The following is a 144,179-nucleotide window of genomic DNA, read 5'->3' as shown; positions in this document are numbered from 1 at the left end:
TGTCCTACGGACACTATACCTGTCCGTACTGTCCGCAAGCAAAATGGAACTGTTCTTAGAACATGCGCCGTGTCCGGGATGTCCGTAATTAACCAAAATGGAGGTATCCTAAGGACACTATACCCGTCCATACTGTCCGCAAGCAAGATGGAACTGCTCTCAGAACACACTCTGTGTCCTGAATGTCGGCAATTAACCAAAATGGAGGTGTCCTAAGGACACAATACCTGTCTGTACTGTCCGCAAGCAAAATGGAACTGTTCTTAGACCGGGGGTGTTCTAAGGACACTATACCTGTCTGTACTGTCTGTAGAACAACTACGCACATGCGCACCGCACCCATAAGTCCTACGAACATTGCGCCTGTCCGTAACTGTCCGTCTCACTTGTGTCGCACTTTTAATTAGTTTGAGGACCAGAACACTATCCATAGGACACCAGCGCATGCGCACGACCGTTCCTGTGCATTTGGTGTTCTGCGGACACCTGTTCCCTTTGCGGACGTGTTTGCGATGTCATCATGTGATCGCACCCATGCTGAGCGTGTGTCCTGATTTGCGGACACTTTCCGGGTCCACGAACATTTTAAAAGTACTTTTTTAGACAATCCAAAGTATTTTACAGGAAAAATTCACGATTGCTCATGTCCCAGACACTGACCCTGGCTTTCTACATACTTTTTGGAACTTTTTGAGCCTTTTTGGGGTGTTCAATCTGTCCACGGACAGCGTGGCTGTCTGCGGAGCGCGCACCAGCACCCCTATAAAAGGCCACACCCCAGAGCTGATCTTCATTGTGCTTCTGGCTATTGCATATTGACTTTTGCTGCCTTTGCTGCTCTTGGTGAGATTATCTCATCAACTCTGAAGGCATCCATGGCTGCTGCTGCTCCAGCTGGTGCTACATCTGCCTCAGCACGACCACCAGCTCCTCGGGGTTTGCAGAGGGGGACAGGCGTGAGGATGTAGAGGAGGAGGATGAAGAGGATGAAGAGGATGAGGTAGTGGAAGTCCCTACTACCAGCACTCGCCGTGAGTCTTGGGTGTTGTGGTTGTTTACCATTCATGGTGACGTACCAAAAGAACATGCGAACAAGGTCACCTGCAACCAGTGAAAATGGTACTGAGTTGTGGGAGGCCTGGTTCATACAGCTTTGGTACGACATCCATGAAGCAACACCTAAGGTCGTTTCACAGTGGGGACATTTGCAAGGTTGTACCTTGTGATCAAAGTAGTAGTTTGGGTTCCTCAACCACATCCTCCGTTTCCGCACCTCTCACCACAAGAGACACTCCTGTGGGAGAGCGCATCCCTCCAGCTGTCTCACAGGCCATTCATGATGCTGTTGACCCTTGCCTTTCGAGGGTCACAATATTGTGTATGTACTGCAACGCAGTACCCGCCTTTCACAGTTTAAAAATAAAAGTGGCAAATAAATGGTGCAGGGCCCTGTGCATTTTTTAGAAGTCCGCGGACAGTTTGCGGACATCTAAAATGTTAGGGTGCCGCCCTATCAAAACCATTGCACTTTTCTCTGGGAGGAAGTGGTGGCTCTGAAAATAGCCTTTTGGTGTTTTTTTTGCGTTTGAAAAACTTGAAATGGTCAACACCTACTGCAAAATGGATGGCTGTAATTCCAAAAAAGGTCACAATGCATTTTGTACATATCTCAGAAAAATCTGATTGCCAGCTTAAGTAAGATGGACTCCATCTCTGCGAAAAATGTATGTGCTACGAAACATAATATTTTCACTGTGAAAAGAGGACATGCCAACATCTCTTAGAAAGGCACAAACAGCCTTATTGACATTGCGCCTCGCTTTCTCCATTTGTGGACCAAATGAAGAAGAACGCAGCCACATTTGTCTCTGCGCAATATGAGAAAAAATTACTTGGGAATTTGGAAACATGTCCTTAACCTTCCCAAATCCTTCTTTCATTGCAAATTGCAATGAAATTGCAGACACATGTCCTAAACTGTTCCCTCCACAATGAATTATAATTATGTCTGGATGATGCTCTGTCTCCAAACTAGCACAGAGAGTTACCAAGTCCAGCCACTTCATTCCATGCACTCCATGCCAGTGCACTTCCATATGAGGGTATCCAAGATCTGCAGCTACTCCACAGCTTTCTGCATGCACCTCCAATCAATGTATCCATGAGTTTCCCAAAATCCAGATAATCTGTTTTCTGAAACACACAGCCATAGCTATCCGGTCTTCTCTCAGGAAAAAGACTTCCTGACAAGCTCTCTTCTTGCAAAATACACCCAGTAAACTTTACTGACCAATCCCTTGCTCTACTCATTCTCATTTGCATGCCTCTCCACCCCAAAATCCCTGTATGTAATACGCACTGTCCGCGGACTACCGCCATGTCCACGGACATATCGAAAATCTGAGCATAGTGAATGTAAATTTAAATAGTGTGCCCCATTTCCCCTTTGAGGTTGGCTCTGAAAAGAGGCATTTTTTTCTTTTTTCTTTCTTACTTTACTCCTAAAATATTCACATAACCTTCTCCAAAGCAGCCCTTACATTCCAAAACAGAATGGCATTTCCCATAAAAGATAAGTAAATGCCATCTTCTTTAACTATTGTCCCATATTGCCCTAGGTACTAATCCCAAAAAAAATACTTTGGCATTTTGAAGGATGTTCATTACTGCTTGAACCAAGTATTCCAAATCTGCCAACAAAGTAGGGGCACTGACATAGCCCAAATGGAAAGCACCATAGTGCAAAACTACCACATGGGGACTGTTCATATTGCCCCTATCTTCACAAACTTGTACAATTCCCTGTACATTGCAATCAGGCATAGTGCTCCACACCACCTTCACTCCTTTAACATCAAAATTGTTTGCCACATGCCTGCATTGGGCAAACTGCTGTAAACCATGCACAAACATATCTCCAAGCACCAACAACCTGACTTTCTCCACCTCTACCATCTTCACTACACACAGTCTCTTTCAACACAAATTCACAACCTCAAAATCTGATTGGCTGATCCCTACAGTCCCCTTTACATGCTGGATTTGCTGGAAAACCCCGGATGTAGCACGTCCAGTCCGCGGACAGCCGTGGTGTCCACGGACCGCGTAACTCTTAGACAGCCCTTCTACCCTTTCCACTTCACTCTCTGTGCCATTCCCTCATTGGATACAGCTAAGCAGTCACACAACCATCCACCAATCACATCCATAACCTCTATATCGAACTCCATCATCAGAGTTCAGCACTTCAAATGTACTGTTGATCACTCTGAGTACAAGTCTCATATCATTGGAAAGCTCCTACTACAAAAACTACTGTACAAGTCTCCAAGATTCATACTTACAGCTGCATGCATTTCCACATGCATGAATACAAATACAGGTATGCATATTTTCTGCACAGTACATGTATAAGTCTTATGAAGGCATATAAACAGAGTAACTGCCACTTAACCTGTATAACCTACAAAATGAACTTACTTTTAATCAACTGTCACTTCCAAACCTGTCTGCTATCTACATTTTGTTTTACTAACACAGCTATCTAAACAATTATAATATTAGAAGATGGGATAAATAATAGTATAATTGTAGAAAAAACACTTAGTAGTGTATTATAAAATTACACACAGCCAGGATAAGGTCATGCATCTTCATACACTCACACAGATAGACACTATCATCGAAAAGCTCCTACCTGAAATAACACCACTGCCTGTAAATCACATCCTTCTGCTTTATTACCCACACCTTCACAAATGCATACATTCCATGCTTTTCTATACAGTTTCTGCAATTTACCTTATAAAAATTGCAAAATAAGTATATCATTATTTCTTCTTTCTCCTAACATTCAATAACACAGCCTTAAGAAACCAAGTGAGTTTCATACACTTAGTATTCTACTCATTTGTAAAGCATGTTGAACTAACATGTTGTAAGTAAAATATAAAGGCTGCACATAGTCAAAGGAAACTGCATGCACACACTATGGTCAGAGATCAAACAAGAATTCTACTATAAAAACATCAAAATCAATGTCTAAATTAACATCAGTGCTATAAACAAACAAAATTACTAAATTCATTGTTTTACAATTGCAGTGAAGACCACTCCTCTGAAAATCAGCAGCATCTGAAGTACAAACCTGTTCATTCCACACAAAAAGAGTACGTACAATACTAACATAATATTCTTACTGTTACTCAAACACACTGTGGGGTTGATTCATGGAATTTGTGCGCCGAAAAACGGAGATTTGTGCACCATTCTGCCCACAAATCCCGATTTATTAAACAGATATTAGCAGGCAGAATGGCACACAAATCCATGTTTTTCGGCGCACAAATGACATAACTGAGCCCCTAGAAAGATAGTATTACAGAATAAAAGAACTGTTTTAATTCTATAACATTAGATTTGGTATTAGTGCTTCTCCTCACCACCAGCTTACTTTCTACTGTCATCTGAACCCCAGTATAGTAACACAAAAATACAAGAATAGTCTTCCCAACTAGTTGTAGCTGCCCAATGCACAATCAGACACCACCAGATACATCCTTACCATCATACTCAGACACTCATGCACACAGCACACATACATTGCAGAACAGCCCAACCCATACCTTCTTTTTTTTTCAACACACCCCAAAGAATGCCTACCAAAAAGCAAGTCTGTAGAAAGCAACAGAGAAGTAGAGCAAATGAAAATAAAAGTGTCCAAAATAAGCATCCATCTCTAGCAGAATTTGTACAAAAAGTCCAAACAAAAGATCTAATAGAGTCATTAAGCGAAACAAAACAAGCTTTCAATACAAAAACTTTCCCTCCTCTTTCAAAATGTAAAACAAAACAGAAAGTGATTAACAAGAATTCAGCTACCACTTCTGCTAACAGTGCTCCTATAAATCTTGATGTAGCGGCAATTAACCATACCAAAAAAAAGTATTTTAGAAAAAATTATTCACCATAAAGTCCTTCAGAATCTTATTAAAACAGGAGAGAAATCATGCACAACCCTTAAAAAGTCCAGTAGAAAATTCATCTTAGAATCTTTGATAGACAGTGCTATCCTTCTCAAAAGGAAGTTATTTATTTTAGTGTTAAACAGAATGAAACCACTAACAATACTAACTACTAAATTACAAAAATAATTTCTTAAATATTTGTGGAGGTGAATGTAGTCACACCGCGAGCACAGAACCATATTTCAATGAAGAAGCATACAAACAAAAGCAAACAAACACAATTGCCATACATAGCAGTGGACGAGGGTATGAAAAACTTAATAATACCATAATGCAACAAGAAATACTGCTTACAAAAATATCCCCAGAAAACTCAGTATCACCTTTCCATTCAACTGTACCAGAACGTCCAGTATACAAATGGCCATTCACGTCAATGTTTACCATTTCCAAAAAATCTTTCAAATCTTTACGCCAGTTCCTCAATCAGTATGTGAAAGGCAAAGACAAAATCAAAATGAAACTACTACAAAATATGGATACCTGTCCAGTGCACAAATACACAGGACTACAAGGACATTCATTAGCCTGCATTTCAGGGCCTATTTGCAAAAGCACCTTCCATCATATCAAAATGATATCAACACATCATTCAACTATAAGAAATCTAGTCTATGAACTGTGTTAAGGTTTCAAGATATTTCCATCATCGCTTCATTGCTATGCTACACTTTATTTGTAATAAAACTGTTCCACCCCTTTTGGAGAAAAGAATACCAAGCCAGAGGAGCACCACATATCCACCTGATTTTATGGATTAAAGATGCTCCTAAATTTGGTCTTGGTCCTGCTAAATCTAGAAAAAGAGTTTTCAAATCATACGACAACATAGAAACAATAGCCAAATATGTTCCCAACAGCCAAGACATTTTAAAAAACAATTTACTTGACACATACTACCCAAACAGGAGTACCACTTTGGAAACCATGTGTCTATACCACATAGCCCAAAACTTCACATACAAAAATAATATAAAACCCGATGAAAATAAAGGTAGACACAGAGTGACAAATTGTGAAGGCAGCTTAGTGAAACTTACCAAATGAAGCTTAATTAATCATATCAAATTGTCATTAAAAACTCCTCAACATAAAGAACTATATTACTTGTCCCTGCTACAACTTTTTAAACCATGGAGAAAAGAAGAAGAGACACTAGATATCTATGACTCCTATGAAGACACTTTCAAAGCAAATGAAAGCTCTATAACCGATGTAAACTTTACACAGTACAAAACAATGTTGAACAATGAACAGCAACACGAAGAAGAACTCCAGGCCCAACTAGATAAGGATACTCCCGACAGTAGTCAACCTTCTGTAACAGGAAGCCAAGAACCACTGGGACAGCCACTAATAGCAATTGAGGCAGAATTAGCTATGACAGAAGTAGAAAACACCATATGTCACTATGAAGAAGATACAGAAGACTTAACTGTACTACAATCAAAACTGAACAAAGAGCAGTGTAAGAAAAGAAATTGCACATGGTGTACAACATGAAAATAAAGAATGTACCTGCCAAAATTACAAACCCATACTATTATATATCAGTGGTGAAGCTGGTTCAGGCAATACATTCTTAATCAAAATCATCAGCAAGTTCCTTCAACAATTGACAAACAACAAACTGTCAGCTGTTGTAACTGCCCCCACAGGTTTAGCTGCCTACAACATAGGCGGTATCACTTTACACCTATTACAACTCCTTCCAGTAGAACACCAAAACAAATTAGAATATTACAAACTTTCTACAGAAGCTGCAATGGAACTACGCAGAGTGTTAAAACAAATGAAAATGCTACTAATAGATGAAGTGAGCATGGTCTCCAACCTAATGTTGGCTTTGATTCACTTCAGATTACAAGAAGTACTCAAAACAAACTACGAAGAGCTCTTTGGAGGAAAACACATTATTGTTTTCAGAGATCTTCTTCAATTGACACCAGTGAAAGGTGAACCTAATTTTAAAACCTTAGGACACAAACTGTGCCGTAAAACTGTTGGCAGCATAGGAAATGTTAACCTTTGGCAACATTTCCAATACAGAGAATTAACAGAAAACATGTGCCAGTTTGCAGACCTCACCTACGCCAACATTTTAAAAATATTAGAGTTGGTGTACTATCTCAAGAAGCACAAGCAATATTAAAAACCTGGCACATCCATGCACTTTATGGCCATAACTCATGTGCTACTGATGTCATGGAACAATTAGCACACAAAAATATCAATTGTATTTCCTTGATGCCAACTCTTGCAAGCTGTTCCAAATTCAATGAAACAATGTTGAAAAAAGAAATGCAACCAATAATTGAAATTTGCTCCACAGACAAACTGGACGTACATGGTATGACACTACCCATGTGTCAACAAGCCACAACACGACTAAATACCTTAGAAAACTCTATCTCCAACACTGCTGGTTTGGAGAAAATATTAAAATTATCTTTAAACTGTAGAGTAATGCTTAAACGTAACCTTGACGGGGAGCAAGGACTAGTTAATGGAGCACTTGGTACAGTTGTTGGATTTCAAACATACCCATGTGACAACACATTCAGTTTGTCAATATTCTCTTTGACAAATTCTCAGAAGTAAAAAGGATAGGACGCTGAACAGCTTGATTCCTTCTTTTCAAAGACATGTATGTAGGCAGAGAACAATTTTCTCTAACTCTAGCATACGCAGTCACCATTCACAAATCACAAGGTCTTACACTAGATAAAGCATTGATAGATATTGGGAACACAGTCTTTGAAGAAGGCATGAGCTACGTAGCACTATCACTCTTACGCACACTTGACAGTCTATTTCCAATCAACTTTGATGCAAGTAAAGTAAATGCTGATATTCCTTGCATTTTAGAATACAATAGACTACATTCACTATACACCCCCATCTAAAAACCTATCCTGTTCCACAAAAAGGAAAATGTTGTAAAAGAAAACTACTTCAAACAGAAATGCAACAGGATCTCACTGCAACTCCTCCAAAGAGAATAAAAGAAGCTAATACTTCATGAATTACTACAAACAAAGAAGAATGTACCACTTAAAGTAACTCACATACTTCTTCAAAGAAGCAACACACACTCCAAAGAAATGACTTGGACACAGAACTATCTGGTCCATTCAAATTTTCAAATATAATTGGTGTAAATTGCTACGCAAATGTAGCAATAAGTATTCTATTTCAATTGCTACCAATTGTTGACAACATTTACTTACACAATACAAACCAATTGTTTTTTCAAATGTTAGTCCTTCATTGAAATGCAAGCAGCAATCCTGACAACACATATATTGTTCATGGAATAAGACAATAATTGGACTTCTATGCTGGAATAGTGAAATTCGCTATAAACTCACAAGAAGATCCACAAACATGTCTAATGTACTTACTACAAGTACTGGAGAACAAAAACATACATGTGGAAACATACATGCACTCTGTGCAACAATATGACACAGGAACAAATCCCTAATTAACGTTTTGTGTATGTATCCATACCTAACTGTGAACCCGTTCCATTTCAGCAACTTGTACAAAATGCAAACCATGGCAGGTTATGTACTACCTTCAATTCAGATATTCGCTCCACTTTACAAATACGAACACATAGTAAATACGTAATACTAATGCTTTTACGTTACAATGCAGATGGTACCAAAAACAACTGCAAGCTGACTGGATTCACACATGGTCAAGTATCACTTGGTAAGAAAAACTTCACAACAATAGGTATAATCTACCATGCAGGAGCCACAACCAATGCAGGTCACTACTCTGCATATATAAAAAAGAATTGTGGATGGCTTGAATGTAATGATAGTACCATTACTCTAAAACAAATATTACCATAAAATCTTATAAACTCTTATTTAATATTCTTAAAACCAAAATCTAATAACTAATCTGTGCATAAACATTAATAAAACTTCAGTTACAAAACTATAAACAGTTAGAATACGCCAACAGGTATTCTGCAACAACCAAACAGATAAATCAATTCCACTAAATTATAAGAAGAAATAAACAGTTAGACTACGCCAACAGGTATCTAACTGCCCCAAGATTTTGCGACAACCAAACAAATAAATCAATACCACTAATAACTAATCTGTGCATAAACATTAATAAAACTTCAATTAGAAAACTATAAACAGTTATAATATGCCAACAGGCATCTAACTGCCTCAAAATTCTGCAACAACCAAAACAGATAAATCAATACCACTAAATTATAAAAAGAAATAAACAGTTAGAATACACCAACATGTATCTAACTGCTCCAAGAATCTGCAACAACCCAACAGATAGATTAGCAACTTGATAGTATAAATAAAAAAACTATAACCAGTTACAATTCGACAACAGGTATAGAACAATCTGCAACAAGCCAACAGATAGAAGATTAGCCAGAAACAGCAAGTAAACACTGAAAAAAAAGCAAGAAATGTACTGTACCATAACAAAGAAAGGTGTTTTTAATCCAACATGGATTTTGTTTTTTCACAGACCCAACGATTTAAGCAACAAAGACAGAAACTGAGCAAATTGCACAGTACACTGGTTTGTAAACTACTAAATATGAGGATTGAAATAAAGCAGAAATGTCTTTTATTTAATGTAGTCTTTATAAACTACCTACACTAACATGATATTTTCTTTTATCACAGAAATTGAAAAAGAATATCTGCTCCAGTTACCCACGTCATGAAAAAAATATATCCAATCACAAAAAATCAAACAATAAGTATATTATAATAAATAAAACTCATAAATACTGCACCATAACACAACCATTGAATCAAACATCTAACCATACACCACAATACAAAATGTTTACTTCCATGGATATGTTATACTGCAGTGCTTGTTACCAAACTCTACAATCTTAATGACATGACGTAGCCAAAACTTCACAAACAAACTATACAAATCAAACAGTACACAAACTGTAGATTTACAAATATTTGATAGATGTTTGATTCTATGGTGTGATCTATGGATCACACCATAGAATCAAACATTTTAACTGGCTATATGAGCTACTGCATTGCTTTTTTTATGTCCGCAGACACCCGCGTTGACCGCGTACATGACAAACACATCAGGGGTGCCTGCAACCTAAACAAATACAGCATTTGACCCATCTATTACTCCTCCACCCTCCCCAAGCACTCTTACACACCAACACACTTGCCAAAGTTGTATGTCTTCCCCGTTCGTCACTGCGCTGTCTGCGGATGTCCGCGGATCCAAGATGGCGGACGCTTCAAAACAATACGACGTACCTCACGCTTCATTCCAGCCAATCAGCGAACACATTGCATGTCCATGGACATGACACAAGCCGATTAGCCAATCCGTGTCCTGTCCATGGCAAAACAGGGAAGTGTGTCCGCGGAGCGGACATAGATATCACTAATTTTTACCTACTTTTCTGAATTTTTAAATAAAAATACAGGACAGATTTTCACCAAATGTACAAAAGCACGCTATTGGGACCAAGCCGCCGCTCGTGATGAAAATTTGGTGAAAATCCATTCAGCGGTTTGGGCTGTAGGCGTGAGCAAAGTTTTTTCCCCATTCAGTCTATGGGAAAAAAAATCTATTTGGGACCCCCCCTTATGACATTGGCCCCCCCTGGACCAAACCTCACCAAACTTTGCAAAAATTCAGAGTGGGCCATATACTTCTTTTGCAAAGTTTGGTGAGGATTTCTCTAGGGAGAGAAGTTATAAGCCACCCATTCCTATTGCATTAGCAACTTAACCATAACACTTTTATGGCTGTTCCATAACCACAGCCATAAAAAAACATCAATGAACACCTTAGCAGAGGCAATCTAAATGAGCCGTGTTTGGAGGATGCTCACACGCAGGTATTCTCAGCAATGAATGGAGGATTTATTTGTGGCAACGGCACAGTCCATCACAGCAGAGTGCACAGAGTCGCGGCTGCAACGGGCACAGTTGTGTTTTAGTAGCGGATACCCATATTATTTTCACTCATTGTAAAACAAATATATTTAGAGGTGTAATGATGAAAAGAGGTTAGGCTAGAGTTGAGCAGATTCTATAAAGACAATGGGCCTCATTAGGACCCTGGTGTCCACATAATGAACGGTGCTGGTAAGGGACTGGCACCGCTCATTACGGGCCGCCCTATTACAAGGACTGCTGCGGGTCCGCTAAGGAACGCCTGGTCAGACCAGGCATCCTTAGCGAGACCCGCTAGCAGTCCAGGATGCTAACAACAGGCCCGTCATTAACAGGCCCGTTGTTAGCATCCTCCCCATTCCCATTGAGCCCTATGGGGGCTGAAATGGGAGTCAGGATGTACTGGGTTCGGGTCCCGCGAAAGGGATTTACCAGGCCCTCCAAGGTCGGAATGGCCCGGTAAGTCCCCTTTTGTGAGACCCGGACCTGGTACCCGGTAGGGCGGTATACTCCATACTCTTAATGAGGCCCAATGTGTGTGGGCGGTTCAAGGGTGAGATTGTCATTTTATTGTAACTATGCATTTTGTTCCTACAGGTTTTTATACTTCTGGGGTGTGTAGAGGATGTACCATCCATGTGGTAATTATGAATGTGTTTGTTGGTGGTTTTGTTTGCCATGGGTGTGGTATGGTCAGGACCTTGTGTTACGGGTGTTGGTATGTTGTATGAGGTGGTTAAGTTGTTTCTTTAACTACGAATTTGCTTCTTGTACGGATGTCTCTACTTCTGGGTTGTATGGTGGATGTTTCTTCTTATGGTAATTATACGGGTGCACGTTAGTGGTTTTGGGTGCTGTGGGCTTTGTAGTGGTTAGGGTCCCGGGTGGGCCCTGTGTCCCGGGTGTTTGTTACCCTCTGGTTTTGGGTGCCATGGACATGGCAGTGGCAATGGTGCCAGGCGGACCCTATGTCCTGGGCGTTTGGTATGCTGGGGTTTTGGGTGCCGTGGGCACCGCAGTGGTTAGGGTGCCGGACGGTCCCTATGTCCTGGGCGTTTGTTACGCTCGGATGTTTGTTTTCCTGTGTCCTGGGCGTTTGTTACGTGGGGATGTGGTTAGCCCCTGGTAGTGTTACGTTGTGGTCCTACCATGGTTTTCTGGCAAGTTTCAGTTCATTTTCATTTGCATTTGGATTGTGCAGAGGTTGTTGTTATGGTTAGGCTTACCGGGTGGACCTTGGGTTCTGAGCATGGTTCATTCTGGATATTTGTTCCGGGTTATGGGTGAGTTTGGTTTAGTGCTGTGTGGTGTGGTTCCCTCTTTATGGTTAATTTCCTCCCATGTGAGTGGGGACAGTTCTGTGCCCATTGTGCCGGCTATGGTGTTGACTGGTACTTTTGGCGGTTTAGGAAGTTTTGTTCTCTTGGCTCATTGGGTGGCAGTTGTTTTGGTTTCTCTTGTTTAAGGAATCTGGTGTGGTAGAGTTTTCCCTGGGTTTCTGTTTTGGTGTTTCTGTGAAGTTCTTTTGCTTTCTCATCTTGTTTGGATGTTGTGATGGGTTTGGGCATGGTTAGTGGAGGGTGGTGTGTATTGATGTGCTTGCTGGAGTCAATTTTGGGTTTGGCTCTAGTTGTGGGTGCCTTTGCGTGCTGGCGACATGTGTAGGTGTTGGGGGAAGCGTTATGTTGTGGGTCTTCTGGTTGTGTGTGATTTGCAGGCGGTGGACAGAGGATGTGTGCTGTAGTGATAAAGGCGCATGTTTGCATGATGGTTGTTTTGATAGGTATAAGGGTGGAGAAAGTGTCATAATTTGCTCAGTGGGTTGAGGCGGTGGCCATGTTTGGTGTTTTTTTTACGATGTGATGTGATGTTGTTCCTGGTTGCTGGGTGCAGGGTAATTGTTCTAAGAATGCTGGTGTTGAAGGTTCTGCAGGTGACGGTTACAGCTGTAGAAGGCAGCTGGGATGTCTGGTGTATCGACTCACAGACTTGGTACATGTAACGAATAAACATCATAATATAACCTCTTTGTGTACTTCACTTATGTTACATTACACTGTCATTTAGAGCTTTGAGGATTAGTTTTCTGCTCTAGTTTTTAAGCGTTGAACGTGGAGTTTTAGATTTTTATGAGATTGTTAAGAACCCTACTATGGCATGGTTTTTGTAAAATTGATTTTCTGGAATGTTTTATTGTGACTACGGTAACATTGGTTGATATAGTGTTAGGTTAATTTTAAATTCTACTTTCATTTCTACAACTTTTTTTACTTTTATTTTGTGAAAGGGGGCTTACTTGTTTTAGTGTTGACTGGTTTGCTTTTGCTGAGTGCGGTTACTAGATGTTCTGTTTGAATGTTTCTATAAATAGTTTTAGAGGTGGATGACTATATTGCTTCGTATTTTCATCTTCTCTACATTTTCATTGTTTTCTACAGAGTTGGTTTTAGCAGTAATTTGGCCTCATTACGATCCAGGCGGTAAGGGGTTAACGGCGCCGTAAAAGATGTCGGCGTTGTTAACCCCTTACCACCTAATTACGAGGTCCCTTTGCAGGTCCCTACCCTAACAACTGGTTACACCAGGCATTAAGGATTGGACCCGCAAAGGGACCTTGGAGGTAATTACGGTACAACAATTTGCAGTACCGTAACTACCGCCTTCCCCATTTCCATTGAGCCCTATGGGGGCAAAAATGGGAATGGGGAAGGGCCAATGGTGAATGGGGAATTACCGCCCCGCCAACCTTGGAATGGGGCGGTAATTTCCGCCATTCACCATGGCAGAATCGGTAAAATACCAGCGGCAACCATGGCTCGAATAGCGCCATGGTTACCGCACGGGTCGTAATGAGGCCCATTCTGTTGTGTCTGTTGGGAAAAATGAAAGTGTTTTTTTCAAAGGTTACACATTATAGCGGTGAAAAGAGTGCTCTGTGATTGTGTAGTGGGATGGTAGCTGTGGTCGAGAAGGTTGTAAGAATAGGAGGATGTAAAGGTATGAGGGTTGTGTTGGTGTAACTGAGAAGGACTGAGGAATTGTGTGTTAGTAATTTTTAATGCAATGAGTGTGAATGTTTTTGAGTGAAAATTAGGGGTTTGAGGTGGATAGGGATATGGAAGAATAAAGAAATTAAATTGTGGTATAGAAGTTGATAGGAGATGGTTGTGTTGTTAGGCAGTAAGGAATTGGTGTTGTATTGAATAAAGCACAATGTTGAGATAGGATTACAATGAGTGTGAATAGGGCACTAGAATGAGTAATAGTGAAATACAATAGCGTTGCGTCGAAAATACTACTTTAGGCTAATATATAGTGAAAGTACATTGTTTACATATATGCTGGTAGTATGGCAGCCAATATATGCTGGTAGTATGGCAGCTACAACCATTAGGTGAATGCAGATAGGGTCACAGCCCCTGTTTCTATATCAGGGCTACACATATATCTTTAGAATCAGAATCACCTCAGAATGTGTAGGTAGGAACAACCCCAACAAAAAAATTAATCACAGAGACAGCAAGAGCAACGATAACTATGGAATTACTGCTGGGAAGTATTCGAGGTACTTTTCCAGAGTCTCCTTGCATGATCTTGTGTGTTCTCCCACTTGGTTTGATCTCCAAGAAAGAAATGGAGACATTGTAGTTGATTCACAATATGCCTTATCCCAAGGGACAGACTGAAAATGAAGGCATTAATCAAATGCAATGCTCAGTTCTATACATATAATTCGATATGGCAGTCAAAAAATTGCAGGAGCACAAGGAGGGGGCCCCGATTGTCAACATTGACAATGAGTCTACGTTCTGTTTGTTTGCAGTACATACTGATGATTTCAGGCTTTTGGGATTTCAAATTGAAAATGCGTATTACTCTGATAAATGTATGCCCATGTGCTGTTTCATCTCATGATCCTATTTTGAAACCTTCAATAGAATCCTCTATTGGGCTTGAAGAGACCTTTGTGGTTCTGACTATATCCTCCTTTATTTCAATAATAATATTAGAGACTGGATGATCTGCTTCCCCCTGTTTCTTCCCCTGGTTACTTATAGATTCCTTTCCACCTAATTGCCCCCACTCTTACTCCCCCTTTGCTATCACCCTGCTCCATTTTAACTCTGTTTCCCTCAATGTGTAGATCACTGTGTGACTTGTAAAGTACACTGTTGCTTACTGATTCTAGATCTGCATTCTATAAATACTCGAATAATAATACTAATATAATAAAGATGAGTTTTTATTCTTGGGATAGTGAGTGTGGAAGGTTGCTTCAAGGGTTTACCCAATTCACCCCATCTTTAGGAGATCCACTAGCAAAAGAGACCATGGAGGGTTCTACTACATCACTGGTGTTTCTGGGTATTGAATTGTTCAGTGTGAGTAGGCTTCAGCCAGGGAAGTTTCACAAGTTCAGATAATCCCTGAAAGTCGGTTTGAGGGCCACAAAGGTCTGATTACTTTAGATTCAGGACCAGGGCAGGGTGGTCAGCTGAATTGTGCCTTGTTGGTGATACCAATGGAACATGTATTTTTCAAGAATATAGCCAGAGTCATGGATGGTATAAAAGTAAAGCACCATCATATGAGTTTGTCCAAAGACGTTAGTGCATATTTGGCAGTATGGTTACATTTCCTGTCAGATTTTAATGGGAACTTTCTGTGGATTTACTGGCAGTATTGGTTTTTGTGCACTTCTAGGTAAACACTGGGGCATGAAGTATTGGCCGGTGCACTGGCACACATCTGGGATTACTCACAATGTCACCTTCTTAGAGCTTTCTCCCATTGTGGTTGCTTTAAAAGTATTGGTTCAGCTCATCCAGGTTTGTAGCTTAATAATCTGGTCAGATAAAATGCCAATGGACTTTGCCATGAGTAGACAGAGTGTCCAAGAGCCTGTTTTCTTACGATTGCTAAGGACTTGATTTTGTCTTTATTAAAGAAGAATGCAGTTTTTAGAGCATGCCATGATCCCGGAGTTAAGAATAACGTGGCGGATTCCTTATCTTGTTATTCGATGAAGGAGTTTAGGACCCACTTACTGGATGCAGACCTGGAGTTGATGCCTTTCCCATAGAGCCTATGAAGATTGATGCCCAGTTCTCCCAGAGCTGATCATGTCTGCCATATGCTTCAAGACAAAGAAGGCTTATGCAATAAGTAAGTAACTTATTAGCAATAACGTGTTAAATGCATATACATTATCCTATATCATTGCAAGACGTGACATGGTGTAGAGAGGTTCAAAGATATCTGGGAGGTCTCCAACTTATGTAAAATGTTGTTTGGCTGCAGTTTGATTGTTTGCCAATCTGAGCAGTGTTCCAGAGTGGGTGGTGAGATTTTCAGTGAGGAAAGCAGTACACGTGTGGGAACGTATGTCCCACAACATTTGTATACAGGCACTCACTTGATCCCAACAAGGTTGGGGCCCTTCTTATGGTATTACCTGACACATGTCTTTCACTTTTTTGGTGCTTTTCTCATTGGTGGGCATCATTTTCAGGGTGATCAGGTTGAAAGTCAACTCTTGTGTCTGAAGATAAACAAGACCCTCTCAAGACAACAAAACCGTACATAGGTGTAAGGCTGGGGGTTTCTCAATCCAATGTCCTAGTTCATTTTGATTGGTGGGCTCCCACCAAATATCAGTTTGTAAATGTTTTTGGTACGGCATCAATGCTGCATGTTTTTTTTTTCTCACTATTTTCATATTGGGGTTACCATCATATAATTTATTTATTTATTTATTTATTTATTTATTTATTTATTTATATAGCGCAGACCAGGCCCAAAGGCAACCGGGCGCATATCTTGGCAGAAAGTTACAGTTATAACATATCATCACATTGGTACCAACAGATTGTGAACAAAATATACAGAATATACAATTGACGTTACAAGACAGAGCAATAAGCGGAACAGTAGTGCCGGAACAAAGCAGAGCTAGGTCCCAGATGGCCCGTCAGAGTCAGAGGGCGGTTGTTAGTGAGATGTAACTAGCCAAAGCTTGGCTTTGTGTTTGAATAGGTTAAATGACGGTAAGGTTCTCATGGTGAGTGGTACAGTGTTCCAAAGCTTGGCTGCCAGGACTGGGAAGCTGGCTCCCCCAGCTGTATGAAGCTTGAATCTAGGGATTGCAAGACCGTGGGACTGTGCAGATCTGAGTACTCGCGTTGGTATATGTTGAGTGAATCGAGAGGCTAGATATGAGGGGGCCTGGTGGTTAACACATTTGTATGTAAGAGTGAGTGCTTTCAGTGAGATCCTTTGGGCGACTGAGAGCCAGTTGAGGTTCTTCCTGGTTTCTGAGATGTAGGCAGATCGAGGGATATTAAGAGCCGCTCTAATGGCATTATTTTGGGTAGTCTGAAGTTTGTTAAGATTGCCCTGGTTAGTGCCTTGGTACAATGCATTACAATAGTCCAGTTTGGACATAACCAGGGTCCTGGCCAGGGTAATGCAATTCTGGGCGGTAAGGAATGGGCGACAGGCTGAGATCAATTTGCAGGTGTAGGCAGACGCTGCAGCCACTGCATTGGTTTGTCGGGTGAGAGTCAAGGAGGCGTCCAAGTAGATACCCAGAGTTTTGGTATCTTTAGATACTTTAATTAGATTACCGTCAATGTTAAAGGAGCCAAACAGGGGACTTAGTTTGTTAAGTCTCTGTTGCGTGCCTAAGATGAGAAGCTCAGTCTTGTCATCGTTGAGGCACAGCTCGTGCTGGGCCATCCATGCTTGAATGACAAGGTAAATGTCATTGAGGGCTTTGGAGTCAGCAATGTAGTCACCAGTAATGGGTATGAGTATCTGGGTGTCATTGGCGTAGTTCGTGTAGGTGACACCCAGTTAGTCAAGCACATCAAATAATGGTTTGGTGAAGACATTATAGAGAGTAGGGGAGACACAGGACCCTTGCGGGACTCCACACGGGACTGGTGTAGGGTCGGCCGATGCGGTAGGTGAGAAAACTCTCATGTGCCTGTTGTCGAGGAATGACCTGATCCAGTTGGATGCGTTGTCAGAGAAGTGGGCAGCGGACTTCAGGTGCCGACATAGTATTTGGTGGTTGACCAAGTCGAAAGCAGCGGATAAGTCCAGTAGTAGTAGAAGGGACAGTTTACCGTTGTCTTTAAGGTCCTCAATTTGAGTTTTGAGGTCAAGAAGAGCTGTTTCAGTCCCGTGCTTGGGTCTGAACCCAGACTGTCTTGAGCCGAGGAGGTTATTAGTTTCTAAGTAGTTCTGAATCTGCAGGTATGCTGCTCTGTCAAGTATTTTAAGTAGGAACGGTACAGTGGTAATAGGTCTGTAGTTAGTTGGTGTTTCAGGGTCCAGATTCATTTTTTTTAGGAGAGGGATAACCCATGCGTCCTTTAAATTGTTGGGTACCGTTCCAGTTAGGAATGAAGAGTTGATGAAGGTGGTTATGAAAGGAGCAAGGTCCTGTGCCGCTTCCTTAATGATAGGTGCTGGGCAGGAGTCACCTTGGCAGTTAGAGGGTTTTAGGTTGCGAATGATGTTTTCGACCTCGAGGATGGTGAGAGGGGTGAAGCTGAAAGGGGTGTGAGTAAAGGAGGCGTTGGCGTAGTGGCAGGTTTAGTAGGGGGGTTGGTGAGTAGGGTAGTTTGTTTGGCGTTAATTTTTGATTGCAGGGTGGTGATTTTGTTGAGGAGAGCGTTTTGGATGTTATTGCACCATTGGCTGTCTTTAGTGCAGGTATCAGGGACGTGGGAGGGGCTTCCAATTCTTTAAGGATTTTAAACAACTCCTTAGTGTTGGATTCTGCTTGTATGATACGTTGGTTGTAAGTCTCCTTTTTAGCTTGTAAGATCGCTTCCTTGTAGTTGTGGGTGGCGATGATGAGGCATTCTTTGTTAGGGTCGCATGGGTGGCTCTTCCAGAGTGATTCAGCCTTGCGTTTTTCTTTGCGTAAGGCTCGTAGCTGCGGGGTGAACCAGGAGTTCAAATGGGCTTGTTGTTTAGCTTTCCGTAATTTAAGCGGAGCTATATTATCAATGGCTTTGAGCAGTGTTTGATTGAAGATGTCTACTAAGACTGTAGGGTCGTTGTGTTGGGAGACACATTTGTTCAGGATAGGAAGGATGAGTGGGAGAAGTTTATCCCTGGTGATGTCTTTTTTGTTCCTTGTGGGAGTGGCTGGAGCTATCGTGGGGGTGGTGAGAGGGTTGGTCGCTGGTAGGTGGAAGATGATGATGTGGTGGTCGGACCAAGCACAAGCGTGGTTGGAGCTTATGGTAGTGTTGCAATTGAGATCAGAAATCCAATCGAGCGTTCTACCTTTAATATGGGTAGGTTTGTCGATGCGCTGTTGGAGTCCTAAGTTAGCTAATGTGATAGCGACTTCAGAGGCCAAATGATCCTTAGTGTCATGTAGGCCAAGGTTGAAGTCACCTAGAAGCAATACCTGAGAGTTGGGTTTCGTATTGACAGTCAGAATGGCTGTGATCTCATCTATGAAGGAGCTAAGTGGTCCTGGAGGTCTATAGATAAGGTGGAGGGTAGCAGTGTTAGTTGGAGATAAGGTGAGTTTCACGGAGAGGGATTCTGCACAACTGAGCCCTGTGTTGGGGATGATTCTAAGTGTGATGTTATTTCTATGTATGAATGCGACTCCACCTCCTTTGGATGTTGATTGTCGGTCAGCTCTAAGGATAGAGTAACCGTTGGGGATAGCGAGGGAAAGGAGTGGGCCAGAGGCTGCGTGTAACCATGTTTAGTTTGGGTATCAAGTTTGGCTGACAAAAAAGCGGCTGGCACATGGAAGTCTGATTACTTTGAGAGGTATGTTCTCCCTGCATTACTTTAGCTTACACTTAGCTTACACTTACCCATTTGTTATTAAGGCTGTGACACGTTGTGTACATGCCTTTACTCTTGCTTCTCTTTTCAGGATTATTTACTGTGAACAGGAAGTATCAGATGTGTGGTTATGGGATCATTCTGTATGTTCTGAGCAACCCAACAATTCAAACAACTGATCATCCATCTTGGAAATCGTCTTTTCTGGATTGAAGACAGGGGCACGAGGTTGTGTTATTTGCAGCAAGGCCTTTCTTGATAAATATTCCATGAATGAGGTTGTGTTACACTTCGTTTAGTGGAAATATCATGGTGCACATGGGGGCCCAGAGGTGGTGTGTGGCTTTGCTGAGCTAATTTGTGTGGCGAGCTCCTGTTTACCAGTCACTACTTTGCCTTGGTCTTAGATGATGCCATGAACTGCTTTGGGAGTAGGCATCCCTGCACAAGCACTGACTGCAGAGATAAGATTGAATACTGAGCTATCAAAACTGATCTTTGGCCCTTATTTACAGAACATCAGGCATGGGTTCTTGGTATTGTTTGCAAAAAAAGTGTTATTCTGGTTGTGTGGATTTATCTGAGGTTGGCACTTATGGTTTTCCTGAAATAATCCTTGGCGAGGTATGCTGCTTGAGAATTGGAACTGCAATGGGGAATGTGTCCCATTGGTAGATGCCCCACACGGTAGCATACGATCAGGTGATCTCATCATTGATGTTACCTGAGGGAAGCAGACTAAAGTCTGGACAACTTCCTGAATTAATCTCCCATGATTGTGATTGTGATTGTGATTGTGTTACTTACTCTAAGTCTGCTTTTCAGGAAGCCGTGGCTGAAGTCCACCACTAGATGTCAGGTGAAGGTGGCCATGGATGGTCATGGTTGTGCCTCATGTGAACATTTAATTATGAGCTAAATTGTATGTTTGCTCAGGTGGTAGTTTCTTGCGTGGTTATGGGTGTGGTCACATCCCTTGAGCTAATGAATGTATTATGCCTTGTCTGAAGGAAGGAGTCCAATTACACTGTACATATTTTGTTATTTATATTGTGTTTTGGTTAAAGTGGCCAAGCCATATGGGGCAAGTGCTGGTTTCTTACATCAACGTTGGGCATTCACCATAGCATCTTTTCCACAGTTTATCCATGGGTCTCTGATCACAGTTCTAATAACATTCATAAAAAGACAACAGATAACGAGTTTCTCAGTAACTGGATCCCATAATTAACCCAGGACCCACTATATGCGTATCTAAAATGACATTATAGGAACAGCTCGATTCTAAATAAATTATCGAAAAGGAATGGGTGTGATGGCTATAGCACTACTCAATTCATGAAGTCCTACACACCCTCTTAACTGCTACTTAATATCTTTCAAACCTTGAACAACCTCGATTATAGATAATTAATTTTGAAGGAGGTGGGGCAGTGGGTGATGAGGATTAATCCCAACGGCAAAGGTTTAAAACGAAACAGTGAAAGATAAACTCATGCAATGAACCCATTATTATCCAATATAAACCTGCATTCCTTTTATTTTCTGAAATGACCTTTCATAAAAGTAAATATCAAAAGCTATTATTCAGAAAAAAAGGAAAGCGACTATGGATTAGTTAAAGTGCTTTCATTTAAGGCACATTCACAAGCGAATTCCCGCCAGCCTGAAATGTAACAATAATTTCCTGGTGTCTGAGCCATTTCCTCAGGAGGTATGCTTTCAAAGAGGAATGATGTCTGGTGGTCATTTTACTTTGTTATTTTCATTAGTTTGGACCTTTGCAGCATGGTGTTCATTGTGTGGAATAATTTACTGGCAAAACCCCATTGTAAACCTTTTCACTACTGTTAAGAAAAATAAAAGAAATACAATTACGTTCAATACACATGTTCTTATAGTTATTATTAGTTGGAACAATGTTTTATACTTTACAAATTCGAGGTTCTGTAATCGACTTTTCTTTTTGTGTTTACGCCAAAATAATGTCAGCATTGTCGTACTAAAATGCAATATACATTAGGCAAATGTGCCTCCCAAACTGTGAAATTAAATAACAACATGAATGAGAGTAGTCTTAATTGCTTTGCTGTAATCATTCACTGTTATGATGTCTTCAAAAAAATAAGGTTTTGAGGTTTTGAAACGTGTTATTATGTGTGTGTTTCTTCATTCAAGATTATTAATGACTTCTGACTAACATATGCGAATAAGTGCTTGAGTTTCTCTGTAATGAAAGTGTGTATCCAGACAGCAGATAGCAGATGGCACTGCTCTGATAATTGTCATGGAAGGCGTGTATCTTATCCTTGGGGGTTTTGTATTATCGCCAGTGAAAATGTCAGATGCTATAGGTATGCTGGCCTGATCTGGGCAAGTGTGTATGAATGTCAACTGCTCTGTAATACGCAAAGACATAGTTTGATACTTGATGGGCCAATTTACTTGCACTGCATCCAGAACTCTAGCTAACAATCTCTGGTAGTGCCAACAAGGACTCCATGAACTCCCCCCAAAATGGACCTGCATACAGCATTTGTTAGTGAACATTCATCCCGACTATGCAACCAGGCCATGTTTGGCAGCAAGAAAGTGCAGATGAACTTGCATAGGGGGTTCACATGTTGATTCGCTGTCCAATTAGGAGTGAACGATCTTGCCACACGTTTAATAACAGGTTTATTCCACAGGTTTGTCCTGCCAATCTGGGTCCTCTTGGGTGGTTTTTCGAGTTCATCCAATTAAATCCCTAAATACTGAAGGATATATGTCCCCCATATAATGGACAAATGACTTTGTTCTAATTTTCAGGTTTTACAAGCATGTGACGAAAGCTGTTGTACAGGGTAGGCTGTAGGTTATAGTACAACTCAGGTTATTTTGGTTGGATATTCGATGTTAGGAGACAATTTTGTAGGGTTTGTAAGAGTTATGTCCGTTTTTTTCTGTCTTTTGGGCATTTTCTTGCTATTATGTCAGTGAAGCCAATGTTGTTACCCCTTAGTGTGAGGAATCTCACGCTATCTGGCAAGGTTGTAGAACACTGACCTTTTGATTTATATTAATTAATAACATGATTCTGGTAACTCCATCTCTGAAAGAGCAATCTGCTAATTATATTCCCCTTTCGCAAGTACTATTCCAAAAGCATAGTGCACACTTGTGCCCTGCTGCATCAGTAGTCTGATCTGCGGCAAATGCTCCTCAGAGGCACAGAGTAGGTTCAGATATCACATGTGCCAATCTGACAGCTGCATTGACAGAAAAGTTTTTGAAGCGCAGGGGCTCCTGCATTTAAGATATTCACTCTGTTACAAAAATTACATAACTATGAATATGCTATCCTAGTGGCACATCAAACTGCCATACCCAAGCTAGAATATGGTGGACAATGTCTCTTATAGTTATGCAAACCATATCAATTTGATATCACACATATGTCAGCACTATGAGCCCCGTTGTATTCTCTCCAGTCAGACTGTCCTTGCTGCTGCTAGCAAGACTGTAGCATCAGAGCTATCTTTCCCTACTTTTTTGTGAGGCTAGGTAACATCTTCCCCAGAAAGACAGCCACCCCACTGGGAATTGTCCTGGGAACAGGATTCAAAGTGCACACCCATTCACAACAGACTCACGACACGGTTCTTCGTACCAAATCATGTTTGTTTCTATTGAAAAGTGATGGGGTGGGGTTAGTGTAGACAGAGATAGCTCCACACAGCTGGAGGAAGGTTCATTCAGCTTGTTTCTCTCAGCCACTATCTTACCTTCTTGTCTCTCCCACTTCCTATTGCACAGAGAAGTTTGGGTTTGACATCAGAGGCAGAGTCCACCTGTTCCTACGGCAGGGATTGGACACTTACGGCAGGCTCTTTTTTGTCAAATCACCTGTAGACATTTGCCTTTAAAAGAAGGGGTCTCCCACCGCTATTTTTGAATCATCACTGGACTTCAAACCTGTACAACGAGTTCATCTGACCCTGTTTGGAGAACAATACTTTCCAAAGGTCATTGAGGTGAGGGCAGGTGTTGCAAGGTTGAGGCAATCTCTGTACCCTAACCATCCTCAGGGACCATTAGGGGTGACCTGCTGCTTGAACAAGACCAGCATCTCTGACAGCCTTCCTACTGCTAAGAACCTCACACTGTTGAAAGAACCCTGAAGGTGTGTGCCAGCCCCCCAGTGTTTGGGAGACATAGAAAATGATCCATATGGTCCTTGAATTCCTAGAATGGGACTCAAAGCTCTTGATAGCCAAGACAGCCAGGATTCCTGCAACCTTTCCGCCAAACTGCTGCTAGCTGTAATTTGAGTGTGTTGGACTCAGTCCAAACCACATGGCCCCCCAGATTTGCCTTTGGCAGTCTCCAACATTTGAACTGCATTTTCACCTATTTGAACCAGTTTGCTGCTACACTGTGCCAGTTGAAGCACGTTGTTGCTTTGTCGCAAAGAAGTGCTGCTGCACTTGCATTGCTCAAAACCCCCCATTCAAACTCTCAGCCTCTTCATTGCTGGTCATCTCTCTGAACCGTATACTTCAAGCCCTCGCATTGAAATGACTCACCAATGTACCCTGTGAAAAAGCTGAGGGTGTTTAACTGCTCAGACCCTGGGGATCCGTTATTCAGGTGTCCAGGGAAGGGCCATCGCTATTGGATCCTGACCCTGGGGATGGACTAGTAAGAGTGGACCACCTGGTTAGAGAGTCATTGTGAAGTGGGGAGGAAACACCTGAAGCTAAGACATGGAATCCCCTATTTCCTGACAACTGTTTAACACATATTCCCTCTCCTTTTATGGGATACTACAACTTCGACACGTCCCCTCCCCATCTGTGTCAACCCAAGTACTGAGAGGAGGAAGAGGAAGAGATTATGATGATTACCACCATTGATAGAATATGGGCTTGTCCCAGTAATAGGGCCAGGCAGGGTCAGGCACTCTGTGATAATCACACACAACTGAAACACATTGACGGCCACCCAGAGTATGAGAGGTGGCGCATGGAGACACACAGTGAACAAGTTGGAGCCCAAGAAGGGCAACGAGTTGAAACCCGAGAAAGAACACACAATGGTGGTTGAGCAGACAGGTGAACTGAGTCATCTGGGTTCCCCCGGGATCCGTCAAGGGAGAGCGAAGCACTGACATGCTAAGGGCCTAAGAAGTGGAATGACTGCAGCAAGTGTGATGCTGGAGCCACTTCTCCAAGGAGCCAAAAAGTATCTCTCGAGGAAACGGACTCCAAAGGGGAGTTCTGGTGCAGGTCCTTGTTCCCCCAGGCATGTGAGAAAGCCCTGGAGTGTTGGAGGAACAGTGGAGGAGACCCAGATCGCAACATGTATCCAGCGATAAAAGGAAACACAGCCGGTGAGTTCAAAGCAGAAGGACACCCGGTTTGTGAAAGGCACGAGGCGCAAATAAAATACACTGTTGCGAGCGAGGACACACATAAGTAAGAGACGCGATGAAGGTGAAAACTTAAAGTTTCTATTATTAAAACAGTTTGAGAAGAAATAAAATGATGGCAAGAGAGACTTTTTGAGAATTATGAATTATGGAAGCAGCTTTACTAAAGGGAAGGGAAGCTGTAAAAAGGCTTGAAGCACGAGCGGAAGTGTAAGAAGAATTGTGTTATTTGTTAACTCATCGTAGGGGCCTGGAACCCCGATAAGAACTGAGAAGAGGGTCGGGGACCCGCAACAAGAAGTAAGAGAAGGGTCTGGGACACACAAATATATGTGGACTGTGTACAGTGGCATGGGAAACAACCAAACAACCAAGTGTAATATTGTAGATAAAGAGCATACATTTTGTATAGTGCCGTGGGCACAACCATTGAATATAAAGACCATGAACTGTGTTCAGTGCCGGGGTCACAACCAAATGAAAAGATTAACTAAAGCAAGACGCATAAACTGAAGGGATGTCCTTAGTAGCAGAGTCATCCCGCTCAGGGCCAACAAAGATACTGTGCATTTGCGAAAAGTCTCTGTTAGTGAACTGTGGAGTAAAGAGGTACATGGGACACAATTGTGAGAAAGCCTGACTGAGTGATCCCGCACAGGGCTGGTGAATACGGTGCATTTGCGAAAGTCTCTGACACAAACACTATTGGTGAATTTTTGAACTGTTGGGGAAAGGAACCCCAGTGTGAAACACATATTGAACTAGTAGGGAAGAGAACCCCATTGCAAAACATTTTGAGGAAACTGTGCTTTTGAGAGAAATTGATGCCAAACCAGGCAAGGGAAGCCTAAGTGAACTGTATGCTGTTTGTTAAACTGTGTGAACTGCAATCCAGGCGAGGGAAGTGTGGAATAATTGTACCTCAATGAACTGTGTGAACTAGCCACCAAATCTCTTGAAGAACTCTTATTGCTCAAGCTTGGGAAAGGGAGTGTTATTTAACTCGATTGACATCCTGCCTTATTTTTGATAGACTTTTGACTTGTTTCCCACCACTTAGTTATTAATAAAGTGTGAGGGCAAGAATAGGTTTCAGACATAGACATTACTTTATTTTGACTAGACTAATTCTGGCTGATTACTTTTATGTTATGGTCGAAACTACTCCCATATAGTTTTAGGGCCAGTTAGAAAGTCTCCAACCACCATTCAAAACTTAATAAAGGTGTTGAAACTTGCATCTCTGTGTCTGTGTCTATTTTCTGAAACCATGAGTACCTCACGATCCCAACTCAAGCTTCACTGCCGGCAAACCTCAACTGCAGAACCTGCAGTGACCTCTATGATCTGCATTGCCTCAGTAATGCTTCAAACCTCAGCCTTCTACAGTTTGACCATGTCTCAATATATGCTTGCCACTTGCCGACTTTGACTGTAGTATTCCAAACTCACACAAACTCCAAAATAGCCCTGAAAAGCCTGGTCTGCCGTTGGTGAACTGACAAGACACTGCTAAAGATATTGCTGCCTGATAATTGCACCTCTGGTCCATTTTGGGCTGTAAACCCTGGCTTGGTCACATGAATCCCTTTATTCAACTGAAGAACATATTCACAGAGTCTTCAGAGGAACAGAAGGGCATGTTCCTAATGGGGAAAAGAGTGTGGCCTCATCAAGCACCCATGAGGAAGAGTTTTGGATAGCTAGTGTCTGGATGGGGGTGACAGAGGAGGAAATTGTCTCCACACAGAAGGATGTGAGAGCTGCTGAGGGGGCTCTGTCAGAAGAAGGGTGGAGGGAAAGAAACGACTACACAAATTATGCCATCCTCAGAGGCAGGAAGAAGTTGAAGTAGAGGTGCAGAAGGTGGAGGAAGAGAAGCCTCTTCTTGCTGCTGCCATTTGGGGGACTATCCATGTGCATTGAGTGGTGACCTCAAACTCACTGCACAGCTCACAGAGTCATCTGTGTGGGACTACTGTGAAAATGCATCAATTTAAGTGCCATTTTGAGTTATCGTAAGTGCACACACTGAACCGTGGTCTCCAGACTCCATTTTGGTTTCTTTTTTCACAAATTGGGTTTTCATGTCGCATGCAGAAAATAAACAAAGCCGAGTGGCTGGAGAATGATCTCTGTAAAGGAATGCTTAGCTAATGGAATTTACTTACCAGCTTCAAGCCTTGACACCAACAGAGATAAAGGGTTGTTTATGAGCCTTCCTGTCTTCTGGTTTCCAAAGATAATTGCACGACTCATGTTTAGAAAACATGCTGTACCATAATGTACCATGCACATTTGAGAGAGGAAATGTTAATAGAACAGCTGAGCCAAAATGCAAAGTGCCCTTTTGGTGTAAGGCAAACAGTGATAACGAAGCACAAGGAATGTCTCCTTGCCTCCTTTTGATGGCAACCTGGTGAGCTTCCTTGCTCTGAGAACAGTAAATTGTACAGAGATGTGGCAGAGCGAGGTACCATGTGTCGCCATGGCAAATGCCCAAGTTAGGTGGGTCATAAACTATGTATTGTTTTAGCAGCCATAGCTGATTTGAAGTGTATTTAAGGCTGCTTGTATCCCATGTACTTTGCTTAATTTCTCTATGACTGTGTGCAGACATAGCTGACCTTGGGCCCACTTGAAGCGAGAATAAACACTTGTTAGATATTTGTTTTTGTGACTGGCGTTCTTCATTTATTTGCAGTAACTCATATTTGAGACTTACTAGTGGGACTACTTTGCCCTCCCAGAGAAGACCACCATATGAGAGCAGTCTGAGGTCCTATGCATGGTAGAGGGCTGTGGGAGGAGGGTCAAGCCAAGGCAGAAGGGAAGGGGCAGGGGTTATGCCTTATGGATAAAGACAATGAGGAACCATGTGCTGCTGCTGGCACAAAAATTCACACATCATCAGTCTCCACTCTTTTGTGTTTCTTTTGTGTTATTATCAGTGCCATTGTAAAGTGGGGTTAGAACAGGGTTGCATGATAGCCTTTTGCTCACTTTTTTCTGGTTCGGAGGATTTATTGTTTGTAGTGTTGTAACACTGTGTACAGAATGTTGGGGGAATGATAGGTCGGGTTGCCAGTTTCTTAAAGTAAATGTTTGTCAATATTGTCACTGTCAGTGCCAGGGAAACATTGGCATGGTGCCTGACTGCAAAGGATGGCCCATACGAATGTTTCCTTGCATTGATGATGTACTCATTTTAGTGTTGCAACTAGGTACTATTATCTGAATGTAATCCTTCTGTGTAAAGTGGACATGGGTTTGGTTTAAGCAAATAGTCCAGGCCAAATTATTCCTGACAAAGATCACATAGTACTTATAGTTTTGTCAACCTTTCTGAGCAATGTTGGGTCTGTATTGAATTTGTGGATAATTTTGTAAAAAAAGATTTTGTGCTTTATGTTCATCAGTGCAAAGAAAGTGGTAATGTTTGTCTCTGCAGGCTACACAATGTGAATTATTTTTACTGCCATTGATTATGTACTCATCACAGTTTGTAAAGTTGTAGCATTTGCTGAGCATTTCATTTCACTGCTAACTGGATGTGTTTTTTTTTTCCAGCAGCATATCGATCTTGTGCAAACTGACCTGGTACTAATGATATACTGATTGTCACATTGCACATGTGTGGTTGGAATTTGGAGTATACGGAAGGTTAGTTGCTAGTTTCATAAAGAGGTGTGTGGGTCTTGTCATCATCAGTACCATGGAAAAGTGGGCATGGGGCAAATAGCCAGACTCAGTGTCCACTTTTCCCTGGCACTGTTGATGTGCTGATGGCAGTGTTGTAGGAAATTAGTGTTCGGTGAGTGTTCAGTCTCAGTGTATATCCGTTTGATTGCCCTGGGTGTGCAATATTTTCTGTTACTGTTGATATGCTGTAATAATGTTGTTGAAGAGTGTGTGTGTGTGTGCATGTGTAATATTGGGCATGTGCTATGTTGGTTGGAAGTTTTGTAAGAGGTGTGTGGGTCTTGTAACGATCTGTGCCTGTAAAAATGAGCAGGTGACTTCTTTGTATTTAGTGCCAGGTTGGTGTTACTATTGGAGTGTCTGTAAAGAAAAGAAAATATAATTTGACATGCTTTATGAATTGGAGACCATGGAAACATGATCTCTGTTTGGCCCTCATAGATATTATGTTTATGTAAATGGAGGATAGCAAAGGCGCAACACACTTGTCTTGGAAGCAAGACCACATAAAACAACAGGTTTGAATCCCAGATCCGAGCATAGAACCCAAACTCAGGTACAGTATTTGGCGCATTATAAAAAGAAATACCATATTTTATACAACATTAATGTATAGCACATTGTTGTCTTTACATATTTCTAATCGTAAGGGCATGGAATACGTACAAGAAGGATTAAAACATGGTTTAATTCAAGATTGAAAAGATAGTCTTATTTGTATGCTTACTATATATTTTAAAACTGTTAGATATGAATTTTTTAAGGTAGTTAATGTGTTAAATTAGTGGCATATTCTAACTGCAATATATTAAAAACATAAAGACTCTACAGTTTATTTTGTTGAGTTCAATCAGTGTGTTTATTTAATACTTTATTAAATTTCGAAGTAGTTAGTAGCAGTACTGTTTTTAATTCAGTTTTTCAACTGAAGATAGTTTCTTTGTACTATTAAAAGTTTTACTTCAATCATCCATGTATTGTCTACAAATATTTAGGTTACTTCAAGAAAAATGTCTTCATTGTAATATTATTGTTATAATGATACAATTATGGAACTTGTTTTCTAGAATTAAGCTTGTAGTGTTGTCAGCTTTGTTATGCAATTAGGCACTTATGGACATATTTTAACTGTTTCATTGAGCAGAATGAACACTGCATTTATATTCCTAATGGTTGACTTTTGTTTAAATAATATTAAGTAGGCATTTTTTTTACATTGCAGGTAATCATTATTGAGAGATGCAACTGTCATTACAGTCGTACCAACCAATTGTGTTGTTTATGTTATGCTGAATAACGTCCCATGTATTACTGTCACCAGCATGGCATATGGTGCCAACTGTGGTGAATGCTTTGCACAAAGTGACACTTGTCCATAGGTGAAGCTGAGTTTTTTACGGTTGTTTTTTTCTCCAATCAGTTTCTTCTCTGATCAGTCATATATTAGAAACATTAGTATGAAAAAGTGTCCATGTCGGTCTATTTTTTTAACAAGCAAAGAATGTCTGAATTGCATGATGGTTATCACAGCTTGGTATATATAACATGGCCACGTTAGTGGCCATGTAGTTATGGTTAAGTTGCTGTTTCCATAGGAAGAGCACTTTTTGGGTGGCTTATAACTTCGCTCTCCCTAGACGGATCCTCACCAAACTTTGCAAAAAAAGTATTTGGGTCACTCTGAATTTTTTGCAAAGTTTGGTGAGGATTCGTCCGGGGGGGGCAAAAGTATAGGGGGGGTCCCAAAACATTTTTTTTCCCATAGACTGAATGGGAAAAAAAGTTTGCTCGCGCCTACAGCCCAAACCGCTGGACGGATTTCCACCAAATTTGGACCAGGAGCAGCGGCTTGGTCCCGAAAGAGTGCTTTTGCAAATTTGGTGAAAATCCGTCCAGTAGTTTTTTTTAAAATGACCAAAAAGTAGGTAAAAAAAAAATAGTGATATCTGTGTTCGGTTCGCGGACACACTTCCCTGTTCGCTCCGCGGACAGTGTCCTGATTGGCCAATCGTCTTGCGTGATGTTCGCGGACATGCAACGTGTTCGCTGATTGGACGGCGTGGAGCGTGAAGCGCGTCAGATTTTTCGGTAGCGCCCGCCATCTTGGATTCGCAGACGTCCGCGGACAGCGGGGTCAAACTTGGTTCAAAATGTGTATTTAGTACAGTGTGTTGGTGTGTAGGAGTGTTTGGGGAGAGTGGGAGTGTATGAGATAGGATGAAAGTTGTGTTTTTTATGTGTTAGACATTCTTTTTGTGTTCGATTTGTTTGCGGACATCACAGGTGTTCTGAAATGTTCTAAATTAACTGACTGGGGGGTGTTCTAAGGACTCAATATGTGTCTGTTTTGTTCGCAAGCAAAGTGAAACTGTTCTAAGAACACTCGCGGTGTCCGGGGAGTGTTTGTAGGGGGTGTCCTGAGGACGCTGTCCGTATTGTTCTCTGTCAAGTTGAATGTGTTCTAAGAACACCCACGGTGTCCTGAAATGTTCGCAAATAAACAAAATGATGGTGTTCTGAAGACGTTTTTGAGAACACTCCCGGTGTCCTGAAATGTTCGTAGGGGGTGTCCTGAGGACGCTGTCCGTATTGTTCTCTATCAAGTTGAATGTGTTCTAAGAACACCCGCGGTGTCCTGAAATGTTCGCAAATAAACAAAATTGGGGTGTTCTGAAGACGCTTCTAAGAACACTTGCGGTGTCCGGGGAGTGTTCGTAGGGGATGTCCTGAGAATGCTGTCCGTATTGTTCTCTGTCAAGTTGAATGTGTCCTAAGAACACTTGCGGTGTCCTGAAATGTTCGCAAATAAACAAAATGGGGGTGTTCTGAAGACGCTTCTAAGAACACTTGCAGTGTCCGGGGAGTGTTCGTAGGGGGTGTCCTGAGGACGCTGTCCGTATTGTTCTCTGTCAAGTTGAATGTGTCCTAAGAACACTCGCGGTGTCCTTAAATGTTCGCAAATAAACAAGATGGTGGTGTTATGAAGACGCTTCTAAGAACACTCCCGGTGTCCTGGAATGTTTGTAGGGGGTGTCCTGAGGACGCTGTCCGTATTGTTCTCTGTCAAGTTGAATGTGTTCTAAGAACACCCGCGGTGTCCTGAAATGTTCGCAAATAAACAAAATGGGGGTGTTCTGAAGACGCTTCTAAGAACACTCGCTGTGTCCTGAAATGTTCGCAAATAAACAAGATGGTGGTGTTCTGAAGACGCTTCTAAGAACACTTGCGGTGTCCGGGGAGTGTTCGTAGGGGGTGTCCTGAGGACGCTGTCCGTATTGTTCTCTGTCAAGTTGAATGTGTCCTAAGAACACTTGCGGTGTCCTGAAATGTTCGCAAATAAACAAGATGGTGGTGTTCTGAAGAAGCTTCTAAGAACACTCCCGGTGTCCTGGAATGTTCGTAGGGGGTGTCCTGACGACGCTGTCCGTATTGTTCTCTGTCAAGTTGAATGTGTCCTAAGAACACTAGCGGTGTCCTGAAATGTTCGCAAATAAACAAGATGGTGGTGTTCTGAAGACGCTTCTAAGAACACTCGCGGTGTCCGGGGAGTGTTCGTAGGGGGTGTCCTGAGGACGCTGTCCGTATTGTTCTCTGTCAAGTTGAATGTGTTCTAAGAACACCCGCAGTGTCCTGAAATGTTCACAAATAAACAAAATGGGGGTGTTCTGAAGACGTTTTTGAGAACACTCCCGGTGTCCTGGAATGTTCGTAGGGGGTGTCCTTAGGACGCTGTCCGTACTGTTCGTTGTTAAGTTGAAAGTGTTCTAAGAACTATCGCGTTGTTTTGAAATGTTCATAGGGGGTGTCCTGAAAACGGTGTCCGTATTGTTCGCTGGCAAGTTCAAAGTGTTCTAAGAACACTCACATTGTTCGCGGACATTAAAAGTTTCGCATAGATCATAGTTGAAATGTTTGACTCTATGGATGTTATATGCTGCGGTGGTTGTTGCCAGGGCATAGAGTCTTGGGTGCATGGCCATTTGGCCATGCACCCAAGACTGTATGCCCTGGCAACAAGCACCACAGCATATCACATTCATATTTGCTTATAACTTTGGGTGAAAAACAAATGTATAAGGAACAAAGGTATTAGATACTATGGATGTGATATGCTGCTATGGTTGTCCTTATTATTGGATACTTACTGTTTGGTCTAGTAATGGGAGTCCATGTTTTTCTTCTTCATTTCTGTGATAAAAGAAAATAGCATGTTAGTATTAGTATTTTGTAATGACTTATTACATTGTATAAGCAATATACTTTTATATTTTTTCGACCCTCATATTTAGTAGAGTACAAATCAGAGTACTGTGCAATTTGCTCAGTTTCTGTATTTGTTGCTAAAATCATTGGGTCTGTGGGAGAAACAAAAATCCGTGTTGGATTTAAAAAAAAAACCTTTTTCTGTTATGCTACAGTTTATTTGTTTGTTTGTTTTCAGTGTTCACTTGTTGTTTCTGGCTAATGCTTTATACTTTGCTTTGTTGTATTTTTTTGGAGCAGTAACAGTTTCTTCATTTGTTTTGATATTATAAAATTTTGGAGCAGTTAGATACCAATTGGCGTATTCTAACTGTCTATTTTTTTAATATATTTTAGTGGTTTTGATTTATCTATTTGGATATTGTTACATTTTGGGACAGTTAGATACCAATTGGCGAATTCTAACTGTGTATTTTTTGGCCTAATTTAGTGGTATTCATTTATCTGATTAGTTGTTGTAGAATCTTTGAGCTGTTAGATTGCTTTTGGAGTATTCTAACAGTTTATATTATTTTAACACAAATTTATAATTTTGGGACAGTTAGATACCAATTGGCGTTTTCTAACTGTGTATTTTTTGGTCTAATTTAGTGGTATTCATGTATCTGATTAGTTGTTGTAGAATCTTTGAGCAGTTAGATAGCTTTTGGAGTATTCTAACAGTTTATATTTTTTTAACACAAATTTACTTAAAGGTTTAAATACAGTTTATTTATCAAATTTTGGTTTTAAGAACATCAAATAAGTGTTTGTAAGATTTGCTGGTAATCTCTGCTTTAGAGTAATGGTACTATCATTACATTCAAACCATCCACATTTCTTTTTTATATATGCCGTGTAGTGCCCTGAATTGGTTGTGGCTCCTGCGTGGTAGATTATACCTATTGTTGTGAAGGTTTTCTTACCAAGTGATATTTGACTATGTGTGAATCCAGTCAGCTTGCAGTTGTTTTTGGTACCATCTGCATTGTAACATAGAAGCATTAGTATTACGTATTTACTATGTCTTCGTATTACTAACGTGGAGCGGTTATCTGAATTGCAGGTAGAGCATAATCTACCATGGTTTGCATTTTGTACAAGTTGCTGAAATGGAATGGATTAACAATTTGGTATTGATGTATAATTTATGACAGAGAAGGTGAGGCAGAAACAGAAACAAAAACAGGAGAATTTGGGGTTTCAACATGATTGGTATTAGGTGAAGAAGGGATGGAAGTCTCATCAAAACGCTTTGGATTATGGAGAGGGTTTGGGGATAATTGACTGGGATATGGTGAGGAGGGACAAGTACATGTGGGGCAATGGTACGAGGTTTTTGGTTTGAAATGATTTTCTACAAAAGTTTTTAAATTATTAAAATTAGCCAACAATACATCCATTTTGTCTTCTATATTGTGAAGACTGTTATCCATAACAGGGTTTTCTGAATTTTTTTCTATTTTGGTATGCTCTGTACAAAAAAAAATGTATATATGTTAAATGTATACAAAATAATAATAATTAAATGGTTTATATTATAAAGTGTTTACCATTAGTTTCACTATCTTGTGACATTTCTTCATGTGGGAAATGCTCCTCTAGCCATTCTGTGAGAAAAAAAAAGATAATATATTTTTTAATCTAATACAGAAAGTGTATAAATATATGAGTAAAATGAAGTAGACTTACTATTTCCGGTAAGTTAAGTCCTATGTATTCAGTGGGTCTGGTCTTGTTCTCAGTTCTGTTGTGTCTGTGAGGTAATTATGTTGGAAGCCAATTTATCTTCTTGTGGTATATTCCATTTCAGAACATATTGTATTTAAATGAATGGTTAGTGTGTTACATATATGGGTTACATTTCTTATATATTACTATATATAATGTGTTTGTGTGCTGCTTTTTGAATGAATATTATGATATAACAATCAAACATACCCCAACACCCCCCCACCACAGTTTTTAGGTACTGGTACTGTTCTCCGAACATGTCCGCGAACATTAAATAAGTTCGCGGACATCAAGTTCATAAGAAGAGATCTAGTCAGTCCCATATGACATGTATATAAAGTCAAAGTCATTATTGTTAAGTTGTGCTACTAAAAAACTATGAAATTCAGTGAAAAAACTTTGTTAAAGGGACGTTATGGTTAAGTTGCGCTACTAAAAACCTATGAAATTCAGTAAAAAAACTTTGTTAAAGGGTCGTTATGGTTAAGTTGCACTACTAAAAACCTATGAAATTCAGTGAAAAAACTTCGTTAAAGGGACGTCCTGGGTGTTAGTCTTAGCAGTGCACGGTGGTGGTGCGAGTTATGGTTGCTTAGCTTACCATAACTGGCGAATTTCAAGGGTTTTTCAGTTTTACTTGGAACCATAACGTCCCTTTAACAAAGTTTTTTCACTGAATATATATATACATATACATTACGTGGCCTGCGGTAGCGGCCATGTAGTTATGGTCAAGTTGCTAAACTCATAGGAAGAACACTTTTTGGGCAGCTTATAACTTCGCTCCCCCTGGACGGATCCTCACCAAACTTTGCAAAAAGAAGTATGTGGCCACTCTGAATTATTTTACAAAGTATGGTCCAGGGGGAGCAAAGTTATACAGGGGGTCCCAATATTTGAAACTTTGCTCATGCCTACAGCTCAAACCGCTGGATGTATGTACACCAAATTTGTGGCAGGAGCGGCAGCTTGGTCCCGAAAGCGTGATTTGGTAAATTTGGTGGAAATCTGTAAAGTAGTTCTTTTTAAAATGTAGGTATCAAAGAATGTGTGATATCTGTGTCCACTCCGCATACACACTTCCTGGTGCACTCTGGCTAATCGTCTTGTGTCAATTTCTGTGATTGGTTGGGATGAGACTTAAGGTGCATCACATTGTTTCGATGCGCCCGCCATATTGGATCCACAGACAGTGCGACGTCGAACTGAGCAAAAATGCACATTTGGGGAGTGTGTTGGTGTGTAGGAGTGCTTGGGGAGGTGGGAGAATAAGAGATGGGTCAAATGCTGTATTTGTTTCGGTGGCCGGATCTCTTGATCTGTGTGTGGTGTCCACAGTCACTGCTGCTGTCCGCTGACATACTAAATACTGGGCACACTACTAGCTTTTTTGCTGTAGTGTGATGTTGGTTCTGGGTTGTTAGAAGAGCCTTGTTAGAAGAGCCTTCATTGTAATTAATATCGTGTATAAGCAGTCCAAATACCACAGTCAAAATGTTTGGTAGCATGGGCCGTGTTATGCTGTGGCCACAACCACCGCAGCATAACATAACCCATAGAATCAAACACCTATCAAATATCCACAACCCAAAAGTTTGTGTACTGTTTCATTTGTAGAGTCTGTATGTAAAGTTTTGGCTAGGCTATGCAGTTAAGATTGTAAAGTTTGGTAACAAGCACTGTAGCATAAGATACCCATGGAAGTAAACATTTTGGATTGTGGTCTATGGTTAGATGTTTGCTTAAATGGGTGTGTTATGCAGCAGTCTTTGTGAGTCCATTTATTTTATACTTACTGTTTGACTTTTTGTGATTGTATGCAGTTTTTTCATGACATGGGTAATTGGAGCAGACATTCTTTTTCAATCTCTGTGATAAAAGAAAAGATCATATGTTAGTGTAGGTAGTTCATAATGAGTTATTGCATTGCATAATAGATACTTCAGTATTTCTTCGACCCTCATATTTAGTCCTTTAGAAGTACTATAGTTCAAACCAGTCTACTGTGCAAGTTGCTCAGTTTCTGTGTTTGTTTATTAAATCATTGGGTCTGTGGGAAATAAATCCATGCTGGATACAAATTCCATCTGGTACAATATATTTCTTTCATTGTTTTCAATGTTTATTTCTTGTTTCTTGCTAATCTTCTATCTGTTGGCTTGTTGCAGTTGTTTGGCACAGTTAGATACCTGTTGGCGTATTCTAACTGTTTATTTCTTGTTACATTTCAGTGGTATTCGTTTATCTATTTGCTTGTTGCAGAATTTTGGGGCAGTTAGATACCTGATGGCGTATTCTAACTGTTTATAGTTTTGAAATTGAAGTTTTGTTAATGTTTAGGCACAGAGTACCTATACAATTTTGGTTTTAAGATTAAATAAGCATTAACAAGATTTTCTGGTAATCTTTGTTTTAGAGTAATGTTAGTATCATTACAACCAAACCATCCACATTTCTTTTTCATATATGCAGTGTAGTGACCTGCATTGGTTATTGATCCTGCGTGGTAGATTATACCTATTATTGTGAAGGTTTTCTTACCAAGTGATATTTGACCATGTGTGAATCCGGTCAGCTTGCAGTTATTTTTGGTACCATCTGCATTGTAACATAAAAGCATTACTATTACGTATTTACTATGAGTCTGTATTTGAAAGGTGGAACGATTATCGGAATTGCAGGTAGTACATAATCAGCCATGGTTTGCATTTTGTACAAGTTGCTGAAATGGAATGGATTCACAGTTAGGTATGGATACATACATGAACCGTTCATTATTGACGTGTTCCTGTGCCACATGGCTACAGAGAGTGCATGTATGTTTCCACATGTATGAAATCTGGAAGATTTCATTTATAGGTATGCTTTTGTTTTCCAGTACTTGTAGTAAGTACATTAGAAATTCTTGTGGATCTTCTTGTGAGTTTATAGTGAATTTGACCATTCCAGCACAGTAGTCCAATCCCTGCCTTATTCCAGAAACACTGTAAGTGTTGTTAGGATTGTTGGCTGCATTTCTGTGAAGGACTAACATTTGCAAACACAATTGGTCTGTACTGTGTAATTAAATGTTGTCAATAATTGGTGGCAATTGGAATAGAATATTTATTGCTACATTTGTATAGCAATTTACACCAGTTGTACATGAAAATTTGAATGGACCTGACAGTTCTGTGTCAAAGTCATTTGTTTGTAGTATGTGTTGCTTCTTTGAAGAAGTAGTTGAGTTACCTTGAGCAGTAGATTCTTCTTTGGTTGTGGTACTTGATGAAGTATTAGCTTTTTTTAACTTTCTTTGGAGGAATTACAATGAGATCCTGTATCAGTTTCAGTCTGAAGGAGTTTTCTTTTACAACATTTTTCTTTTTGCAGAACAGTATAGGTTTTTAGATGGGGGTGAAGAGTAAATACAGTCTATTGTATTCTAGAATTCAATAAATATCAGCATGTACTTTACTTGCATCAAAGTTGATTAGAAATAGTCTGTCAAATGTATGTAAGCGTGATAGTGCTACATAGCTCATGCTTTCTTTAAAGGATGTGCTACTAATATCTATCAATGCTTTATCTGGGGTAAGACCTTGTGATTTGTGAATGGTGACTGTGTATGCCAAAGTTAATGAAAAATGTTCTCTGTGTACATACATGTCTTTGAAAAGAAGGAAGTGGGCTGTTGAGCGTCCTATCTTTTTAACTTCTGGTAGTTTGTCAAAGAGAATATTGACAAACTGAATGTTGTTGTCACGTGGGTATGTTTGAAAGCCAAAACTGTACCAAGTGCTCCATTAACTAGTCCTTGCTCCACGTCAAGGTTACGTTTAAGCATTACTCTACAGTTTAAAGATAATTTTAATATTTTCTCCAAACCAGCTGTGTTTGAGATAGAGTTTTCTAATGTATTTAGTCTTGTTGTGACTTGTTGGCACATGGGTAGTGTTATACCTTGTACGTCCAGTTTGTCTGTGGAGCAAATTTCAATTATAGGTTGCATTTCGTTTTTCAACATTGGTTCATTGAATTTTGAACAGCTTGTGAGAGTTGGCATCAAAGAAATACAATTGACATTTTTGTGTGCTAATTGTTCCATGACATCAGTAGCATATGAGCTATGACCATAGAGTGCATGGATGTGCCTGGTTTTTTAATATTGATTGTGCTTCTTTAGATAGTACACCAACTCTAATAGTTTTTAAAATGTTGGTGTATGTGAGGTCTGCAGACTGGCACACATTTTCAGTTAATTCTCTGTATTGGAAATGTTGCCAAAAGTTGACATTTCCTATGCTGCCAAGAGTTCTACGGCACAGTTTGTGCCCTAAGTTTTTAAAAATAGGTTCAGCTTTCACTGGTGTTAATTGAAGAAGATCTCCAAAAAAAATAATGTGTTTCCCTCCAAAGTAGTCAGTTTTGAGGAACTCTTGTAATCTGAAGTGAATCAAAGCCAACTTAGGTTGGAGACCATGCTCACCTCATCTATTAGTAGCATTTTCATTTGTTTGAAAACTCTGTGTAGTTCCATTGCAGCTGCTGTAAAAAGTTTGTAATAGTCTAATTTGTTTTGGTGTTCTACTGGAAGGAGTAGTAATCGGTGTAAAGTGACACTGCCTATGTTGTAGGCAGCTAAACCTGTGGGGGCAGTTACAACAGCTGACAGTTTGTTGTTTGTCAATTGTTGAAGGAACTTGCTGATAATTTTGATAAAGAATGTTTTGCCTGAACCAGCTTGATCACTCATATATAGCAGTATAGGTTTATAGTCTTGGCAGGTAGTTTTTATTTTCAATTTGCACACCATGTTCAATTTGTTTTGTTATTTCTTGGAGAATGCTATGGTACTCATTGTTCAGTTGTGATTTCAGTACAGCGAAGTCTTCTGTAGATTGTTCATACTGACATATGGTGTTTTCTACTTCTGTCATGGCTAATTCTGCCTCATTTGCTATTAGTGGCTTTCCAACTGGTTCTTGGCTTCCTGTTACAGAAGGTTGACTACTGTCGAGAGTGTCCATATCTAGTTGGGCCTGGAGTTCTTCTTTGTGTTGCTGTTCATTTAACAACATTGTTTTGTACTGTGTAAAGCTTACATCTGTTATAGTACTTTCATTTGCTTTGGAAGCATCTTCATAGGAGTCATAGGTATCTAGTAACTCTTCTTCTTTTCTCCATGGTTTAAAAAGTTGTAGCAGAGACATGTAATATAGTTCTTTATGGTGAGGAGTTTTTAATGACAATTTGATATGATGTATTAAGCTTTGTTTGGTAAGTTTCACTAAACTGCCTTCACAATTTGCTGCTCTGTATCTACCTTTCTTTTCATCATGTTTTATATTATTTTTGTATGTGAAGTTTTGGTTTATGTGGTATAGACACATGGTTGCCGAAGTGGTACTCCTGTTTGGGTAGTATGTGTCAAGTAAATTGTTTTTCAAGATGTCTTGGCTGTTGGGATCATTTTTGGCTATTGTTTCTATGGCCTCATATAATTTGAGAACTCTTTTTCTATATTTAGCAGGACCAGGCCATAGTATGTTAAACGGTCTGCAGCTTCAGAGCAGCCACATTCTCTATGAGAGAGCATTTATATGCCTAAACTGTACAATGTCTGTAACCGTGTTTTGTCAGTTGATATGTCATCGCAGAGTTCTTGAAGCTCTGTTTTTTCTGCTTTGGTTAAGTAGGCTATGACATATTGTGCAACTGCAGTGGAATTGTCTGCAATGTAGTGCACATCTATGTTTGCATTTCATGGGATGGCAATGATCATATCGTAATCATTGATATATTTTGATTCTACTCTTCTTCTTATATAATATGTGTTCTTAGGTGATACACTGTTGACACTATGTCTAACTGAAAACATGAACTTGTTTATTTTACCTGTTGTTGTAACTGGTCTAGGGAAACCAACACAGCATTTGGTGTAGTATTTTCCTTTGTTTTTATATTTTCAATGGCAATTTTTCCCACATTTGTGTCTTTGAAATTGTAAAATTTGTGCATGAAGGTCACTATGTGTTGTTTGTGAAGGAATTTCACAAGTGACATATTTTTGGATAAACTTCAAAACAGTGGCATCACTGTACTGACCAAATTTAGGAGCATTTTTAATCCATAAAAGCATGTGAGTGTGTGGTGCTCCTCTGGCTTGGTATTCTTTTCGCCAAAAGAAGTGTTGTACTTCTTCGAGGGGAGGAACAGTTTTATTACAAATAAAATGTAGAGTAGCAATGAAGCGATGATGGAAATATCTTGATCTAGAGAACAGAGATCTTCTTATGTTTTTATATCTATGTTTGTTTTGTTTTTGTTTGCTATGCGTAGGAAATTGTGTAAATCTTCCCATGCATATTCTGCACAACCTAATGTAACAAAACAAGTGGGTGGGCTAAGGTTTCTTATCATACAGTGTACATCTACTTGATGTCAGAACCAGTACTCTTTTGCACCACGCATGTTTGCTAAAAGATTTGATATATTTGACTGTAAAACCTCATATTTTTCCTGAATTATTTGTAGTAATTGCGTAGTTAACATATTTTGAAAATGGATACCTGATTTTAATGTGTGTGCAACTCCGTAGCATAGAGCTGCTAGTTCACTTTTTTAAAGAGAAGGTGGAATATGTATTCTATGTTTTGTCTGAATCTGGGGTCATCAGAATACATTCATAAAGAGCGATATTCTGATGCTGTTATTTGTGTGGGTCTATCATCGTACCTTCCTCCTTTTCCAGTAGGAAAGAGTAGAGGAAGGGTACGTGGGTCTATACTTTTTTCCCATATGCTGATTGGAGATCCTTTGGCTTGTTGCATTTCACACGTTTCCAGTGCATTATCTATGGTGTCTTTAGAGTGTAATGATGAATTGTATAATGGTCTAAAATATTGGATTCTGTAGCAGGATCTATAAGTTGAAATTGACGAGTTTCTGCAGACTCTTGAATTATTTCAGTGGTTTCGCTCAGGTTTTCTTCAATATTAATTTCTTTGTAGTATTCATTGTTGTCTTTTAGATATTGCAGGGCTTGTCTAACTTTATGTAGGTCCACGAGTTGTTGCCAAATATTTTTGTCTTTCGTAGGTACGCCATTTACTAAGACAATTAATGATTAATCTATTGGACGTTGCATTCCCAGAGTGTGGATTTAGAAATTGGGGTTCCTGGAAAGGACCCTATTCTGCCCAGGTGGGCTTCTTATGGAAAAAGGATACAAATGAAATGGGTCAGTGATACACTCAAGCACTCTCTTTTTGTCCAGTCACCGTAAAAATTAAATAAACAATTTTAACGTTGTCCCCAGAGATGGTAAATGCTTGGTTTTCATGGGTTAGCATAAAATTGCATGATCCATGGTACAATAAAGGACATCACAAAATACTGAATGTTGGTCATACAGAAAAAAACACAAGACCAAAAACACTAGATCAATACATTTGCTTGTGCATTGAAAGATGCATGAATCATCTTCTGTTGATATATGGCAAACGGTGTCAAAACAATAGAAGTGAACATTTATAACAAGGAAAAACTAAACACAGGTTTCTTTTGAACAGTGTCAATACATTGGTGACACTGTTGTGGGTACAACGTTAAAAGTGTTTATTTAATTTGTACGGTGACTGGACAAAAGGAGAGTGCTTGAGTGCATCACTGACCCATTTCCTTTGTATCCTTGTTCCACTCCCAGAGTGTGTACATTTTCTTTGAGATCTAATGGCAAATAAACTACTTTGCCACAAATGCCTTTCACTAATTCAGAGAGAGGTCATTTTGCTGTTTTTGGTTGAAGGCGTATTATTGCTTGAAATGGGTGCACTGTTTGAATTGAGATGCTCTCATATAAATTTAGTTGTTGCAAGGGTTTTGGTAGTGGGAATAATTCCAAGTTATTTGTGATAGCACATGAAGGTGTTTGGTTGTTGTCACGTTTTGCAGTGCAGTAATTGCAAAGTAGTAAGGGGTCAGTAATTTCGTATTTGTTTTCTGCTATAAGATAGAGAACTAATTGGAACCATTGGCAATCTTCATTGTCTTCTATTTTGTATGTTACATCTACAGTTTTTGTGCTACTTTTATAAAAAGTCCTGCGGCAACACGCACACACATGGTTTGGTACTTTAGCAGATGCACTTTTAAACTTTATTATTTCTTTTTTGTATGTGTGTAATAGAAGGTTGCTATTTGTATAGTAGTTGCTAGTTTGTTGTAAAGCTATTGCATTTTGTAAGTGGCTTTCACTTTCAAAATATTTTCTCTGGATATGCTCTATTTCTAGTAGTTGTTTGGCTGTACCATGTAGAAGATTGTTATTTAAATTGGCTAGTGCTAAAGCAGGACTTTTAGCATAGTAGTGTTTATGGACCAGATTTCTTATAGTTGAATGATGTGTTGATATCATTTTGATATGATGGAAGGTGCTTTTGCAAATAGGTCCTGAAATGCAGGCTAATGAATGTCCTTGTAGTCCTGTGTATTTGCGCACACGACAGGGATCCATATTTTGTAGTAGTTTCATTATGAATTCGTTTTTGCTTTTTACATTCTGATTGAGCAACTGGCGTAAAGATTTGAAAGATTTTTTGGCAATGTTACACATTGATGTGCACAGCATTTTGTAGACTGGATGTTTTGGTTCAGTGGAAAGTAGAGGCGATAGAGAGTTTTCTGGGGAAATATTTGTGAGCAGAGTTTCTTGTTCCATAATGGTATTATTAAGTTTTTCATACCCTTGTCTACTGCTATGTATGGCAATTGGGATTGTTTGCTTTTATTTGTATGCTTCTTCATTAAAATACGGTTCTGTGCTTGTGGTGTGTCTCCATTCACCTCCACAGATGTTTCAGAAACTATTTTTGATGATATTCTGTTTATTGAGAAGTCTTTTTCTTGCTTTTGAGAAGAATTACACTGTCTATGAGAGCTTCAAGGACTAATTTTCTACGGTAGGTTTTAAGGGTTGTGCATGATTTCTCTCCTGTTTTTATAAGGTTCTGAAGGACTCTGTGGGGGAACTTTTTTTGTAACATAATTTTTTGGGTATGGTTACTTGCCACTACATCAAGATTTATAGGTGCCGTTTTAGCAGTAGTGGTAGCTGAAGTCTTGTTAATCACTTTCTGTTTCGTTTTACATTTTGAAAGAGGAGGCAAAGTTTCTGTACTGGAAGATTGTTTTGTTTCGCTTAAAGACTGTATTAGCTGTTTTGTTTGAACTTTTTGTACAAATTCTGCTAGAGATGGATGCTTATTTTGGACGCTTTTATTTTGATTTGCTCTACTTCTGTGTTGCTTTCTACAGAGTTGCTTTTTGTTAGGCATTCTTTGTGGTCTGTTGGAGAAAAAAAGAAAGTGTGGTTTGGGCTGTTGTGCAGTGTATTTGTGCTTTGTGCAAGTGTGTCTTAGTATGATGGTAAGGATGTATGTGGAGGTTTGTGATTGTGCAATGGGCAGCTACATCAAGTTGGGAAGGCTATTCTTGTATGTGTGTGTTACTATACTGGGGTTCAGATGACAATACAAAGTTTGCAGCTAGTGAGGTGAAGCACTAACACTAAATCTAATGATACAGGGTGAATACACTTGTTTGTTCTGCAATACTAGAATTCAAGTGTGTTTGAGTAACAGTTAGAACATTATGGTAGAATTGCACTTACCTTTTCGTATGGAAAGAGTAGGTTTCTTCTAAATCCTTGTTTGTACTTCAGACACTGCTGCTTTTCAGGAGAGTGCTCTTCACTGTCATTGTAAAAGAAAGAAGTTAGTAAATATGTGTGTTTATAGCACTGTTGTTAATGTAACTGATAACTGAGCATAGTATGTACATGTACTTCCCTTTGCATATGTACAACCTGTATATTTTACTTAGAATCTATTAGTATAATAGTAAGTGTACAGAGCACACTTGGCTTCTTAAGGCTGTGTTATTGGATGTTAGGAGAGAGAAGAAATAGTCATAGGCTTGTTTTGCTATTTTTACAGTGTAAATGGCAGGAACTGTACAGAAAAGCATGCAATGTATGAATTTGTGAAGGTGTGGGAAATAAAGCAGAAGGATTTGATGTAGAGGCAGTGGTGTTGTTTCAGCTGGGAGCCTTTGTAATGATATTGTCTATCTGTGTGTATGACTAAAGATGCATGTACTCATACTGGCTTTGTATCATTTTATAATACACTACAGAGCCTTTTCCCAGAATTATACTGTTATTTCTCTCATATTTTAATATGAAATGACTCTTTTTTAGATAGCTGTGTGTAGATTAAAATCTGGAGAGCAGACAGGTTTGCAAGTGACACTTGATCATAGGAGATGGGAGGAATGACAGTAAGTTTATTTTACAGGTTATTCAGAGTAAGTGGCAGTTACTCTGTTTATATGCATTTATAGAAGAGCTGTACATGTACTGTGCAGAAAATATTCATACCTGTAGTTTTTGTTCATGCGTGTGGATGTGCATGAATCTGCAAGTAGAAATCTTGGGAAGTTTTATAGTAGTTGTTGCTGTAGGTCCTTTGCAGTCATAGCTCAATTGTACTGCAAGTGATCAATAGTACATCTAAAGTGCTGATCTGTCATGATGGAGTTATATCTAGAGTTCTTGCATGTGGATGGTTGAGTGACTGCTTAACAGTTGCCAATGAGGGAATGGTGCAGAGAGTGAAGTGGAAAGGGTAGAAGGGCTGCCCCATTGTTACGCACTCCGCAGACACCGTGGCTGTCTGCGGACAAGGAGTGCCACATACAGGACTTCTCAACATATCTGGCATGGAAACAGGACTGTCGGGATTAGCCAATCAGGTGTTGAGGTTGTGGTTTGTATTGAATGAGGCTGTGTGTAGTGAAGATGGCTGAGGTGGAGAAAGTCAGGGTGTTGGTGCTCGGAGATGTGTTTGTTGATAGTTTGGAGCAGTGCGCTAAATGTAGGAATGTGGCAAAGAATTTTGATGTAAAAGGAGTGAATGTGGTGTGGAGTACTGTGTGTGGTTCTAATTTGCAGGCAATGTTGGAAGTTTGTCAGGAAATGGCTAGGTTCAATAGTCCAGATGTGGTTGTCCTGCACTGTGGTGCTGTGCATTTGGGCTATGTCAGTGGCCCTACTTTTTTGCAAGATCTGCAAAACTTGGTTCAGGCAGTCATGAAAGTCCTTCCAAATGCCAAGGTTATTTTTTCTGCTTTGATACCTAGGGCAGTATGCTGCACTAGTTCTGTTTTTTGTCCTCAGCAAAATGTTGCTAAATAATGAAGGCATGTTTGCTTTTATGATTAGAGCTGGGATGTCTTTTACAATAATGACAACATTGAATCTGGTTATATTGTTTACTTTAAAGCAGATGGCATTTCTTTATCTTTCATGGGAAATGCCATGCTGTTTTGGAATGTAAGGATTGCTTCGGAGAAGCTAATGTGTAGATATTTGGAGAAAAATAAGAAAAAAAATAAAACAAATACAAAATAAAAGGTTTTCTGAAGCATCTTCGAAAAAAAAGGCTCTTTCCAGAGCCAACCTCAAAGGGGAAATGGGGTACACTATTGAAATTTTAATTCCTCACTCTCAGATGTTTCGTTTTGTCTGTGGACACCGCCATTGTCCACGGACTGCACATATTACATACAGGAATTCTGAGGTTGAGAGGTATGCAAATGAGACTTAGCAGAGCAAGGGATTGGTCAATAAAGTTTACTGGGTGTGATGTGTAAGGAGAGAGTTTGTCACAAAGTCTTTTTCCTGAGAGGAGAGCACATAGCTCTGGCTGTGTGTTTCAGAAAGCAGACTGTTTGGATTTTGGGAGATTCATGGATAAATTGGTTGGAGGTGCATGCAGATTGCTGTGGAGTGGCTGCACATCTTGGATTTCCTCATGTGGAAGTGCACTGGCATGGAGTGTGTGGAATGAAGTGGCTGGATTTGGTAACTCTCTGTGCTACTTTTGTGACACAGGGGGTCCTTACAAGTTAGGCATTAAGGGGTTAACAGCGCCGGTAAAGGTGCCAGCGCCGTCAACCCCTTAACGCCTCATTACGAGTCTGCACGCAGGAACCCGCTAAGGGTGCCTGGTTTTACCAGGCACCCTTAGTGGGTCCCGCGAGCAGACTGGGATGCTAACAACGGGCCAATTATTAAGGGGCCCGTTGTTAGCACTCTCCCCATTGAGCCCTATGGGGGCTCGAATGGGAATGGGGAGGTACTGGGTCTGGGTTCCTTAAATGAGGATTTACCGGGTCCTCCAAAGATAGAATGGCCCAGTATTTCCTAATTTAAGGAATCCAGACCAAGTAATGGCGGCATGGATACCCCCTAACTTGTAATGACTTCCACAGTGTCATCCAGGCATTAGTATTAATCATTGTGGAAGTTTAGGACATGCGCCTGGAATCTCTTTGCAATTTGCAATGAAAGAAGGACTTGGGAGAGTCATGGACATGTTTCCAAACTCCTGAGTAATCTTTTCTCGTATAGCGCAGAGACAAACGTGGCTGCGTTCTTCTTCATTTTGTCCACAAATGGAGAAAGTGAGGCGCAATGTCAACAAGGCTGTTTGTGCCTTTTTGAGAGATGTTGGCATGTCCTCTTTCACAAGGAAAATATTTTGTTCGGTAGCACACACATTTTTCGTAGAGATGGAGTACATCTTACTTATTGTGCCTTTTTGAGAGATTTTGGCATGTCCTCTTTCACAAGGAAAATATTTTGTTCGGTAGCACACACATTTTTCGCAGAGATGGCGTACATCTTACTTATGCTGGCAATCAGATTTTTCTGCAAAATGTACAAAAAGCATTAGAACCCTTTTTGGAATCATAACAATCCATTTTGCAAGGTGTGGCTCATTTGAAGTTTTCAAAACACAAAAAAAAAAATCACCAAAAGGCTCTTTTCAGAGCCGAGCCACCACTTTCTCCTGGAGATAAGTGCAATGGTTCTGATAGGACAGCACCGCAAACATTTTTAAAGTCTGCGGACAGTCGGTAGACTTCTAAAAATGCACAGGGCCATGCAGCATTTCATTGGCACTTCTATTTTTTAACTGTGAAATGTGGCTCTCAAAAGAGCCGTTTTTTAAACATGACACACAAGGAAAGGAGGGGAAAATAGGGTCAGGAAGGGAGCCCAACCACGGGGATAAGAAAGGGCAGGTGGAGAGAGGAATATTTAGGGTGGGCCTTATTCAGGTAGTGGGCAGTCCTTCTCACGCTCCTTGAAAGCAGTCTCGAAAGCACTTCGAAGGGTCTCCCCCCTGCAGAGTACTCTTTTACAGTACATGCTCAATACTGTTACCCTCGAAAGGTAAGGGTCAACAGCATCATGTATGGCCTGTGAGTCAGCTGAAGGAATGTGCTGTCCCACAGAAGTGTGTCTTGTGGTGGCAGGAGTGGAAATGGAGGATGCTGTAGAGGAACTCAACCTACTACGTTTATCGCAATGTACAACCTTACGAACAGCCCCACCGTGGAACGACCTTAGGTGTTGCATCATTAATGTATTACCATAGCTATACAAACCAGGCTTGCCATGACTCAGAATCATGTGGCACTGATTGCAGCACACCTTGTTAGCACATGCTTTTGATACTCCATCAACAATGCTAAATAACCTCCACACCCAAGATTCACGATGAGTGCTAGTATTATGACCTTCCATTACCTCATCCTCTTCATCCTCTTCATCACTCTCCTCTTCATCCTCATGCCTGTTCCCCTCTGCAGGCCCATGGGAGGTGGTGGTGGAGGGGGTGAGGGTGGTGCTGAGACAGCAGCAGCACCAGCAGCAGCCATGGATGCCATCAGGACAGCTTTTAGCAATCAGCAAAAGCAAATAGCAAAAGCAGCAAAAGCAGGTCAATCTGCAGTAGTAGAAAGACAGAATGAGGATAAGCTCTCGGTGTGGCCTTTTATAGGGGTGCTAGGGCGTGCTCCGCGGACACCCATGCCATCCGCGGACACTTCGAACACCAGGAAAGGGCTCAAAAAGTTCCAAAAAGTATGTAGATCGCCAGGGACATTGTTTAGGACACCTGCAATGGTGAACTTTTATTGGAAAATACCTTGTATTGCTCAAAAAAGCACTTTCTAAATGTTCGGGGACACAGACAGTGTCCGCAAATAAGGACCCACGCTCAGCGTTGGTGCGGTCACATGATGACATCGCGGACATGTTCCCTAATGCGACGGCAGTTCGTAAAACACCAAATGTGCGGGGTTGGTTGTGCGCATGCACGTGGATGTTCTAAGGACAGTATTCCAGTCCCCGAACTAATTAAAAGTGCGACACATGTGTTGCAGACAGTTACAGACAGCTGCGCTGTTCGTAGGGCCCAAGAGTGTATTACGAATGTGCGCAGGTGTTTTACGGACAATGTTCAAGTCCCTAAATAGAATAAATGTGCATCAGAACTTGAGGACAGGCAGACAGAATATGTGTTCTAGGGACATATTCATTCTGGTTGCGGACATTACGAAGAGGGGGGATGTTCTTAGGACATCCTAATTTGAAAAATTATGGACATGCAGACATATTTAGTGTCCTGCTTACACCCCCATTTTAACTACGAACAATACAAACAGGTATAGTGTCCTTAGGACACCCCCATTTTGATTAATTGCGGACAAGCGGACATGGTGTGTGTCCTAAGGACACCTCCATTTTGATTGCGAACAGTACGAACAGGTATAGTGTCCTTAGGACACCCCCATTTTGGTTAATTATGGACATCCCAGACATGCCTTTTAAAAATAAAATAAGACTCAGGAATATACTAACAACACACTTAAAATGTTATTATTGTATAACAGTATTAAAATTACAAAAGAGAGGGGGCAGCAGAAACTGAAACAAATACAGGGGATTTAGAGGTTTGGACATGATGGATGGGAGGGGAGGAAGGGATGAAGTCTCATCATAACATGTTTCTTGCTGGGGAGGGTTTGGGGATAGTTGACTGGGACATGGCGATGGGGAACAGGTACATGTGGGACAGTGACATTTAACGTTTTCTTTTATGTGGTCCTTTACAAAGTGTCTTCAAATAATGACATTTTTCATTAACATATCCATTTTTGTTCCATTCGCTGCAGAGGATTTTCTAATGTCTCTCTTGGTATATTATTTTTAGTGTCTGTATGGTCTGTTAAAAAAATATGTTAAGTACACATAAAGTAATGGTTATGAATTGGCTTATATAGAGAAATGTTGTGTCTACCATTAGTATCACTGTCTCCACTCATTTCATCCTGTGGGAAATTGTCTTCCAGCCATTCCAAAGTATTGGACATTTTTGTGTAAAAAAAATAAATATTAGTATTAGTGTACCTAATACACAAAGTTTATAAATAAATAAAATAAATGTAGTGTGCTTACTAGTTTCTTGGTAGGTTTTGCTGTTATTGCTGTGTAGGTCTGCTGTTGCTTTTTGCTATGCAGTGTCTGTGAGGTAATTATGTTGGAGACATATTTATTTTGTTTTGATATATTCCATTGTGGTGCATATGCTATTTAAATGGACGGTTGATGTCTTACATATACAGTTTCCACTTCTTATTTATTATTGAATGTAATTTATTTATATGCTGCTCTTTGAACTTGTTCAGTGTTTCTATTGCATGATACAACAATGAGTTGAATCATGCAGTTTTTGGACAGTATTGAGTTTTTGGACAGTATTGATATTGGCCGAGTCCGTTCTCAGACATGCGCATAGTCCACGGACATCTAAAATCACTAGCGTGGGGTAGGGGGTTCAATATCTTCTATGTTATATGTATATAAACTTAGGCAATCCTAGTAAACATGTATTAAATTGATATTATCTATATGTATATTCAGTGAAAAGAATGTGTTAAGGGGGTGTTATGGTTAGGTTGTGCTACTAAAAACCTCTGAAAGTCAGTAAAAGAACTTTGTTAAAGGGATGTTATGGTTAAGTTGCGCTACTAAAAACCTATGAAATTCAGGTTCCAAGTAAAACCAAAAAACCCATCAAATTCGCCAGTTATGGTAAGCTAAGCAACCATAACTCGCGCCACCACAGTGCACTGCTAAGACTAACACCCAGGACATCAAAGATGACATTACAAATGTCATTGATGGGGTTTTTCGGTTTTACTTGGAACCATAATGTCCCTTTAACAAAGTTTTTCTACTGATATATATATATATATATATATATATATATATATATATGCATACACACAGGCACATCATTAGTTTGGAAGCTTGCCATGTGACAAATGATTGCAGAGACCGCATGTATGTTTCTGAGTGTATGCAATCTCCAGAATTGTATTAACACAAATGTGTTCTTTCTCCAAACCTTCTAGATAACACATGGGGAATTCTTGGGGGATGGGTGGTGTGTGTGTGTGTGTGTGTGAGTTTGTGTTACTATCCTTGTGGGGACTTGGGTGTGTAAACATGCACACGCTGTGGGGAATTGATTTCACTGTGGGGACCTAAACCCAAGACCCCACATGGTAATGCCTTCCAAATGACTTAAAACAACTTAAAAGATATCTGTGCCAATTTTTAGAACTTTTTAAAAAATGGCTTTGTGGGGACCTGTGTTTATTTTGGTGTTGATTTTTTACTCAGCTCTGCCCCCGCAACACACGGACAGGAATTTAAACACACTTGATAAATCAGATGCCCTACATCATGGGTGCACAACTGATTTTGACAGAGGGCCGAAATAACCCTACATGATGGCTATAGTGGGCCGAAAAGTAAATGTGGGTGGGGTGGTAGGCGTGGTGTGGCGTGGCGTGGCAGGAGGCTTTTTCAACCCCTAATTTTTATTAAACACTATGCCCCATAGCCCCCACCCCTCAAGTAAAAACACTATGCCCCATGGCTCCCACCCCTCATGCAAACACTATGCCCCAAGGACCCCACCCCTCAAGCAAACACTATGCCCCATGGTCCCCACTCCCAACCAAACACTATGCCCCATGGCCCCCACCCCTCATGCAAACACTATGCCCCAAGACACCCCCCCTCAAGCAAACACTATGCCCCATGACACCCCCTCATACAAACACTATGCCCCAATGCCCTCACCCCTCAAGCAAACACTATGCCCCATGCCCCCACTCCCCAACCAAACACTATGCCCCATGGCCCCCACCCCTCATGCAAACACTATGCCCCAAGACACCTACCCCTCATGCACACACTATGTCCCATGGCCCCCACTCCCCAACCAAATACTATGCCCCATGACACCCACCCCTCATGCAAACACTATGCCCCAAGACACCCACCCCTCATGCAAACACTATGCCCCATGACACCCACCCCTCATGCAAACACTATGCCCCAAGACACCCCCCTCAAGCAAACACTATGCCCCAGGACACCCCCCTCATGCAAACACTATGCCCCAAGGCCCCCACCCCTCAAGCAAACACTATGCCCCATGGTCCCCACTCCCCAACCAAACACTATGCCCCATGGCCCCCACCCCTCATGCAAACACTATGCCCCCAAGACACCCACCCCTCATGCAAACACTATATCCCATGGCCCCCACTCCCCAACCAAACACTATGCCCCATGACACCCACGCCTCAAGCAAACACTATGCCCCATAGCCCCCACTCCCCGACCAAACACTATGCCCCATGACACCCACCCCTCATGCAAACACTATGCTCCAAGACACCCACCCCTCATGCAAACACTATGCCCCATGACACCCACCCCTCATGCAAACACTATGCCCCAAGACACCCACTCCTCAAGCAAACACTATGCCCCATGCCACCAAGCATGTACCATACATACATACTCATACAGACCCCAACCCCCCCACCCCTGCATACAAACTAACACGCATACACCCTGCACCCATACACACCCGAACCCCCCACCCCAACTCAGCACACAAACCCACAAGCATACACTATGCACCCATACAGACCAGAACCCCCCCACCCGCAACTCAGCACACAAACCGACAAGCATACACCATGCACCCATACAGACCCAAACCCCCACCCCCAACTCAGCACACAAACCCACAAGCATACACCATGAACCCATACAGACCCCACCCCCAACTCACCATACATACTCACAAGTATACACCATGCACCCATACAGACCGGAACCCCCCCACCCCCAACTCAGCACAAAAACTCACAAGCATACACCATGCACCCATACATACACCACCCCAACTCACCATACAAACTCACAAGTATACACCATGCACCCATACAGACCCAAACCCCCCACCCCCAACTCAGCACACAAACCCCCAAGCATACACCATGCACCCATACAGACCCGAACCCCCCCACCTCCAACTCACCATACAAACTCACATGCATACACCATGCATCCATATAGACCTGAACCCCCCACCCCCCAACTCACCAAACAAACTCACAAGCATGCACACATACAGACCCGGACCCCCCACCCCCACATCTCAACATACACTTCACTTGCACACAAACACATTCAGGGAGACCCGACACACATCCCACCCCCGCATCTCAACACACACTGCACTTGCACACCAACACATTCAAGCAGACCCGACACATACCCCACCCCCGCATATCAACATACACTGAACTTGCACACAAACACATTCAGGCAGACCCGACCCCCACACCCCTTCTGCATCTCAACACACACTGCACTTGCACACAAACACATTCAAGCAGACCCAACACACACCCCACCCCCGCATCTCAACATACACTGAACATGCACACAAACACATTCAGGCAGACCCGACTCCCACACCCCCTCCGCATCTCAACACACATTGCACTTGCACACAAACACATTCAAGCAGACCCAACACACACCCCACCCCCGCATCTCAACATACACTGAACTTGCACACAAACACATTCAGGCAGACCCGACCCCCACACCCTCTCCGCATCTCAACACACACTGCACTTGCACACAAATACATTCAAGCAGACCGGACACACATCCCACCCCCGCATCTCAACATACACTGAACTTGCACACAAACACATTCAGGCAGACCCAACCCCCCCCTCCGCATCTCAACATACAATCCACTTGCACACAAACACATTCAGGCAGACCCGACACACACCCCACCCCCGCATCTCAACATACACTGAACTTGCACACAAACACATTCAGGCAGACCCGACCCCCCCTCCGCATCTCAACATACAATCCACTTGCACACAAACACATTCAGGCAGACCTGACCCCCCCCTCCGCATCTCAACATACAATCCACTTGCACACAAACACATTCAGGCAGACCCAACCCCCCCTCCGCATCTCAACATACAATCCACTTGCACACAAACACATTCAGGCAGACCCGACCCCCCCTCCGCATCTCAACATACAATCCACTTGCACACAAACACATTCAGGCAGACCCGACCCCCCCCTCCGCATCTCAACATACAATCCACTTGCACACAAACACATTCAGGCAGGCCCGACCCCCCCCTCCGCATCTCAACATACAATCCACTTGCACACAAACACATTCAGGCAGACCCGACACACACCCCACCCGCGCATCTCAACATACACTGAACTTGCACACAAACACATTCGGCAGACCCGACCCCCCCTCCGCATCTCAACATACAATCCACTTGCACACAAACACATTCAGGCAGACCCGACCCCCCCCTCCGCATCTCAACATACAATCCACTTGCACACAAACACATTCAGGCAGACCCGACACACACCCCACCCGCGCATCTCAACATACACTGAACTTGCACACAAACACATTCGGCAGACCCGACCCCCCCCCTCCGCATCTCAACATACAATCCACTTGCACACAAACACATTCAGGCAGACCCGACCCCCCCCCTCTGCATCTCAACATACAATCCACTTGCACACAAACACATTCAGGCAAACCCGACCCCCCCTCCGCATCTCAACATACAATTCACTTGCACACAAACACATTCAGGCAGGCCCGACACACACCCCACCCCCGCATCTCAACATACATTGAACTTGCACACAAACACATTCAGGCAGACCCAACACACACACCCCCTCTGCATCTCAACATAAACTGCAGACATACAAATACAAACACACCCATATACACCCGACACCCCCCCCTCACCTCCGCATCTCAACATACATACAAAATCAAAAAACACAGTCAGGACAGACCCAAGACAGACACACACACACACACACACACATACAGCCCCCCCCCAATGTACTTACCCAGAAGTTCTGGAACGCTGGCGAGGCTGCTGACACTACGGCTAGCGTGGCAAGCAAGGCTGAAATGCCTTCCGGCATCAAGCCTTTCTGGTCACGCCAGCCGTAGTGCTGGCACTCCATTGGTGCAGCACACACGCACTATGTGGCTCGTAGGAGCTGCGTGGTTCATGTGCACTGAACCAATGAGGGCCAGTGTTTTGTCCGGCCCGAAAGACAAGAAAGACTTTCCTAATGGAGGGCGGCCGATGCTGCTTGCGGGCCGCCCTCCATTAGGAAAGACTTTGTGCCTTGCGGGCCGGACAAAACGGCATGGCGGGCCGTAACTGGCCCGCGGGCCATATGTTGTGCACCCCTGCCCTACATGCTTAAGCAGCAGACAGCAGATTCATGGGAACCATTTATACACAAATTCAATCGTGTTTTAAATGGCCTGAACTCTGCGTTTAAATGTAAAATAATGAAATTAAGCTGTTTTTTGTGTATTTTGTATGTTTACAGAATTGGATATAATTGATACGCAACATAAGTCTTCCCTCCTTGCACAGCACACTTCCAGATTCATTTTAAACATTGGCTACTTTTTTAACAAACCAATCACAATGTGACTTACTTTACTTCCTTATTTTTCTGTGATTTTGTTGAAGTCCCCATAGGGGTGGTGTGTGATGATGTTATGTTATCGGTACTTATATAGCACACCGTCCCCAGGCGCTCTGGAGGATCTGTAAATGGGAAGGTGGGATGGGTTAGTAAGATGAAGAGGGCGTAGGATAGTGAGAGGAGTGGTGTACTGTTGGCAGCTTCAATTCGGTAGACACCTGATGCTGAGCTTTGGTGCGAGTATTGGATAGGTGTCAGTCCGCGTGTGCTGTTGGTGCGGCTTATGTGTTGTTGCAGTGTGCGTGCAGCTGGATGTGCGAGCGATGGTTGTGTGAGTTTTTTAAGTATGCAGAGTTAGTTTATATTGGTTAGTGGGTTATGTGACATTTAACATGCAAGCATTCACAGTTCTGTCTAAGTGTAGCACTTGCTGACCTACACAATTCAGTCCGAGTGTGGCACTCACCAACCCTCACAATACCATCTAGATACCACACAGGCCAATGTTCATAATTCTATCCAAGTGCGGGACATGCCAACATTCTCAATTCCTTTTAAGTGTAGTGCTTGGCAATCTTCATAATTCCATTTAGGTGTGGCACTTGCTAACATTCACAATCCTGTCTAGATACAGCGCAGGCTAATGTTCTCAACTCTAAGTGTGGCACATGCTAACATTCACTGTGTTGCTACCCAATCCAAGGTATTACCCAGAATATCTCTGGGAACCTTAATTAGTTGCTCAAAGGCCATACTGTCAAATGTCTTTTCCAGATTACTTTGCATTGCGTTATTTAGGGTGAATTGATATTGAATTCCACACTGTGAAGACAACACATTATGTGCACTGATGTCATCATGTCCACACTGTTAAGACAACACATTATGTGCACTGATGTCATCTTGTCTATAGTCTGATATGTGAATTAATTGAATGTTGGCATCACATTTTGTCTGATTATACAAACATATTCACAGGGTTAATGTTTAATTGATACTAATTTGGTTTCATTACAAGTTCATCTCTAAAGGTCAAAGTGGCAGTACTGGAATTGCTGCCACGTTGATCAATCAGTTGATATAAGGGTTATTGAAAATGGACGCTAATTCCTCTGGTGCAATTAACCCTGAAGAAATTAGCACTGGAGGAATAAGCAATGAAAACCAGTGACAATTCCCCCAGGGCTAAATCCTCCAGTGGAATTAGAGCTGGAAATAAAAATGCTAATTCCATCCTATCTTCAGGTTAAAATACTGAATGAAACACTGCCAAAAATAGTGGCCGATTTAACCAAAAATACTCAAAAGGCGAAGGAAAATACATTCAGCTGATGCAAACGAAGCCACAGATGCACCCAATTGGCCATACAAAGGTATGTGAATATGAATGTAATGATGCTGAAGTCCCCATAGAGCTGATATGATGGTACTGAGTCCACCAAAAGGATGGTGTATGGTCATGTTCAGGTCCCCACTGGGATGTTTGATCACATAGAGATCCTCACAGGGATGGTGTCTCATGGCATATTAGGCCCCATAAGAATAGTTTGTAATTATGCTCAAGGTCTCAGTAGAGATGGAATGCAATGATATTGAATCCTCCAACTGGATGGTGTGTGCTGATGTTGAGGTCCCCACAGGGTTGATATGTGATGATATTTAAGTCCTCACATGGATGGTGTGTGCTGATGGTGAGGTCCCCACAGGGTTGATATGTGATGATATTTAAGTCCTCACATGGATGGTGTGTGCTGATGGTGAGGTCCCCACGGGGTTGATATGTGATGATATTTAAGTCCTCAGATGAATTGTGTGTGCTGATGGTGAAGTCCCCACGGGGTTGATATGTGATGATATTTAAGTCCTCACATGGATGGTGTGTGCTGATGGTGAGGTCCCCACGGGGTTGATATTTGATGAGATTTAAGTCCTCACATGCATGGTGTGTGCTGATGGTGAGGTCCACACAGGGTTGATGTGTGATGATATTTAAGTCCTCACATGGATGGTGTGTGCTGATGGTGAGGTCCCCACAGGGTTGATATGTGATGATATTTAAGGCCTCACATGCATGGTGTGTGCTGATTGTGAGGTCCCCACAGGGTTGATGTGTGATGATATTTAAGTCCTCACATGGATGGTGTGTGCTGATGGTGAGGTCCCCACAGGGATGATGTGTGATGATATTGAAGTCCTCACATGGATGGTGTGTGCTGATGTTGAGGTCCCCACATGGATGATATGTGATGATATTGAAGTCCACACATGGATAGTATGTGATGATGTTGAAGTCTCCTTAATGAAGATGCATTATGATATTAAACATTTTGTATGTGGGCTCTTTGATATTAAATGCCTTACAGATATATAATGCTTCAAGGAAGTAGAAGAGAGGGTTGGTGAAGATGTTGAAATAATTTAAGAAAGTATTTATAGGCCTGAGTGTGTTTTATGTTAACTTGAACTCATGTAATGGCAATGTTACATCAACCTCTGCTTAGTACATAGCCAAATCAGAAATTGAATGACATCTCACCTGACAATGGAGGTCATTACGAGTTGGGTGGTATTCTGTCTGTAAATCCACTGGTCTTACCAGTATAACCACTTGGTCTGGCAGATTTACCGCTGGATCACATGTGGTGGCGGCGTAATATATTCCCATTTTTTCAGAGTCCATTGGACTCTATGGGGCATTTTGGCAGAATTACTGCAGCAGTACTTCCACCCCAGTTATTTCGCTGAAAATGGGTAGAAAGTCAGCAGATTCACCTCCAGCTCATTGCTGTAGGTGAATCTTTTACATTTCTGCCAAACTCATAGTTGGGTGGTGTGGTAATGTGGCGTGAATGCCATTACTGCTGCATTTTTACTGCACTGCCCAACTCGTAATGAGTCCAAATATCTTAAGTTTCTCTTCTGTGCAATTGTGAGGTCTTCAACCACATTTCACCTACTTCTTGTGCCCATTTATTTTGCATGAAATTCATGACTGTCTTTCTTTACCGGCATGTTGAAGCTGTCCCTCAACTCTCCATTATGAGATTTGCTGTTGCTTCAGAGACCACAGCCAAAAATTCAAAAGATAACTTGGCCAAGCTACAGGATGCATTCCGTGCTTTCAGAGCAAGGATGCCCGTAGTTGATATATTGGGCCTCATTACAAATCGCCCGGTATGGAAACAACGGTGGCGGTAAACCCACCGCCACCGTTGTTTCCATGCCGGGCGATCACAACTCCTGCAGGCGGGAGGTGATGTTCCCGCCAGGTCTGACCTGGCGGGTTTAATACCACCCGCCTGCAGGCGGACGAGGAAACACCGGCAGCATTACGAGATGCTGCCGGTGTTTCCATGATCCCCATTCCCATTGAGTTCTATAGGACTCAATGGGAATGGGGATTAACAGCATTCCGCCTCCGTGATTCCCAGGAACCCGGGTTGTAATGCCCCGTTAATTCCGGGAATCACGGACGCGGAATGGTAATACGAGTCCGGCGGTAACCAGACGGTTTTACCACCTCGGTTACCGCCGGTACTTGTAATGAGGCCCATTGTACCCCTAAGCATCCAGCCCCTTGCTCGCTGTCAAGAGACAAAAGGGAGAAAATGTGGTTTGGAAGCTAGCCATCATGACCTTCACCACCAAACTTTATGGGGATGCATCGGTGGAGAGTGGCATGACCACCCCCTTACATTTCTTGGAGGCACTGCTGAGCTCACATCTGGAGTGCCTATACCTATCCCATCCTACCCTACCTTGACCTAGGCATACCTACCCTTTCTCTTCTCAGGGTAAGTGTACATATTCCTAGTGTACGTTTCCATTTTTCTATTGTGTAAATAGGTTTTTTGTGCACATTTGTGGATAGGGATTTGTTTATATTCTTGAATTAATTGTGATTTGCCAACACAGCAGATAGCCAGGCACCAGCTTCATGAATTGGGTTCCGGTAGCCAGCTGGACTGAGCGTGAGGGGATTAAGACTGACCATTAATTAATTATAGGTGATGTCCCATGGAGCACACCCCTACAACAGGTGCTCAAAATGACCATGTCCGTCGAGTCCCTCACAGGCTAGGTCAAGTACTTGGGTAAAGACCTTGGCCTAGCAGAGACCAGCATCCTGTGTCTGCCATGGCCCTAAGAAAGTCGACCCTAGGACATTGACCCTTACCATCCACATGTGTGACTCAATAGTGTCCTATCCTCTTTGGGCATTCAACATCTGGCCAGTGTTATAGGCTAGCATACCATCCACACCACCTTTGCCTAGCTCAAGCCCTGCCCTGCCTTGACCAACACTGCACACATTCACCCTGCAGTGACCACTGTAGGTGCCATCATAGCTGCACCCACAAGCAACCCTAGTTTACCTGGGTGTAGCATGCACCAGTTCTACACCAGAGGATAGAGGCACCATACTGAACGCTTCCTCCATGGCGAATGCTGTCAAGCATATGTTGAATGGAGGGTATCATGACACCAGCAGAACATGGACCCTATATCTGCCTGAGACCCTTCTCAGGTGAGAAACCGACCCCGAGATATGAAGAGGAATATTGGTTAAAGGGTGGACCAGACCAACCAGATAATCCATGACTGGAGAGCTCCTGACAGGGAGACAAGGTGCTGCGCTCTTGAGAGTCTCTGATGTCTTGCCAAACATCCAAACCCCACATCAAAGGACATTATTCATGCTGGATGGAGTCTTTGGAGCCACTGAGTCAGAGCAGAAATTTAAGTATTATGCCAACCACCTCCAACACAGTGAAAGTCTCTCAGAATATATGGCCAGAACTGAACCGATTCTGCAGCTGCCTTAGAAGCAGAAGGAGGTTGAGCCAAACAACCTGAAACTGGTCAGGCAGCAACACGAAATGTGTGTAGCAAGATCAGTGCTGCTGATGCTTCTGCAGCTACGACTCTGAGAACGGATCCCAAAACCACCTTCCTTTGATGAACTGGCCCGGAAGGATAGATGAAGGACACAGTGCATAGTCTACCTAGTCAACTGGTGTCCCCTTACAAAGCCCCAGGATATGACCGGAGACATCAAGTGGTGAAATTGAATCAGACCAGCTTGGTGATGCAGCTGCAGAGGGCGCCAGCCAGGACACTGCCTTTAGGGTCACCCATACTACCAGAGCTTGGAAGAGACTCTACACTCTCCTCCCAGGGGAGGAAATGCCAGCTCTTTGAGCTCAAGAACCACAGCTGCCCAAAGTGTACCAATGGTGAACAGCACCACTGCAGTTCGGGCAGTTCTGCCAAAGGTATGGACAGCAGAGCAGCACTTTCTGTATGTGTACAAACCCACCAGATTACACCGAGTTGCAGAGAAGTTTCAGGCCTTGAACATTCCAACATGCGCAATGGTGGGAAATGCCAGTGAGGACCAGACGGAGGAGCAACACCGACAGTGTAAAGACAGAGAACTGCAAGTCTGTGCCACCAGACAGGTCCAAAGCTGCAGTGGCACCACTTGTGGGAAAGTCATCTGAGAACCATCATCCACCCAAACTGGCTAGCCCACCTGTGAGGTAAATCACCTGTAATCTAACTACCATCAAGATAAGCACTGGAACATTTTGTACTTAAAGTGCTCCCATGACCACCAGCCACTGTGACAGTTACCATTGATGGATAGCAGACACAAACGCTGCTGCAAAGCGGCTCACAGATGAACATTGTTATGAATGGTTCTATAGAAAACCCCTAACTGATATCCCATTGGATCCCTTGACTGGACTGATCCTCCTCTGCAAGAGACATCACCCCTACAAATATCTGGCATACATCTGATGCAAGCTGCAATTCCATGCAATGTAGCTGGAGTCAGCACCTCCATCGTCGCCATGGCTTTGTTGTGCAGCAACCGGAGTGAGGAACCCACTCACTGGTGGTGATTAGAACCAATTCCTCGATGTTCAATGCATTGGCTGCACTATGTTGGGAGATGGCTGAACCACGATATGTCAGCACAGTATCCATGCACCCTATGTGCCAGTAGGCATGCTTGCAGATAGAAATTCGGTCCAGAGATTTACCTGATGGACCCGTTGTAGATGTCCACAACAACTGGTTGGACCAGATCACAGTCCTGGCACATGCCACAGTGAGGGTTCCTGCCAGAGTGCGACTAGAAGGGAGCAACACCAAAGATGTCTGGTGATGGAGTCACCAGAATTAGGGGAGATCCCAAGGGGTTTATTAGTACAAGAGACCATGGTGACAATGGATAGTATGTGCCTCAAGACCATCAAGGTATTGGTCACTAATGTGGTCAATAGGACCATATGTTTACCAGAATGCATCATCATCATCATGCAGTCACACCTGACCCCTCCTGTAGCCCTAGCAGGTGTTGCTACCAGCCAATCAGAGAAGGTGCTGTTACGCTCACCTTGTCTCCACAGGGGCGTTGCACGGAGCTGAACGGTGAATGTCTGCGCGCGTCTCTTCCTGTCCCACTGCTTCACTCACACTTGAGCGCTACCCTAAAGTGATGAACGGGGAAGTTAACTTGCTGCTTAGGGGGGGCAAGACTCCCACCTCCCTCAAACCTCCAACTACTTCCCTCTGTGCTTATGTCTCACCTTAGGTATCTTAACATTGGGCTCTCCGTCCTGCATCTGAATGCAGGGGTGCTTTAATGTTCTTAGGCACCTTCACTGGATCTAGTTCCTTCACTGATCCTACGGCCTGTAGTGGAATCAGATCAGCTGTGACTCCGTAAGTAAGTCTTGGTACCAATTGGTTCTTGGTAACTGGTTTTGCTTAAGTGTTTCTTCTTGTTGCCAAAGTTTCACTATGTCCTTATTTTTTTGCAGAAGCGGTCTTGGAGATGCCAGATTAAGCAACGGACTCCTGAATGTGGCGTCGAGCAGTATTTATACAGGTGAGGGCTAGCGCGTGAGCGCGGTGTCAAAATGTACTTTAAAATAAGTATTTTTCTATTGCGCAGCTAACCTGGTGTCTCTTTTTCGTTCCTCTGCAGGTGCGGTGATGCTCCGGAGTAACGGCCGCGTGGACCACTTTGATGGAATCCTGAGATGACTGATGCCTCCGGGTAAGTTTCGTTCTCTCTTCTAGTCTCCTTTCTGCAGGTGCGGTGGTCCTCAGGGGCGGCGGGTGAAAGAGCCTCTCGGATGGAATTGGAAAGACTGCTTCTCTCAGGTAAGAACGTAACTAAAGTTCTTCTTCTTGTTTTTCTCTTGTTCGGCAGGTGCTGATGGTCCGTGGTTCCTGATGAAGTTAACAGGGTGTGGCTGAAGTCCAGGTAAGCAGGGGCAGAGCTGGCACGGTGAGCGTTACGCTGCAGGAGTGCAGAATAACACGAAGCGTGTTCTGCTCTTTGGGTGTGGTTTGTATAGCACAGGTAAAGTAGATCGAGGTAAAGTAGTTCCAGGCCCAGCCACACCCTAGAAACTAGACTGCATAGCTCAGTTCTTCAGGACTGGGCTATGTAGGCCTCCATGTTCACTGGACCCTTAACCTTATTCCATGTGGTCAAATAGCATGAGCCTGGTGCCAAAGGTGCCAGGGCTGGCTCCAGGAGAGCCTCTGATACCATTGTGTGGCCTTAAAAGCCCCATTGGAAGCCTGCAACTTGGAAAGGCTGGCTTGGCCCTGAAGACTGGGGACATGCATCATGACAAGTACTGGATTTGAAGACCTTGGACTTTAGCTACTGATGTCAGAAAAGGACCCGGACCACCTGAGAGAACAGGTCGCCATGTGCGCCAAGGCTTTTTCCACCAGCCCCTGGGACATTGGCAAGGCCCAAACAATGCAATACTGGATTTGTGTGAGTGACGAGATGCCCTTCAGGGAGTGATTATGATGCCTAGACCCAGGAGATGTAGAGGATTTACACCACTACCTGGTACACCACTACCTGGAGGCTCTTCTGGAGGCAGGGATCATCCAAGAGTCCAAGAGCCACTACACTTCTCCTATCATTGATTACCATCAACTCTGTGGACCATTTATACCATCCACATGAGCCCTTTGATGATAGGTGGACCAACCAATACCAGAAGGCATTCGAGGAGCTCAAGCAGACCCTCACCACTTGAGCTCCTTGAATCCTCCCTCCAGTCCTGGCCTACACTGATCCTCAGTTGCCTTCCATCTTGCATATTGATGCAAGTCTGCAGGGATTGGGAGTTGTCCTTTGCCAGGAGAATAATGATGAGAAGAGATTGGTGAGGTCTGCATGCATAGCAGAGGAACTACCCAGTCAAGTTGGCATTTCTGGTATTGAGGTGGGCTTTCACAGACAAGTTCCAAGATTACCTCTATGGTGCGACTTTCAGAAACCAGAGAGAGAGAGACAACAACCCCCTGATGTATGTGTTGAAGTCAGTTAAGCTGGATGCTTCCAGACATCGATGACTATCATGACCCAGAACAGGCTGCAATGCTGAAGGAGTGGAAGAAACTTGTGCAGATGGGAGGAATCCTAAATAAGGTAAGTAAAGTTGGAATTTGGCTATTGCATTGCCTGGTTTTACCACAGAGGATCTATTGAGCAGTAGTGTATGCATTTCTTGACCAGCATGGACTTCTTGGCAGTGACTGATCTTTTGTTTGGTCCACTCGAGGGTTTTCTGGCCTACACTAGCAGCAGATGTGCAGTATTATTGTCAGAACAGTTCCAGGTATGTCACCAAGAAGACTGCAGCTCATCATGCTGCTTATTTTCATCACCTGCAGGGTTTGCATGGACCTCAACTACATCGACTTTATCATGTTGGAGATGGACAGGCAAGGTGTGCAGAACTTCCTGCTGGTGACAGACCACTTTACTCTGAACACGCAGGTGTTCCTTCCTAATGATCAGTGTGCCACCACCGTTGCCAGGGTGCTGTGGGAGAAATCCTTTGTGCACTATGGTTGGACAGTAAGGATTCATTCCAACCACGGACCGGATTTTGAGTCGACACTTTGTAAAGCAGATACTGGAGCTGGTTGCCATCAAGAAGACCAGTATGCGTCCAAACCACCCTTAGGGGAATGCCAAAATAGAGAGGTTCAATCAAACCCTCTCGCCGATGCTGGTCACCCTAATGCAAGTTGATAAGAACAGGCGGTGTCAGCATGTGGCTAATTTGACCCATCGTTATAATTGTTCCAAGAATGAAGCCACCAGGTTTTCACCATACTACTTGACATTGGGAAGAGAGTCCCAACTGCTTGTAAACTTGTATTTTGGAGTATCCGCAGATGGAACATGTGACAAGCACTATGCTAGCTATGTGAAGCAGATGAAACATCAACTAGAGCAAGGTCATCAGCTTGTCCAAGTTGCTGTGGAGAAGGCAACAGAGGGAAACAAACGCTGCTAAGACACCAAGGTTAAGTTTCACGCTCTTCCGCCTGGCAATTGTGTGTTGATCCATAGCCTGGGAAAGAGTGGACAGAACAAGCTGGGAGACAAGTGGGAGGCTCCACCATTCATCATTGAGCAACAATTAGGAGAGTTACCTGTCTACAAGGAGTACAGCCAAGGAACATCAAGACATTACAACGGAACCAACCGCTCCCAGTACAGGTTGAGTTTGAGCTGACACTAGCAGTGAGAGAAGAGGATGGGAACCTAGGAATTATAGGGTACTGTGGCAGGTGGCCTCTAGCTAGAAATCATGGCTCAATTGGTATTATTATTATTATTATTATTATTATTATTATTATTATTATTATTATTATTATTATTATTATTATTACTACTATTATTACTATTATTATTATTCGTGTATTTGGAAGGGGAAGGCGAGAAAGGGATCGCCAAGCAATCAGGGGAGGAAACAGTGAGGAGCAGATCACCCAGTCTCAGGTTGGATGCAGAGTGGTAAGTGTGTGGAGCTAGGTGCTAGCTGGATAGATTTATAAATCAGGCCAAGGCTATCCTCAAGGTTTGTGATATTTAAATGGGGGGAAGCATGCAACAAGTAGAGTGAAAGACATCTGTGTATGATGCAGCACAGAGATTCATTAAAATAAGGAAAATGTTTGTGGCGGGAGCAGAGCTCCTTGGGGACAGTTGGTCTCAACCTTCACTGAGGAGGGTGGAACAGTGCTCCACCCGCACCTTTGCTGGTTCTTTTTCACCTCTGCGGACCCAAGCAGAAAGAGTGATGCTCCCCTGACAGGTAGGGGAGTGCTAGAACCCACCATCGCCTCCTGACAGTCCTGTCACTGCCATGGTCTGGCTCCACAGTGCTCCCTGAGCGGTAAGCGCCCCCAGTCATTGACCCCTCTCTCGCCCTCATCTGTCAGGCTCAGCACTCTCTGGTATAGAGAGGGGAGCGCTGTGTAATGATTTAAGGCCTGGCCCTTGCCAAGACAGGCCTCTGAGACTCCCAGGGCGGCATCTGCCAGGCGCAGCTTGGGTGGAGCATTAGTTTGGACCCTGCTCCCAGGCTGCCATCAATGCTGGACCGCCCCTGGCATAAACTGCCCATCCCCAAAAACCTTGGGGACTCACCACACATGCTGCTGCCATACCTGCCATAGAACCATCACAACACAGACTTTTATATTTTGGAAGAACTGTTTATATTTTAAAATAACTCTTTTCTCTGCTGTTTTTAGTCATTCAGCTGCTTAGGAAGGTTAATAATGTAAATGGTATTGTGTGATTACCCCTTTTTATATAAAAATATAAAAATCTACTGGTGTACTGGAAGAAGGGAAAAATCTTAAGATCAACTAAACAAACCGTACACCAGCATTTTGCTGTCTGCCTTTACGTTTTGTGTGCTAAAAGGCATACCCAGAGTAACCTTTGCATTTTGATCCCACGTCCACTTCCCAATGAGGTGCACCAAGGCAGGGTCAGACTGGGGCATGAAATTAGTACAGGCACCAATGAAAAAGTGACCAACAATCACACATTACTATTGATTACTATCCAGAACAGACTGTTTGAGTACTATCCAAGGCGTAGTAAAATTGGTTAAAACTAGTGTGGAAACAAATGAAACCAGCCTACTCTGTCCAAAAGTGGTCCATGCTGTAAAAAAAGTACCGGCCCATTATAGAATCCTTGGCTGGCGCTTTCGGGCAAAGCCCTATAGGCCAGTCTGAGCCTGCATGCTCTAACCTTTGAGTCACTGGATCTTGCTCCAGAGAGCATATTGTTGTGCATTATGACATGGCAGTCAAAGGTGTAATGGATGAAGATGCACCTGGGAACTAGCAATGTCGGTTGGGATAAACAAAGGTGCTGGTCTGAGCCATTTGAAATGGAAATGAAGATAAAAAACAATATTTGTATAACAGTAAAAAAACATTGCACACAGAAATATTACCTATTCCCACCCAATGCACAGCCGAACCTACCAATTTGACTATTTTCAGGCCAATGAGCGGACTTGAACCTGCAGTTTGTAAACACATGGTCTAACCTCTGAGTCACTGGGGATCCCTTCAAAAACCATAGCTTTCTGCAATGTGACATGGCAGTCCAAATTTGAATGGATGAAGTTGCATCTGGGAACTAGCAATGCTGTTTGGGAGAAACAAATGTTCTATCAGATAGGAAAAGGAGGAGTATTATAGAACATTCAGTAGTGGCAGGGAGAAGTAAAGTTGGGTAGATAGTTGGATGAAGGTGAGGGATAGATATGATGCACAGGAAGTCATGAGTAGGAAAAGGTAGAGGAGCTATGTGTACAATTGGATTGAGTACATTGTGGGACTCAACTGTATTCTATGGGGCTCAGCAACAAGAGAAGAGACAGCTGGAGAGAAGATGTCCAATGCACAAGGTGGTGTATCTCTGGAATGTACTCACTGCATGGGGAGCATGAGCATTATTAAGCCATGTCCATGAAAACACAGATAGCAAATCCCATGTGCTTACATCCTTAGGTCCCGAACAACATTTGGGAGGGGTTGTATGCTAGAAATTCGAATTTACAAGTAAAACGGAAATGAATTGCCGAATATACTGAAAAAAGTTTTTGCCAATTCAAAACATTACTAGCTGAGAGTAATAAAAGTACCATTTCGAGACAGCCTTCAACACAGTATGTATTTAAAAATGAAATTGTATATTACTTACCCCATGACAAAGGAAGGACCCTAGATTGGGTAGCCAACCGTAACTGTGATACTATAATTACATCTATTAGACCCTAATCTTGGACAGATCATTATCTATTGCCAATAACTCTCTCAGCTAATACTCTGAAAACTAAACCCAACCTGATAGCGCCTCCATGTCCTACAAGGAACAAATGGAACATTACAGCGGATGCTATCCTGCCACAAATGATCCCTACTCTGAATTCCCTAGAGGACACCACTGATCCCAACAAGTTAGTAGAGATCTATTGTTCCACTATGACCAAGGCATTGGACATTACCGCCCCTCTCAAAATGTGCAAAGGCAAACCAAGAGTTCACCTGAACCCCTGGTTCACTCCACAGTTAAAATCTTTACAGCCTGAAAAAAGAAAATTGGAAACTCTATGGAAACACCTACCTTCCTCAGAGAATAAAACCAATCTGATTCATTTATCTGCTAAATACAAGGAAGAGATACTTCGTACTAAACGTGAGTCGTACAACAAGCTCCAGCACTAAAGAGCTCTTTGTTATCCGTAGAGAGATGGAGACGCCCATTACCCTTTCGGATCCTAAAGGATAAACTCTGGTGCACAAACATTCAGAATGCTCTCACCAATAACATAGGCACACTGCAAAGTAAAATTGCTGACAAATGCCTAAACTTACAAAACTCAGATACTCCACACCACACCCAAAAGCCATCTATTAAACCATCTCAATGCTTTTAATTCTCCAAAGTCTCCGTCCTGGAGGTACAAAAAATGATTGCATCCCTTAAACCCTCAAGGTGCCAAGGAGATAGTTGCCCGGCTCAAATAATTAAAGATGCCACTAGAGACCTGGCGCCATTCATATCCAAAATAATTAATGCTTCATTTACTTCTCGTATTGTACCCATCAATTTAAAGGAGTCGTGGGTTCTACCCCTCCTTAAAAACCAATCACTGGACCCTACAATTCTGACAAATTATAGGCCAATCACTATGGTCATGTTCTTACTGAAGATACTGGATAGGGTAGCATAGCTGTAGATCCACGAAGACTTAGAGACTAACCATCTCCCACGGATTTGGCAATCTGGGTTTAGACCTCAATATGGTAATGAAACAGCATTGATTGATTTAAAAACCCAGATTGACGAACTCAAAGACAATGGGAAAATCACATTGCTACTTCTGTTGGATTTATTGGATGTGTTTGATCTGGTGGACCATAGAGTACTATGCAATCCCCTCACTTCAGCAGCTCACGTTTCTCAGAACGCTATTACATGGATCCAATCCTTTCTAAATAACAGGACAATGAGAGTCTTTTCACGATCAGCAGCAGCTGACCCCATTCCCATTACATGTGGAGTCCCCCAAGGCTTCTGCATATCACCGACTATGTACAACATTTTCACGAGGCCCCTATTCGATGACCTGGACCAACTGCGTGTCAGCTACGCTAACTATGCAGAGGACACCCAGATCCTCCTCCCATTAACGGGTACTTATGACACTGATGCACACTAGTGAACACAATGTATCTAATCTTTCAGGCATGGATGGCCACCCATAGCCTCTGCATGAATGACAATAAAACTGAGCTTCTGATCATAGGATCCCCAGCTAACCTGAATAAACTCAACACAGATTATGCCTCCTTCATTATCAATGGGAACTATATCCTAGTGGCTAAAGAGCTAAAAACATTGGGTTCTTCTCTAGATTCCATACTCAATTTACATAAACAAGTTAACGCCACAGCTTCGGCTACTGCCTATACTGGTAAATTGATAAGGGCTTGCAAACCTCTGCTCTCTAAGAAGTGTTACCTTACCCATGCCAGAGCCCTCTTCCTGTCCAAGTTGGATTATTGTAATGGACTCTACTTAGGTGCAAGTAAGTACGTTATCAATAAATTACAAATCCTGCAAAATAATGCACTTAGGACTGCTTTGAGTATATCAAGGAGAGAACATAGCTCCGAAACAAGAAGACAGCATAAATGGCTGTCGATCAAGGATAAGATCCAACTCAAAACCATGTCTCATGTACAAATCCCTGAACCATGTAGCCCCTCCATTCTTAATTGAAAAATTCAACGTCAGATGGGTCACCAGGTCATGAAATACCTCCTGTCTGGTAGTCCCAGGTACAAACTAAAAAAGCAGGAGAGAACAGTTTCCCAGTTATGGCAGTCCAGCTATGAAACTCACTCCCACCCTCCCTGAAGATGACCCAGTCTTTCTCTGACTTCAGATGAAAATCTATCTTATGGCTAACTAAGATGTACCTACGCCAAGAATAGGTTTTCAGCACCGCCAAGGGCACATACTGTACATTATTTATCTCTGCACTGACATTGTTCCCATGACTGGACATCACCTGTAACCAATTGTCCTACTCATTGTTTTATTGTATTTTTCTGTATTCTGTGATCATGCCTATCTGTAACACTTGTAACGGTTCCAATGTGCCTTGAAACCTCCAGGTTCGGTGCGCTATAGAAATAAAACAAACAAACAAACAAACTTCTTCAGAGTTCCTGCAAAGCCTAACAATTAAAGCATTCAGGTGAATTCTTCATTTATCAATGATATGTCTGTAGGGTGACCAGATGTCCCAGTTTTGCCAGGACTGTCCAAAAGTTCAGCAATCTGTCCCCCTGACCTCAGAGTTTTTGATTTGAAAACCCCACCCTGGAAGAAATGAGTTTCAACCTCCTTTTTACAAACAGACCTCTTCATTTATTTGCTATACATTAAATAAAGATAATTGGTGAATTAATTGTAATGCCTGAAGCCAACCGCCCTTGTGTGGACTTGAACCACCATCCTATCAGTTAGCACCCCATAGTACTAACCAATTGTACCAGAGACACTGCTTGGATAAACTGCTTTCCAGACAGGACTACAATATCAATCTGAGCAAAAGCACCTTTGTATTTAGTGTCCTTAAAGTCACAGGTATATCACAGTATAAGCCCAGAGTAAATGCCTAGAATCACAACACCACTCCCACCGACCACTCTGTTTTCCCCACTACTAAAGTGTAATCACAGCTGTCAGTCACTGTCGTGGGTTAGTCCTGCTTTTATGTCGTTGGCCTATCCAGTTTCTGCTTAAGAAACACTGTGCTACATGCATACGACTGATCACCACTGCCAAGGCCAATTATGACCAAAGACCATTGCCAAGGCCAACAATGATAGCAGAGCCCTCTTCAAAGCTATCAAGAACTCCATCAACATTCTGCCTGACCTACCTGTACAATAATCCATAGTAAAACCCAGTGCAATCAAGTATTTCTCCTTCATCAAGGTCAGTATGACCTGCCAACACATAGACCCTAACCCCACAACTGACAGCACACTACACATCCCATCTCCAAAAACCAAAACTACCTGGACACCTTTCAAGACACTCACTATTGTAGATACTCAAGGCATCCTCCCCTAGTCCCTTGAAACTAGAAAAATCCTCCCACTTCTCAAGAAACCAACATTGGATCCTGACGACATCAGAAACTACCGCCCCATCACCCATCTTCCCTTCATAGGTAAGATCCTTGAGAAAGCAGTAGCCACTCAAATCCTCCAACACGTCGAGGTTAACAATCTCCTTCAGTCCTACAAATCTGGCTTCAGAGCAAGATGCAGCACAGAAACAGCTAAGCTATCATCAAGGTGATAAATGATTCCTGTAAAACATTTAATGATGACCATCCTTGCTTCCTTGCTCTCCTTGATATCTGAGCAGCATTCAAAACAGTAATCAGCAAACACTCACCAAAAATCTACATCTCCACATGAGGATATGTGAGTTTATCCTCAGCTGCTTCAAACACTACCTTGCTAATCGCCGCCAGTTCATACAAATGGATTCCTCTAGATCACCAACCCTACCAACCACCTGGGGAGTCCTGCACGAATTTGTCCTTTCCCCCGTGATCTTCGATCTTTAGATGGAACCACTTGGAACTCTCCTCGCTTCACACAACATCCACACCCACCAATACGCAGATGGCATGCAGATCTTCCTCAAGAGTTCTTCCTTCAAAGGAATCCACAGGCTTAAGGCCATCCTCACATTGATCCATTCACGGATGTCTAGTGCTTACCAGAAGCTGAACCCCTTCAAGACTGAATTCCTACTGCTGACTAACAACTCCTAACACCCTGACAACCATAACTTGCTCTATGCTATGCATCTCATGAATTCAAACCCCAGCTGGCCACCTGCGCCAAATCTCTTAGGTATGACACTGGCAGACACCTCTCCTTCAAACCCCACATACCAAGGAGGACACAAACAGCTTAGTAACAACTCGCTCTCCTGTGAAAAATCAAGCCTTTCATCCCAGAAAACAACTTCAGATCTACTGTCCAGGCCTTGGACCTCTCACACCTAGATGATGGCAATGCCCTTTTGGAAGGCCTCCCAGTGACTACCATGGCATCCCTGAGAGGTGTCCTGCATGCTGCAGCTTGTCTTATCTCAAATGACTCTGCACATTTGACCACATCACCCCAACACTCATCCTGCTGCCTCATCTACTAGGCTGCTACCCTGAAATCCCCAATCTTCCTCACTGAGAAACTCTGTATCTCCTAAGGCCTACAATACACAAGAAGCAATGATACATGCAGACTTGAACTCCGGAGGTGCAAGAAGGCGAGAACCAGAAGATAGGTCTTCTGTGTCTACACCTCAAGACTCTGGAATCTCCTCCCATCATCATTAGAGTTGCCCCATCACTTCTAAAGTTCAGGAAGAAGATCCTTCTCTTCAGGGAATTTATCCCCCTAACACCAAGGTCCACACATTAACCACTTCACACCCTATCAGAGACTAGGTGAACTGTCCCCCAATGTTTCCTCCCCAGTTGTTGTAGATCCCTTGCTGCTAAATAGCATATACTGTCCCTCCCCTATTATCTGCCCTTTCCCTCATTGTTCTGCTTCCCTCACCATTTTTCCCCCTACAGCCACGCCCGCATCTTGGCAGCCTCTTAGAACTCGGTCGTACTTTTCAAAATCTGCAAGGTGCTGGCCAAACCTGCTTCAGTCTCTACCTCTCCTGTTCCCTCCAAGGCCCTTTGCACATCCTTAGCATCTCATTTCACCACTAAAACTCAGGACATTCTGTCCACTCTTTCTTCCTCTACCTCCTCTTTCTCTCCCTTTACCTTTCCAGGCCCCTCTCTGGCTGGTTCTCCTCCTTCCACTGGTTCACTCCCCACAGTGTTTCTAGACAAGTCTGAGCTATGAAAGTCTTGTCAAAGCAGGTGCTCCCCTGCTCCTTCAGAACCGTCAAGGACCACATTGACAGCCTTGCCCCAGCCCTGGCCGATGCCTGCAATCACTCCTTTGCCACTGGAACCTTCCCCTCACCCCTTAAGCACTCCCTTGCAAACCCCCTTCTTAAGAAGCTTTCTTCCTATCCTTCCTCTCCAGCAAACTATCGGCCACTATCTCATCCTGGGCAAACTCCTGGAAAAGCTGGCCTTCTCACAGCTTAATCTACATACTGAATCTGTTGGCTGTCTCCATGACCACCAGTCTGGCTTCAGAGCAGCCAGGAGCATGGAAACTGCTCTCCTGAACACCCATGAAGACTTGCTCTCCAACCTTTACTCTAACCTACATTCTGTCCTCATTCTCTTTGATCTATTCTCTGCTTTTGAAACGGTTAACTAAGCCATCCTGCTCAATTGTCTCTGAGATAACCTGGGTATCTTTGGTCAGGCCCTTGCCTGGTTGACCTTCTTTCTCACTGATCGACCCTCCAAGATCCAACTTGGGTCTTTCCTCTCATCTATCTCTCTCTACTTTTGGTGTTCCCCAGGGCTTTAACCTCTCTCCCTGGCTATTTAGCCACTACCTGGCACCTCGGGCCTCAGGCCAACTGCATCTCTACTTTCTGCCCTAACTTTCAGTGTTATGCAGATGACACCCAGTTCTCCTTCAGGCTCCCCTCAGCCTCCACTGCTCCTTCTCTGATACCAGACTGTTTGTCCACTAATCAGGAATGGTGTGCCTCCAACGATCTCTGCCTTAATGCCAGTAAGACTGAGATCCTCCTCATTGGGACTCTTGCTCCAGCCTTCCCGCACTATGGCCGCCCATGCTGAGCCCTCAACCTGCTCCTTCCAGGGAGGCTAAGAACCTTGGGGTCATCTTCGACTCCACCCTCTCCTTCCCTCCTCACATCTCTGACGTCTCTACGAAGTCACACTATCAGCTGTACCTCCTCATGGGTATTCTTCCTTTTCTCTCTTTCCCCCAGAAGCTCACTGTCTCCAGAACCCTGGTCTTCCCTAGGCTGTACTACTGCAACAGCCTCCATCTTAATCTGCCTGCCTCTGCTCTTCGCCCTCTACAAATTATCCAGAACAGGACAGCAAATCGTGTCCTTGGACTCAAGCCCAGGGATTGTATCTCTCCAGCCCTGAAATCTCTTCACTGGCTCCCTGTGGCTGCAAGGATCAAGTTCAAGATCCTCTGCATCGTCCACAAGGCTTTCTGGGGCGGAGGACCACACTATATCCAATGTTGTCTTCCTAAGCATCTTCCTTTTCAAGCCCTCCGTTCATCCACCTCCAACTCTCTTAGGGTCAGACGCTTCTCCAGGCAGAGAGTGGGGGGTAGATCGCTGTCCTCACCTGGGAGCTCCCTTTGGAACAGCCTCCCTGCATCTCTCAATCTTGAGCAGGACCACCTAAGATCCCGAAAGCAAATCAAGACCTTCCTTTTTGATTTTCTCTTTCTCTCTCCCTCTCCGGTGCTGATGTCCATGTCTGCTGCACATACTGGTTACCTGGCCACCCACTGAACTTAAAGGACCAGGCTCCTGCATGACTGGTTGCCCTTGCACTGCCTTTGGGCCTCACAACCACTTAAGCAACTGTCTGCAACCGTACAGTCCCCTGACTCTCTACACTTATGAGCCGCCTGCCGCCTACACTTACTATCTACTTGCACTCTCCCCTCCCCTACGGCACTTCTCTCCTCCACCCCACGCACTTGCGCGATCTGAATGACACAAGGCCTAGTAAGATTGTTGTTTTGTCGTCCTTCTGTCCTCCCTTACTTGTCTTGTTGTGCTAGAAACACTTGTGTACAGGTGCGTTATAAATGACTTATATCAAACCATATCGTATATCATATCATATGATAGTAAAGTGCTCCATCACATCCTGAAGAAAGGTCAGTGCAGTTGATAGAGCATAATGCATTTTCAGATCATTTTGAGGGACTTTATTTTTATTGAGAAAGCCTACATTATTATTCCTTTCGAAATATTGCCCATGTCACTCACCAATGCTACATTGTACGCATGCAGTAACGGGAGGGATATGCATGATTCAATAGGTATTCCCACATTTTGGAGTGCCATTACATTCCACTGTGGAAATGTGGTATTAACACATGGTAACAGTATATGCCATAATGCACAGTGCAAAAAAACTAGGAATTTGGTGGATGTTATATGTGTAAATGTTTGTCTTCACATAAGTGTTTTCATGTCCATTTGCAGCCCTCCTTATTACTCTACCCTCCACTCACAATTCTACACAATCACACACTGGGACTTATTACGAATTTGGTGGTAATTTGATTCAGCCAAATTACCACCAAACTCGTTTACCATTACCACCATTTGGTCTCATGGGTTTACTCCTTGAATGCAATTGGTGGCAATGTCCCATTTTTGGAGTGCTTAGGGCTCCATGTGGAATTTTGGTATATATATATCAATGGCAGAAGTACTGCATGTTAAATATGCCATTTTGCAAAGGTTAAGGGACTGTTTTACCTACAGCTTGTTGCTGTAGGGAAATTGTCCACTTTGCCTCCAAAGTTATAATTTGGCGGTGCGAGAAAAATTGTGGTAATTTTGTTACTGCCAAACATAATGGCTGTAACAGAATAACCACAATTTGTTCCCTGCACTGCTGAACCTGTAATGAGACCCAATACATAGGGCCTCATTACATGGTAGGCGGTAACCATGGCGCTATTAGCGCCATGGTTGCCGCCAGTATTTTACCGTGTCCGCCTTGGTGGATGGCGGAATTACTGCCCTACTCCAAGGTGAGCGGGGGCGGTAATTCCCTATTCACCAAGGCACTTCCCCATTCCCATTTTTACCCCAATAGGCCTCAATGGGAATGGGGAAGGCGCTAATTACGGTACCGCAAATTGCGGTACCATAATTAGCACCAAGGTCCCTTTGCGGGCCTGTTCCTTAACAGCTGGTAAAACCAGCCGTTAAGGTCGGGTCCCGCAACGGTACCTCGTAGTAAGGCGGTAAGGGTTTACCGGTACTGGTGCCCATACTGGTACCGGTAAACCATTACCTCCTACCATGCAATGAGGCCCATAGGGTTTATCCCAATGCCCCACATCCAAAGCTATGCACTAAATTGGTGTGCCATTAAATAAGTGCAGTGAAATCCAAATTTCCGTATATACCATTTGCAATGCATTGGTGCGCAAAATGTATCAAATTGTCTAACCATAGTGTTATGAAGGCACTCGTGGAGGCAGGTAAGTCTTTGTGATAAGGATTTATTCAGTAAACAGGTAAAAGACCCCCAGCACATTAGAAACATCCAATGTAGGCAAGGGACAACTCCAACTGACAACTATAGAACGCTGGGGACAGAGCATACAGCTAGTGCCCTGTGACATCATTTAGAACCTGGCAGCAGTGACAACTCCACGCTTCCATGGCTTCTAGTATTGCATGCATGTCTCCCCTTCGATATTAATAACCACATAATATAATAACTTCACAACACATCTCCCTCTTTTTCATAAAAGTACTTCACCCAAAACCTCCGCTTTACACATGACATCTTTTTACCGTAGCGATGCAGTCTTTATTCCAAACCTGACCGCCAGCAACACGCACTGCATCCTTCAACACCCCAACAACGCGAACCGGGTCAGAATACAACAAGTCACCCTTCTTTCTCACCACTCCCTTCTTAATCCTCACCCAGTCACCACACTCCACACGCAATTCCTTCCCTCCTCTCCTTTTATTCTCACGCATAACCCATTCACTCTTCTTCTTCTTGAGAGACTTCCTCACCTCATCAATGACTACATCAGATTCCCTGCTCCTGCCTAACCATGGCGGACACGCCATGGAGTAAGGTTTTCAACCTCTCGTAAGTTCGAACGGGCATAGACCGGTGGTAGTGTGGGGCGCCATGCGCAATGCCCACATCCTATTTTGAATAGTCGCCAATTTATCAAATCCACACTCTTCCCCCATGTGAATGCTCTCCATCACACATCTATTCAACCTCTCAACTACTCCATTTGTTTCTGGATGATAAAGAGCTGCCCTCTTATGGCTCACACCACATTTTTCCAAATACTTGGGAAAACATCCACCGGTAAATTGCGTGCCATTGTCTGTGAGGATACTTCCTGGGAGACCCTCACTTGCAAAGATCTCTTGCAAAACCTTAACCATACTTTCCCCCTATATTTCTCTCACCACTTTGAAATCTACCCACCTAGAGAACACATCGACAACCAGAACCACAAATCTTCCCCGACCATATCCCAAATCGACAGGTCCTAATATGTCCATAGCTATATCACTCCAAATTTTAGCCGGAACACCAACATCGATTAAAGGTTGTCTCTTGGCCTCTACGCCCTTACCACTTTTTATGCAAAATGGGCACTCACTCAAATGAGCTTCAACTTCCTTATCAAAACCTGGCCACCAGTACTCCGTCCTCAGTGCCCCTTTCATCTTTGCAATGCCAATATGTCCACTGTGCGCCAGATCGATAATTTTTCTACAAATCCCCACTGGTGCTACTGCCCTCTCCAACCTGTACAATATCTCATACGCAACTGACAATTCATCCTTCACCTCCCAGAAAGGTCTTTCTTCCTCCAACAAGGACGATTTATTTGGCCAAACGGCAGAAACTACATAGGATATCACCCTGCTCAAAATCACATCCTTCCTTAACTCATCCAACCACTCCTGCTTGGATACAATGCCTTCTGTACTCACAAACACCATCTCCATGTTATCATCTTCAATCCTATCTTGGGAATTAACCTTGACTCTAGACAAATTGTCCGCCAACGTGTTCTCTCTTCCAGGAATCACCTCCATCGCGAATTTGTGGGCTTGCAACCTGGTGACCCACCCAGCCACCCTTCGAGAAATTTTGTCCAGACCTTTCGTCTCAAAGATTACTTTCAAGGGTTTGTGATCAGTCTGGATCACAAATTCCACTCCCCAGACAAAATTTTGAAATCTCTCTACGGCCCAATAACACGCGAGAGCTTCCTTTTCAAGAACTGAATACCGTACTTCCGCACCCTTTAGGCCACGTGAAGCATGGGCTATTATAACTTCCGACCCATCATCCTGTTTCTGTGCCAAAATGGCTCCTAGGCCACCCTCACTAGCATCTACCGTAATAATAGACAATTTTCTTGTATCAAAACATCCCAAAGGCTTTGCCATGTCTATTTCCTCTTTGATTCTGGTAAATTCTGCATCACACTCGCAACTCCATATGAAATCAGCACCTTTTTTTAATATTTTCCTCATCTCACAAACTTTAGTTGCATAGTCTTTCACAAATTTTTGATAAAACTCTGTCATACCTAAAAATGAACGAAGTTCACTTTTTGTTGTAGGTTTCTCAATTTCCTTTATCGAGTTAATGATGCTTTCTTGGGTTTCACCCCCTCAGCTGACACTTCGTGGCCCAAATAGTCCACGTTAGATACCACAAACTGACATTTTTCTTCCCTTAAAGTAATGCCTCTCTCCTCGAAAATTTTCAGCACATCATTATGACTCCTGTCATGTTCTTCTAACGTCTCACCACAAATCAGCACATCGTCTTGGAAGCAAAATACTCCCTTTACCGACCCAATGAACCGATCCATAATCTTTTGGAATACCGATGAGGCTGACGCCAACACAAACGGCATTCTTCTAAATTGAAATACACCCTGGTGCGTTATAAAAGCCGTAACCTTTCTACATTCTTCCGTCAGCTCAACCTGGTGGTATGCGGACGCCATATCAAGTTTTGAAAATATCTTGCCCTGGCCCACCATGGTCAACATCTCACCCATGTTTGGCAAGGGGTGCCTGTCGACCATCACACACTTGTTGAGCTCACGCATGTCAATGCACAATCTCAGATCACCAGAACTTGTTTTAACCACTACCACCAGTGACACCCATTCGACACCTCCCCCTCTCTCAATCACACCCATCTGTAGTAGTTTTTTGAGTTCATTCTTCACGCCCTCTCTCAAAGAGAAAGGTACCGGCCTACGTTTAGCAACAATAGGCACACTACCTCTTTTTAGAATAATTTGGTGTTGAAATCCCTTCACCTTTCCCAAACTTTCCTCAAAAACTCCCCTATGGTCTGTTACATACTTGTCTACTTTATCGCAAGGCACAGACACCTGAAGCACCTGCTCGGGGTGATTGCGATCTAATCGAATGGCCAAGCTCTTCTGTTCTCTCCACCCCAGCAATAATTGCCCTTTCTTGGTGACATAAACCTTTCCTCTACACCTCCTTCCTTTGAACTCGAATTCACACCATACAAATCCCAGTAACACAATCTTGTCCTGATTATACCCTCCAGGATTGATGTCCGGTTCACTTAATAGCGCTACGACCCCGCACATCTCCTTCTCATATACACTTCTGGACACTAACGTAATCTTCGAGCCAGAATCAGCCATCATAGAGACTTCATGACTGTTCACACTCACAACCGCATACGGTCGCTCACAATCGTCTCCATTCTCACCATCCAACACTACATTCACGGTATTAACAATGACATTCTGCATTGGAATTATCACTTCCTCCTCTGACGATCTTCCATCTTCTTCCTCATTGACGTACAAAACTTTCTTTTGGCGGGATTGTCCAAATTGGTAGTTCTTACAGCAGTTGGCATAGTGACCCTTCCTCTTACACTTTGCACACGTCACTTTACGGCCAGGGCACACAACAGATGAAGCAAAATGCGTACTGCTCCCCCATCGAAAACATAGTCTGTCCTCTTTTCTTTCAGACCTCTGCCCTGGCTCTTGGTTTTTCTTCTCTTCCCCGACAACTCTGCTCGACTGCTTGGTTTCCCCCCTTCTTTTGCCTTTGTTATCTGCTGCATTTAGCACTTCACTCTTTACTTCCTTGAGGTCGCTTGCTTCATTCTTCGACAACTTAGCGACACATGCCAATGAGTGTTCCACCCGTTTAGCAAGATCTAGGACCTCATCAAGATTGGGGTCGTCCTTCAGCCACAATTCTTCGCGTATCTTATTGGACCTACAATGAGTCATAAACTGGTCACGGATGTGTTCATCAAAGGATCCTTGAAACTTGCATATCAAAGCTAAATGCCGCAAAGCTGTCACATACTCTTCAACAGATTCAAAATCCTTTACGCCATTGAGCCCACCGTATTTTTGCTGGACCTGGCACTGGCATGAATATCGGGGGCACTGCTATTCCAGGTAAACCTGCCATGCTCCTGGTTCTGGAATCTTCTGTAGACTTGCTTCTTATGGCAGCTTACTTGACTTTTGTCCCCTTTGCGCCTAGCACAATTTAAAATACTCATATATCTTCCAAAGTCCTGCTTAATGAGGCTTTGCAATGTCTCTTCTCCCCTTTTTAATGTGTACCCCTATGCTCTGACAAAGTCTCACAGAATTTACCACTGTGCACTCATCCTTGCAATATAGTAAGGAGACCGTCAGCTCTACAATTTCACTGCGCATTCATTACCAAATGGATAATGGCCTTCTTCTTGCTGCGCTTCTATTACCGCGGGTACGGTAATTCTTTTTCACTGCACATTAGTTAGCAAATGGATGATGGCCTTCTTCTTGCTGCGCTTCTATTACCGTGGGTACGGTAAATCCTTTTTCACTGCGCGTTCATCAACAAATGGATGATGGCCTTCTTCTTGCTGCGCTTCTACTTCCGTGGGTACGGTAATCCTCCCTCTTTCTTCGCGTGCTGCTCCCTCCCTCTTCTGGGACACAGCGTTGGCCTGCGCCGCAGAGTACGATAAATCAGCAGGCGTCCAGAACAATAAAGCAGCCTTGGCTTATCCTCACAGCGTCGCCCCGAAGCGTGTGTGATATGGCTGGCCGTCTCGGGGAAAGTAATGCGCCGAGCGTTATCGAAAGCTGTGGGATGGGGAGCAGCGCAGCGACACTTACTTGTCTGACAGGTTGCTGCTGATTGGCGTGGCCACTACAACGCCGGAACGGCGGAGCGGCCACAATCTCACAGGCACAAAGGGGAGGAAACACTTCGATTGCGGGCCGCCGCTACTACGCCAGGGGAAAGCGGAGCGGCGCTGGCCCTTGGAAAGCTCTGCTGGGGGTCTTCAGGTCTGCAATCCACATCCCATCCTCGTCACCAATGTTATGAAGGCACTCGTGGAGGCAGGTAAGTCTTTGTGATAAGGATTTATCCAGCACATTAGAAACATCCAATGTAGGCAAGGGACAACTCCAACTGACAACTATAGAACGCTGGGGACAGAGCATACAGCTAGTGCCCTGTGACATCATTTAGAACCTGGCAGCAGTGACAAATCCACGGTTCCATGGCTTCTAGTATTGCATGCATGTCTCCCCTTCCATATTAATAACCACATAATGTAATAACTTCACAACACATAGTAAAAGCGTTAGTACACTGCAATCAAAATGCGAATATCTGCCTTTTCCATTTGCAAAACAACCCGTTTCTGTAGGAAAAATGACAACAATACAATCACAAAGATTAAAAGTGACACCATTACTTAGGTGTTGCTTAACTTTAAAAATAAAAAAACGCATTATCCAATTTTAGACTATCAAAATACTGTGCAGCTTTTTAACAACGTTTATTTTTTAAATTAAACACCAACACGTTTGTTGTTGCTCATTTTAGAACAAGCTGAATGCGAGGTTTCACTTGCAACTGCATGTTTTGTTTTCCCCTTGGCTGTTGTGACGCCAGTGTTATCTAGGGAGAGGTCACTTCCAGGCAGGGAAGGGCTATTGCAATGCAGATGCTCCTGGGCTCAGGGGAATTTAGCACCTTTGCATTCCTTAGTGCTGTGGAGGAGGGGGGATGGTTACTGCAGCCACTGCCTTAGAACAAACATTTGCAAACTTGCCTGTTCTGAAAGGTTTCAGTGAAGAAGGCACTTTTGGCACGCACCCGTGTTTTTGATTTTATCTAATATGGGGCATCCGAGGATAGCAGGACTCTCATAGTATGGGTATTTTTAAACAGTATTAGCAGCCCTAGCCCTTTTCTATATGATTTCATAGAGGTATGCCATTTCTATCTGCATGGCCAACGTTCTGTAATGATGTACTGCACATGAACGAAAGGCATATAATACATGAATTGCAGACATAACTCCAATTTTAAAAATAACTGTACAGATGGTTACCAAAATGCAATATAATCATAAATGCTACAATGCTTAAAATGACACATTTTTTTTTGATTGTGACAAAATGACATTTTATTTTTCACACAATTGAATATTTGCATGAAACGATAAGATTTAATACTGGCTGATAGAACGATCAAATTAACAAAGTTGCTGACATTCTACAGTGTTCATTGGCTCTCTGCTTGTTTATTATACATAGTTATCATGAATCACTTGTGTATAGGCACGTTATAAATGCCATATCATATCCTATCATCTTTCAAACCGTTATTTCAAACATTTTCCATTTGGGATACATCAATATGTGTGAACTTGCTGCAATACGTTGTTCACAATTAATCTTTGCAAACCTTACTGAAAGCTAAAATATATTTTGACCAGATCTTTCAGGTTTCTCAGCTCCATGTGTGTGTAAACCATCCAGTTCTGTCTTTTTTTTAAACTTATAGCAGTTGTATGACACTGAACTGAGAAACTTGAAAGCTCTCATTGGTGTGCATTTTAACCCACCATCGCCCAATACAGCACTGTCAACAATTCAACCTTTCAATAAGTAAAATGCTAGACAATAAATGATATAAATATCTAATTGTCAGCTGCGCAGAGAATATTGATTCTGCTATTCACCTGCTATTCTAAAGTTATTGATAAGGAAACTGGGGTACCGTGAAATAAACAAAACATAAATGGCAGAGTTTGCACAGTATTTCCAAGTCGGAAATTGTGTATTTAACTTATGAGTTATGGATCCATGGCCATCTCGTAGAGACTGGAGAGGAAGGAGGTGAGGAGGTGCAACCTCTGAGACACCTTTGACTCTCCCTCCCCATTGCCCTGTTGACACTTTGAAACAGAATTAATTTGCTGTATTTTCCTTCCAAAGAAGCAGGTGAGTGCAGCTTTCCTTGTTGCTCCATTTTGCCCATTGTATTGTGTAAAAGTAATTCTAGGCCCTGTGTGCCTGCACCCCCTTCGATCCCCAGCATCTCTTCCTGGTTTCCCTCTCCCTCTCCCTCCCGCCTCCCGACCCGCCCACCGCCTCTGATTGGCAGAAAACACCAGTTGCTTCAGGTCTAGCGATCCATATCCCCCCTACCACCTCCCAGTGTCCCTCACCTGCTGCCCCACTGAGGTGTGCCCTGGTCAATTCACGCTCCCTTATAGCACACAGCTTAGATGTGCAAGACCTTATAATTAGGGTCAACATTGACTTACTGATACTAATTGAGACCTGGCTGAATGAAACCTCTGGCCCCGCCCTGGCCCTCGCCATCGCGAGTGGCTACACCTTTTTTCAGGCAGGACGACTCCTCTCATAGGGGCAGTGGGATAGCTGTCATTGCTAAGGAGACTCTATCAGAAGGATTGAAGGGGAACTATCATTCAGACTACCTTCAGCTCAAAATGAGGCTCTCCCCGAACTGTACCATCTCGCTCCATGTCGTTTACCACCCACCTAGCCCTATCACCGATTTTTGTGAAGCACTAATCCACGCGCTCTCCGACAACCTAATAAACTCTTCTAAAGTCATACTCCTGGGTGATCCCAATCTAGGGCTTAATGACCCTAACGATGCCCACACCACTGCCCTGAATAAAGCCTTATCTACCCTAGGGTTTACCCAAGCCAGCTCTAAGCCTAACCACATTAAAGGTTGCATGCTCGATTGGTTGTCTCACCATAACTGCTCCCTCTTGGTCACCGATATTAATCCCATTCCATGGTCTGACCACCATTCATTAAATTTGATTTCATTGCCTCCAAAGGGCCCCCTAAGCCAATGATCCCTCTCCCTGCAGCTCACTGGAGGAGCTCCCATCAGCTCACCATGGAGAATATCACCCCCTACCTCACAGTTCCTACCCTCTTGCCCCCTTTCTCCAAGGACCCTGAGATTCTTGCTAGTAAATTCAAAATGGTCATCCCCCAAGCTGTTGATAACGTTGCCCCACTCACACCAAAGAAAGCTAAGAAAACAAAGCATCCTAATGCCTGGTTCGCCCAGGAGCTTCTGGAGCTACGCTCCAAAAAAAGGGCAGCGCTCGCCACCTGGAAAAATAACCCCAATGACGCTTCGAAAGTAGACTTCAAAGTTATCTCCAAAGACTATAAAACTTCCATCATCAAGGCTAAAGCTGCAACCTTCAACACTAGGATAGCTAATGCAAAATCTGGGACAAAAGAAATCTTTGTCATCATTAGAAACTCCCACCACCACGCCACCTACTCTCATGAAGGATGAACTCTGGTGTAACAAAATTCAATCTGCCATGCTTGATAAGTTGGACACCCTGCACACCAAAATCTTAGGCCACCAACAGGAACTTACCAACGTTATAGGCAACAGTCACAGGAACCTGTCCCCAGTAATCAACTCTAGACATTCCCCAAAGTCTCTCCTCATCAAATCGCTCCTGTTCCTCAAACATTGAGGTCAAGGACTTGAAAAATTCCTTCCTAGGAAGAGGTTTAAAAACCTTTTCTGGGAGAGGTGGAGGAGGTGTGTTAGTGGACCCTGAAGGTCTTACAGGCTCTGCAGCCTTCACTTCTTGTCGAGTTGGTGAACTGGAGACTTTGGAACCTTTGGCGCCGAGGGCTTCGGGGTCGACATTGACAAGGGCGTTGATGGCACCGACGGAATAGTGGTCGGCTTCAAGGGCGTTGAGGCGCTCTTCCAGGTGTGTTGGGTTTTGGACAGCGTTGGTGACCTCGAGCGGTCGACTGGACTCGCGCAGTCTTTTTCACTTGGCATCCTCGAAGGTTCTCGATCCTTCCTTCTTCGATCACCCGGGCTCGAGGGCGCGCGAGTGTTGGAGCGATGACACTCCCGGCCGGCTTCCGGAGAAGGCGTGGACCGAGGCTTCGCTTTGTCGAACACCTCCATCATTTTAATTCTGAATGCTTCCCACTCTTCGGAGGAAGAATGTTTTGTGGGGCATTTCATTCTTTTCGGAGATTCATCCAAGGACGAGGTGGAGGGGGACCTGTGGCGTCTTTTCTTTGATTTCTTTGTCGAAGACGACGAGCAATGGGAATCACTTCGGGACCTGGACCGATGCCTTTCGTGTCAAGGAGATTTCTCCTCACGGGACCTCGATTCAACGCTAGAGGCTTTTCGGTCAGATTTACGACCTACCTGTAGTTTTCCCTTCCTCAATCGCAAGGACTTGCCCGTCATCGCCTGACACTTCGTACAGGCCTCCATGTCGTGGCCTTCCCCGAGACACCACAGACATTCTCGATGCGGGTCCGTGATAGACATTTCCGAACCGCAATATTTACATTTTTTGAAACCCCATTGCGGGATCGTAGTCGGTGTCAATGATGAGGACATATCGATATTTCTCTAATAATTTTCACTGCGTCACAGAACTCAAGGTGTGCCGAATCTCCGAAGTAGCATGTACCACGGAAAAATGGAACTGAGGCCAACGGGTGCCACACATGCTACTTGTACACCCGATGACGTCACCTTCGACAGAGGCCTTCGAGGGACCATCGACTCAACGACATTGACGCATGGCACTCTCTGCCGAAATTGTTTTCCGAAGCAGCTAAAACTTGATGGAATATATCTAAGATGAGGAATACATTGGAGGAACATCCAATCGAAAGAACGTTACCAGTTGGTAAGTAACTTGCTCTTCTTCAGCAAAGAGCTATGAAGGTCTCCTCCGAATCGTCATGTGCCAATCCAAGTCTCATCAAATGTGGGGTTCCACAGGGCTCGTGCATTGCCCCCACCCTATACAACCTTTTAACGAGGCCTATGTTCAACATTCTGGACACACTGGGCATCTCATACACAAACTATTCTAATGACACCCAGGTGCTCATTACCCTCTCGGGTGATTATCTGTCTGACCTGAACATCCTCAACTCCATTTACTCAACGATCCAATCCTGGTTGGCAGAAAACTGGTTATGCCTCAACAGCGGCAAAACCGTACATCTGTTAATTGGATCACCGGCCACCTTGGGTAAACTGGACAAGCAATACAGCTCCTTCACCGCTGATAATATCCCAATCTCTGTCTCCCAATCTGTTAACACACTGGGCGTCTACTTTGACTCTAACCTGACGATGAATAGGCAGGTCAATGCCATTGCCTCCTCCTCATCTTACCACTCCAAATTGCTTAATGCAGCTAGACCGTTCTTATCCCAACAGAATTGCCTCACCATTGCTAGGGCAATAATTGGGTCAAGACTGGCTACTGTAATGTCCTCTTCATAGGGACCTCCTGCAAGAACATTACTAAATTACTAGTACAACATAATGTCCTTAGGGCTGCCACAGGCATCTCACAAAGGGACCACATCTCTGAGGTTGGGAGGCAGGTCCACTGGCTTCTTTTTAAGGAAAGGATTGTTTTTAAAACCCTCGCCCTGATGCATAAGTGTGTCCATGACGTGGAACCCCTCTACCTGGTCCAAAGGATTACCAAACCTACCCCAGCTAGGCCTACAAGCACGGCATACACCATCAGGATCTCTGTACCCAAGACCCGCAGAGTTTGTGCGGGCGGTACCAGTTTCCCAACCGTGGCAGCCACTTACTGAAACTCCCTCCCCTCTCATATCAGGCTAATTGACTCTCACACAGCTTTCCGGAAAGCCATCAAAACCAGGCTATTTGAATGACACGGCACCTGTACCCTCCCTTTTGCTTCTTCTGCTCTGTATCAAACATGCTGTTGTTGTTACCCTCATAGCTACCTCTATGTATCTGTGTAAACGTAACCAAGTAACATGTAGCAAGTAAACTTGCTGTTGGGCTGAATTCCTGTAACCCTGAATTAAGCCTACCTACTCTCACCTGTAATAGTGGCTTGATGCCTGTGGGCTGTAGTGCGCTCTACAAATCCCAAAATAAAAATAAAATAAATAAGTGCAGAGAGAGGGGACTGTAGGGTTACAGATACAGACCACAAGTGCTGGGGGAACCAAGAGGCATTGCGAGGTGCAACAGGACAGGCAGGGACCTGGGTCCAAGTTCAGAGGGTAGCCATGTGACCAGTGCATGGAACATATGGGTGATCAGCAGGGGAGAGGAAGAGAGAAAGCGGAGGTGAAGAGGAAGATCTTGAGTTGCTTCCGGAACCATAGATGGTTCTGCTCAAGTTTGAGAGAGGCAGGGAGGCTGTTCTAGAGGGTTGCTCCAGCCAAAGAAAGAGATCTACCCCCAACTCTCCGCTTGGAAAAGCGACTGACCACCAGAGAGTTGGAGGTCGCTAAGCGCAGAGCTCGAGATGAGAGATGCGTAGGAAAAGAGAGTAGGTGGTAGTGCGGTCCCAGGCCCAAGAAGGCTTTGTGGACAATGCAGAGGGTCTTGAACTTGATGCTTGCCACCACTGGGAGCCAATGCAGAGATTTCAGATCTGGAGAGATACGATCCCTGGGCTTGACGCCAAGGACAAGTCTTGCAGCCCTGTTCTAGATAAATTGTTGAGGACAGAGAGTAGAGGCATGAATGTGCAGAAAGATGCTGTTGCAGTAGTCCAGCCTCGAGAGGCCCAGAGCTCTGGAGACAGTGAGCTTCTGGGGGAAAGTAAGGAAAGGAAGAATACCTCTGAGGAGGTGCGGCTGATAGTTTGACTTCTTAGAGATGTCGGAGATATGAGGAGAGAAGAAGAGGCTGGAGTAGAAGATGACCCCAAGGTTCTTAGCCTCACAGGTAGGAGCAGGAAGAGGACCCAGACTGGGCCGCCAAACAGAGAGAGGAAAAGAGGGAGCTGGTGTTCTGATGAGGAGGATCTCCATCTTACTGGCATTAAGGCAGAGATCATTGGTGGCACGCCATTCCTGATTTGCAGACAGACAGATAGGAATGAGAGAAGGAGTAGAGGTGGCCGAGGGTAGCGTGAAAGAGAGTTGGGTGTCATTGGCATAACACTGAAAATTGGAACAGAGAGCAGCGATGCGATGGGCAAGAGGTGCCAGGTATTGGTTGAATGGCCAGGGAGAGTGGTTATACCCATGGGGAACACCACAGGTAGAGAGAGATAGAAGAGAGGAAGGACCCCAGTTGGACCTGCGAGGGTCGGTCAGTGAGAAAAGAGGTCAGCTAGGTCAGGGCCTGATCAGTGAAACCCAGGTTATCACAGAGGCGCTTAAGCAGGATGGCATGGTTGACTGTGTCGAAAGCAGAAGAAAGATTGAGGGGAATGAGAACAGAAGGAAGGTTAGAATCAAGGTTCGAGAGCAGATCTTCACAGGTGTTCAGGAAAGCAGTTTCCGTGCTTCTAGCCGCTCTGAAGCCAGACTGATGGTCATGAAAACAACCAACAGGTTCAGTATGAAGGTTAATCTGGGAGATGGCCAGCTCTTCCAAGAGTTTGCCCAGGAAAGGAGAATAGAGATCAGGTGATAGTTAGCCGGAGAGGAAGGATCGGCAGAGGGCTTCTTTAATTGGGCACTCCGAGCTACCCTTTGCATCCCCTTTACTCATATTTTCCTGCACCGACAAGCAACCTAGGGGTAGCCTAATGTATAAGGAGCGGGCACTAGCTGGCTCCACTATATTCAGGTATAGCTCCATGCCCTGCGTAGCTTTAAGCTCTAAGTTGTTTGAACCAGTTGCCAAGGCTAATGAGATTTCCTGTGCCCTTATTAGTTTATATCTATGAAAAGTCACCTTGACTCTCCCTTTCGCATTATCTCCCAAAGTCTGTGGGTTTTGCCAATATGGAGATAAACACAAGGGGGCAAGCCATTTTTTTATGTGGGCCAACCATTGAATCATGTTCCATCCCCCAAATGTCAATACATGCTCTAATGCTTCCGGTATTTTACTAGCTCCTGGTTTCCCCAAACTCAGAGCCAGTAATAAACTTATTTCTTCATCAGTGGGAGAGAGACCACACTTCATACAAACTGTATTAGTGGGGGTGCTTTGCGGAAGCAACAATATCACTTTCAGAAATGTGTTCTCTGTAATTGTTAGGGGGGTGGCCTCAGCGTAGCCCCAGACTTCAGTGCCATATAATGCTGCTGCCTTAGCCTGCGGTATGTATAGCTTTAGGGCCGGGCATATTGCACCCCTTCCGTGCCTAGCATGTTAGGCTTTCAGGGCCCCACTGTTTTGTTTGTTATAGAATGTTGGCTTTGGCAACCTGACCAACCCAACGACCCCCACTTGAGAACCGAATTCCCAGAAAATCATACCAACCCACTTCTTCTAGAATTGTACCCCCCACCTCCAATTTCAATGGTTTGATTCCAAATGATTTTGATGTAAAGACCATAGCCTTAGTCTTTGAGGCATTTACCTCCAGCCCAAATTTACCACATTCATCTTCTAGAGTGGATAGGGCAAGGCACAGTCCCATAGGGGTGGTGAACAATAGGACTGCGGCGTCAGCGAAAAACAAAACTGGGATGTGGTTCCACCAAAATCTTGGCAGATCCGTGCTCACCGCCAATAGTCACTCAATAATAGAGTTAATATACAAACAGAATAATACCGGAGCAAGGACACAACCCTGTTGGATCCCTCGGTCCACTCTGAAAAATTCTGTGCGTTTGCCTCCTCTCCCACAGCAGACAGTTGCTGTATTGTCATTATACAAGAGCTGGATCGCTCGCAAAAGTTCACTGGGGATATTTTTGGCATGCAAAACTGCCCGCGGGTTTTTTCTAGGGACGCTGTCAAATGCTGCCTTGAGATCCACGTATACACCATATAAATTGGTGTTTGTGATTCTCAGTTGTTTTTGGACCACTAAGTAGAACCGGAAGCACTTATGTATCATGCGTTTTCCTGCCTAGAACCAGGCCTGAAGATGGCTCAATTGCTTGGTATCATCCATCCATGCCACTAGGTGCCGCAGCAGGACCTTAGCAAATGTCTTTCCTGTGGCATCCAGTAAGGTAATGTGTCTATAATTTCCCGGGTCTGCCCGGTCACCCTTTTTGTACATGCAGACTATTACTGCTGACGTCTAGGTATTAGTCACCCAGTCACTCTGCATTACAGTGTTAAATGCCATGGTTAATACTAGGGCCCAAATTCCAAGCATGCTTTTATAGAGACCCACCAGCACCCCATTGGGTCCCGGCGCTTTACCTGTCTTCTGTACTCTTACAGCCCTCTCCACTTCTGCGAGTATGAATGTTAAGTTGCCAAGTCCATCATGCACAGGTCCAGTCCCCCATCCAATATGGGACTCATACATGTTCCCTTCCCTTTAGATTGAAATGAGTACAAACCTTCAAAGTGGGCATACCATCTGGTCGGGCTTATACTTTCAGGGTCGATTGCATCACCCTTTATATCCATATCAGTAATAAGATGCCAGACCCAACTTGGTCCCCACTCTGCACACATTTGATCAGGTTAGCCCACCTACCATGTAGGTACTGAGATTTCTTACTGGCTGTGATATTCTTATATACACTCCGTAATCATTGTAAATGAGCTCCATCTACCTGGCCAGTGCCCTTCAGGCATGTGACCAGGGCCTGCTTTGCTACCCTGCACACCTTGTCGAACCAGAAGTTCGATTTTTTACCCTTCTGTCTTGGTCACCTTTCCGGCATGGTCAGGGATTCTCCTAGCTACTCAATTAAAGTGAGATAACTTGCACGTTTACTTTCAAGAGAGGTACTTGCCTCACAAATGCACTTGTGCAGCACTATAAATTTACTGTACCAAACTGGAGCAAGATCAACCTGGTTCAGGCTCACCCATTTCACAGAGCGCCTGGCTTTACCATGATCCATCACGGACACTGCCCTATCCACTGTTAGGTCTGGCTCAGGTGAAAGGTCTTTAATTGGAGAAGTATCAGCCTATGATCGCTCTCTAAGCACCCTGAAACCCTTCTATTATCTGCCACTCTGATTCTGACACTAGGGCACAATCTATTCTAGAGTGACCTTCCGGGCCGATAAAAGTATACCCAGCTGGTTGGTCTGTAGCAAACCGGCCATTGGAAAGTCTTAGTCCAGCATTATACAATCTTCTAACGATCTCTGAGGCGTCTGGGTGTAATCTTGCGGGTCTATTAGCAATTATGCGGGGCATACTTTCTCTGGGCCGAATGGCTGCCAGAGAATTGACCTTATTTGGATTAACACTGAAGATTGGCCTTTGATGGTAAATGTCTGTATACTAAATCGCAATGAGAGTGACGGCAAGCCGCTCACAAGTTCCATCTGTTTAGTCACCTGGGTTATAGCACACCAATTCAATGCGTCCAGATCTGTAGGGATAGAGACAGTGTGGAATGCAACAAGAAGGGTAAAATGGGGAGACGTGTTGGTGAAAAAATCTCAAACCCAAAGTGTATCAGACCTTCATACACGAAATAGAAGCAATTAGCACCCTTCCATCTGGTTATATAACCATTTTAGATTATTATAAAGTTATGACACAAAGTCTTCAGTATGCATTCACCAGGCCTGTCAGACAAACCAAGCATAAGGAGTAAGCAAAGGACGTGTGGTTCGACGAGGAATGCAGAGCTGCCAAGTATGATTTAATATGCTGTCTCAGTGAGTGCACACTGGTAAGTCTGCACAATCCCAGGTCTGCATACAAATCTTTGATTCTGAAGAAAAAGGCAGACTTTAACCAGAATAGATGGGACGAGTTGCACTCTGCATGTGTAAATGGCAACTCCCATCAATTCTGGAAAATGGTTGCACTTTAAGATCGTAATGCTCCCAATGCCCTCCAGTGCATCATACCCCCCTCTTGGCGCAAGCACTCTGGGAAGCTGTGCCAAGTTAGGGCAGACCAGCTGGAGGAACGCTTAAAATTAGAGAATATGCTCCCCCCATTTGCAAATGCCCTGGTCCTTACAGAGAGGCAGGTAGAAAGAGCTATACAAGCACAAGCTAAGGGTAATCTATACAAAGATGAACCCAAATTATCGGCTCCCTTATGGTGCTGTGCCTTTAATGTAGCAATGGAAAAAAGGGAACACCATGGTCATGGAGGAATGCGGAAAAGTTCTGATCTTCAGGAAGGGGACAGGGAACAACCTGGGAATTACCGCCCCATTTCACTTCTAGATGAGGCTGGGAAAATTTTTGCCAAAGCTATCCTGGAGCGATTACAGAACTTGGAAGAATCAAGAGGGTTCATTATCCACCTACAAGTTGGTTTTCGGAAAGGGTACAGCACAATAGATCAGAGCTTCCAATTCCATCTAATCCTGGATAAATAGTCAGCCCTTAGTGTGTCAGGATATATGTGGTCTTAGTAGATCTAAAGGACACTTTTGACTGTGTTCCCAGAAATTCCCTGTGGCAAGTGCTAAGAAACAAAGCTATCCCCCAGAATGTCTTGATCAAAATCCAACAGCTGTATACTGATAACACATTGTTTGTATGCTGAGGTTTGAGGGGCGAGTTGACAGACCCAATTGCTTTTCAGAGCGGTGTCCGGCCAGGCTGCATGCTAGCCCCACTCCTCTTAACATTTATATCAATGAGGTTATTGACCCACCTAGATTGGGCAGCACCAGGTTCCCTGCACTGTTATTTGCGGATGATCCAGTGTGGCTGGCCACATCCCCAATGTGTCTTAAACTCACTCTGGCAAAGTTCATTGACAAATGCAATGAATTGGGTCTGGAGCTCAATAAAGAGAAAACAAAGATACTTGTCATCAGACCCCGCCTGGCACAATCCTTGAGCTTGACATTAAGGTGGATGAAACAAATCTAGAACATGTCCTATCCTATGACTACCTTGGAGTCAGGTTCATGGACAACGGTTTGTGGTTGCAGTAGGTAACTAACGCAATGGCCACTCGTAAAAAGTATTGTGGCGGCATAGGGCATTTTTACCGAATGCATCACAGCAATGCCATTAGCCCATTCCTGCTTTAACACCGGATGCAGGCAATTTCCTTGTCACTATGTGGGGCTTAGATATGGGGACACATGGGTTTGAAATCTCTGGCCATTGTTGAAAGGACATTTTAAAAAATGCTATTCATGTTACCAAGTTCTTTGCCTAGCACTAGTATATTTATGGAATGCAACCTTCAACCGGTCGAAGATTAAGCAAGGTTGAAACCCCTTTTGTATTGGATGAGGATTTGGACCTCGCCAGATTTGGCCGTATATAAAGATGCCTTGGTGCATATGTTGTCTCTAGTGGGGTCCAAGTCCCTCCCAGGGTTCAGATAAGTGAAAACAGAATTATCTATTTCTATTTTCTATTTCTACATGTTTATAACGCGCCGACAGCCCGCAGGCATCAGGGCGCGGAGAGAACCTGAGAAGAAAGTAGCAACGGTAAAAACCGAGGACAGTTCAAGAAGGACAGGTAATCATATGTATACCTAGGGAAGACCCTGGAATGTCAGGTGGCTATTGAAATAGGTGAGAAATTTCCTGAACTTGCTATAATTTCCTTGGAGTCTTAGATTCCCTGGGAGGCTATTTCAAAAGTTAGCTGCTTTGAACGGAAAAGCTCTGCCACCACCTGCTGTTCGTTTCACCTTAGGGATAACCAGGAGGCCTATGTCGGCTGATCTCAGGTTTCTCCTAGGTATGTAGAGTGAGAGTTTCTCTTTAAAGTATCTTGGCGCCTTACCATGTAGGCATCTGTGGATGATTATCATGGCCTTGAAATATCTAAACTGAATCTAGACCAGTACTGGAGAACTGAAGCGACAGATCAAATGTGCAGGTGGTACCCTCTCCCATTGCAGGTTAGAAGAGGAATGCACCACTTTTAGTACTGTTTTGCATTATTTATTGTAAAAACCTGATTTGGGGCTTGAGCATTACATGGACCTGATTAGCCTGAGAAATGTCTGGCCGCTATATATATACTGCTCTCTCTCAATACTCTAAAAGTGGGATCTTTTACACAGAATTGGCGAGGGTCCGGGGGTTCTTTGATTCTGTCATAAAATGACTGGAAAAAAGACAGACACAGATTGATTGATGTAGGTAATGTTATGTTATGAGTGAATATTTTTCTACCACACAGTGTAGTAACTGTGTTCCACTTTTTTTTATCAGCCAATCAATCCATTATTATTTGTTTTACCTCAACAGTTATCAAGGGATTGGAAAGTGTAAATTATAGTTCCCAAGCAGTTATAAGCATTTTTCTTCTACAAGTGGTTAATTTCTTCTCTAAGCACCGAGTAATTCACTTAGAAAATGTTCACTGACAGTTGTTTAGCTAATTTAAATGTTCTGCCCTAAACATGCAGGGGTAGGGTTTAGTGTAATGCTTCAATAAGGCATAGAGAAGCAGTTTGTGTCACGCTATCGTCTCATTCCATTCCTATTTCACAAGCATCTAGAAAAGGCAACACTCACACTGCAGCTAGGACAGGCAACACTCACAATGCCTCAGTTACCCCAGCCATTTTCCCATTCCCTGTCACTCACAGTGGACTGGTGTCACGTGAGTGGGTTTACCCCAAGGGCCACATACACAGACTCAGGGGTTCCCCGTTCCTTCACTGGCGTCTACCATGGCGTCTGCAGGAGGGAGCTCGCAGACGCCAGCTGCAGGACGCTGCGCGCAGAAAGTCATTTCCGCGATCATTGAGATCATTGAGATCCAAACAGCGATCATGTGTCGCGCTTGCGGATCACGTGATGCGATCATCTGTCTCACTCGCGGATCATGTGAAGCGGAAGCACCCACTACTTAAGTGCTGAACTTCCGCACTTCCGCGCTTCACAGCTGTTCTTTGGAGGACTCTGCACGGCGTTTGAATACTTTGTGTTTCATGGCTCTCGACTCTTGGACTGCTACACGGATTTGCTTTGTTCACGTCCTTTGGCTTTGTTTTGCTGGATCAATTGAACTTGGAACGCCTTTTGGACTGCCTTGGATTAACCTGAATGGACTTGGCATTTTTTCCTCTTCACTGCATTACGTTACCAAGTACTTTGGATTTTGGTCCTTTTACTTGTTTCATCAGTTACAGGAGGGCAGGTTTGGTCTATACCCAGTCTACTGTTCTTCTCCCTATTGTCATTGGGGAAACCAGCTCACGTGCCCCTCCACGGAAGTAACACCCATCATAGGATTCAGGGCCCCATCACCCATCAGCTTAGGTAAGCACTGCTCTTTATCCTGCTTGTTTTCTGGTACTTTACTCATTTTATTGCTAATAGAGGTTTTCCTTTACAGCCGCCTTGGGTTTCGACATTCTGTGGTTCCGGGCTTCAAGTACTACCCACCTGTGGCCTCAATGATCGCATAGGGAGTAATCTTGTATTCTCTCTCTGTGGTACTTGGGGACGGAGGTATCATACTCTTCATGACAATCAAGCGACCTGACAGACTGTGAAGCAATTCTTTGTCGTGCAGAGTATGCGGGGTGCCACGGATGATCTCATGGCAGCTATGGTTCAAGTGATCACAGTACTAAGAGCAGACATGGCTGCAGCCACCACAGCCCTTCACCAGCGCTTGGATGCTATTCAGAATACCCACAACCCTTTACCTGCAGATGCAGATTTCGGGGACGCGGCACCACCCGCCCTAGTCCCCCAGGCCCCAAGCCCAGCCACTCCTGCTCCCGTGATTCTACCCACTCCTTTCCCATTGGCTACACCTGAAAGATTCCAGGGGGATCCCAAAAAGTACCGCACATTTATCAATCAGTGCAAGTTACACTTTTTGTCTCGATCTACCTCCTTCCCCAATCCTACTGCTAAGGCTGCCTTTCTGTTGTCACATTTATCTGGTACAGCCGCTGCCTGGGCCAACCCGCTTCTTGAGAACGATAGCCCGGCATTATACGACTTTGACCTCCTGGTGACTGAAATGTCATAGTCTTTGACACCCGCCACAAAACACAATCCAGGGATCTAGAACTGTTAGAATTACATCAAGGCAGGGGAACACTCATTGAATATATCACAAAATTCAATCAACTGTCAGCTGAGACTTCATGGCCCGAGAGCAAGAGGGTCTGAACAACACTATGAAAGATGCACTATCAGTAGTTCCCTCCTTGCCCACATCGTTCCCCGATTTAGTGGATCTGGCTCTCCCGGTCGACGCCAGACGCTCAGAACGGAGAGCTGAAGCTGGGTTTTCTGGTTCTATTCCTTCTGCAGTATCCTCCCATTCCGAGTCTGCTTCGGAACCTATGCAGGTGGAGGCCTACGTAGCCCCTTGTCTTCCACGAAAAGGGAACGCAGGAGGGTGTACAATGCTTGCTATTATTGTGGGTTGATTGGTCACTTTGTGAAAAAATGTCCACATCGCCCAAAGGCTAAATCTCAGGGTTTTTGGGCAGCTCGACCATAGACCCAGGGGCGGGTTCGAGCGCTGTATGTCATTCCCCGGATCAGGTACCTGCGTTTGGCACCATCAGACCTGTTATGGTACATGCATTGTTACAACCCAGTACTGAGGTCTCACATCCAGTCACCGTCATCATTGATTCTGGTGCCACTGGTAACTATATAGATTTCACTATGGCCCACACACTCAATCTCCCTCTCATCACTAAGACCCGACCAGAACCCGTGCAGACTATAGACGGGAGTTTGTTCGTTTCTGGCCCAGTTAAACAGCAGACAGCACCTCTCACTTTGGTCATACAAACTACCCACAAAGAAACCATTAGTTTTGATCTGATATCCATGCCACAATACGGCCTCATTCTGGGCATTCCTTGGTTACGCCTGCACAACCCTTTGATCAATTGGAAGACAGGTACTGTGCTTTTTGAGTCAGAAGTTTGCCAAGAGTTTTGCCTGACTATACCCCAGCCCAACTCCTCAGTACTGTTTCACAACTCTCTTTGGAACCCTCATCCGTTCCCTTGGCGGATACACATATTGTTGGTCTTGTAACAGAGACAATTCCAGAGCCCTATCGGGAATACCTGGACGTCTTTGATAAGGGCTCATCGGACATCCTTCCACCTCATAGGATGTACGATTGTCCTATTGAGTTACTACCAGGTTCTGTTGTCCCAAAGGGTCGTATCTACTCACTATCTCCCACTGAGGAGCAGACCTTGAAGGCTTGCATTCAAGAATCCCTACGCAAAGGTCACATACGCCCATCTTCATCCCCAGCGGCCAGTCCCATCTTCTTGGTCCCGAAGAAGGAGGGAGACCTCCGCCCATGTGTTGGCTATCGACGCCTGAATGCCATCACCAAAAAGGATAGGTATCCTATACCTCGCATCATGCCTCTATTAGATCGCCTCACGCATGCTTCACTGTACACCAAGTTGGACCTCAGGGGTGCGTATAATCTAGTACGTGTGCGAAAGGGTGATGATTGGAAAATGGACTTTTGCACTTGTTACGGGCTATACAAATATCTGGTCATGCCCTTCGGCCTTTGCAATGCGCCTGCTACATTCCAGGGCTTCATGAATGAGATATTTAGCGATATTCTAGATGTTTTCATGGTGGTCTATCTAGATGACATTCTCATTTTTTCACGTTCTCAAGAAGAACACGTCCTACACGTAAGGGAGGTACTAAAACATTTATGCATGTTCTCCCTTTTTGCAAAACCCGAAAAATTCCAGTTTCACACTGACAACATTGAGTTTTTAGGGTTCCACATCACCCCTTACAGCCTCGCTATGAACCATACCAAAGTCAAGGCAGTATTGGAATGGCCGGTCCCCACCACTCTTAAAGCATTGCAGTCTTTTTTGGGTTTTGCAAACTATTATAGAAGATTCATATCTGGATTTTCCTCCATAGCAGCGCCTCTTACTCTTTTGACCAGTCCTCTTGTCCCATACAAATGGTCCAACGATCAACAGCTTGCATTCGATACCCTTAAAGCTGCATTCACCACTGCTCCTGTCCTTCAACACCCTGACAACGATCTCCCTTTCATAGTCGACGCAGACGCGTCCTCACTCGCCTTAGGGGCAATCCTATCTCAAGAGTGTGTCACTACTGGACGATTGCATCCAGTCGCCTTTCACTCCCGAAAGTTCATCCCACAGAGTGTCACTATACGGTGACCAAAAAAGAACTTCTAGCTGTGAAAGAAGCTTTCCAAGTCTGGCGTCACCATCTCCTGGGGGCAAAGCACCGGGTGACGGTCTTCTCGGACCATCAGAATCTTCGCGATTTAGCATCACTGAAGTGCTCAAAAAGCAGACATGTCAGGTGGCACCTGTTCTTTGCCGCTTACGATTTCCAGATCATGCATTGTCCTGGTACCATTCAAGGAAAGGCGGATGCTTTGTCTCCCTCTCCTGGGGGGGTTTCATTGCCAGTCTATCCCGAAACCTTGCAAGATAAGAAACATGTGATATGTCTTTGTACCCCTTCTCTGACTCTGCTGGATATGGTCCGCACGTGGGTTTCCACTCACCCGGCCTTACTTCCGGATTGGAATTTGGTATTACAAGACGGTCTGCCCTTCTTCCAGAACAAGTTGTTTTTACCTACCACTGATGTCCGCAATCTGGCTCTTGAATGGTCCCATGATCTCTCTTTACATGCACATCCTGGTCAGCGGAGCACTGTCTCGCTTCTACAATGCTGGTGTTGGTGGCCTTCCATGAGAAGGGATCTAGAATGCTATGTTAACACCTGCTCTGTGTGTGCCCAATCCAAACTTCAGAAAGGGCGCCCGTTGGGACTCCTGCCGCCTCTACCCATACCCCTGAGGCCTTGGCATACCTTGACGATGGATTTCGTGATGGACCTCCCCAGAGTTTAGGGTTTTGATTCCATCTGGGTTGTGGTAGACTCGTTCACCAAAATGGCACGGTTTATCCCATGCTCGGGCATTCCCTCTGCCCCTGTCCTGGCGAGATTATTTTTTAAGTCCATCGTCTGCCTTTTCGGTTTGCCGTCAGTATTGGTGTCCGACAGGGGTCCTCAATTCACTTCTCGTTTCTGGCGTGCCTTGACTAAATTAGTGGGGATCGATTCACATTACTCTTCGGCTTACCATCCTGAGACGGATGGACAGACCGAGAGGGTTAATCAAACCATGGAGCAGTACCTGCGTTGTTTGACACTCCAGCATCAACATTCCTGGTTTTGCATCTTGCATCCGGCTGAATTCGCCTACAACAGCGCGGTGCACTCCTCCACTGGTTTCACTCCCTTCTATGTCTTGTATGGTCAGCACCCTAAGATCCTGCCCATCCCTGATTTCTCGCTTTCTGTTAACCCGGCTGCCTCCTCCTGCATCAGAGACGTCTCGGCTGTCCACGCGCAGACCTTGCTGCATCTCAAAGAAGCCCAGGACTCGATGAAGGCTGCCATGGACCGGAAGCGTTCTGTTGCCCCTTCGTTTGCTGTGGGGTATAGAGTTTGGCTTTCTTCCCGCCATCTACATCTGTAGGGTTGCCGCAAGTTGTTGCCCCGTTTCGTTGGTCCTTTTTGTGGTCTCCCGGGTGATCAACCCTGTGGCCTATCGCCTTCGAGTCCCGGTTTCATGGCGGCTTCACCCTGTCTTTCATGTCTCTCTTCTCAAACCTTGCCCTGGTCCTACCCATCTTCGTTCCCCTGGGGCCCCGGTTTCCTCTTCTTCCCCGGATGTGTTTGAGGTGTCTGCTATTCTGGGTTCTCGTGTCTTCAGGGGGAGTTTGCAGTACCTAGTGGATTGAAGGGCTATGGCCCGGAGGAGCGCTCGTGGATTCCCGCGGGTGATGTACATGCCCCTTGTTTGGTTTCACATTTCCATAGGGACAATCCACTGTGCCCATGGGGTCGTGGGCCTTTGGGGGGGGGGCTCTGTCACGCTATCCTCTCATTCCATCCCTATTTCACAAGCATCTAGGACAGGCAACACTCACACTGCATCTAGGACAGGCATCACTCACACTGCAGCTAGGACAGGAAACACTCACAATGCCTCAGTTACCCCAGCCATTTTCCCATTTCCTGTCACTCACAGTGGACGGGTGTCACGTGAGCGGGTTTACCCCAAGGGCCACATACGCAGACTCAGGGGTTCCATGTTCCTTCACTGGCGTCTGCCATGGCGTCTGCAGGAGGGAGAATGCAGACGCCGGCTGCAGGACGCTGCGCGCAGAAAGTAATTTCCACGATCATTGAGATCTAAACAGCGCTCACGTGTCGCGCTTGCGGATCACGTGACTCGATCATCTGTCTCACTCGCGGATCATGTGACGCGGAAGCACCCAATACTTAAGCGCTGAACTTCTGCACTTCCGCGCTTCACAGCTGTTCTTTGGAGGACTCTGTACAGCGTCCGAATACTTTGTGATTCACGGCTCTCGACTCTTGGACTGCTACACGGATTTGCTTTGTTCATGTCCTTTGGCTTTGTTTTGCTGGATCAATTGAACTCGGAACACCTTTTGGACTGCCTTGGATTACCCTGAATGGACTTGGCATTTTTTCCTCTTCACTGCATTACGTTACCAAGTACTTTGGATTCTGGTCCTTTTACTTGTTTCATCAGTTACAGGAGGGCCGGTTGGGTCTATACCCAGTCTACTGTTCTTCTCCCTATTGTCATCGGGGAAACCAGCTCACGTGCCCCTCAACGGAAGTATCACCCATCATAGGATTCAGGGCCCCATCACCCATCAGTTTAGGTAAGCACTGCTCTTTATCCTGCTTGTTTTCTGGTACTGTACTCATTTGATTGCTAATAGGTTTTCCTTTACAGCTGCCTTGGGGTTCGACATTCTGTGGTTCCGGGCTTCAAGTACTACCCACCTGTGGCCTCAATGATCGCATAGTGAGTAATCTTATATTCTCTCTCTGTGGTACTTGGGGACAGAGGTATCATACTCTTCACGACAATCAAGCAACCTGACAGTTTGTTTGCTTATTCAATTCTTGACAAATGCCTCAATTTTACTAGAGTGGTGACTTATGATCTGTATTTATGGGCTTGGGGGTTGGCCATCTGAGGGAGAAACACATCCTTTCTCTTTTTGGGGGTGAGGGAGTTGATTATATTTATTTGCAGTCTTTAACATAATTAATATCACACACTATATCTGCTGTGACGTGTTCATCATCATCCTACACCATCTCCATGGGGACTTAAACATAATATGTATCACACACTATCTCTGAGAGGGACTTTAACATCAATGAAAGCCCGCACCATCTCTGTAAGGACGTTAATATCATTATAATCGCATACTATCTCTGTAGGAACTTGAGCACTAGTGTATATCCCATAAGTATCATGCACCATCTCTGTGGGGACATTAACATCATTATAAATCACACACCATAACTGTAGGACATTAACACTATGTTAACTACTTACTACCTCTGAGGGGGACTTTAACATCATTGTTAGCCCAAACCATCTTTGCGAGGATTATAACACCATTCTAATCAGATATTAAAATGAGTATTAAGATAAAATGTCACTGTGGTTCTTTGACATCATTGTTATCACACACCATCTCTCTGAGGACTTTATCATCATTATAATTACACACCATCTCTGTGGGAACTTGGATATCATTATTATCACACACTATCTCTGTGTGGACCTGAACATCAGTATCACAAAACACAATCTCTACAGGGTCCTCAACATCGCCAACGTTGCACACCATTTATACTTGGACATTAACATCATGATAATCACACACCCCCAATGTAGGGACTTAAACATTAGCATCATTGTAACCACACACCATCTCTCTGGAGCCAGCAGATATTACTATTAAAACAATCTTTGTGTGGACATTTACTTACCATAATCACGTACCTACCATCCCTTTTTGGAAATGTCACTTTTGTCCCAAAGAGGACAGTAACATCTATATCATCATACCAATCCGAGAGAGGCGATGTGGTTCAGTGGGCAAGTATGTTACCTTGTAGCAATCCAAATCCCTGCTGCCCACTGGACCACAGTATGTGATGCTTTATTATTCACCTCATCTTTATTTGGGGTGTTGTAATAGGGTTTAATGCTGAATGAAGTTCTATTAAGTGAACATCTTACAGGAAGTGCAACGACATTACCATCCATTGGTTGTATGTCTCTAGGATGTGGAACAGGATCAGGAACAAGTTATGTACCTCTGTCAAGACCTGAAAGAATATTTGCACACCATCCCTGTGGGAATGTATCATTACTACAATCGCACACCATTCTTACAGTTACTTAAACCTCATCATCATCATCACAGAAATAGGGGGAAGTTATCATCATTGTATTGTTCCTTGTTAAGTCATTAAATTGCCCTCATCACACACCATCTCTGTAAGGACTTAAATTTTCCTGGACATCATACCATCCATGATGCAACTCCAATATCCGACATCACACGCCATCGATGTAGGTTCTTCAATGCCACGATCATCACATACCTCTTATCTAATGAATATAACACCCACCCATTACGCACGTCTCTGTGGTGACTTAAATATCCCCAACAAAACACACCATCTCTGTGGCAACTCCAATTTCACAGTCATCACACACCATCTCTGTGAGGACTTCAATAGCTTAATCATCACACAACATCTCTGTGAGGACTGTACCATGTCGTTCTTCATTCACCCCCTCTTTTGGGACTTAAACATTTGTGACATCACACATATTGTCTGTGGTCAATAAAAAGCATCTTTTTAACCTTAATGTCATCTTCATTCCCATCACACAACATCCAGGTGGGAACTTTAACACCACAATGTCCAGACAACATCTTTACAACATCTTTGTGGGACTTCAATGGCATGATCATCACACAAAACCCCTACAAGGACAATAAAACTCAGCTCATCACACATAACATCTGTTAAACATCCCAAACAACATATACTTTATGTGTGTACAATCTCACAGTCATAACACACCATCTCTCTGGGGACTTCCATAGCACAATCGTCACACACCATCTCTGTGAGGACTTTACCATACCCCTCCTCTCTCAATCCCACTAAGACCTAAACATTTCTAATATCCTACACAATATCTTTGGTTACTTACACATCTCTTTTGGTCCTTAATGCCATGCTTCACTCTCATCACACAACATCCATGTGGGGACTTTAAAACCACTAGATACACACTCCATCTCTGTGGGGGCTTTAATGCCATGGTTATCACACACCATCACTGTGGGTACTTTTAGTGCCACCATCATCACACACCAGCACTATGAGGACTTTAAAATCACACTCATCAACAACATCCCTGAGGAGGCATTCATCTCACGGTCAAAATAGATCAGCAAAATATACCATCCTAAATAAGAGAGCAGATAGTAACACCATTATATCATGCCATTCTTGTGGTAGGGTCTATTGTAAAGGTTACATTTATGACTGTGAACCCAGGAAGCCTACATCTCAATCACAGATTCCTCTCTGTATGACATAGTGGGAATCACAATCAAACATTTAAAGCCCTGAAGCAAATGGAATGTGGCTACTGGTCAAATTAAGTGTATTTAAGTGAACATGCAAATGGGACTTGGACCGAAATCAAAAATATTAAAACGATACCTTATTGTCATTGTAATCACACACCATCTCTCTTGGGACCTTATCATCATTGTAATCACACACCATCTCTGTGGGGACCTTATCATTGTAATCGCACACCATCGCTGTGGTGACCTTATCATTGTAATCACATACCATCTCTGTGGGGACTTTAGTGTTATCATAATCACTTGCCATACCTGTGAGGACCATATTTCATATTTGTATTTTTTGTATTGTATTTAGATCTATATAGCGGCTAATGCCCGAGCGCTTAACGGCACCATAATTACACACTGTCTCTGTGGGGACTTAAGTATAGTCCTAATCACACACCATCTCTATGGGGACCTTATCATCATTGTAATCACACACCATCTCTGTGGGGACTTTAGTGTTATCATCATCACTTACCATATCTGTGGGGACCATATTTTGTATTTCTATTTTTGTATTATATTTAGATTTATATAGTGGATAATGCCCAAGCGCTTAATAGCACTGCCTTGAAACACTTGTGTAAAGGCGTGTTATAAATGCCATATCGTATAATATCACCATAATTACACACTGGTCAAATTAAGTGTATTTAAGTGGCACTTGGACCAAAATGAAAAATATAAAAATAAAAAATATTAAAATATATTCACTATAAATCGTCTTAGATTCCTTAAATAACTTATATTTGAAGATACAATTCTGTAATTAGTTTGTGTTGTTTTAAAACAACCATATCTACATTTGAAAATGAATGCCCAAGCACTAACAGCACCATAATTACACACTGACTGGACAGGGCAAGGCACAGTCCTAATCACTCACACCATCTCTATGGGGATCTTACCATCACTGTAATCACACACCATCGCTGTGGGGACCTCAACATGATTGCAAGTACACACTGTCTCTGTGGGGAGCGTTTCATGATTATCGCACACAATCTCTGTGGAAAATGTAACTTTATCATAATCAAACATGACCCCTAGAGGAAAGTTAACACCTCTATTATTATACACATTCGAAAAGAAGAAAGCAACATCATTTCCATTACACCATTTCTAAAGAGGAGATATGAGTTAGCAGGGAGGAGATGCCTGTGAAAGAATGAAAGATGAATTTGAATTAATTATTCCTTTTTGGCCACAGTGTGCCAGCCTGGGTCAATCAAGTCATCTCCTATGTCGCAGTTATCTTTTCTGGAACATTTTAAGTGTTTATAATAGTGTTTAATGCCAAAAGTGAGGTGCCTTTTTAAGGTTCAATGCAAATGAAACATCTTGTAGGAAATGCCAAACCATCAAAATGCACCTGTTGTGATAGCTATAATGCAGGCAGGTACTCACATGTATGAATACAATTGTATAATGTATATTGAGTACTATAAAGTAAGCATTTTTCCATTTGCTTATCGGGCAATCCATCCCAAATAAGAACAATAAAGTAAGTCCCCACAAGGATGGTAACACGCATCCAAGTCCCCGCAAAGATGGTACTGGACACGCAAGTAAAAATAAGCGTTTTTGCAAATATGAAGTTGGATCCTGGATTATGATTTTTTTCTGAACGTAGTTCTGCTATTAGCCCATTTCTGTGTGTGTGTGTGTTTTAACTGTTGTGGGAGTCTGAGGAACTGTGCGCTACGTATCAGGTTTATGATTAGTCTTAGATACTTGAGAATGCTGTGTCACAATTAATAAAGAGCACTTCTTGCTCTAATTTTCTGTCATTGGGTCTTTATTGTTGCTCGAGGTCCCGACACGTGTTTCGACACCACAAGGGTCTTTATGGAGGCTGTAGTATTTTTAATTCATACCACATTTGAGCAGATTGGTAATTGGTATCAGGTTGATTCATTCATTGGGTGACAAGGGCAAGAAAGCCTGATTTGTACAAAAAGTGAAGTTAAGCAAAGGTGGTTGTGTTTTGTGCACATTAAGTGAGGTGAAGTGCCCATGGATAGGAGACCAATTCGGTGAAACAAAGTTAACTTAAGCAAGTTTAGTTTAAAAAGTACATATATATTCCCAATTGTGTATCATTGTTAACATTTGCATCATGTTAAGGAAACACCATGAGTTGGTAGAGTATGAAGATGCACCAAGGGAGAGAAAAAAGAATAAAGATGTTGTTAGTGTTAGAGTTTTACTTGTTCATTATACTGATGTTAATTCGACACATATGTGTTATGCCAGGATAACGCTTACCATTGATGTGTTTCTTAATGGCTTGGTAGGTATGGCTTGTAGACTGTAGAAGGTTCTTTTAAGATAACACTGATTAGTGATCTGTGGAGCACATTGAAACTGGGCATTAGCTATTACATATGCGCATGCAAATAATCTTGTAAGCACAAACAGTGTCTACCTGTGCTGCAGTAACAGAAAGTGTGAGTGCAGAGTTCTTTAGATTCCCACAACAGTATTATTTTGTCTCATCGCTTGGGGCGCTTGAGCACTGTCACATGGGAATCTTATAATTGGCAGCTCAATGTATCGTTACTAATCAGGCTAGTTCAGCGCAGCATCCTTATGTTCCCTGTGCTCTCACCTTTCTCTTGATAGTTTGGATTGTGCCACGTGTATTTGCTGCATATCTGTGCAGTAGCATGAAGGCACAGCATACTTGCTCTGTGCCATGCAAGTAAATATTGTTTTGAAGTGTTGATAAAAACATCCCATTTTGATAGCAACATTTGCACAGCAATTGACTCCAGTGATCTTCTGAAATATATAGGGTCCAGTAAATGTGAGCATGACTGGCTTGAAGCATGTGTATTTGTTTATCATTTTAATCAGGATTAGAGGAGGGTTTGGTGTAGTTTCATACTGTACAAGTTCTCTTTTCAAAGATGGAGTGTGCAGAAAATGACATCTGTTATGCTTGCGATGACCAAAACCATTTTATGTTTTAAGGATGCCTTATTCATAGGTCATTAGCATTTTCTTAGAAGACTAATGGTAAGTATAATACTTAGTCAAGAAATCATTTAGGTAATTCTGATGGAGGCAATTTTGTAGTTTTGGGAAGCTTAGCAAAGAAAAGGATCTGTGAATTTGCAAAGACATGAGAATGTCACATAACTCACACCTTTATTGAATTTATTGCGCAAATCTACAAGACTATGGCTAAGGGTTAGACACTGTGACTTGGGAATTATTACACTGTGTGCAAAAGAAAGAAGGAAACATGTGGGACATTTTTAGAGGTTTCTGTTTCTTTATGTGGGTTTGGTTGACAACCAACAAAAAAGCTCATTGTTCCATTAACTACACCCAGGTTAACGTTTAGATTGAGTCTTTGAATTACTCTTCATTGATGTAGAGAGTCATTATTTTTTCTAATCCCACTTTGCTGAATGCACATTTCTCAAGTTCCTGTAAGTGTGCAGTGGCGTGTTATGATATGATATGATATGGCATTTATAACGCGCTTATACACAAGTGTTTCAAGGCACGACGAGGCAAGGGGGGACAAAGGGAGGACAGGTGTTATTCAGAACGTGCAAGTGTGTGGGAAGGGGGCAGGGACAGTGCAGTACATGGGAACAGATAATAACAATAGGTAAGTAATGGCCAGCATGTGGCAAGTGCATGGGTAAGTGCAGACACCAGGTATCAAGAGCTGGTAGGGGGACTGTAGGGATACAGAAACAGTCCCTAAGTGCGGGTGTTGCCAGGCGGGCAGTGAAGGTGTGTGACACTGGTGGGGGAGAGACCTGGGGAAGAGACCTGGGCCCAAGATCAGAGGGTGCCCGGGTAGCCAGTGCAGTTTTGGTTACAGCCAGGAGGTCAGCAAAGGAGAGGACGAGAAAAACTAGAAGCAAAGACAAAGGTTTTGAGGTGCTTCCAGAACCGGAGATGGTTCTCCTCAAGATTAAGGGAGGTAGGGTGGCTGTTCCAGTCGAAGAAAGAGATCTCCCACCAACACATTGTTGTTGACATATAGGGCGTGTCATTCTGGCGTGTTGGCATAGAGGGAGTGACCATCTGGTTTATTTCTATAGTTCCTGATTTTCATTGTCGAACAAAGTCATTGGTTTGTCCATATAAGTTGATGAAGGGGATGTAAGGGGCAGAGGGGACAAAGGGGGCAAAGATGTAGCTTTAGGCATTGGACAAGCCAAAACTAAATGCTCCTCTGGAATGACAAGTACTGTCACATAAAGGGTAGAGAAACTGCACACACATCTCCAGACCGGAGGCAACTGCCTGTAGGCCTTTGATCCACAGGTCCAAAAATTGTCAAGAAAGACTGCCATACCTCCAGCCACATGAGCGATGTGAAGCGTGTGGCTACAGATTCCATTTGTGCCAACGGGCACCATGCCATTGCCCTTAAAATACAGAGAAAAATGGGTAAAGGTCTGTACCTTACCAGGTTTTTCTGGCTCCTTGAACCACGTCAGATGTTGCAAGTAATTTCTCAACACAGTCCCACTTACTCGGCTTATTTGTGCTACCCCTTGTTCTAAGAATCCCCTGATTCCTCCAGTTCTGCAACTCTACACCCCTTTCATCCACTGATTTTTAGAAAGAATAGCCACTTAGAGATTCAATTGTGCTCTCTGGATACACTGAATCTTTTTCTACTTTTTACGATTGATAACTAAACAGTCTTCATTGACAGGTAGGATTGATGCTGTAACTGATTGTCCTTCAAACTGCTTCGAACCCTGCACGGGGCTAGATGCACTAAGCATAATACATCCGCTACCTCTACCTTGTTCTGGATAATACTCTAGGGATGCCAGAAGCATGGGGGATGAAAGAGCAGATGGAGCAATATCCTACTGATCTCTCTCACGCAACCTTATTCATATGGTTAAACCAGATATTATCCACTGCAAAACCATGTGCATTTGTTTTACAATTTAGGTCATCATCCCCATTATCAATAAAAACGAAATACATTTTACCTTCTCTATTTACACTGGTTGCCATCTTGAGACATGATGACAAATCAATTGTTTTTGAAAACACATTATACGTTTAAACGTATTCTAGACAGAGAAATTCAATTCCCAGATTTCCGTTCGGACCCCTCTTTGTACTGGAATCTACGGTGGATCATTAGGGCATACTTAGGTTTATTTAGAAAGAGGGTAGAACAATAGAATGTACAGATCTCTGAGCTGATCATGATGGTTAGGAGTGAATCCTGCTGCCAGTGTGTGGTTCTCAAGAGCTCAAGAGATGGTGCTCTTCTGTCTCAGTGAGTTAACAGGGGGTTTGATGTAAGAACCTCGTTCACCCGGCGCTGGAGTGTTAATAATGCGTTTTGTAGACTTGGCTTTTGTTGCCACGCAAGAAATAAAGATTCATGTAACTTGTTGCTGAAGTATAACCATGATTTTGTTCACACTTAAAGCAGACACATGTTTCAACGCGCCATGGGTCTCTTTCAAGGCTGTGGTGAGTTTACAAACTTTTTTACAAGAATGCTCATAATTGCATGTGAACAGTTGAGTGGTACGAGACAAGGTGAGTTTTCCCGTGTTGTGCAACATTCTGTTTAGTTGTGTTGTGACATATTGGTGCATCAAGGAGATGTGGTGATAGTGAGAAGAATGGTATACACAAAACACTTATTGCATGAGTGTCGGCAGCCTGGTGGACTTGGTAAATCAGACGGGTTGCAAGGGTAATGGCTGGGTGATTAATTAGTGCAAAAGGCATTAAATAAGTAAAGTTGTATTCTCATTGGTTTAGAACTGGCCTACGGAGTGCCATGATCTGGGACGGACTGGTGTCACAAATAACATGGTGTGGCCAGGGCTGTGCCAGGGTCAAATGCTTGAGTGAAGTAATACAATTATAAAAGGAGTTCCCTGGAATGTAAGGTAATTGAAATAAGGTTTACAGGTCAAGAGCCATGAAACGAGTAAAAGTTGGAAAATCTTTAATTGAGATCTCGACTAAAGAACACCATGGACAGTAATGGCATTATGTCCCAGATATCTTGGGGTGCCACGGGGTGTGGCAGGGAAGGTGGGGTGTTCTGTTAAAATAATGGGTGCATGGCAAACTGGAATTTAGTATTCTAGTCATTTAGGGCAATTTTGCCAGAGCAAGCAATCGATCAGGTTAAATGGAAATTCCAATAATAGAACGCGTGATGATAGCCGTGTAATGAAGGCAACATTGAAATACTGTTTCAAAATCATGAGGCATTAAATGAGTAAAGTTATATGCTCATTGGTTTAGAACTGGGCTGAGAAGATGGATTCTCCTTAATTGGGATCGGGGCTGAAGAGTGACCTGATCATTAGTTAAGTGTATGCCTACTCCTGCTCCTGGATGGGTGCCAGAATCCATTTGGGCATCACTGAGATTAATGCAATTCTTGGTGCCCTCTACTTTCACAGCAGTCAGATTTGCGTAGATAACTTGGTGAGGCCCATATAAACACTGTTTGTTCCAGTGGTGCACAAAGGTGTGGACAAAATGCAGTGTCCTGTGACCAGCTGTGTCTGCTTTGATCACTGGTTTCTTTGCTGTTTTCTACTGTTATCTGTTGATGAGAAGAGACAACCTGTGAAGATATTATCATGACACTTTTTGTAAAATCGCTTAGGTACTCCCTAACCTCCTTTCCTAGGTTCTCTGCAGTTCTGTGTACATCTGATGCCATGTTTGCAGGTGAGAGAGGTGTATGTAACCTACGCCCGTCACGATTTGAAGTTCTTTTCCAGGCTGATTTCTCAAATAGAATATTGCAAGAGGAAGGCTTAGTGCCAGGACTTTTTCAATTCAGTACACAGTTCTGATAAATATGCCTTGAGGAGCCCACTGAGCCACTCTACAATCCTGTTGGCCTGCAACTGGTAAACTGAGCACAACCTGTGCTTGATTCCCAAAAGTGTCAGACATTTCTGTGAACAAGGCATTAAACAAGTGGGTTCCATTGTCATATTTTAGGACCTCACAAATTCCACTCTCATCAGAAATATTGCTGCTGATTTAGCATCAGGATGTGCACAGGGACCACCCTCAAGCCACTGGGAGAATAGGCAAGCAATCACAATTAAGTATCTACAGTTATTGCACCTTGTGATCATGTTCACATTTGTAAAGATCTGGTCACTATTAGAGCTTATCTGTACCCCAACAACCAAAATCCTGTTGTCTATCTGGTCACTTCACTTTCATCCTTTAGTGTCTCTGTTCTCTTGACAATATACTAACTGTTCAGTGGAGTAGAGGGGAGGCATAACAATGGTTAAAAAGGGGCAGGGGGCTACTGAACAAGAGGTGAGAAGGGAACTGGCAACCGAGCAGTCCAGCACAGTATATGTCCAATAAATAATACTGTGCTCTAGCACCTTTAAGTGTTGCTTGTACTAGATGGAATTAACAATAAAGATCTCAGACCAAACTGGACAACCTAAGGAATATGGCTTTATTATCAGTTTAATAAAGCAGGGTCAACTGGCAAACATCAGATGAATGCTTGCACACTCATACTCAACATTGATTGCACTGAGGTCTTATAACCCAACATGTGTCATCTATGACATCATCCTAAGTGGCAAATCATAAAACGTATTAGTGAGAGGGAATGGTTGGGGGAACATGTCTATTTATACAATGTATATGGTTAATACTTCATTGGCTGTCTCTTATCTGTCAGAAAACACTCGAACTACTTCTAAATACATATAATACTGATTATAGCAAACACAATGGCAGGTGATTGTTCTATGCAACATTTTATAACAGGTTGCCCCATCGACCCACTGATTGGTTGGAATTCTCACCCAACCTTGGACTTTCGGCTTGGCTAGCAGAACACAAGGAAACCAAAACCCAGGTGCTTGAACCGTGTCAGATGTCTCCCTACTTTCCCAATTAGTCCATCATCTCTCACATGAGCCAAAGTTTCCCGTCTGTAGTTGACATTGTAGCCTGCTCTCTGTTCTAGGGCATTCAAGGGAGTGAAACCGCATCGCTATCGTTATCCAAGGCTTAATGAATAGCTCTTGTTTTCGACTTCTGGGTCACATGTGAAGAGAACACAAACTTGTCCATTTCAGTCTCTTATTTACTGCTTTTTAATGTCATTATACTGGGTGCTATTGCTCCTCTTGACCTCTAGAGACTTGGTCACTCTACCTTTTATTGACTTCATACACTTGTAATTGCCCAATACGTGGCTCTTGCAGATGTTGTCTCATCCATGGCTTATCCATCTACCTTCCTTCGTACATTGCAGCTATTCCTTAAAAATAGCATCCTTGATCCCAAGCCAACATTGACTCCTCTTTGTTTTGCACACAAAGCTGTTCTTCCCACATCTTCTGATTCTGCAACCCTGTTCGGCGTTTGAGTTCATTGAATTGAATATTTACATGAGCCGGTGTCCATTTTCCAACTATGGCCATCCTTGCCACATTATATATTCCTCTATAGCAAGCTTCTATACATCTTTTCCAGCTTGCGTTACTGCATGTTTACTAGTATTGGTCAGCAAGTTACGTTGTCTTCTTCTGCATTCATGATTACTTTATTATTTCATAAGTAGTAGTAGTAGTAGTAGTAGTAGTAGTATCACTTTATTTGGAAGACAAACCACCATCAGAGTACAGTTTACAAAACAAGACATAAAAAACACATAATGCGTTAATATCTACATTGTTCACATTAAATAAAAGATTTTGGTTAAAATAAACATACAATGATAAAAGCACTGACCGCTAGCGAAGACCACAGTGTACACACGACCCACCCAAACTGTGTTTTCCCATTTTTCTGCTCATGATAGGCCCCAACATTCAGTTCTTAAATGCTGCTCTTAGGAATTTTGAGACCAACAACACATGTTTGGGGAGGGTACAACGTTTCAAAGCTTGGATGACTAAAGGAGTTGGGAAGTTCACCAGGTGGCTCCATACCAGCACTAGCCAACGCCTCCTTGCAACAAAAGAGTGGGCTTTGCAAAAAAATAAAAGATGCATCTCATCCTCGCGCTCCCCCAAACAGAGGGGACATGTAGATGAGGAACAACGGTCACTCTTCCATTTAGAGGACTCATGGGCCAGTGGGAGTATGCCTAAGCGGAACTTGGCAAACTAAGATTCAAACTTTGCTGACATCTGGGGTCCAGATATACCTCTAACCCCCAGACGCCCTTAAGCAGCAGGTAAGTCTGTGTTTTTTATCAATCATCTTACACCAGGCCCATTCACTAAAATTGTTCTTGAGTACCGATTTATAGGCACAACCCAACTTTATATGATTGCTCCAAAGATCCCCCAATCCAATATTAAAAAGCATAGTTCTTACATGTTTAAACCAAGGAAACTTCCAGCCACCTGGCGTCGCAAGAACCTCCTCCAAACCCTCCCTGAACAAAACCAAAGCTCTGTTGTTCCAAATGCACAGCCAGTAAAAGACTGGCTGCATCATAATGGCATATTGGATCTCAATAAGGCCAAATTCACATGCCACAGGGGTAGATGGCGCATTGCAGGGTAAGCCCAGCAATGCTCTCAAGAATTTATTTTCATATGTGTTTCTCTAAACGCTTAAATTACATGATCACTCTTAAGAATGTTCATATTGTTTCAGCATGGATTCTTCGCTATGACATCACTCTATCCACGTCATGTGGCACTTAGTGCTCCATAATGTACAATAATTTTTTTTTTAATTTTTAATTTTTATTAGATATACGTATAGCACACGGTTTTGTATAACTTTTGATTTACAGACAACTTTAAAACAACATTATCAATAATTATTACAAGACATTCAGGATAAGCATTTAAAAATCTCAACGATCTGAATATAAAATCTAACAATAAAATAGATCAAGTTGATATCATCACCTTGTAAGAATTCATGCCACAGTTGCGGAAAATCCAACATATTAACAGCATTGTTATATGATTTAAAACATTGCAAACGCAAGTAATTCAAACTTTCACATGCAATTAAAAGATGAAACAATGTTTCTTCCAATAGATTGCCACATAATCTACAGTATTTGTGGTTATATTCAATATTATTCAACCAGCTCTTGGGGGATAGAGCCACAGATCTTTTAAATTTCAGGAGAAGATACACCTGAAATGTCTGTGGGCTCCGATATGCTAACAAATATTTCGGGGTAGTTTTACGAACTCTTCTATATTGGCAGTAATCTGTAGCAGATGTCAACAAATCAAGATGGTTCATGTTTTGGTGAAAAGCAGATACAGCAAGTTTCTTTTTGAGCAACAGTTTGATGTTTACGGCTACGCATGGATTGTCATCTTCATATAGCCACTGCTTATAGAAACCTTTTAAAATACCAATGATTCCGATTGGATTAGAGGCATCTAAAGATAAAAAAGCGTGTATGTAAGGAACAATTATTGTGTCAGTAGAAGCTGTGGTCAAACAATGGTATAGCATCACGCATTGAGTGAGATAAACATTCCATATGCCCTTGATGTCAAACTCAAGGTAAATATATTCAACACTTATAGTTTTAGGAAGTCGAAACAAACGCCTCAATAGTTTGGCTTCAAAGCGAATGAGTGCAATTTTAAATTTGTGACCCCAAATCGCTATTGCATATGATGATATTGCAGTGACTTTCGATTTGTATATTGATATGACTACAGCTGCACTGTAACCATTGTTCCTACTAATAAATGCACTTATAACATTAGTAGAAGACTCACATTTCATTTTGACCTCCGCCAATTGCAAGTCCCACTTCAACTTGTCATCAATGACAATCCCTAGATATTTATAAGCAGATACTTGTTCCAATCGAGCATTGAATATGGACCAATGTAATTGCTTCGGCTTCAACTTTTTTGTAAAGACCATGATCTTACTTTTTTGGTTGTTCATAATGAGACCATTGTTGGTCGCATATGTAGCTAACGCATTCAACATAAGTTGAAGCCCCACTGGAGTGTAGTCCAAAAGTAAAAGATCATCTGCATACGCAAGCCAACCCACTGTCACGTTCTTAAATTTGACAGGGTTGGCAGCATAGATATTAAATGAGACAATCATATCGGCGAGATAAAGATTGAAAAGTGTTGCAGCAATCATACAACCCTGTTTTACACCTCGTCTGGAAGGCATAGATTTTGATAATTTGCCCAGGGCATTAAGACGAACACTGACTGATGTATCTGCATGTAGCAGCATCAACATGCGAAGCAAACCACTAGGTATCCCCCATGCACTCAGTGCTCCATAATGTACAATAAGGCGTGCTAACATCCTTCCATATGGCATCCTTCCGCACTTTCAGTGTGAGGGTACAGTTGTCTGAGTGCATATTGTCTCTTGTACACTCGATAAGGTATAGGCATAACACATGGAGTCTCACACAGGGCCCTTCTTCTGCTGTTCCAATATGACAGCAGTGAGGGTGCGGGAGTTAGGGAAAATGCATCCACCTGCTCCTCTGCAATACCATCCATCTCAGATAGAATGGCAGGCATACATACATTGTTCATAAGCAACTAAAGATACATGGGTGAGGGAAACGTTAGAGGACATGAAGAAATGGAAGATACAGTTGGAAAAGAAACTACAGGAGAAGAAGAAACTACATATGGGAACATGTTTTCAGAACCACATGGTTATGCAGATAAAAAACTCATTTCCATTCCTAGACATTTTAGAATATCTGATCCATGCCTCACTGTATCAGCCAACTCCCTTTCCAAATCATATACTCTAGATTTGCCTATCCTCATTACAAGTAATGTCCCCACTAAGAGAACTGCAACAAACACCCACTCTGGCTACTGTTCTGGGCCAAGAATGTATCCCACACTTACACACACAACCACTACTTTCTCTGAGCCAGTGGATGCTCTAAATGTCATGGAATTGAGGGTTTCAAAATGATTAAGAAGAGACTTAACTGTTCCCGAACAACCCACGAAGTGGCAAAGGGGGGTTGCATGTATGCTTGCATATGCCTCACAACTGCTATGAAACAGAGCAGCCCATTATCGAGGAATACAGGTGAAAGAGAGAGGCTATGGACATCACACAGGCAAAATTGAAACAGTGTACGACCAGAAGGTCAACCTACGGGAGATTATTACATTTATTGAGAATCACTTCTCTGACGTTCAAACACCATTACACTTCTGAATCCAAGGACAACCAAATGGTCACGATCACAACTATTTTATTGCCCCTACAAAACATTCCCACTCTGTCTGATAACTTGAAGACTCTGGTTTACAAGCCATAAAACTCTACCAAACTCTTGTTACTGAAAGCCTTCTTTCCCAACATCTGTAAAGATCTGATAACGTTTGTTGGCCACCTACAGGTCAGTTTATAATCCTTGTCTCAACAACATTCGTCAACTCCTGTCAATGTTCTTGCCACATAGCTGACTTTGCACCTCATCAAGTTTTGGGCAAAGGGGCAGATATGAGGCAGTAACCATATTACTGCCTCATTACCGCTCTGCCCAGTCTCGAGTTTGGGCGGAAAGTAGGAGGTTTACCAGTGTTTTGCTGGAGGTAAAACTCTCCACTTTCCGTGAATTTATGGCATTATTACAGTAATGCTAATACCGCTGGTGGTAATACCACCGTTGCTGACCCATAGAGTCTTATGAACTCTTGCAGAGGAGCAGATGAATGCCTCTGCAGGATGTCCCGCCCCATCCTTCCTATATGCTGGGAGCCAGAAATTGCGACATGCACAACACCAGACATTGTGCCTGTTCCACGGAGAGCTTCGAGAAAAGGTATACATCGAGAAAACCCTATATGATGTATCCCCATGGAGATAAAAAACTCTTGAAGGAGATCCCCAAGGAATTAGAAGATGAATGAAAGAGAAGTTGGTGATGCCACCAGAAGCAAGCGTGATACACTGAGAAGAGTGGGTAAAGAAGAAGTTGTGTAGACTTTATGGAATCTGATTAGGTATTGCTAAACATTTCGAAAGCATTTACTTGCCAGTTGGCAAGCAGCAATTAATACATTTATAACTGCCTATTGTATTTGCTGAACATTTACTGACCTGTTTAGGTATTATATAGAAAACAGTTGATAAAAGCATGTGTTTAATATTTTGAAATGTGCACACAGGCATTAATTACCTTATTGAATAGTATACATGCTTGGATAGGACTTAGTAAATCCTGACATTTTCTATAGAGTCGAATGCTTACATTAGGCACTTCTGTGTGCAGTTGTTTTGCTTAGTTCCCTGTTTACGTGCGTGTCAGGTATAAACTCAAAAGACATTTTGAAGAGCTGGAAATACATGCTCATCCGATAATTTTATTAATAATAATTGACAACTCCATTGTATGCTGCCCTTTTAAAGATGGTATCGGGTGACACCAGTAGAGTATGTATGGATTTGTTTAATTGTGGATAACAAAACATTGTTTAACAGAGGGGCGTGGCTTGGTGCCGGAGCAAACTGCGGCATGGGCGTGCAGCTCCAGGTCACCACAAAACTAATTCATCTTGCAGCAGCCATTAAACCCATTTCTCTGCCCAACTTACCTTACGACGAAGATGGTAGAGATGTTGAAAGATCATGTGTTCTCCAGCTTCATACAGAGTGCTGGCACAGACTCTCTGAATCACCGGCATCAGTTGATTCTGACCTTCCATCACATAAGAGGAAACCATTGGAGCGACTTCTTACGCAATAGGCCTGCTTTGGCCTAGTCAGATATCTACTTTTGCTACAGTGCCATCTAGTGGATGCCAGTAACACAAAGGAACTCAAGCACATTTCTAAGGTATTTTTGAAGAGGAACTGCTTTTTTTATAGCAAGACTTCAATTTATTACATTACATTTTTTAAATATATGCTTTTTTCCTCTTGAAAACAAGGCCATCTATGGTGAAACACGCTTTTATTATTACAATCTAATAATACATTCTATGAGTGTTGCGACTCACCCCACAGCTAAATCCCTTGTGAGCTGGATTTATTTTCTTCTGTCTCACCCTTACATCTTTTGCTTTCCTCACATAAACATGGCCTCTGCGAAAAATATCCAAAAAGCACTCACATCCTCAAAGGAAACACAAGCTGTGGCCAGTACTAATAAAAGACCAAAATGTGAGTCACCTCTGCTGCCGGCACCTTTAGATGCTGCAATTAAGACCATATTACAAGAAATTAGGTCACTTAAACCTTTCATAGAGACTACCAACCAGAAATTACAACAACTAGATGAAAGGTGGAATGTTTTCGAAACAAGAATGGTCGAAATGGAAAACAGAATTGGCCTTGCAGAAGATATTTCCCCAATAGTACAGTTGATGGAGAAATCTGTTAAGGTCCTATAAAAACATAATGAGTATTTGGAAAATAGGAGTAGACGTAATAATCTTCGCATTACAGGGCTTCCGTAGGTATGTGAGGGGAATGATGCCATCTCTTTCCTTCAAAATCTACTGGTGGCGGTGTTACATTTACCTAACAAAATACCACTTAATATTCAACGTGTGCACTGCATCGGCCCTACCAGAAGCTCACCACCATTACAGCGCCCTCCATGTACTAATACTTTTGTCTACTGGAGTACAGCTCATCATATCAAAAGCATAAGAGAAAATCTCTCTAATTTGACACGGCAACAGGAACTACATCTCCCAAGATGTCACCAAAAAGACTGACCAAAGAAGGAAGGAATTACTTCCTTATTGCCCAGAGCTTAAACAGATACAGATACTGTTAGATACAGTTTATATCATCCGTGCTCCTTTAAAGTAACAGTTGCTGGTTGCACTTCAATTTTTGATGAACCCTCAGATCTCAAGGCATTCATCCGCTCTTTGAAAACCGAAAACATGGCTACATCCCTATGGATCATCCCATCATCATCTGGTACCTAACTACTTTTCTATCACGTGATGCTGCAACTTTCTTATCGCCGAGCTCTTAAACAGATACAGATACTGTTAGAAACAGTCTATATCATCCATGCCCCTTTAAAGTAACAGTTGATGATCGCACATCGTTTTTTGATGGACCCTCAGATCTCAAGGCATTCATCCGCTCTTTGAAAACCAAAAACATGGATACATCCCTACCCATCATTCCATCAACATCTGGTACCTGATTATTTTTCTTTCACGTCATGCTGCAAGATTTAAGATTCACCCACTAAAGTGGTGGGCCGGGGAACACTGGGATCCAGTTTTTCTCTTAAGGCGTTCTTTTGCCCTTCTGTTCTAATCTGCTCCAACTCTTCTATCTCCTTCTTTCTTACCCTTGGATACTTGATCCCTATCACATCTTTTATCTTCTGTGTTTCTCTACACATGGCTTGCGTTTCTTCTTTCCCCATCTTCTCCATCTCTCTGGTCAAGTTTACCCTTGCCTTCCCATGTCCCTTTTGTATTTTGATGGTGCATAGAGTATTAAATCATTTGTTTTTACAAATTGTTGTATTTTTCAGCTTGTGTACAATGCTTAATAATCCCTATTATTTCCTTAAGGTTTCTTACTGTAAATGTATTAACAACTCTTATAAACTATAATGATGTTTAGATGTGTAACATGGAATATAAAGTGATGTTATCAGCCAATTAAGAGACATAAGGTCATCTCTCATTTGAAAAAGCTTAACCCCTCTACATCATGCTTGCAAGAAACCCACCTTTCCATTCTGGAATCTATGACACTCAAATCATTTTGGGTTAATGACGTAATACCAGGAATATTGGTTGGCAAGAAGAATGGTGTAGCCATTCTGATTAATAAAAATCTATTTATTATTATATAAAATTGTGGGTCAGGATTCCAACACCTCTGAAATATGGGCCTGGGTTAAATTATGTGTTACTCTTAGATCCAATTTTCCCAACCTCGTACTATGTGGGGACATGAACCATATCTTTGACCCCTTCCTAGATACGACATCCAAATGTGCATTCAGAATTTCTAAATCACAAAGTCTTCAAACTATGTCTTTCAGAGACTTGTCTCATTGATACCTGGCGACTTGCACATCCGGTTGAACTAAATTATACATTTTACTCACCCCCACCCTATCTCGCCTCGATTATATATTCTCTACCAAATCCCTTACAAATCCCATCACCGACTCCCATATATCAAAAATTACTATCGCGGATCATGCCCCTGTTATCACCACATTTGACCTCACTGATATTAAAAGACCATCTTCTAGATGGAGGTTCAACAACTGTCTCCTTCAGGATAATGGGTTCATTACATTTATTCTCTCAATCCAACAGCAATGTTTTGAGGACAATCCTGACAGTGATACATCGGTCAGTAATAACTGGGATTCCTTTAAAGCCACTGTTAGAGGTCACATTATTGCCTATTTCAATAGAAAAAAGAAACAATATAACAAGTCCACCTGCTCCTCACTAAAGCTGAGAAACAATTCTAACACTCCTCTTCCAATCTCAACCTTTGTACCGTTCTCTCTCTACGTTTCCAAATTAACAAAATACTCACAGAACAGGCTTCTGGGGCTATATTAAAAAACAAGTCCAAAATCTATCAAAATGTCTCGGGAAGATAGCTTAGCAGCAATGTGCTCGCCTTGGAAGCAACACCACACAGAGCAACACAGGCTCGATCCCCGGGTCCGTGCTCAGAAACCTCTGGGTATTAAGGTTGTTATAAATAACATATCATATCATATCAAACCTCAAATAAAGCAGGCAAAGCTCTTGCGTCGTACCTTTAAGAAAAAAAAGAAAAAAACTCTTATTGCTGAAATCAAGATTACTCTAGGAACCGTTATCACAGATCCTTTGGATATTGTTGATACCTTTAAGAAGTTCTATTCTTGTCTTTACACCCCTCATTCTATTCATACAAAAACTGAATTTCTAACTTTTTTGACAGTATTAGCAGAAACTTGTACCCCAAAACGGACCTTGCTGATCTTGAGGGAGAACTTACGATCAATGAAATCAACCAAGCCATTAAAGGGTTGAGTAGAGGTAAAACCCAAGGACCCGATGGTCTATCTACAGTTTTTTTTGCCTGATTCTCTCCTTAGCTTACTCCTAGACTTAAAACGTTATTTTCCTCTTTTATATCCAAAGGCTTCTTGTCTGGTACTTTTTCTGAATCCCTTCTCATCCTTTATCCTAAATCAGGAAAAGATCCTGATTTTCCTAAAAATTATATGCCCACATCTCTTATTAATGTAGAAAGTAAGATCGTCACCAAAATAATAGCCAATAGAATAGAATTTCCCCTTTTCACACTGATTAAACCCAAGCAAGTAGGTTACGTTAAGGGCATAAACATTTCAGCCAATTCCAGACTTTTTCTGAATGCCTTACACATCACTACTAGAGATAAAAATGACCGGCAGGGCTACGCAGCCATTGCACTAGATGCCGAAAAGGCCTTTGATTTTGTCAATTGGGATTTTCTGTTCCATGCACTAAACTGGCATGGTTACGTCGAAGGCTTTATCACATTAACAAAACTCCTCTATTTTAACCCAAAATCCTCCATATTCATTAATGGTCAAACATCTTGATACTTCTCTTTACATAGAGGTACCAGACATGGCTGTCCCTTATCCCCCATTCTATATATACTATCTCTTGAACCTCTTCTGGAACTCATCCGGCAAAACTAAAATATCCCTGGTATTTCCACAGGAATTAATGAGTCTAAGGTCGCTGCATATGCAGATGATATGCTCGTCCTCTTGAAGAATCCTAACCAACATCTTCCTCACCTATTAGCTGTAATGCAGGAGTTTCTGGCAGTCTCGGGTTACAAACTCTACAAAGACAAATCGGAACTATTGCCCTTGAACACTTTTTGTCTTAAACATGAATTCGATATTTAGCGTTCAAATGGTGCCATGACTCCTTTAAATACTTAGGTATACAATTTGCCCCCTCTAATAATAGGACTATTAAAATCAACACTGACATTCTAATCAATAGGCTTTCCGAACTTACATCCACCTGAGCTCCATTATACCTTTCCTGGTGGGGGCGATTGGACACCATTTAGATGATGCTTTCCCCCATCATTTTATACACACTACAAATGCTTCCCATTCATTTTCCTAATACTTTTTTCAAATCCAATAATTCCATTCTTCTTGATTTTCTTTGGGGAAAAGGAAAATATAAGATAATTGCACTTAACAAACTCAAATCCCCCATGCCTTGATGGTCTTCTAGCTCATAACAGCACTGTCTTATTGCCTAATGCTACAAAGCAACAGTTGCTCTCAACCACTCCCGATATCAAAGCTGCAAAATCGTATAAATTGTTTAATACTGCAGAATCACCCCGAATGAAATGGAGGGTTCAGTTACATTGGGAAAATGACTGTGGTACCACTTTTGATGACAATACATGGTCCTTGTTGTTGTCTAAGATTAAGGGAGTTTCTACGTCGGCCAATATCACCCAACTCCCTTTATCCTTCATGCATATATCCTTCATTACCCCTCTTAAACTTAAAATATCTAAAGCTCACACTGATGGAAATTGTGGGTCTTGTGGAAATTCTCCTGGTTCATACAAGCATATGTTTTTTGACTGTCCATATGTTTTTCGGCTATGGCAGGATGTGTGGACATATATTATGATCATTTTTAAAGTTCAGATTCCCCTTTCTTTTAATAACGTCTTTCTTGGCAGCATTGCAGCTAAAGGAATTATATCTCCCCCATCCTCCATGTTATAGGATCTTCTTATTGCCGTCCACAAATTGGAAAAAACTTCAAAATACCTCCTGCAAGAAGTGTCTGTCCTATAAATAGAATGGAACATTGCATGGCTTCTTACTTGTGCAAATTGCTCAAATACAACCTGAAATGGGCCCCTTTCATTAATTATTTAGACTACCACAATATGTCGGCTCATGGTTCATAAACATTGTTTTTATTATATTTCCATTTTGCATGTACCGCCGCATACATCTTATGCATTAGTTAATTGATGAACTTAGAATGGAAATTTTACAACTCATGATGCACCTATCTTCCCCCTTCGCTCATGTTCCCTCCCTAGTGCATCCTGTGGTCTCTTGCTAGTCTCCCCTGTTTTGTCCCATGATTCTATATACATATAATGGACATGTATAAGTGACCTGCTGTGATTACCAACCTGTGCTTATTTAGACTCAATGGTATATTTGTTACCATTCCCAATGTGCTTTACATATTACGGCTTTAGAGATCTCACTGTTATTGATTCAATTTTATTCAGTCATGGTCATTTTCTGTCACTGTTATATTTATCTTTTGCTCAATGAATACATACAAATCATTAAACTAAAAACCTTTACAATAAAATACATTTTTCCAATATCAAACATACATTACAACATTATTTGTATTTCTTTAAATGTCTTTATTACTCAACCAACAAACCAATAAAAAGTTTAAAACAACTAGTCAATCCATTAAAACATTCAATGTATCAAGTTAAAAACATGAATAGAAAAAGGAGAAAAAAAAATCAAACTTCCAAGTTCCAGCCTAAGGTTAGATTACTGTCTCGGGAGGATAGCTCAGCGGCAACGTGCTCGCCTTGGAAGCAAGATGGCTTGGAGCAACACAGGTTCGATCTCCCTGGTCTGGGCTTAGAAACCTCTGGGTATTAAGCGCATTACAAATAACCTATCATATCATATCATACTTTGTGGTTACAAATCACAAACGCTTTAAAAAATGATCTAAAGCCATAGTTACATTTACATATTTGGCACTAATTACCATGACTCACCATGCTTCGTCAGTCCTATCCTTATACAAGTTGAAACATTTCCCAAGAAAAAGATTCTAATAACCATCAAACTGGGACAATGCAGCAAAAGATGCTCTGTGGTCTCCAGCTCTGTAGCTACCATACAAAAGCGACAGCACCGAGACGCTTGATTCCTGCTCTGACTGGTCCTGTATACCTCCTTAGTAGGCAACAGGTTCAAACACAGCCAGAGGAAGATATTTCTATACAGTGGGCAGGGACATTTCCCTAAGTATCCTGGCAAAATACTAAAAGGCTTTATCTCAACTTTAAAATGAGCACACATATATTATTCTGACACTGTAGTTGCGTGTCCATCCAGTCTCTCAACCATCATTTGTGTTTAACCTTATCAGGGGCACTACGCAGCAACTCAAAGCCAATTTGCGCCACTTGCATAATGTGGAGACAGTCCCTTTCACAGGAATTCACAACACATTCAGAATCCAGAAAAGAAAGCAGCCTCAACTCACAGGATTTGAACAGGAACACATGGAGGAAGCAAAGGTACTCTTTTCCAGAATACTGCCTTAATAATATTCCATGCTGAAGAAAGTTTGCTGAGTTTGTCTCAGCTGCATGAACCAACATTGGAACTACTTTTTGCTTGTTAAATGTCAGTACAGGATAGATAGAATAGTGGTTGTATCTACGATGGAGTATCGTTCCTTGAATTGCCGCAGCCTGCAACTGATTCATGTTGGGGGCATCTTTAGAGGTGTCATCTATACATATCCCCAGGTAGCAATATTCGCCTCCTATAGCCATGGGGGAATTGCAAAGATAACACTATAGGCCACATTCTGACACGCTCGACCTGGCTTCAATCTCAGATTAGATTTAGACACGTTGATTTTAAGGCCATTGGAGGTTGCAAGCTGCCCTTGGAGACCTAGCGGTGCCTGGTCCAAAAGGACAAGATCATCGGCAAACAGTATCCACTGTATACATTGACATTTTTAGCTTTCATGATTACATTGAGGTGACTTTGTAAATTGTAATTGTAATTGTTTATTTGTAAAGCGTTTATACACAAGTGAAGTGCTCCAAAGCGCTTCAAGGCAGGAATGGAACAAGAGGATATTGTTGTCATTCTTATGCCTTGAAGATTTCAAATGATCTAACAGAAATAACTAGCATACCAGGCCGGGGCACTTCTACTAGTATAAGTGCGTGACAATGAGTGGGGGGAGAAACAAGAGGGGAGGAACATACAAGACAGAAGGTTGGTCGTCAATGTCCTATGCATGCAGGCACAACAAGCTAGGGAGGGGAGATAGAGAAAGACAGGACAGACAAACATGCTAAGCCTAGTGCATTCAAGGTTGTGCAAGTGCGCAGACAGAAGTGTGAGGGAGGGTCAAGTGCACCCGGACCAGCAGGGGGCAGTGTTAAGTGCAGAGTGCCACTCTCATGGAATGTATTCCAAATGCAATAATTCAAGGCAGAGTGGGGAGGCCCGGAGGCAAGTGATGGACTTGCGGGGGAGCCTGGGACCTGTGAGGCTCTGGAGGTGCACCAGGTGACCAGTCAGCTGACTGAATAGGTTGGGGATGAGAACGAAGGAGGGAAGCAGGAGAGAAGAGAAAGGAGGTTAGCAAGGGAGAGAGAAAGAGGAACAGAAGGTGAATGTCTTCAGGAGTTTCCGGAATTTGAGGTCCGGCTCAAGACGGAGAGAGACATGTAGCTTGTTCCAGAGGGAGGCACCTACAGAGGATAAGGATCTACCCCCAAATCTGTTTGGAAAAGCGGCTCACCCGAGGCCGAGCGGAGGGCTCTGGATGGAAAGTATTTAGGAAGAGAGCGTTGCAGATAGTAGGGGACCTGCCCCCAGAATCCTTGTTGACGATGCAGAGGGACATGAACTTGATCCTTGCAGTCACACGGAGCCAGTGGAGGGATTTCAGTACAAGAGAGATGCGGTCCCTGTGCTTGAGGCCAAGGATAAGTCTTGCATTTCTGCTCTGGATAAATTAAAGAGGTCGAAGAGTAGAGGTGGTGTACTTGTTTGATGAATGTAAATACTACTAGGGATTATGGTAATGTCTGAGAATGTCTCCATAATATCTTAGATCACGACTCCTTCTACGAATGGATCTCTCTGACACAGGAAGAGTGGAAGATGTAGGTTTTTTCAAACCCTGGACACCTAAATCCCTCATTTCAAATACTCCTTGTTCTTGCAAGTGGCATGTGCATAATTGCGGCTCAATTCTTTGTGATCAACTTGTTCATTTGTAATTTAGGTCCACACTTAAGCAGGGCGTACACATAAGAAAAAATGTGTTTATGAACCAGATCTTGAGTGACTGAAATAGTAGAAACTAGTAGAAAGCCAGCTGTTTTACTCACAGAAGTCTATTAAAATAAGGTATCTTTATATTATCATTTTTTTCTTCTGGCAGAAACGAATATTGCAAACCTTTTGATGTTATTCATCGGAAAAGATGTTGCTGCATCTTCTATCCTTCCCCAGAAAACTGACGTTCTTGGCTAAGAGAAAGATTAACTAAGCATATATTGCCAGTCTCCTGCGGGTTGCACGATATCTCCTTTATGAAGAATTGCTAAAAAGATATTTACACGTTATGGCATACAGAATGTTTCATGGCCGGGGCAGTAAAACCTGATAAAATGAAACATCCTTCGAAAAAGGAAACGTTTTCCTGACAGTTGCAGTTCTGCTGATAAAGTGGGTTTGCAACGTTACTTGGAACTGTTCAAAAAGGGCAGGGGAGACTGCCCTTAAAGATTAAACGGCGATTATTCCATGCCACATCTCGCTGGGTTGGGAACAGGGGAAACCTCTCTAAACCACAAACACGCATATATAGCTAAACCACAAACACGCATATACATCGATTTAGAGGACTGCAAATACTCATTTCAATGTGAAAGGAGCGTGGGCACATGCATCTGCGGCGCAGGAAAGTTGCCTTTTAATGGGTAAATGTACACGTGCCTGAGTATGTACGTGGGCATACAGATAAGTATCTGTTGTTGCTGAGGTTGAGCCTCTTCAAAGAGGCTCCAAACTGTGGCTCCATTCTGCGCTGTATAGCGCCACTTATGTGGAGCACCACATAAGTGGTGCTATACCTATATGGGAGCGCGGCACCCATGCACTATATGGAACGCAGTCTTGATAGAAAGGTGCGCACTCATTCATGACCAGCACCGCATGTGTTTTCTACACAAGCACACGAAACATATGCATTATGTTTGAAGTTTCAGTTTGAAGAAGGAGATGGGTAATGAGCTATGGTGATTGGATGTTGCAGCGGTAGCTGGATAGTAATGTGTAAGTGTAAGAAAATCGCCACAAAAGGGGGGGGGGTGGACACGCTAATCTACTGGTAGAAGGGAACTACCTAGGAATCACGCATGGGACGGTCTCTCTGTGAAGAGCCTCATCTATTTGTAAGAGCAGTTTGAGTTCTCAACAATTTATTAGTTAGCTCCATAGGGATCTTTTGGTGATATAGTTAAACGAATGCAATTGGCTGCTGGGTATACTGCCTGGATTTTAATTTAGTCTAGGACTAATCTAGAAGTCTTGTACCATGTGAGCTACTAGGGTTGTTGGACACTACTACATATCCACTTCGTTGTATTTACACTGCTTTGAAACAATAATATTAATTAAGGGCTGGGAGAGATATTTTATCAGGATTTTATGAAGATGTTTGTGATTTTGAGGACATTTTTTCTATGGTACTTTTTCATTCATTTAGTTTAGATCTTTGTTTAGATCTGTGTATGTTGTCTTACAAAAATGAATTGTATATTTCTAGCGTGTGTAAAATGTATAAGGTTTTATGTAAACTAACAATGCAAAAAATAACAAATACATTAAAAAAGGAAGAAGTGTAGTCATCTAAGCGCAGGTGATTGACACTGGATCACAGAGATACTTGAAAGTGTAAAAAAATATATCACATTCAAACACAACACCACCCTGGACCAATGGTGGGACCAACAACCCAAACAATACAAAAACATGCTTACTCACCTAAAAAGAGAAGGTACTCTTCCAGGAAAGACCTCGTCCCACAGAGGCAGCCCCAGAGCTCTGTGGGGTGTGCATGCACACTGAGAATTGCACTCAAGCACCTTTCGAAGTAAATAGCGAGGAATGAACCTACAGCCTACAGAAAGGGAAGGTGGCAAATGGCGTAAATAGAGATCGACAGGAGTGCCATCACCCTTTGTAGCATATACTCATCAGAAGGCAAACTGACAGTAGCATAACATACCATTTTAAATTAGTATTTGGAGAAGATTTTAACTCTCTTACATGTCACGATCCATCCGTACAAGATTTGATTTATTTATGTGTTAAATGTTCGATTGTTAGGCACGTATACAGCAGGTAAATACTGTTTCAATGCACCCACGGGCAAAGGGAGGTAACAAGGGAATGAAACACCTGAAATAATACACAGAAATAATGAAAACAGTGGAGGGAAAAAGGACAAACCTACTATGCCTTGTGAGTATTCAGAACTTGTAAGTGCAACAAGGAAGAGGGCAGAGGGGATAGGTGCTGGAGTGTCCATACTCGTGGGTGAGCCACAGATGAAGTGCATGGTATGGTGAGTGCTACAAGGCCAGGAGCCACGTTTGGTGTAACTGCAAACCACCAGGGCAGAGATTGTCCCGAGGCAAGTGCTGAGGGTAGACAGAAGCTGGGGCGATTGGGTGTGGGAGTTCAGAGGCCCAAGGAAGCATAAGGGCACCAATCATGGCAATTTTGAGATTAGCAGACTAGAGTAAAAGGGAAGGAGGAGGTAAAGAGGAAGGTCTTGAGGAGCTTCCGGAATTTAAGAAAGTCCTGCTCAAGCCACAGAGGGAGGGCGTGGCTGTTCCATAGGAGGGAGCCAGCTAAGGAAAGTGTTCAAGCACCTGCCCTAAGGGAGAGTTGGTGCCAGAGGAACATAGAGATCTAGAGGTAGAGTATTTAGTAAGATAAAAATGAAGATAGTGTTGCTCCCAGTCTAGACAGCGTTGTGCATGATGCAGAGGGAATTGAATTTAATCCGTGCAGCAACCGGGAGCCAGTGAAGACATTTTAGGGCAGGAGACATGCGGTCCCTGGACTTAAGGCCAAGGATAAATCTTGCTGCCCTATTCTGGATTAGATGGAGGGATTGCAGAGTGGAAGAATGTAGATTCACGAGGAGGCTATTGAAATAGTCAAGTCTAGAAAGAACCAGGGCTCGGGTAACATTGAGCCTCTGGGAGAAAGTGAGAAACAGGAGAATTCTTTTGAGAAGGAAGAGCTGAAAGCGGAACCTCTTGGCAATGTCCTGAGTGTGATGAAGGATAAGGAGGAGTGAAAGGTTTCTAGCTTGAGAAGGAGCAGGTGGAGAGCCCTTGGAGGAACACCTGAGTGAGGGTAAGAAGGAGGGAGCAGGGGACATGAAGGGAAGGATCTCAGTTTTACAGGCATTAAGGCAGAGATTGTTGGAGGTGCACCAGGGCTGGATGGCAGATAGGCAGTCAGGGATGATGGAAGGTGCAAGAAGGTCAGCAGGACTTTTGAATAAGAGTTGTGGGTTGTCTGCATAACACTGGAAGTTGGTGGAAAAGGAGGAGATGAGGCATGCCAGCTGAGCAAGTTAGATGTTCAAGAGCCAAGGGGAGAAGATTGAAACCTGGGGGGCACCACACATATAGTAGGAAGTAGGAGAGGAGAAGGTGCCTAGGATGGCTTGGCACAAGTGGTCAGTTAGGAAGGATGTCAGCCAGTCCAGTGCCCGTTCTGAGATACCAACGGTATCGTAGAGGCTTTGTATGAGGATGGAATGGTTGACCGTGTCAAAGGCAGAGGAGATATCAAGTAGCATGAGGACAGCTGGGGAGTTGGAGTCCAGAGATGTGAGAAGTTCTTCATGGTTGTTCAGAAGAGCAGTTTCCATGCCTCTGGATGTTCGGAATCCAGCCTGATGGTCATGGAGACCACCAACAAGATTGGTGTGTGAACTGAGGTATTGCAAGGACAGCTTCTGTAGCAGTTTCCCCAAGAAGGGGGTAATGGAAATAGGGTGGTAGTTTGGAGGACATGTAGGGTCTGCTGAAGGTTTTTTCAGATGGGGGCACACAAAGGAGTGCTTGAGGGAGGAGTGGAAACATCCAGTGGCAAAAGAGTGATTGCAGAAATCAGCAAGTGAAGTGGCAAGAGAGCCAATGTTGTCCTTTATGGTTCTGGATGAGCAAGGGGAAGCCTGTTTAGAAGAGACCTTCATGGAGCGAACAACTCTGGTAACTTCTACAGTTGTGACAGGGGAGATTGAGGAGAGCGGGGAAGAAGGAGGGTGAGGGGCTAAGGGAGGCAAGGGTGTGTGGAATGGGTTGGGAGGGTGAGTAACAAGGGTGTTCAGGATTTCCTGAGTTTTGTTGGCAAAGTGAGCGGCCAGTGCATTGCAGAGGGCCTGGGAAGGAAATGGGGAGGAGAAAACTGCAGAAGGGTTGGCCAGTTCCCTGCAGATCTTGAAAAGTGCAGCCGTGTTGTTGGATGCACCGGAAAACCATGCACATATGTGGGCTCTTTTCTTCGCGCAGATGAATAGTGTATATTGCCTTTGGAGCAGGCGTCAGGGCAGTTTATCAGAGGATGAGCCTGAGGTTTGCCACTTCCATTTCACTGCTCTGCACTTTCAATTCAGGGCCACAAGTTCCGAGTCATACCAGGTGTTTGTATTTGTATTTATTTTATTTGTATTGCCCACCTGGCCCTGGGGCATCTGGACGCATTACTTGAGGAAGTACAGGTTACAAATAGTTACAGCGTTCCCAAGGGGAAAAAGCATTTCTTACAGTGCACACATAAATTACAAGGTAGTCAGGTTACGCATAAGCATTTCTTAGGGTGGTGCATGTTACAGACATGTATAGAATTCCATAGGGTAAATAAACAATTCTTAGAAGTGAATACAAGTATAACCAGTAGGAAGGTTACGAGATATGAACATGCTACTAAGTTTACAAGGGTACAGGTGTTACTCTTAGTTGCTGGTTTTAGGCAGATCCTCATGACTGGGGCAAGAATGTCAAGAGTATTGGTGATGGCCAAGTGGAGGTTGCTCAGAGAAGAGTTGGTGGTAGAATATGAGGTAAAGGGGGTAAAGGGAGATGAAGGTGGAAGCAAAGGCAGCAGTTAACACTCGTTTCATTGGGCTGATGTTAGTGAACAAGGTTGGCAGGGCTTTTGGGTGTGCGGTCAGAAGGCCAAAGAGACCCAGGTGGGAGGAGAGGAGAGAATGGTCTCACCAAGAGAGAGGGGTGACCAGTGGGGAGGAGAGAGATAGGTCAGAGTGAATGAGGGCATCCAGAGTGTGTCTAGCCAAGTGGGTTGGACCCAGTGGCAGCTGATGACTTTCTAAATGGGCAGGGCATAAATGCTGGCCCCTGAATTTCCCAGCGAGACCACTAGCAACGTGCAGGTCTGAACCACACAATGTAGTGGGAAGGTAACCCCCTGGTAAAACATTTGGAAAAATGGGCTCCAAAATGTACAATTTACATCACGACTTCACAAAAGCCTCACAACAAAAGTGTTAGGTTTTAGGTACTAATGATAAATTACTCCAGTAAGATCAAGCAAATATCGAGGCTTGGTACCACCAAAAATTAGATCCGCCAGTCACAAAGTCAAAGATTTATTCTGTACAGATTCAAATATCAAAGCAGATAGCTATCTGGCTCCCAGCACCTCGCAGTGTGTACCAGTAACACTGTGAGGGGAGTGAGTCCTGGTCATCACAAAACATGCAGTATTTATACACAGTCCTGGTCGTAGCTCAGCCCATCTCCAAACTAATAGGTTACAAATTTGGGTTAATGCCCAGTTCACATGTCAAATACAACAATATTGTCTTTACATACTTCAAGTGTTTTCCAGTCTTCAAAATACAATGGTTACAACTTTGTTCTGTCTGGTCATGTTGGTTATCCAGCTTAGGCTGATCCTAGTTTCAAGAAACAAATTCAATAGCTCATTGTTAAGGTAGACAGTCTACTTTGTCCAACATTCAGTTCTTATGTTTTAATATGGCTAAACTATTCATATTTAAATTGGAGTTCACTTTAGCTCCAAGGTTCTTTAAACATACTGACAAACTTTGTTGTCATCAGCTGAAGTGGGAGAATGGGACAAAAGACTCCCACCAATCCCCTCACGCCCCTGGCCTAGAGGATCGCGGCCCAGACACCCGCCACGAGAGGAATTTGCCTATCTACCAGACGACCAAATACCCTGGTACAGGATCATATGGATGTGCCCACCAGCCTGCCCACCAGCCTGCCCTGCCCAAGCCGACACCTGCGGCATGGATGAACTCGACTGAACCATTCAACAGTAAATAAACACATCGTTAGAGATGCCATGACGACCTAGCCAACGGTCAGAACACCCGTGCAACCATGCACACTGGACACTCCTACACCAATCCACACGAAGAACATATTCAGTGCTATGACGTAGGTGACGGACACACCCACTGACGCACATCTTTATTATTTTTCACATAGGTTTTTCAAAATGCAGAAACGCAAGACGCACAAAGAACTCATCTAAAATGCTTGCTGACGCTTCTCCTAACCCATGCATTGCGATGAGAAATGCAATGAAGACATGATACTGGAGATGAAGCAATGTGATACCGTAACTTAAAGTGCCGTGCATCAAACATCCCCACCTATGCACCAGGCCCAAGTAGGCCGCAAGCAAGAGCCTCCACGAACATTGAACGAACAAGAATACAATTGCTGACCCTGCAGAATGAGCCCAGGAAGAACTGACAGCCAAGGGGGCAATGTTGCAACTCGCATGCCACAAGCCGAAGCCAAAGTCACACCTGCAAACTAAGCCAGACACGCAGAGGCAAATACAATTTTAAATGTGCAGAATTCTGCCTCAACCACGGTCTCTCCTCACGTGACCAAGCCGAACCTGACAGGGTGCCAGACCCAGGAGGGAGAAGTCGCCTGGGTCCCACGTTTTGAGACACAGGCTGCAACAATGAAATGACCCAATGGACACCTACGGCGGTGGGAATAGTCTGCTCTCAATCATATGAGAGAATCCACGTATTGTCTGCACAAACACATAGTTACATATTGTTGCAAATGACAGGTACACCGCGAGCTGGGAACAACGATGGTCCCAGGCTGGGGGGCTCACGAGTGGACCAATCAGAACATGGGGCACTCATCACTGACGCCATTAACATTAGCCAATCATTAGGGGTCTTCGTGTAACAATTTTCATGTATCTAATAGAAGGGACAACCCAAGTATACCACCTGACTGACCCTTAACCACTAACAATCTCCTCTATACGTGTGCTATACTAACCCTACCACTCGAGGAACCAATCCAGAGTGGCGATAGGTTTTTTGCTAACTTTCCCAGGTGACGCAAGTAGCGCGTCATACTGAGGCAAAAAGGGCCTGCGAGCCCCACGAATTTCGAGAGTCAGGACGGACGCGTACGATCCTAGACCCATCCCTGCCGTTGTTTAATAAACAGCAGAACCACCTTGCTTCTTGTGTGTGTCTCATACTCATTTTTGGGATACGCGGGAGGAGTTGGGGCCTCCCTGCCCGGAGGTCCGCGGACGGCCCAGCTGACCCCGGGAGAATTTCCCCCCGACAAGTTGGAGGCACCGCTGAGATCTGTTTAAGATCTGCTTTTATTTTATTTTTCCGAGTGCACTCGTTGCGAGGCGGCCCGGCGGCACGGCCCCCTCTGCCGCTGCCCCCTTTTGAGGACTACAGGACCATCGCGGAACTGCGAGAAGACCGGACAGCGCAATCCGGATATTGGCCTTCGGGAGCCGGTTGAGAAGTATCCTGCCCGCGGTTGGCGAGTGTCCAGACATGGTCCAGACGAGGGGAGGTGGTGAGCCGCTTGGAGGGCTGCACGCAGTCGAGCAGCCCCGCATCAAGAGAACTTGGTGAGTATGCCACGCCCAACAAGCAATGAGAAATTGTGAGAGAGGGGGGAGGAATAGAATACGGGAGGTTGGAGGTGTTACACAGGTGTGCAGCGAAGGTTTGATAAATTAGTGTTGACGGCGAAGTGAATGGTAGCTAGACAAGTGCAAGAGCAGTCCGCTACGTTACGAAGAAGGAGGGGGCGGAGCACGAAAACATCACATGCGGCCGCTCGTAGACACTGATTGGCCTAGGTCGCGGCTACCTGTAAGGGTGTGTGTGTGTGCAGTTTCCTACGAATTGGTGATTATTGATCAATGAGTAGATGAGGATCCCTATTGTTCGAGCAGAAAACTCGATAGATAGATGACGTTTCCCTGTAGGCGGTAGCTAGCTGGTTGCCTAATACGGAAGATAATTGGCTGGTTAAGCCCTCCTGTCGAGGGGCGTATCACACGCGAGGCGACGCAGCGTGCGCAGTCTGATTATATTGTTGATTACCTTGTTCCAGGCGTGACAAGAGGACAGCTGTGGGGTTAACGGGGGTAGCTTGCAAACTTATTTCAAACTTTTAAAAAACATGTAAAGAACCTACCAGTAGTTTTGGAAGAGGTCGGTGACGTCACCAGTAGGGCTTTCATAGGATATCTCGAACACAAGGCATTTTTTGGAGAGTGGTGGGGAAGAGAATAATGGTAAGGGAGTGGAGACGAAGATAAACGGTAACAAGTAGATCGGGGCAAGGTGAAGAGGGGGACGTGGCCGCGCACGGAGAACGCCGGCCACGACCAGTGAAGAAACAGGAGGAGGGGTAAAATAAAGTGGGACGGCTGTATAAGAACGTCACACAGGGCACGCAGCCGCAGGGGGCTACGTGCGCCTCGGCCGTAGGGGGCCGTAACAGTGTTCGGTGAAGGAAGAAAAGAAAAAAAAGAATATACAAATGCAAATGCTATATTTTACTATTTTGTTTTAGCGGACAATCGCAAGTTCCAAATTTACGTGGCCAGGTAAAGATCTGAAATTGTATAGCGTACACTATTAGCAAGATAACCGCTACGAAACTGATCAAATACAGCATAGAATGGACACAAAGGACGGACAACAAAATGACGACACCATGGCCGCCTAATGGCAGTTTCGATCCATATACCCAACACTCACTATTAACCCATCTGCATAACACATACAAGGGGACGAAGTTGACACACCACGTGGAGGTGTTTAACTTATGGAGGATGTTCCAGGGGTCCCGACCAGGACCAAATGGAATGTTCACTATGGGGGAAACAAAGGAAGAGAAGAAGATTAAGGAGGAAGAAGAGAATGGGGAAAAAGAGAGTGAAGACACACAGAACACAGGGAACGGACAAGAGGGAGGAGAAAAGAGTCACAACATAAACGAAAAGGAAATAAAAAAGGAACCGAGCGACGACATGCCCCTAGCGAAAGTAGTGAAAAAAGAGGAAGGGGGGTTATATCCTTTAACGGAACTACGAGAAATAGTGAGAGAACAATTAAGGGCGGCTGAGGGGTACTCAAACCCGGCATACAGCCCGCCACCATATACAGCTACAGGTGGCCACACGGGAGGGGAGCAGACTAGTATGACGGGACCAACTTATACGAAGATGCCCGCAGGGGAGGGGAGGACTAGCGAAGAACAAATCGCAGCAATAGGACATGATGAGTGGGTAGCTGCGCAGGTATTATTAAAATTATGAGGTTCATTAACAGGAGAAGAGAAGGAGGTAGGAAGGAAACTGGACGAGGATAATGACAGAAAGAGCGAAATGAAAGGGGAAGGGGGAAAAAGAAAGGAGGAAGCGCTGTCACGACAAAAGGAAGAGATTTTGGAGGAACGATTAGCAGAATTAAGGCATGAGCACAATGTACTGATCAAGCAGCTCGAGAGAGAGGAAAGAGAGAGAGCACGATAAAGGAAAGAAAGTAAGAATGAGTTGGAAAAAATGAGGGAACGAACTGAGGTGCGAAAGAGAGAAAGAAAAAGAAATGGAAGAGGAGAATACTATCAGAAACGACAAAGAAATACGAAGAAGGGAGGATGATAGAGAGCATATTAGAGCGGGAAAGAGAGAGATGGGAAAAGAAGAGAGAAGAGGAAAGGATATTGGAAAAGATGAGTAGTGAAGTAATGGAGGAATTAATAAAGAAAAGAGAGGAAATTGGTAGAGAAATAGCAGAGAAAAGAGAAGGGGAAAGAGAAGATAGGAGAGGGGAGAGTGAAGTAAGGAGATATGTACGCAGAGACACAGAAGTAGCAACAACATCAGCACAAAGGGGAGCAATTGGTAAAGAATAAACGGGAGGAACGGATCTAATAGACTTAAAAACCGTAACGATTAAGGGGAAAAAGACAGATTGGGGGTTGTCGCTCCTGGATGACTTTTGTAGTGAGGAAGAAGAAGGAATGGAGAAGGAAGAAATAGGGAAAGGGAAAGCCTAGATAAATTGTACATCACCCGGACAAACAGGGATTCACCATGGGCCTGCAGGAGAAAGGAAGAACTGGGGGGAAGTGAGGGGGAAGAGCAAGGAATGGCGGGAAGGCAGACACGTGCAGCTACACCCTCATCATCCCGTCCAACATGCTCCACCACCCCACACTCATCCCGTGCAACATGGCCACCCACACCCGCCCCTCACGAACACACACCCTATGCAGGTAGGCTTAGAGACCTCCCTGGACGCAGGCAGGAAGAACGAATACACACGCCCACATTAAATAAAGGAAATGATAAAAGAAGGGGAAGAGATGGAGGAGAAACAGTTACGAGCAAGAGAAAAATGGACACAACAGACGATGTAGACGATACGGAAGAAGAAGAGGGGTACACGGACTCGACTTTGGGGAACCCAGGGGGTCAAACAGGACACAACCTAATGCCACTTCTGGAGACGGGAGGGGTTAGACCACAATACGTCCCTTGGAAGCATGCAGACAAGGAAAATATAAAGTGCAGGCTCCCATCATTAAGTGGAGGTGCGGGAAAATGGATATATGAAATGGAAAAACACACCGCAGGACAGAAATTGGCAGTAGGAGATGTAAAGGGCCTCCTAATATCAATATTGGGGGATGCAGCAGATGACATCTGGAAGAGAGCAGGCTTCCCCGGAGTCACAATAACAAACACATCACACGATGGGGCACCATTCGCAAACTGCAGACATGCATTATGGCAAGCGCTGAGGGTACAGTACCCAGACACATCAGACATAGGAGCAATTACATCACGCAAGATGCGTGAGAACGAAGATCCTGTTGATTATATCCAGGAAATTCAAGAGAAGTGGCGTATGGAAACTAGAGAACAATGGGACAAAACAACAGCAATATTCTATCATATACTAATACAAGTGCTCCCAGAAGCAGTGCAGAAACAACTGAAGAAAGTAGTGGGGATGGAAGCAAAAGCATGGCCAGAAATACAACTGACGATAGTACATCATTGTAGGAAATGGCAAGAAAAGATGAAACAAAAGGAAGAGGATAGAAAAGCGGAAGAGGCTAAATTGGTGCAGAAAAAACTTACTAAATACACGATGGAAGTTGCACTAATAACTACACCTACAACAATGACCCAAAACCCCACACAAGTAGTGGCTGCACAAGATCCCTCCCAAATACAATCACCACAGATTGTAGCACAACAGCCGCCCCCACCATATACAGCTAACATGGGAGGAGGATACTCAACACCAGGAGCTGGATATTCTAATTATAACAGGGGAAGGGGAGGAATGATGAGGGGGAGGGGATACGGCTATAACACACAGCAGCAAGGGGGAGGATTCAGAAATTTCTACCCCACCGGGCAACCAGTATATCAGGACAATTCAGGGAGCTTTCCATGGCAGACCAGGGAACCACCGGTATGTTGGATTTGTGGATTACTAGGGCACATGTCACGCACATGTAGAATGAGACCCGGCACACCAGCATGGGGAGAACAGGGACAGCAAGGGCCTACTAGGGAACAGCAGGGCAACCAACAACAGCAGGCACTGCAACCGGGAAATGTGCAGCAACAACTAGTAACACAACAACAGCCACAGACATATTCACTACCACAACAACAGGTAGCGATAACACAACAACCTCAAGTGCAGCAAGTACAGCAACCTGCCCAAATTCAAGACCATAAAATAACCTCTACCAATACACAACTACAGCAAACACAACTGGGAAGGGTGACGGTCCTGGGACACAACCCTTACACCGGAAGTGGTCAATCATTATACCCACAATAGGACAGCCCACAGACGGCCTTGGTGTGTCCCATCCTGTCGGTAATACCTAATAGTGCGGAGGAACCACGCATAGAGGTAACGATAGGTGACAAAAAATTCTCATTCCTTGTCGACACCGGGGCGACCCAGTCTTGCATAAGGGAAGGTACATTTAAGATGTCAGGTGAGGCCATGAACACCCAAGGATTTTCTGGGGCTAGGGGGTTGGTTCCCTTTACTGATAACATCCCCTTATCGATAGGGGATTATGACATGTCCGTCCCGCTTTTATATTCAAGGGACTCACCAGTAAACATACTTGGGAGAGACATAATGAGCAGGTTGAATATGACAATCTCCTTTACGGAGGACGGCATAATTTGTTCCACTCCTGGAATAAACATGCTCACTGCACGGCAAATTATGCAAGCATACTGTGGACAGACAGTGATTAGGGCTGAGCCAGTAGATGGCGAACTGTTCCAGTACGGAACAGACATGACATTCGCATGGATGCCAGGAATAGAAGGAAAGATTTGGAGGAGGCCAACAGCCTATTTGTTTAGACCAGAAACACCAGCCAATGAACCAGAAGGAAAGGTGATTTCAGTGAGCATGGAGAGCATTATAGCAACTGCTGATTATATCGCAGTACATGCCCAAGACAGGGAAGGAAGAGCATGGAGGGCAGTGATAGCCCTAGCTGAGGGATGCAGGCTCACCCAGGTGTCAGACGAGGAGCTTTTTTCAGAAGAAAAGCAAGAGGGTGAAATGGTATTTATGATGAGTGTAGATATATGGCTAAGAGTGACATACAAACAAGTGGCACAGAAAATTGCGATGGCACTTGAAGCACCCACATCCACCCCAGTTCCTTTTTTTGAGGAGGATATGGCAAAAGTCCCAACATCATTATGGACTACTAGTCCCTATGACGTGGGGTGCATAAAATGTATAGGGGGAGTAAGAATAAAATTGAAAAAGGGTGCAATACTCCCTAGAGTGAAGCAATACCCACTATCAAAAGAGGCAGATGAGGGCATATATGAAACAATAACGGCCCTTATAAATAATGGCATATTGGTACCATCAGAATCACCATGTAACACAGCCATATATGCAGTGTGCAAAGCTAAAGGGGGGTCTTGGGGTTTCATCCAGGACCTCAGGCCCTTGAACAACATAGTGGAAGCAGAATACCCCATAGCAGCAAACCCGGCCACAATATTGTGTGGCATTCCAGCAGAGGCATCACGATTTACAGTGATTGACCTCAAAATTGCCTTTTTCTCAATACCCCTGCATCCAGATTCACAAGATCTAACAAGCTTCACGTACAGAAACACAAAATGGAAACACACCAGATTGCCACAAGGGTACTGCGAGTCACCCTCAATTTTCAACAGAGTAATACAGATGGACTTGGGAAACATTGAATTGGAAAGCACAGTGTTGAAGTATGTTGACGATATAATAATTTGCAGCACAAGAGAAAAAAAATGCAGGGAGGACTCATTGAAGATGCTGACAATATTGGCTGAAAAGGGTTACAAGGTAGACAAAGAAAAGTTACAGTACTGTCAGGAACAGGTACTATACTTTGGTCAACTGATATCTCAACACGGAAGAAAGATTGCACCACAAAGAGCACAGGCTATATCAAAAACGCCATTGCCACAAACAGTGAGGGAACTGCAGCAGTTCCTGGGATTGTGCAACTACTGTAGAGCATGGGTATTTGATTACAGCTCATACATAGGACCCCTACTTGAAGCATTAAGAGAAACTAACAAAGGGGAGAAAAAATTGGGGTGGACAATGGAAATGAAAGAGGCCTTTGATGAACTGAAAGACACAATATCAACTGCCCCGGTACTGGCCACCCCAGATTATGAACGACAATTCTTTATATTTTCACATTGCGACTCAGCAGTAATGAAAGCAGTGTTGGCTCGAAAAACAAGCATGGGATACAAACCAGTAGCATTTTACAGCGGTCACTTGGATCCTGTTATGTTAGGTCATTTCCCTTGCGAACAAGGTCTCGCCGCAGCTGCCTTCGCGGTAGAGAAATCATCATCTATTACAATGGGGTGCCCAACCACACTATTTGTGGAACATGCACTATTTGCAATATTGAACAAGCCTAAATCCACACTAACCACGCAGAGGGCATCAGGTTATGAGATCATCTTATCTAGACCAGAATTATCAATTGTCAGATGCAGCACAGTTAATCCTGCAAGGTTTATAGCGGAAGTCATTGAGGAGGGCGACTATGCACATGATTGTACGCAGACTACCGAAATGTACTCATGTACTAGAAAAGTTGAAGAGGATGCGCTGAATGGAGGAGAGCTCTTGTTCATTGATGGGTCATCAACAACAGACCAGAGTGATGGGATAAGGAGAACTGGGGCAGCAGTGGTAAAAATGACAGAGGAATTGGTGTGTGTGGTGGTGAAATGTGTACAATTACCACAACATTACTCTGCTCAAGCAGCAGAATTGGTTGCACTGATCTTGGCGTTGAAGGAAAGCTTTGACAAAAGAGTAACTATATATTCTAATAGCGCATATGTCATGTCTACTGTCCACTCAGGACTAATAAAATGGAGGAGAAGAGGGTTTAGGAGAGCTGACGGCACCCCAGTGCAACATGCTCTCTTATTAGCTGAATTAATTGAAGTAATAAATGATCCCCAAGAATTAGCTTTGGTAAAATGTATAGCACACACTAATGGAGAAGATCATATCTCAAAAGGAAATGCAGCAGCAGACGCACATGCGAAGTATGCTGCATATTTTGGTGAGATATGGAACCCCCCAGAGTCAGTGAGAGGGAGCGGGAGGGGGATAGCTAAAGAGATGTTGATGAGAGAGGGGTACACCCATCTCCCAGCCACACAGATAATGGAGTTACAAGCGGTTGCACCAATGGCAGAAAAAGAAATATGGGTAAAAAGAGGATGTACAATGTCGCCAACTGACGCACTATGGCGTCAGGGTAACACTGGAAAGATGGTAATGCCATTGGCACTATTAAACACCGCCCTGAGCCAACTCCACCACCCAGCCCACACAGGCAAGGAAGTTATTGCAACACGAATTAGGGAAGATTGGTTCTGTCCCGAGTTAAATTCCCATGTGACAAATTTTATCAGCAATTGTCTCACATGTCAACAGTTTACGGCCGGTCACACGCTGAAAGTGATAAAAGGCACTATACACCGGCCAGAGGGACCCTTCCTGCACATCCATATTGATTACGTTGATATGATCAACGTATGTCAAGGAAATAGGTATATGATTGTAGTGGTATACCCATTCTCCAGGTGGATTGAGGCAGGACCCTGCTCACATCCAGATGCATTTATAGCAGCTAAATTTCTAGTGAGGGAGGTTTTCCACAGGTGGGGAGTGTGCGAGGTACTGCGGTCGGATAACGGCCCGCATTTCGCTAATGAAATGTTCCAGCACATCACATCCTTACTGAACATCAAGCATAAATTTGCATGTGCATATCACCCGCAGGCCAACGGTGTATGCGAACGCCTGAATGGCCTACTGAATGAGGCAATTGCAAAGATACAGCAAACAACAAAGAAGAGTTGGTTGTATTGCCTTCCGCTAGCTCTATTTGAGCTGAGGAATAGACCAGGCTCCGACCACCACCTCACTCCTCACGAGGTGGTGACCGGACGTCAAATGCGCCTTCCTCTAACGCCAACATCAAGAGCATTCACAGACTATGAACACACTGCAACTGTTCTTGGTGATGAAATGTACCAATATGTGTCTTCTTTGATTACTAGTGTAGTGTTTGTGTCTCAACAGCTCGAGCGCACGCGGGGTGGGTCTAAGAGTGATCAACAAGAAGACGCGGATAAAGAATTGGAAAAGGAAAAACTGTGCAAAATTGCTAAAGGCGACCATGTGCTACTCCGCAATTTCAATAGAAAGTGGAACAGCCCACGCTTCACTGGTCCCCACCTTGTAGAGGAGGTATCTACGAGAACAGTAAAGTTGCAGGATAAACGTGCTTGGAATCACCTACACGTGAAGATCTGCAAACTCCAGACCCGCCCTAGCGTCACCGACAGGGCCATCGGAAGAACAGCGACAGCGTCACCCACAGAGAAAGAGACTTCTACCACAGCTGATGACCTCAGTGTCTCCATACCCTGCCACCCCCCAGAATCCCCAGAGACAACTACTGAAATAGAAACTGGTAATTCCCATACCGCCCACCCCATGGTCACACAATCAATGAGTAAAGAGACTTCCGCCAGTTGAGCCCCAAACCCTCTGCCCACAAACCTTCTACCCACTACAGCCACCACCCAATTGAAGGACATTGTCTTGCACATATACACATGTAAACACTTGTATGTTTTCTTTTTCTTTTTTCGCACATGCAGGTACCGCGTATTATTGTATTGCTGAGAAAACAGATAACTAACACCGTACATTGCCCAGGAGTAGATGCTACCCTCAGACGATAATTACCCTGAAGCCCTATCACACCAATTTGTCCATCACATAAAAAGGCCAAAATACCTAAAAAGAAGGAGGGTACGTGTTTACTACACAGCATTTATCTTCGCCATAGAACAATCAATGCCCCATCTTCACCAACACTTGCCTGCCTTAAGAGACAGATCGCTTAGATTGGCGTGGGAACAGCTCTTCGCCTGGGCACTGAACGACAAAGATACAGCAAACAACAAAGAAGAGTTGGTTGTATTGCCTTCCGCTAGCTCTATTTGAGCTGAGGAATAGACCAGGCTCCGACCACCACCTCACTCCTCACGAGGTGGTGACCGGACGTCAAATGCGCCTTCCTCTAACGCCAACATCAAGAGCATTCACAGACTATGAACACACTGCAACTGTTCTTGGTGATGAAATGTACCAATATGTGTCTTCTTTGATTACTAGTGTAGTGTTTGTGTCTCAACAGCTCGAGCGCACGCGGGGTGGGTCTAAGAGTGATCAACAAGAAGACGCGGATAAAGAATTGGAAAAGGAAAAACTGTGCAAAATTGCTAAAGGCGACCATGTGCTACTCCGCAATTTCAATAGAAAGTGGAACAGCCCACGCTTCACTGGTCCCCACCTTGTAGAGGAGGTATCTACGAGAACAGTAAAGTTGCAGGATAAACGTGCTTGGAATCACCTACACGTGAAGATCTGCAAACTCCAGACCCGCCCTAGCGTCACCGACAGGGCCATCGGAAGAACAGCGACAGCGTCACCCACAGAGAAAGAGACTTCTACCACAGCTGATGACCTCAGTGTCTCCATACCCTGCCACCCCCCAGAATCCCCAGAGACAACTACTGAAATAGAAACTGGTAATTCCCATACCGCCCACCCCATGGTCACACAATCAATGAGTAAAGAGACTTCCGCCAGTTGAGCCCCAAACCCTCTGCCCACAAACCTTCTACCCACTACAGCCACCACCCAATTGAAGGACATTGTCTTGCACATATACACATGTAAACACTTGTATGTTTTCTTTTTCTTTTTTCGCACATGCAGGTACCGCGTATTATTGTATTGCTGAGAAAACAGATAACTAACACCGTACATTGCCCAGGAGTAGATGCTACCCTCAGACGATAATTACCCTGAAGCCCTATCACACCAATTTGTCCATCACATAAAAAGGCCAAAATACCTAAAAAGAAGGAGGGTACGTGTTTACTACACAGCATTTATCTTCGCCATAGAACAATCAATGCCCCATCTTCACCAACACTTGCCTGCCTTAAGAGACAGATCGCTTAGATTGGCGTGGGAACAGCTCTTCGCCTGGGCACTGAACGACTACTTGATAGGGAGAGCTTGAAAACAACAACTAACACTAATAACAAGCTTATTGAGAATTTTCAGGCGGGCAACTTTAACGTCGCAAGAATAAGCTGCCGGACTGCAGCAAGGTAAGAGCAAAATGCCGGTAAGACTAGCTTCTGTAATAAAAATGGTAGGGGTTTTGATGATCACTGGTTTTTTGGCTGCCTCTGTATGGCAGAAAAGTTATGCTATCAATATTTTGGCTACACCCAAACCTAATGTACCCCCACCCACGGCTGCAACAGGTGTTACGTCAGGTGGTACTAGCAAGCCTCCACATAAGGGAAATAGAGTTAAACGCAGCACATACTCAGATAATAAAGGGATTGATAATTACATAACAGATTCAGCACACGTCTCGAACAACATCTGGTACCAACACATGACCCAAATAGGTAAGCAGACAACAGAAGACATCTGCTACGTCTGCTCATTGATCCCATACGCCATGAGCGCTTCTCGAACGTTTGTTGCCACAGAAATAGATGAAAAGACAGCACGATGTATAATATACCTGGTACTATTCCAAACGAGAGGGCGATTTCAAGGGACGGTGGTGAGGCTGGTGTGGAAAACGCGAGACACATATCCATACGAAAACAACTTCCTCAAGACTTATTTGAGTTACCACAAGAGCAGTTTGCATGCTGAAGCATTCAGATACATGACAAGTGGTCCTGAAAAGGGAGAAACGAAGAAAGTGACACTACAATACCTACCATGTGACTGGTACGCCACTGAAGTTCCTGGTACACAAGGATGTTGGGAAAGACCACTGGTAA

The sequence above is a fragment of the Ambystoma mexicanum genome, chromosome 2p, assembly GCF_040938575.1.
Source record: "Ambystoma mexicanum isolate Mex_15411 chromosome 2p, UKY_AmexF1_1, whole genome shotgun sequence".
NCBI classification, from domain to species: Eukaryota; Metazoa; Chordata; class Amphibia; order Caudata; family Ambystomatidae; genus Ambystoma; species Ambystoma mexicanum.
This window is presented reverse-complemented; position numbering follows the sequence as displayed.